This window comes from Aythya ferina (genome assembly GCF_964211825.1).
Source record: "Aythya ferina genome assembly, chromosome: 2".
Taxonomy (NCBI): domain Eukaryota; kingdom Metazoa; phylum Chordata; class Aves; order Anseriformes; family Anatidae; genus Aythya; species Aythya ferina.
Window position 1 is genome coordinate 100,741,514 of NC_140297.1, and position 144,179 is coordinate 100,885,692.

The following is a 144,179-nucleotide window of genomic DNA, read 5'->3' on the forward strand; positions in this document are numbered from 1 at the left end:
TATTAAGTCTCTCTCTCTCTCTCTTTTTTTTTTTTTTTTTTTTTTTTTTTTTTCCCCCTACTAGACCACAGCTGTCAAAATAGAAAATATCTCCCATTTGTGGTAGTCTGAAAAGCCTTCTGTGCTAGTTAACATGGCTATTCCTTTCTGAGTCCGAATTTTCTTTGATGTGTGTTTATAACACTTTTATTTCCTAAATAATATCTCTGACCAAATCACATGAACTATGGAAACATTAAAATATATTTTATTCAGCTCTGCTAACTTTGCTGAGTTAGATGGGGTGAAGGATGCTAATTCTAGTAGAGAACAGCTGATGTATTGTATTGTTTTATTCCTGGAGAAATTTGGTCATATGCCTAAGTCTTTTCAAACTGCAAAGTATAACAAGTGATGTTAAAAAAATATCTTGTCCCTTATGAATTTGTGGCAGTAGACATATTCTTTTGCTTCAGAACAGCCCAAGTCTTTCATATAATTTTTTTTTTTTCCGATTCCCTTATTTACTAGTCATGTCATTCAAAGAAAAAAAATTATGCAAAAATGAACCAAAGTTTTCCTATCTGTGTTGCGTAGATGCACTCACATGAAACTCATATGAAGCACAGTATTGTTAAAAGCACTACAATATTGTGAATATAGGGTGGGCAGAACTAGCTGAAGCTTTTCAGTTCCTTTGCTCCTCTTGTAATTTAAGTGTGACAAAGAGAATACAAACATTTTTTTCAGACCAGTATGGTATAAAATTGAGTAATGTTCTTTTTCATTTTTCAGTTACCATAAGGCTCAGACACCTGTAGAGGAGGAAAGTTTAGATTCACTTACACTGAATCAGGAGTGAGTCCTAACAGACCATAAAAATTGGAGGCTGGTTGTCTTGCTGTGAAAAGGTGCCAAAACATTTTATTTGAAAATTTTGATCAGTATAAAGTCCAAAACCTTGTCTCAAAAAAATAAATGTTGTCCTTCCTTAAATAATTTAAACATAGCTGTCTGTCATGAGATTCACTTGCTGCTAAAATTTGATTTTCTTTGTGCCTAAACAGATACCCGAGATTGTCTTTATTTCAGATGGTCTCTGTAAAGTCCTCAATTATAGATCAATGTTTCTGAATTTTTATACAGGTTTTAAAGGCAGTATTGAAAGGAAGCATTCTTTTTCCTAGAGCTAGTCATGGGTTATTACATTTGGAGGGATTTTACAAATTAGTTCCCTTACTGGTTATCACTTAAAGAACCTCTTGGCCTTGAGTTGATATACCTCATTCTTTCCTGTCCACTCTATTAGACAGAGACAATATCCCCAAATTCTTTGCAAATATGAAATGATCTCCTAGTGGTAGAAAGTCTGCTGGAGAGGAAGCAGAACAAATATGAATCACCTAAAATGAAGGAATTCTTGACAGAAAAAGAAGAATGAGTGTTAATGAATAGGAGGAGATGGTGTTCCACATAATGTTTAAGACCATATTTGAAGGGCTTTCTTGAATCAAGATTGAACCTCGTTAGGTATAGAAGTGAAAATCTTGGTTTAAAGTGTCATCTTAATTTGCTTTTGTCCCCCACAGTTTCAGGAGAGCAACCTGAACAAAGAGAAATAGAAAAATCACTTCTAGATTTTGAAAGAATTTCTAAAATCTTTATATTTCTAACTCTTAGTTAATTTACAATCTCATAAACCCGGATACTTTTTTTTTTTCTTTTTTCTTTTTTTTTTCTTTACAGTCCAAATAAATAAATCTTTTCTTGTCATTTTCTTCAGTGCTAACATTCCAACACTCCATGTTAATCTAGTAGTATTTTACATTCTTTTTATAGGCTCATACAATTGATTTCTGTAAAGGTTTTCTGCAAAATATTTATGTAGGAAATCCATGGAGTTGCTGGTTCCTGAAATTACACTTCTGCCTTCAGGCTTTAGTTAGCTGCAGAAATCACTAAGGAAGTTATACAAAATTAAAATCAAAAACCTTTGTTAATGCAAATTTGAAATAGGATTCTGGTGGAACACATGCAGATTAATGCAGAGATTTACTGATGGCACTGAATTGAGATACCTATGTAAATCTTTATTGTTGACTCCCTGATTATTCATATTAAATTTTAGAAATGAACCCAAATAAAATCTTTGCTGCAACATCCCATCTATAAGTTAAGGTGGTTGTTTTGTGCTTTGGATGACATAAAATCTAACTAAGTAAAGATATAAGTGGATTTATATTTAGACGGCACTGAACTAAAACTATATTCAGACTTTTCTGAATTTCAAGTTTTTGTGTAGTTATAACTGTGGGTGTGAATATAGCTGGACTGATTTCTGTGGCATTGGAATCTACGAACTAGTAAAAGTATTTAACTTCTTTCCCTATTGAGGTGTCTTCCTGCTTCCTGTCATTTTCATTCACCACTTCCCATGCAAATGGAAAGAAGGAAATGTAGAATATTAAGACAAGTAATACTGACATTTGTCAACACTTTTTTTTTTTTTTTTTTTTTTTTTTTCACCCACATTTTGGATTTTTAGATGAGGATTAATCAAGATCCAAAACAGGAACCCTTATAAAATGGGAAGTGCAGTGGAATTAAAAAAATATACTACAAATATGAAGAAATACATATATATATTACAATTTTATGAACAGATAGTCTGTTTTGTGATATGATATTCACTACAGAACTCTAGTGAGTTCCACAGGAGAAAAAGTGCAGTATTGAGTATTAACAGAACAATTCCCTAATAAAGGAATAGTACTCAGTATGTTTTGACAAGAGAAAAGCTGACGTGTCCTGAAACACAACCAAACCCTTCATAAAGAATTGAGTTTGATCATTAAAGAAAAGTTACCTTTGGGCTAAGATCAGAGAAGTACTAGTACTTAGAAGTACAAGTATTTAACTTGTGCCTGGAATTCAAGCAGAGGTTAGCTAGTTGCCATCTGTTCATATGGGAAGCCTGATGCTGCCAAGTTTTGTTCTGGATGACAAATACAACTTCAGAAAAATGACCATGCTTTACAGTTTAATTCAAGAGGTTTTGTTTGTTTATTTGTTTGTTTCTTTTTATTTTTCCTCAGCAAACTAAACTGCAGTTAAAGAAAAACAAAAGTGTGGATCACAGTTCTCTGTTGAGTTATAGTGATTGATCCAAATAATCACTACCGCTGCTCCATTTCTAATGATTCAGTGAGATTTTTGGAAGTGCAACACACACAAACAAAAAGACTTACCTACTTGTTGAATTGTTTGTTAAGCATTTATCAAAGTTATCAAGGGACCTGAACAAGTATACAGAAGAGAGAAATCTCATTAATTACCACAGACAGACCAATATACAAGGATGACTAAGTGTGTTTCTTTTGCGTGTTTTTTTTTTTTTTTTTTGGTGTTTTATGGGTGTTTTTGAGATTTCAGAAAGTTCTTTTTATTTATTTATTTGTTTTTATTTATTTTTCCACATGGAAAGACAAGGGGATTCAGTATGCTGTTCCCAGGCTCAAATTTCCATTCTTCTTTATCCACACACAGAACATCAGATTTGTTCTCCCAAATTCCAGCAAGTGCTCTGACTTAGTTTGGGGGCACTGTGGTTCATAATCTGTAAATAATTTGTTCTAACAAAAAGTCACGTGTCAATCAAATTTATTCAGTTTAATAAATCAACAATATACCTCTTATGAGTCTTAACTTGTTGGCTTTCCTTAATTCTGTCCTATAATTACATGAAAGAAAAATTTATTCTCCTGTTAGCTATACTGTTGTCCATTGCTAAGTGTGCTCACAAGATACTTCCTAATAGCATCCATGGTAATAATATTTTCAGCCTTGATTTACCCTCTAGCTAGATTAGTTACACACATTGATGAACAATACTCACATTGATGAACAATATTTTCACAGGACAACTTTTATTTATAATCAGTCTGGATAGGTTTTGAATTGGGTTCCTGAAAAAGCTAACAAACTGTTGTTATATTGTGAACCATCCAGTGTCTTCAAAAAGGGTATCCAAAGACATTCCAAAATTACCATGGTTTAATGTTTCAAAGAGGATTAATTAAATTACATTGAAGCACTGTGTGGGAATGCTTAGTCAGAACTGCAGGGTTTCAGTTCAGTTTGTTTTAATGTATTTTGAAGTGAATTGCACCAGATCAATTATGCCATTTAAATTCTGAATGAACATGCTCATATCAGTAGTAGATGGGTTTAAGCAATCTACTTTAAACTCACACCTTTAGTTAACTTAATTAACTCTTCTCCCATACCAATGTATGATGGTCAATTTCATGGTCTCTAGGTTAATTTCAGTGTTGATACAAACACAATGAAATTTAACCCCCCTCCTCCCCCCCCCTTTTTTTTTCTCTCTCTCTTTCTTTTTTTTCTTTTTTTTTTTTTTTTCCAGGCCAACATTTGAGAATAACTAGAGAGAAATACTTGTCTCCCTCTGACCTCTAGATTAAATCAGATAAGAGTTATTGAGCATGTTTCACAAATTAAGTATTACAGTAATTATCTCTTAGGCACTTGATCTTAAAATAACTAAAAAAAAAATACTTAGCAAGTAATATTCACCTAACTTAATAGTCAAGGAAAAAGCCCTTCTTAATAGTTTCTATTTTCTTCACAGAAAAGTTAAGTGCAGAGTCTTCTCTCTGAGTGATTCTCTCATAGCCAAAAACGGTTCTGAGTCAGGGAAACACAATTGCCAATTAATGTTACTGATTCTTATACTGAAAATTAAAAACAAACAAGTGAGCACTTAAGGAACAGTATGTTGTGGCTCCTACTCAGCTGCTCCAATGTGGTTCCTCTTCCTGTGTGTCCTCTCTGTCCCTGCTTGATTGTCTTTTTTGCTCCTGTTCTGCTCAGAGCAATTAGCTTTGTTTTGGTGTTTTTCCTTCTCTACAGTCCTTCCTGCACTTACATATTTCTTGCTTCTTTCTTGCTCCTGCTTTGATGTTGTCTCTTGTTCCTGCTGTGTAGTGTCTCTTCTGCTCTGGCATTGTTTTCTCAGCATTTAATGTAATTTCTTAAATGTCTTCATGGAGGCATCATAAATTCATTTCATTATTTCAGTTTTGGCACACAGTGTATCTGTGCTTTCTGTTGTGAAGCCAGCTGGAAGCAGCTGGCCACCTGGAAGCCCAGCACAAGTCAGCCCCTAAGTCCACTCCTACACATCCCTCCCATCCCTCTACCACTACAAAAGCCCTGCCAGTTATACCTAATACAGTAATGGGCTCCAAAATTTCTTGTTTGGTCAGGTTCAGGCAATAAACTTGTCAAGACTTTTCCTGTGAAAGATCTTTAGAGATCCAAAAGGCATGTGTTGTAAATGACAGATTTCCTAGTGTTATTATTCTGCACCCTTGTATGCCTGAAACTATTCTTCTTCTGTCAATGACCAATTTAATAACCTGTTGACCATTTTTTATAGTCTTCATCCAGACAAAACTTTCTTGGCTACTGGCAGGTTAGTATTTCCAAAGGGACACAGAAATGTCTCCTGCTGTATAGACAAATAACGAAGACATCACCAAGTTTGAGATGTTTGATTGCAAACATGTTATCAACTCAGAAAACTCAAGCTGTCAAAAGTGAGATGTTCATAAATTTCAATTCAGAAATCAATTCAGATTTATATATTTTTTTATTTTTTATTTTTTTCAAGTTTGAGTTTCACTTAGACCTTGGCAATCCCTACCTAAACCAAAACAACAAAGATTTCCTGAGAGGTCTGGAATTCTTCACATCAGGCTTTCACCATCTGTTGATAGGTAACTGGTAAACTAAGTAAGGAAGAAAAAAATAAAAAAAAATATATAGCCTATCAGTTCCTCCTGGTTCAGGGTTCAGTGTAGCACAAAGGCATAAATGAGTTGCTAGGCTGAAGAAAGTGCTAGACTTCTTATGGAGACAGTGATAACCCATATTGACTGATGTTTTCATGGTATTTTGGGCTAAATCTTCCTGTTGCTCCATTGCACATTTTCATTATTTGTTGTTACTGTTGCATTACCAACAATCACTTGAAGCTCTGTTAGGCTCTTCAAAGAAGCCCACATAGTGCAGGAGGAAACTTTTTAGCTTGATATTTTCATTATGAAATTTATGCCTGTCCTATCTACCCATCACCAATACCAGAATATTTTATCACAAGTCAAGAACTTGGAAACAATAGCTCTGGTAATAAAATCTGATTGTGAATCTAGAGCAGGTCATAGGTGAAGCAAAAGGAGAAAAAAAGTGCATTTAAAAGAGTATGTCCAAAGGGTTTCAGCTTAATTCAAAACCTCCGAAGTGGAAATAAGTTATATGTGACTGAATGCAAAATTACGACTAACCACTGAAACACTTAAAACTGACTGGTGGTGCTTGTATATAGACAGATAGACAGAAGCCATTTTTAGATAGTTAGATAGATAGATTTAGAAAGATAGATGCCTTTTTTTTTTTTTTTTTTTTTTTTTGGCTTCTCATCTTTAAATCACCTAAAAATAATGTTTTAATATCAAAAGGCTTAATATTATAAAATTAAATTTTGGTCCACCAGTCTGTGGTGCTTCCGCTCCAGTGGGCAGCCGAGCTCCACCACAACCGCTCTCTCAATCCCCCTCCTCAAAGAGGAATGGGGAGAAAAGACGATGAAAAGGGCTCAAAGGTTTAGATAAGGACAAGGAGATCATGCAGTAATTATTCTAACGGGCAAAACAGACTCAGCATAAGGAAATAGTAAGATTTATTGCTTATTAATAACAAGCTAGAGAAGTGAGAAACAAAGGAAAGAAATCAAAAGCACCTTCCCCCCCCCATCCACCCTCTTCCACCTTCTCCCCCCCGAGCGGCGCAGGGGAACAGGGGAATGGGGGTTATGGTCAGTCTACAGCGCTTCTTCTCTGCCGCTCCTTCTCAGTCACTCTCGTCCCCTGTGCTGTGGGGTCCCACCCAAGGGATACAGTCCTTGATGAACTGATCCAACATGGGCTTCCCAGAGGCAGCAGCTCTTCCAGAACTGCTCCAGATATGGGTCCGTACCACGAGGTCCATCCCTCAGGAGAAAACTGCTCCAACCTGCCTCCCCTATGGGCAGCAGCTCCTGCTAGGTCACCTGCTCCTGCGTGGTCTCCTCTCCACGGGCTACAGGTCCAGCCTGGAATCTGCTCCGGCAGGGGTCTTCCACAGGCAGCAGCCTCCGTCGGTGCAGGTCCACCTGCTTCACCATGGTCTCCTCCACGGGCTGCAGCGTGGAACCCTGCTCCACCGTGGTACTCCATGTGCTGCAGGGGGACATCCTGCTTCACCATGGTCCTTACCACAGGCCGCAGGGGACTTCTGCTCCTCTGCCTGGAGCACCTCTCCCCCTCCTTCTTCACCGACCTTGGCACCTGCAAGGCTGTTCCTCACTCCTTTCACTCTCCCAGCTGCTGTGTGGTGCAGCGTTTTTTTCCTATCTTAAATATGCTCTCACAGAGGTGCAAAACAACATTGCTTATTGGCTCAGCTCTGGTCAGCAGTGGGGCACATACCAAACATGAGGCAGCTTCTAGATCCTTCTCACAGAAACCACCCCTATGGCCCCCTGCTGCCAAAACCTTGCCACATAAACCCACTACACAGTTACAGAATATCTGAATGAAATGACAGAAAAACTTGCTTTAAGTCATCATGATGTCATCATTTGACAAATGTTCTGCAACATGACAGGTCAATAACTTACTGTCTTTTGATTGAAAAAAATCATGCAATGCAACTTTTTTTTTTTAATATATATATTTCTATAATAGCTCACAAAACTTGCAATTTTGGTATGAAATGAAAGAAAAAGTGTTCTTAAGCATATTTTTGACAGCACAGCATGCAAGCGTATTTAATATAATAGAAGCTAGATTAACTATATACCCTTTCTTATTTTTTTTGTTCACAGCTTTTAAGGACATTTACAAATCCAGTTTTAAAAAGTTTTTCTGCTCTTCTCAAAGAGTGACTGAATTTTTAGGGCAGCAGGCAAAAAGGGGTTTGAAAGGAAAGCTTCCAGCATGTGAAGGAAACCTTAAGTGTCGTTATGCAGATCATCATTTAGAATCCACTCATATCTGAACAGATGGTAAAACCAATTCAAATGAATATGTAACCATATTTTCAAAGATCACAACACTCTAAAGGAGAGTGTTAGAATTTATTTATCTTGAACATTTCTGATGTCTTAAATTAGGACAGAGATAAGGTTACTGAGGCAAAGGTTTTCACTGATAATTACCATTTTAGATATGTAAATCCAAAGTTAAAATCCTTAAAATCTTATCTCAGCTTCAGAGGTTCCAGAATTTCCCAATTTTTTTTTTTTTTTTTTTTTTTTCAAAAGGAAACTTACACCCCAAAATTTCTGAAATGGGAAATAATTCAAGTCTGACTAAATTTTACCACTATTTGTTGCTTAGCTTATACTGAGAGTCCAGTGATATTCACAGGGTGGCAATTTATTTGTGTTTTCTAGTAAAAAAAGTGCCAGAAAAGAACAGAACTACCCCTCTGTTTTACAGAGATCCAGATTTTGAGAGGTTGCATTACTTTTCTTACAACCTAGAGTACACCTAGATAGTTCACTTGAAACATGAGAGATCTTTTCCTTTCTTATACCTCCTTTCACTTTCCTACCCTCCCTCCTCTTTCTATGCTCTTTTGTTTTCCAAATTTGTATTCCCTGATTTTAAAAGCAGTTGCTGACCATTTATGGCTGACTGAAATCAGAAAGCTGTATTTTTCTTGGGACGATAGACTTTAAGTGTTGCACTTTGTCATTTTGGAGCACAGCAAGATCCTGGCCCTGTTAAGAACATTCATTCATCTGAATCTCTCTCTTTCTTTCTTTCTTTCTTTCTTTCTTTCTTTCTTTCTTTCTTTCTTTCTTTCTTTCTTTCTTTCTTTCCTTCTTTCCTTCTTTCCTTCTTTCCTTCTTTCCTTCTTTCCTTCTTTCCTTCTTTCCTTCTTTCCTTCTTTCCTTCTTTCCTTCTTTCCTTCTTTCCTTCTTTCCTTCCTTCTTTCCTTCTTTCCTTCTCTCTTTCTCTTTCTCTCTTTCTCTCTTTCTCTTTCTCTCTTTCTCTCTTTCTCTTTCTCTCTTTCTCTCTTTCTCTTTCTCTATTTCTCTTTCTCTCTTTCTTTCTCTCTTTCTCTCTTTCTCTTTCTCTATTTCTCTCTTTCTTTCTCTCTTTCTTTCTCTCTTTCTCTCCCTCTCTTTCTCCCTTTCTCTCCCTCCCTCCCTCCCTCCCTCCCTCCCTTCCTTCCTTCCTTCCTTCCTTCCTTCCTTCCTTCCTTCCTTCCTTCCTTCCTTCCTTCCTTCCATTTCTTTCATCCATGAGTCTTTTACTGGGGAAACATAATAAAAGTCTATGGTTTTGCTGGGCAACAACTCATCTGAATATCCAAAGTTTATCTAGTCCTTGAAATGTCTAAGTGTAGCTAAGTACTTCTACTTTTTCCAGTCCAGAACACAAATGGTCTGTGACCCATGAAATTAGAGAAACCTGATCACAATAAAACTGTTGTCTGATACCACTTTAGAAGACTAACATGATAGGACATAAGGAACAGATCGTGGCTACTTTGGAGCACACCACCTTGTGGAAAATAATATATCTTATTTCTAACAGAATTCAACTGCAAAGTAGATATATCTTTGCAAATGAAGTACATTAGCAATAAGGACTTTGAGATTCGGCTCCTTAAAAGACTTATTGTACATGTATTGTGCTTCTTTGAGAAAACAACTGACCAGTCTCAGCCTTTTGAGGATCCTGTCCCACTTTTAAAGAACTGTTCATAACTTTTGTTGGTGCTTCCAACCACCTCATGAATATTTATGCTGCAGTTTTTAATATTTGCTTGTACCTTTATATAGAATAAACTAAAATCAGTAACTTCTTTTCTGTCCCAAACATGTATGACATGGATGAAGAAAAAGAGAAGGGACACATTATTATTGGAGTTGACGGCATTTTATTTTTCTTTTCAGTAGCGTGATTTCTTTATATGTAGCTATCATAGGATCAGCTTGTGATATGATACACTGGCAGTAACATTTATTATTGCCAAGTACATCCAGGCTGGATTTTGATTTAAGGCAGTAGGTAGTTCCTTTAAACAATGAATTATGTCTCTGTGCAATGTTAGCAGAGGACACAAATCTAAGTCCAGTTTCAGATTGCACTTATCCTACTTCACTACTGTGAAACTATATTTATTGTATTGCATTAAAGGCTTTGAAGGTTCAAACATGATCATAGAGGTGAAAAGCCTGTAGTTTTGATGAAAATGAATACATATACAATGCATTTTGGGTATAATTTCTTACAAAATGAATGACAAAATACATTATTTTCCAAAATCATCTTCTTATTTTCACTAATTCTGAAGGATCACTATTTTAAGGTATGGTATGATTGATTATATTTAATTAAGTCTTTATATCATGAAAAAAAAAATTGGATCTCAGTATTTTCACAGATGTGTTATTTTTGAATAATAAAACAAGGACTTTTACTGCAGATAGCTATCTTGTTACTTGCTCTTGTTGAATTATAAGGTACACTTTTTACTAGATGTTTCATTGATGCCATTTATGATGTGAATATGAGCTCCCAAATTCCTTAAACTCTCAGGGCAACTATGTATTTAATCCCCAGTTCCTACGAGAGCACCCCTGAGAAGAAAGCAAGAACTAGCTTTTGTATATATTTAGCAAAAGGCACATTAAATAATTCACAATCCTTATGTGAGATGCTAACAGTCAGAACAGACAATATAGCCACAATGAAAACCTTTTAAAGTTTAACATACTAACATCTCTTTTTCATCTTCTCTATAATTTTAGTCTCCTCTAAAACATGTCTAGTTATCAGGAACTAAGAGTATCCTTAAAATCATCTTGTCATATTCTTTTCATCTCCCACTGAACTAAGAGTTCCATTGTATGCTCAGTGCATCTTTTTTTTTTTTTTTTCTACTGAACATGCTATATTTCCCTACAACATTACAGTTGCAGGTGCAGCAATTCAGAATTTGGATATAGAGAGACAATACGAGTCGAAGAAAATCACTTGCAGTTAAATATTTTTTCCTCTTGGAATCTGCATCTGTTTGTGGCTTAAAGCTGTTGCACTGTAAGTGTTCCCGTGCAATAGGAAAGCAAAAATGCTGATGACAATGACAAACTTTGTGTATTTATGAAGATGCATACACACATACATATATTTATATAACTTGTCATTAAGTATAAATCCCAGATTGAAAGAATAATTATGATTGATTATCAACTATAAAAGAGCATGATTTGCATGACAAGGTAAACATTAACCTTTAAAATATTTTTGTACAATAGTTGATTGGAATAAAAGGTAAACAGGTAAATGAGGTTTTTCTTACTGTTCCAGTACAATCAAGATTTTAATCAAGCCATGCATATTCATCATAATTTTTGTCACACTATGTGTCTACAATAGTCCTCACTAGACAGAGGAGCTTCCAGGGATCTTCTGTGTTACACAACAGAGTAATTGTCTCAGGCTAAGAAATGATCAAATAATAAAATGTTCAAAATTATAGGAAAGATTGCAAAGACTGAAGAATTCTAGGATTCTAGAAAAATAGTAAATAAAGTAACTTGAGAGAATAAATCAAGAAGAATCTAATCACTGCTAGGTTATTATTATTGTTATTGTTATTATTATTATTGCCATTAATTATTATTAATAATATTATTAATAATTATTATTAATTATTATTAGTTTTAATAAATATTTAATAATAAATAAAATAATTTAATAAATAAAATAGATAAATAAGATAATTTTTAAATAATAATAATAATAATAATAATAAAGATTGTATTTTAAAGATTACCTGGTTACCTTTTCACTCACCTTTTTATATGTATGTTGCCTTTCTCTTAAGCTTCCAAGTTTCTTTTTTATCTGATTGAAAAATAGTGAATCTCTCACATCCTGTAAGTCTTCTGTAACTCTCACAAAGTACTATTGAAGCTCATCTGAGAGAAGGAAAACTTGAAAGAGGAAAAGGTGTATTATTAAAAAGTACAATTTACTGCTTGATACTGTGGAGAATTTACATTGAATATCATGTGATTATAATACAAAAATATCTTTCTTTGTCATGTACAACAATCATAGAATCATAGGATAATTAAAGTTGGAAAAGACCTTGAAGACCATCACCGTACTACCACTGTCACCCACTAAACCATGTCCCTAAGCACCAGGTTCAACATTTCCTTGAATACCCCCAGGGACGGTGATGCCACCTGGGCAACCTGTTCCAATGCCTGACCACTCTTTCTGAGAAGAAAAGTCTCTTAATTTCCAACCTGGACCACCCCTGGCACAACTTGAGGACATTCCCTCTAGTCCTATCACTAGTTATCTGCATGAAGAGACAGACCCCCCACCTCAGTATAATTAACAATATGCTATTGGGAAAAAAAAATAATAATTTTGTTTTGGTTTGTTTTTGTTTTTAGTATGAACCAGAGATATTATAATTTTAGTCTGTTTTGCTTGTAATATCAAGGCACAGAAATGTCACTGTAAGTTTATACATTGCCAAAGGCCTAAAAAGAAATAAGATTGGCAGCAACTGTGACATAGTCTGCCAGTATTTCTCTTTGTTAGACTGGTTTGATAAATCCTTTTCCTGAGATCAGATTATGGCAGACACTTATGGTGGTGATATTGTTGCAGCCAGAAGTGAATTTTGCACTGAAGTAATCCTAATAATGTAAAAGCCAATGGACATAGAATCCTTGTGACAGCCCATTCATTGTTAGTATGAACTGAACTATTATGTTAGTCATGGAAAGAAGAAGACAAGAGATGGTAAAACTACTATGCATTAGTTCATGAATAATTGAAGTTAAAGGTGTTCTGGTGTACAATATAAAGAAAATTTTTGTAACTACTGCAATGCAGTTGGAAATAATGTACTGAATTTTTATAGACTGAAAATCTAATGAAACCAAATGCATTGAAAAAGCAGTGAAATAGTGATAAATTCAATCCATGTGTTGGTAATTGAACACTGAATGTGCATGGCAGATGATTTTTTCTATATATTAGAAACCTATGTCTCATAGAAGCATAGCGACACATTGTGACATCAGTTTGCTAATCTACAGGGATTTGTTAATTTGAAGATGGTACATCTGTTTTTGTAAAACCATTAATGAATAAGCTGGTCATCACTATCTACAAGACAGTAATGTTGTAAACTATTTTTAATTTTGAATAAATGGATGCTTACAATTTATAAGCTGTAAAAGTTAGGATAATGAAGTGAAGATAAGACTTTTTTTTTTTTTTTTTTTTTTTTTTTTTTTTTTTTTGTCAATGCATTTTAATTTATCTTCTCTTCTTTTAAGCACTTGATTCATTCATAGTTTTTTACTTGTATTGTTTGAAATCCTGTTGGTAAATTCTGAAACCTTCTTTATATGTCAGTGAAAAATTCCTGGACACTGTCTTAGCTGTAATCCCTATTCATTCTTCTTGATTGTCCTTGGACAGAGAAAATAAGATGGCTCAATAGTTTATATAAATGCTTTAAGGAAAGTACCTGTCAACATTGTCACCATAGCAAACTAGTGAAAACTGCCCTAAAGTTTCAAATAATTTCTATGGCTATGTTTCTTTAATAGGATAGCATCTTCATTTGCTTTTATTTAATGCTGATTTTCCTTTAAGACTGCAATTATCCAGCTGGCAAACACAGAATGGTCTCCTTAGTTATTTCCCAGCTTAAATATACAGCTATTCATCCAAACTGAATCTACCAAATGAAATGTGTAGCTACTTTGGAAGATAAAGGAAAAGATAGCTCTTAACTTTTTGACCTGTTATTTTCTAAGTGTTTTTCTGAATAGAACTGCATCCACAGATAATAATTTACATATGAACGAAATACAAGTTATGGTGAATGGAACAATGGAAGCTGGGTATGTTGATGTTCTCTGGTAGCTTGAGCTTTTTGAGGAGAGGTTTTGAGAAAAAAAGTTGCTATGCCATCATCTGCACATACAGGATAATTTACTAATCATAAGCATGTATGATCAGAAATATTTCAGAAATAATTTTGAGAGCATAAACAGAAGAAAATTACCTAACTCTGTTTCTTGGCTCCCCCGAAATTGTATTTATGTACCATACATTTCAGTGTTCTGATTAAACAAAATTGAAAGGAATGGAAGTATAACCCCATACTGACAGTAAATATGACCAGACTTTTTTTTCTAAAAAGTGTGGTACAGAACACTTGCTTTTCTGCATTTTAAAGAAAAAATAAAGTTATTGCCAGGAAACATATTATCTGAAACTTTAGAGGTCTTCTAAAAGTGTCTTGATAAAAATAGGTTAAAAAAAAAAATAGAGTTGAAACACAAAAATATGCTCAGAAAGAAGTAATTTTGACCTCATTTCCTGTCAGAACATTTTTTGTAGTATTGCATTGCTTCACCATGTTGGTGAAAATGTTATCTCAGGCTGATTGCTCAAGGTCCCGACCTGCAGAAAAAAGAGATTTCAATTGAGATTTTTCAGTGTAGACTGAAAACTTTTTAGAATCCAGTCATCCAAGTGAATACACTAACCTTTATACTTAAAGGGCACACGCCTTTCTTATACTCAAAGGTTTTTATTTTATTTTTGGATTAAAAAATAAGAAAGAAATCCAAAGAAGAATGAAATTATTGTCTTATGCTATGTTCTATTAATAGATCCCACAGCTAAAGGCAATGATCTATTTCAGCTTTACAGAAGATTACAGCAGTCACTTGGTTGTTCATAAGACACCGGAAATTCAAGTGGTTGCTTATTTTCAACTTGTAATAAAAAAAGGCCCAAGGACCTGCTATTAATATCACTATGTCATTCATGTCACCATCATGAGACTGCCTTTAGCAACCTTTTAAGTGGTATTTACCCTCGAACTGGTACTTGAACAGCTTGTATAATATTTGCCTCTTTCAAAAATAAATCACTATCAAAACTTTCATATCCCCAGACAAGTGACTATATCATTAGCAGTGTCTGTTTTCCTGCATGACCTTTCTCAATATATTTAGAACTGTCTTATTATTCTTGACACCATGTGAAAGATTTCAAAATAAGTGTATGCAGGTGAAATTGCTAAATGAAATCTCGTCTGACTTTTTGTTACCTTCTGGAAGAACTATGTTCTCTTTTTGCAGTGGTTATTCTGTAGAAATAATAGACTATACTGCTCAAGGGCATTTTGCAGATAGGCATTTGCTGCACAGAGTGTTTTTACATCCTGGAATACCCTGATGATTTTGAAACTCTAACATTATGTTAATATAGCTGACAATGTAAGACAGTCTTGCAAGCACATCAACGTTAGTTGCGAACCTAGATATGTCTTATCACCTCATTTTTCAAGCTACTATAAAATGCAGAGATAAATGGCCACACATTGCTTGCCCCAAGCACAGTGAACTGTAGGTGTCAAAACAGAGAAGACTAATTACTCAAAATCTACTACCTCAAGGTCAGAGAAACTTTTTTTTTTTTTTTTTTTTTTTTTTTTTTTTTTTTAAGCTTGCATGAAGTGATCATCTACACTTTCCTATGGACCATTCTGGTCAGTGTCCCTCTCTCCATTTTTTCTTTCCCTGTACCTTCAGCATGGGCAACCAGGAGGAAAAGCCTCCAGTATTCAAGTCCTTTTTTTGCAAAGTGCTTTGTTAATTACCAAGTCTTTGTATAATAATTTATTTCCCCATGGAATCAACTGATCATGCCATCATCTTGGCTGTACTTCAGTAACTGGGTAATCTGACATTGAAGTCTGTTTAACTTCATATGCATTGTCATGTGTTTTGGATCTTTTTGAAGCATACCAGGATTCTGCGAGTTTGAAGGCTAAAACCATCTTGTACTCTTGTGTGTTTAATGTGCATGTATGGTAAATGATTGTCCACCCTCATTCAAGCTTTCTTCTTATAATGTCTTTGAATATTGCAAGAGCTTTGTGGTCACCAAAACAGAGGAAGGTTTTTTGGCAGGACTCTCCTGGACTTAAAGTATCTGATTAAGTTTTTGTGACCTACTTGAGAATAACTAAAAATAAAATAAAATAAAATAAAATAAAATAAAATAAAATAAAATAAAATAAAATAAAATAAAATAAAATAAAATAAAAAATGAAGAAGCTTCCAGGTCCTTTGTAGAAGTTGTTTTAACTAGGTAAAACTAGGAAACAGCTACCTTTGAAAGAACTGGTACCACTCAATGGAAGTCCGTACCAACACATGACAATACCTGATCAGCAATTCATATGATAAGAGCAAGACAAGCTAAAAAATCGTCCTTTTTAGATTATCATACTGATTATATGCAAATTATGCTGACTTTGACATTATTATTTTTTTTTTTCTTTTTGGAAAAGAGGCAAAAATCCATGCAGACAAGAGTGTTTCAGCAATTCTTCACTTCATCAGACCAGTTTCATCAAACCAGTGTCCTGTCCCTCATGACTGGCAAGAGCAGATACATAAAGGAAAATAAGAAATAAGGTGAATATATACTCCATTTATACTCCAGCTTTCCCAATTCACCCTTTTCATGTCACTGATAACTTTGTGGGCCCCTACCATACTTGCTACCAGTAGTCTTCACAGAATCAAAAGAATCACAGAATCACAGAATCACAGAACTGTAGGGGTTGGAAGGGACCTCAAAAGATCATCAGGTCCAACCCCCCTGCCAAAGCAGATTCCTCAGAGCAGGCTGCCCAGGTAGGCATCCAGACAGGCCTTGAATATCTCCAGAGAAGGAAACTCCACAACCACCCTAGGCAGCCTGTTCCAATGCTCTGTCACCTTCACCATGAAGAAGTTCTTTCGCATGTCAGTGCAGAACTTCCTGTGCTCTAACTTGTAGCCATTGCCCCTTGTCCTATCCCCACAAACCACCAAGAAGAGGTTGGCTACATCCTTCTGTGTCCCCCACCCCTCAGATATTTATATACACTGAGGAGATCCCCTCTAAGTCCTCTCTTTTCCAGGCTGAACAGACCCAGGTCTCTCAGCCTTTCTTCATAGGGAAGATGCTCCAGGCCCCGTATCATCTTTGTGGCCCTCCGCTGGACAATTTCCAGGAGATCCAAATCATTTTATTTTATAGAACCTATTGTTCCATGCCTTTAAATTTTAATATAAACAGAACTTCTGGCAACAATTAAAAGTGTGAGTTCTAATCAAGTTGTCTATTTTTTTTTTTTTTTTCCATTCTTAATCATTGCTAACACTCATTTTGCTTTTTTGCCTGCTGCAAATGCTATGTGATATTTTCAAGGAGCTATCCACATAAACTTCAAGAGCTCTTTTATACATCATACTAAAGGGCAGTCGGTTACTGTTAGTATGCCACTGGCTGATTTCTTTATAAAATGAGTTAACTATGTTACATCCTTTGAGTTAATCTGCCACTTTATCTTTTTTTTCCCTTTTTTTTTTTTTTTTTTGAGGCATAATCCAAATATTATAATACTTCATTAATACTTCATTAATACTTCACTTCATTAATATTTCACATTCAGCTTTGACTCTTCTGCATATTTTTTTTTATTCTCAGCAAGATATGTCACATCATTACTCATATAATTTTCAGATTTATTGCAAAAAAAATAAAAGTAAAATAAAATAACATTGACCTGAAAAGATTTATTTTAAAAGTCCCTACAATTGTGAAAACTGACTATTTAATCCTTTTTTTTTCTAGGAAAAAAATCTAGGTAAAATCTTAACTGGTATCACTGACATATTAATTTGTACAGGAGTTTTTGTGTAGAATATACTGAAAAATCAAGATTGGCCTATTAACCAAATCACCTCTCCCTTTCCCATGTTTATTCCTATCTCAGAGAACTCTAATAGATATATCAGATATGACTTTCCTCTACAAAAGCTGTATTAATACATTGTACCATACAGAATTTATCCTTAGGGTTTATCCTTAGGTGACCCCTTACTCTCATTTCTACCATTTTGTCCATGATAGAGCTCAGATTGATCTATGGTTATTCAGATCATCAGCTGGATTACTGGCATTGCTAGTGTCACCTTTTATTACTCTTGCAACAATCACAGTTTAAGCAACACTTTAAAGTGTTTAAAACACTATCCTTAAAAAATAGTTCCAGAGAGGAAACATCCTTACCTCTGTGACGAAAAACAATACACAGAGCTTACCTATTATTATTTATTATTATTTATTATTATTAAACTTGATATTTCTTGCATATCATCTGTATCTTGTCTGTATCTGCCTTATATATCTATGTTGTGCATCTGTCCTGAAAGGTTTTCATTAAAATATGCAGCAATGGATACCAAACAAATGCATTTGATTTTCTGCTGTATCATGTATTTCTGATTCTGAAAAGTAGCATGAAATCCAATGCTAACTCTATTAATGTTTTCATCTTTGAATGTGAATGTGGCTTGTGGTAGACTTTAGCAAATAGAGCATTTCATTAAATCAAACAAAAGCGATATGTTTATTTGGTTCAGATCTATTATGGAAATACACTCATTAAACATATTAATAGTTTTTTGTTTGTTTGTTTGTTTGTTTGTTTTTTAATTGAAATAATTTACTTTGCAAAGATAAAGGCCGTTATAATATAGTGCAAGGGTTCAGTAGTGATGAATTTGAGTCCAATTTTTAAAACTGCATTTCAAAATAAAGTTAAGGACAGTACAACTTTTGTAACACTTTCATCCTACAAAAGAATGAGCAGATTGTATGTAACTCTCAGAACATTTCTGAATTAACTTTTGAATGATTTCATAAATGTTATCACCTGCAATTTCTCACTTTCTGTATGGCAGCTGAATTCTGAATATTTCAAAGTGGATTGATATGGTTTATGAGGATTAATGCTTTATTATTTTCACAAATGAAATCAAATGCCTGTCCTTAAGATTTATTAGAAATTTTAGGGATTATCTAGGAATTACCTAGATTCTAGTAAGCATAGCCTTGTGCTGGACTCTGCCTTCACATTATATGCTATAGGTAAAGCATAAGGAAGCATTTTGTGGTTACTTTGTAATTTGTCTCTTTCCTTGCTTATGAAAGACTTATGCAGAAATGGCTTGTGATAACCAAACTCTGATTTGAAGTATCAGCCAAAATGGCAAGGCAAGCAGTAGTGAAGGGCATTGTTTCATATGCTGCACTAAACTGTTGGGAAAGAAATGGAGGAATACTTGGCATCCCGAATGTCTCAGGCATGCAGTCTCATGTTATATCCCATTCCACAAACAACTTAAATGGTGTAACTGAACTAAAGCTGCAATGCTTTCCATAAACCACTGAGAAATCACTTAAAGTATCCCATATATAGCTTACAGGGGCAGTGAAATTTTGGCAAAGAGCTCCTCTCCAGGCTCTTCGGAGGGAGGTACTGTGACTTAAACCTTTTGCTTTGTTTATGCTTTATCATAACTGTTTTTGATATCATTAGTGATCTCTGAGCCAGAGAATACTAAACTGATCATACAGTTTAAGTGCAAAATCTAGTTGCCTTAATGGAGGAGTAAGTTTCAGCTCAAAAATACCGCTGTACTCAGAACAGTGTAAGCCCACTTGTGATGCTTAGATATGCTCTATTGGTCGGTGGTATTTTGTCAATGTATTGTGAATTTGCATCCAGAAAGATTCAGGTTACATATTAGCATAACTATTTCCAATAATAAATTTACTGAAGCATGGAAATAAATTGCCCATCTAGACTTTGCTATCTCCTTCACTAGAGATTTTTAAAGATTGGCTACACAAGCATGCATCTGGAATGACAAAGATATAGTAGTTGATCCTGTCTTGTGCCAGAGAACTCAGTGACCTCTTGAAGTCCCTCTTAGCTTTATTTCCTATGATTCTGTGAAGATTTGAAAGTAAATATAATAAAAGCTCTGAGATACTCAGAGACTGCAGTAATGGAGCTGTATAATGTTTTGAATAGATGACACAAGTGCTCCCTTCCTGGGACTTTTGCCAGCTAAAGGGTTTTGAACTACAGCTTTTCTGAATACTTACACTACTGAATTCCTCAATTTATTTCTAGTGAAGCCTTTCTTCTTAAATCCATATAAATAAATTAGGCATCTGAACGGAAGGGAACACATTCTGATTGTTAGGAATTGATTAGTATGCTGTAAGTGGTAATAAATGTAAATAACCCTATAGAGGACATTTCTCTGATGTAGTTTATTTCCTCTTTAACCTGTGGAGATCTCTTTGACCTCTAATCTCTGATTTATTATACGTCATTATACGTCAACTGATTTATTATACGTACATGCAAATCTCAGAGGATTGTATCATTATTTTTTTGGTTGGTTGGTTGTTTTTCTGCCTTTTTTTTTTTTTTCCCTTAATATTGCCAATGGAAATTGACAGGTCTTTCTATGCTCAGTGACTCATTTTAGTATCAATTTTAAAGATCAAATCAATAGTGTTGAATACTGCAATATACTGTAGATATGACAGCATTTAAATACAATGAAAATTACCTTAAAAAGTACATGAAAATATCATGTATACGTTCAAAGGTTGAATTCAAATTCAAAATTCAAGTACAATATGAAAGATATTTTTTTTGTTATTTTAACATGAGCTTTTTTTTTTGTATAAATAGTATACAACGTAATTAATTTATCATAACCTAATTCTTTTCTAAAAAGATATATATATATATATATATATATATTCTTCCACAAGAGCTAAGCAATAGCACCATCTAGAAGCATAGTTTCAGTTATGTGCTAGCTTCTTTGAACCTATCATTTCCCTCCTTTTCTGATGATGGATGGAGGATAGCCTTCATAAGCTTCCGAAGTGAATACTCTCAAAGTTTCCTAATTTCGGGAAATTTGGTACACTTTTATTAATTTGCACAAGTCACTGGAAATTTAAAAGAAATTCATGTTTCTCTATTTAAAATAAGGTCTCTATAAAAATTATCAGTGAAATAATTATAGAAAAGAATTATTGAAGAGAATATTTTTACTTTACTTCAGACTGAGAAATGGCAGAACCATTTTTGACATTTTTCAAAAGTATAGAGATAGAACCGGGTAATTGGCAGAAAAAGTCTACACAGATGAATAAAGCTTAGAAAAATATAAGAAACTGAGAATGGACCTTAAAATTGAAAATGCAGAAAAGCTCTTGATAAGCCTTTATACACCATACAAGGTATGTGTTCATATCAGTAACATTAGACCAATACTAACATGTCATATGACAATAATGTAGCTTATAAAAATTCTGTCTCATGGTCGTATTACCATGGTAGCCCTGACAAAATTTTCTCCCAGCACAAGAATGACATAAAATTTTATCTGTAGGTAAAGAACAGTTACTCCATGTGTAGTACATCAAAAACAAATTTCACTGATCCTGGATCACTGAATGGTCAAAGAAATGAATGGTTAAACTCCAGAGAATGAATTATTAAACATCTCTCTCTGTGTATCTCTGCTGGTAATGTAAATTCAGAAGCCAAGTTCAATAATGTTCACAGTATGGATATTTATGCTTTAGATTTGGAGTTTTCTTCTCTCTCAAATTCTGCAGCTGACCTAACCTGACACCTGAGCCACACAGTTTTAGTAAATAAGTGTACCAGTTAGTGTGACTAATACCACTCAAGTGTTTGACAGCTTTCTGTCTTGCTGTCTGGAGTATGAAGTGGAATGGTTTGCTATTTTTTGCTTTCTATATATATACATATGCATATACATGTACATGTACATGTATATATATATATATATAGTAAATGTACTATCTTAATCTGGAAGGTCTAGGATTTTTTCGGGGAGAAATTTCATGGAAACTATTATTATTATCATTATTATTTTTCATTAAAACATAATGACTTGTTGAAGTGAAACATCTTCTGACAACATGTTAGTTTCAGGAAAAAAAAACTTTTAGGAAAAGTATCTTCTATCCAGCATTGTATTTTCCAGAAAAAGTAAAAAAGTAAAATAAATGACTGTGGTCAACATTTGGATAATTGCTTAGAATGCAGCATGCAGAGATTGCAGAGATTTCTCAGATTCAAGATACATGTTTCCTTTCCAACTCTTTAAAAGTGTATTATTGAAGATGGGATCAAATAAATGAATGTTGGATCTGGGAAGAAAGGGGAATATTTTGCTTCTCTTTTACTTAATGGTGATCTTAAAACTTTGTACCAGTTCCTTAAAAACATAAATCCCACAGCTTTATCCACTCCTACGGACTTAGTCTATAAAGTGCAATATATATTTTTTAATTATTTTTGTATTTTTAACTGAAAGAATGAGTGTTGTCACAATTCACTTAATCTGTTCAGCCTGGAAAAGAGGAGGCTGAGGGAAGACCTCATTGTGGTCTACAGCTTCCTCATGACTGGGAGTGAAGGGGCTAATCGATTCTCTTTAGTGACCAGTGATAAGACTCGAGGGAATGGAGTCAAGCTGCAACAGAGGAGGTTCATGCTGGATATAAGGAAAAGGTTCTTCACTGAGAGTGTGGTTGCACACTGGAACAGGCCTCCCAGGGATGTAGTCATGGCACGAAACCTATCAGTGTTTGGACTGATATCTCAGTCATATGGTCTGAATTTTTGGGTAGACCTGTGTAGTGCCAGGAGTTGGACTTGATGATCTTTGTGGGTGCCTTCCAACTTGGGATATTCTATGATTTTAATTCAAAGTAATTTGAATTAATGTTTTAGTTTCCCTAGGCTCTAGCCATAAAGAAACAACTCAACTAGAAATGTAAGGCAAAGCCAAGTATCGTGGACAGGAAAGGACAGGCCTAGTCTCTTGTTCATGCCAAAGGTATGTGCCTTTAATATCTTATTGCACAAGCTAGAATTTCTCCACATGGGAATTTCCATGCTGACTTGAAGTGCATTACTGTGGTTCAACTAAGAGGTGAAATAAACATGACAAATATAAATAAATGGGCAGACCTACGTTGTATTGTGCAAAGGAGCTTGGTACATGATACCTGAGATAGCACCAGAAAATAAACCATGGGTGCCTTGTAGCTCAAGCTCCTTCAGGCCATGGCAATTATCCTGATGGAGCAGGGTTTAGCAGCAAGTGGGATCGAAGCTGGACTGGGAGCTGCTATTCTGTGGCTCTTGGCACACTGAAGGCAACCTACTGAGAATTTCAAAGCTTTGCACAAGGAGACAGAATCACTAAGCAAGAGAATGTAAAATTGTAGTATAAACCAAAGTGCCTAAAACTTCTTCACACATAGAGTAACTTCTTAATGTAAACCTAAATTTTGGATAACCTGGTAAAGCTGTAAATTTAAAAAGGATTTTCCTATACAGTGCAAGTTGGAAGAGAATCCAAAAGAAAATATGTCCCAATATAAGCAAGAAATATGGTATATAATCTAACACATATATAATCTATATATATGTATATAAATATAAAGTTGATAAGTATCAGGAACTCAGCATATGCCTTTAATATATTTCAACTTACATTTAAAATGTATTAAACATAACTGATTTAGAATGTTCTTCATGTTGTAAGTACAAAGAAGCAGAACATTAGTATTTAGTGCTCTTTTAATTAAAATAGCAGTTTACTCTAAGCCCTGGAATTAATTACTTTTTGAACTGCTTCTCTGCTTTGCTAATAATGTTTGGCAGTTTTAAAATAGGGTAGCTAAACTTGAGACTATTCATTTTAGAAAGCTGATTCAGAAAACATTGAATAAGCAGAACTATAATTTTTAAAAAATGTCATTTATAACTGCATACTACTAATTTAACCATGAAGACCTCTGTGAAAATTTGCATATGTGAACTGTGAATGAAAGGCCATTCAAGAAATGGAAATCCAAACCAATCATAGCATTACTGACCTAATGATACTAAATTTTGCCCTAGTGAGGACTTTAAATACAGATGGTTACTTTTCTGTGAACCTAGCCCTTGGAAAGAAACAGTGCATTTTGAAAGAGATGTGTACTAAAAATGCTGGGTTTTAGCATATTTATTTAACTATGGAAAAATATTTTAGAATTTAAAAGACAAGATATTTATTTTAAACTGGAAATTGAGTAAAAATTTCATCTGGTAACAATGTACTGATTCAAACAGTAGTCAAGGAAAGATTCTGTATTTACAATAACTTTTTTTTTTCTTTTTTTTTTTTTTTTTTTTTTCTTCCAGAAATGATTGCCTGAATACCAACTAATATTATCCCCCGTTTAGAATATTTTGGTGCTAGTGTCCTAAAAGCAAAACCTCCATGTATACAGAACAAGAGCAACACTCCAGATAACTTCAGGCATTAATAAAGCAGGCTTCCTCATAAGTCAACTAACTTCTGGAAGCAGCAAAAATATTCAAGTAATGGCATTAGCGTGTCCATTACAGACAAGGACTGATTGTGTGAACCATGTGCGATACATAAGCAACAGTCCGTTCTTGATATTTGGGAAGGTAATGAACCGTCCCTGAAGTAGCAGTTGCCAGATATACTTGTGTAAGTGCTGCTGGGGCAGTGACTCTTTGGAGTGCTTTTTATATTCCCAAATCAACAGCTTTGTCCCCATTTTGGGGATGCTACGGCTTGGATTTACTTGTATTTCTTAGAACCGCCATGTAATTCTGTTTTCACTCATGGTCACTGTGTTTAAAGGTGAGACACCTGCTGGAGGGTGTAACTGGCTGGCATGATCCTGAATGAATCAGTCAAAGGTCATTGCCAAGTACTTTTGTTTTATGAATTCAGATCCACTGAAGTATTTAATGTTCACTGCCAGATGTTGATTTGATATTTAATAGTGGAGCTTCCTGTATTTTGAAAAATTAATAATGATCTATTTTTTACCTGAGAAGAGTTGTCTGCAATGGTATTCAAGTATCTATTAGAAGTATGTCTCACTTGTCACCTTTCCACAGCCTGCCAGCCTTCCCTCTTTTCTCCACCCCAAGGTTAAGAGAAGAACAACGCAGTGCTAGTGCTAATCTAGAAACTAATAGTTAATACAGAACTTCAGCTGGACTGATAAATGTGCATCCAATAGCCTCAATGAAATTTTGTTGATTTATGCCTGCTGACCAAGCTAGGTATCTACATCTAATTCAGTGTTCCTGTGTAACTTTTCTTCTTTTACTGTCATCTCAATCTAGTTATTGATACATCATTTATTTACTTGTAGCTTTGAATTATATACTGCATATATAACTCATGTGCTCATATATATATAACTCATATATAACTCAGGTATAACAAAGGTGCTGATTTGGCAGTTAAAAAATAACATGCAGCATTCAAATTCTTTTTCTCTAAGACATTATAAATGAGTATCCTTTGATGAGGTTTACAGTATTTTCATTGTATGTAACAATAAAGAACTTCAGTCCAAAATATGTGACCAGACACTGCCTTTCTTACTCTCTCAAAAAGACAAAATGTTTGACAAGACACCTAGATTCATGCTCTTCTTTCCACATATTACAAACATTCCACTTAAATAAAAAAGAACACCTATCCTGCCTTCCCAGTGTAAAAGAGTATGTCTTAAAATGTAAATTGAGTCCTATTAACTATCCCCTGGAAAAATGCATTCAATCACATTGTTGCAATGGAACATTAATGAAATAAAAATTAGTTGAACTTTCCAAATTAACTCTTTTAAGATTCCACAGTATCAGGTAGTAGAAACAGTGCTGTTCAGTCTTAAAAAAAGGAGTAATTTCTTTTGTTAATGGCAAAAGAAATATTTAATGAGCTTCAGGAAATTTTGCAAGTTTCTTTATAAATAAATTCAACTTTACTATAACATACGTTAAAGAGAATATACTTTTTAATGTATCTTCACAGTCCCTATGCATATCACTATTTTTAAATACAGTTTTCAGGTTGGAACCCCATTTGCTATTTGGATATCTTTTTCCTAAATACAGTTATAGGAAGAAGGCAAAGGTGTAATGAAATGGCTCAGAGTTAAGTGCAGATGAATCAGCTAATAGCTAATAAGCCACTGGAACATAGCTATACAGCGATGTATAGTCTACTTTACCTGTATATTGTGCCAAGGTCCCAATGTCATCAATCATTAAGCTTCATTACCACAATAGTTATTTCCAGACATTTTCCATTTACACATGGCAGACTGATAGGCAAATGAATGGTCTGTTATAACATTTGCATGTAACCAGTTAGGGATGATATAGGAGAAATATTCTATTACCTTATGACTTGAAAGGGAAGGTTATATTTCAGAAGAGCTACAGGATTGAGGCCCAGAACCGTCCTACTTGCACTCTCAAAAAGCTCCTCATCGGCAGCTTCTACTCTTTGCCTGTGGGCACTGGAGTTTTCTTAAGTATGCAGTCACATGATTATATTGAGAAATCCATCCTACAGTTTATATTTTATTCCTGCATTTGGAAGTGTCATGGCTTTATCAGATGCTTTAATTTGGATTATTTTCTACAGCTGGTATCATATGGAAAGAATTCATCCCCCACCCTCCCATCCCCCCTATTTTTTAAGGTTAAGCAAGATTTCTGCAAGACCTTATTTTAATTCATGTAAATATGGAAATTAAAATTTTAAATATGTTCTGCCTTGTACAAATGTTCATACTTGAATTGGCATAGTTCAAAAAAGGTGAAGTTAGAAAGCTCAAAGTTGACTTATTTCTAATCTTTGTTATACAATATAAAGCATTGCCACTATGAATATCTAATTCCAAAATTCTGCAATGCATATGACTGTGTTTATGCATATATGTAGTGTTTGATTTTAGGAAGATTTAGAAATTTGAAATACAGTTTAGGATATAAAAGTAAAAGACGACCTACATATTTTGCAGTCTTGAAAAATTCCCAATCTTTTATTTGTTTAAATATGAATCAACAGGAACATATTTTTGCACCCAAGGGATTATTTTCAGGATGTAAAAATAGGTATATATATTAATCTTTTGAACTAGCCTGAATGATTCCATAGTATAAGATCCTGAAACATTTAATACCTCATATTGTTCTTGAATCTAACATATAGTCTTTCTTAGTATTAATAGCAGGTTTAATAATAAAGTAATTATAGAAGGACTGATAAAATATTTGTAATTAATTATAGTGATATATTTTTAATTTATTAATTCATAATAAATATCAGATAGTTGTAATTCTTTGACACATTTACCTAACTACCTTCTAACTACCTTTTTTTTTTTTCTAGAAATGCATAAAATATATACTGTTGCATTTGATTTTGCAATAGGTCTTAATTAATTATACCCATTATCATTTATATGGTGGTCTTTAGTTTTAAAGAGTCAACCTTAACTGTGATATAAAGATCCAAGTTTTCCATAGGCAAATTAATGTTATGTAATCTCAATTTTTAGTAAATATTTTTCACAGTAATATTTATGATTTGAATTAGACTGACCTATGTAAAAGAAATTTTGACATTCACTTAATACGCTTATTGTGTATATACGAGCTGGAAATAATTTTTTAGGAAAAATGTAAGTAGCAGTTTCAAATTATTTTTTTTTTACGTTGTAAGGTTAAAAAAAAAAAAAAGTTTTGTAAGAAGGAAAATATAGATTTCAAAATTAATTTTAGCTGCTGCCATTTCAGTTTTGCCATGAGATTCTTGTGGCTTCTTTGAAAACTGATTATTTAGAAGTTTTTTCTAGTCCATTTTTTTTTTTTTTTTTTTAATCTTTATATTGGCAACAGTAGAAATCACAAAAATTCCTACTAAATGAATTGGAAAAGAGAACTGTCCAATATTTCTGCTTAACAACTTTCTTCCATATTTTTCCAGTAATAATAGAATTTCAAACATTCTTTCATGTAGCAATGTCTATGTTTAACTCATAAACCAATTCACCAACATGTGAATTACCAACCAAACAACCAACCAAACAACCACAACAAACACAATAACAAAAGAAGAAAACCCACCACATATGCTGTATTCATAAATTCTGCTAGGAATCACCCTTATTCTTCAACGGTAAAATCAAAAGTCCTTGAAACCCATGTGCAAAATGTATCTCAGACTCAGAAATGGAATCCTGACTAGCACTTTTGCAAGTATCATTCACTCCAGAGATGATAGGTTGACTTCCAGGTCAGTGATCTCCAAAGGCATTAGATTGTGAATTCTTAAAATTCACATGCATGCAACCCCAATATATGCACATTTATTTATTCATAAATTATACTAATTATATATATTATATACTATTATACTAATGTATTGTGAACATTATAAAATATATTAAAAACAGAAATAAAAAAATGAAGTAAAGATGAATTAAACATTATTTTTAAACCAATATATATTTTGTTTTGTTTTGTTTTGTTTATTTATTTTATTGTTAATGTTACAAAACATGTTTTTTCTTCCACCCCAATGGATTGTCTCGTGAACCCTTTGGAGTGTGTGCACCCTGTTTTGAGACCACTGTTCTTGAAAAACCTAATAAGCCTGTGTGCAATAAGCAGGCTTGTCAATTCCTGTATCACACAACCTTTTAATTAATTCAATTTCAGAGTGAGGCTAAATCAGATAGTAATAAATAATAACAACAACAACAATAACAATAATAATAAAGCATCCTGTAGAAAGAAAAGTCTATTATCTCTTTGAATTATGAGGTATCATGTATATAACATGCATAGTCCAAGTGGCACCTAGTAAATCCTAGGCTAATTACGAGTAACTCTAGTTAAAAAGCAGATCTTTCTTCTTTCTCTGTCTAGATGTAACTGTTTTCTTCTGATATTTAAGTATTATCACCCATGCTGGATTGAAGAAGGGAAACACTCTTACATTTCCAAGAAAAGGTAGTGAGAAGAGGTGCTCTACCCCTGCTGTGTTCAGGATATTTGGTTGAAAATGTGTAGCCCCAGAGTCACTTACAGGAGAGAGGTCTACAAATGCCCAGGAAATGGATAACAAGAAAATAAGTTTTATTTGAAGTGACCAGAAGATGCCATTATCCTAACATCAAATAGCAACCCGTCTGATATATAAATTCTGCCTCTCGGTAAGTGTTTCATCACAAAAAGAAAAGAGTATATTGTGGTTTCCATTGTTTTAGCTTTGATCCCAGCTGAAAGAAATAGTGGGCAAGTTCACACTTATGAATAAGTCAGTGAAAAAAGAGCTTCTCTTAAGGTGAAATGGTCTGTCTCCACACCTTGTCTGTATCTGTTTTGGGGGAACTTATTATGCACTAACATAACTCGGTTCCTGTGGACTGCATGCCCTTTAGGATCTGGAAAACAGATTCTAATCTTGGAATTCATCTTTCAGTTTAGTTTCATCCATAAGTAATGAAATAGACTGCTCCAATTTGCAATCCAAAATGCAGTAAGTGGGGGCAATTGGGAAAATAACTTCAAAACCACACTTCTAATCTCAACCAAAGTAAGAATGTAGATGTGCTGATTGGCTTGGTGATTCATTTTAGCGTTTCCAAATGTCACACTGTGTATAGCTGTATTATTATGAGCTTCTCATTTGGATTTGCTACGTTCTAGCAACAACAACCATTCACAACAAGATTGTGACAAAAAGTACATCTGTGATTACATACGTCAGCATAGAATTCACACCATTTATTTTTTTTTAAATGTAGAGAAGTGAAATATCATTCTCTTATTTGTTCTTTCCCATCCTCAGCAGGGTAGATTGCTATTCATAAAGCAGTAAGCCAAAGTCTCCTCCATTTCAGAACTTATCTGTTTATTGCAGTTCAAGGTGTTCTTTCTGAGTGTGGGAGTAACTCATGGCTACTTTGAATCTTTTTAGTCTTTTATCTACACCAAGAGGAATTAATTCATGTAGTTATTAAGTGACATAGAACAGTATTCAATGGCAGAATAGGACTAGGATGAAACAAGCTGAAATGACCAAGAAAGAGTATAAATGCTGGATTAGTTCTGTCTTAATAAAAAAAATATTTCAACAGAAAAAGCTACTGGGATAATATCCTACCTAGCATACCTTCATGTTACAAAATTATTAACTGAGACCGTGTAATTGTCCAAAAGATATAATTTGGTTCAAGGAGAAAATAATTCTTATATTTTGTCTAATTCTATTACTTGTTACAAATGAAAGCAAGATACTTCAATTCTCATCTCTAATTTTTCTCCCTTATCATAAAAAGGAGAAAATACTTTTAACCTCTTTCCTTAAGCTTCTTCTTCCCCCAGTGCTTTCTTCTTCTATTTATTGTATAAACATGGAGATTAAATACAGAAGAGAGAAAACAAGACAGAACACCACTAAAACAGAGTTCCAGAGGCAAAAGCTTTTCTTCTGTTTGCTAAAGTGTCCAGACCCTCACTTAGCTCCAAATGAGAATTTGTTGTACACTACTGTTTCTGACAGAACTGTCAGAAATATTTTCATACTTTTTTGTCTTTTTTTTTTTTTTTTTTTTTTTTTTTCATTTTGTAGTTCTCAGCCAAAAAGATCCTCCATACTGCTTCTCTCTTCAAATGGTTGTTCTCTTTTCTACCACACTAACCATCCTCAGGATGATCAGTGCCTAAGGACTGACTACAGGAAGGAAGTGCTCCATGTCCTACTGAATAAAATCTTCTGGATCCAAGCAAACTCTCATAAAAATCAGTAGAAAAACTCAGCTGTGAAAGTGAAAGAGGGCTGGCAGAATACAGAGAGATTGCTATGTAAGTGATGGTTAAAACTGCAAAGAATAACATTGTGCTATATATACTGAATCAAAGAACACATTTCTTACTCTAAGGAAAATGCAAAATTTAGCTTCAAACCTAAAACAAACAAACAAACAAAACAAAACAAATAAAGCAAACACAGCAACCTTGAAAGCATTAAAAAATAATAGTAATGGGAATTTTAGCAAGGAAAACCAAAAGATTCCAAACAATACTTAGATGTCATTTGAGAAAATTGGTTATCATCAATAATCTTTCCTATTAAAAAAGTCTTTAAGCATTTCATGCTCTATTAAATGTGAATCCTTTTCTCCCCTTTTAGTTTACTACTTAGCAAAAATGTGAGGGTATGATATTGGCTCATTAAAGATGTAAAAAAAATACTCACTACTTATAAAATATTTACCCATGTAAAACCAGTGTAATAAAAGGTGTACACTGGCTGGTGAGCTGGTACCTTTTCAGAAAGAGTATTTACCAAAACTCTTGTTTTGGAAAACATACCAAACAGATTCTGTAACAAAATGGAACATAAAGCCAAAAAGGGTAGTGGTGAAGACTGTATGAAGTTCAACATTTCAGACTCTCTACAGGAGGGAGATCTATTTAGGTAGAAAGTGTTTTTGACTGGTCTGTAACTTGCAGCCCCTCTGTTCTTGCTTACAAACACATTTGAACAAGGTTTTTGGCATCCAGCTATGCAAATCTTAACATATCCCCTTAAGGTCTCATTAGCAGAACAGACAATGGTCACTGTGGCCATTCCTCAGCTATTTTGTGGATGTCTTACTCTGCAGCAACAATTACCAATTACATTTTGGCATAATTTAAACATATCTGCTATGTAGTACATGCTATTTGTCAATATTATTGCAGTGGTGTCCTTCAAATGAAGAGTGCCAATCAAAAGAAATCTAAGACCTTTAAAGAAAACCCACTAACTCTGAAAAGGGGAAATGTTGAAGCTCACTCTTATATGATATGATGCAGCACATTTTCCCAGGAGAGCAAAATCAGCTGTTTTGTGCCTACTTGTTCTATTACCTTTTTTTAAAGTAACTATAACTTGAAACTTAGCCATATGGATGGCTGCATCATCCTGCAGAAGAAACATCTGACTGTCTATAAACACTCTGGCTGTTTCCAACACTATCTTGCTTCAGTTAGGCTACTGTTGCTTGGCTAAGGCAGCCTCTACACATCTGTAGTTTAAAAGTTTATCTTATGGATAAATCAGATGACTTTCAATTACTGCACAAATAAAATACTTTAAGTTGAGGTGGGAGAGAATAAAGAAGGTCGGAGAAAGAGCTGAGATGGCTAGAAATCAGAGTAGAATAGTTTATTAAGATTAACAGTTGTAGACAATGTTGCTAATGGCAAGAAAGATTACACAAAACATAGGTGAATGTTCTAATGGAGTCCTATTTTTCTAGATTCTTTATGATAGGGAGAGTATTTCAGAGCCCTGTAGCTGAATCTTGTGGCCTTGTTACCCAACAGGGCTTTTAAATGCTCAGAGCATCACCCTGGCTGGCTCAGGTGATGGCTGGCTGGATGGATTGTGCCAGCCAAGATCACCTCAGACTTATTGTAAAGCACATGCTGCTATTGCTGACTGGCTGCATTCGTAAGAATCGATGGCAGATATATTCTTGATTTCAGAATACAGAGCAGGGAATCCACAGGCTGAAAATAAAAAATGATGCTCTTTCTTAGAGCACAGAGATTTGCTGAAAACAAACAAGCAATGAAAAAACGTCATCCTGAGGCTTTCTCATCGTTCACCTCTCAGATTTGCAGTTCAGCCCTGTCCCTAAGGGAGCAAATTAATAATAATAATAATAATAATAATAATAATAATAATAATAATAATAAAAGAGCTGGTTAAAAAGCCGCCCTAAGAACAACAGGTCTCCCCAGTGCTCTCTCTCTGTCCCTCCCCACCGCCCCTTCCTGTCCAGCCGCGGGGATCACCTGCAAATGCGCCCCACGCCTCTTGACCCGCACTCGCCTCCCCTTTGCCTTTCCTCATCCGTGCACAGCCGGATCCCGGATCTATTTTATTCCTACTCCTTTTAAAGCTTCGTCCCCTCAGAGGCCCCCCGGAAGGGGTGCGCTCCCAGACTTTTCTCGTTGCAGGTGCGGCCGAAGAGCGGGGAGTCCTTGCTGGCCGCGGCCTGTGGGGGCTGGGGAGGTCGCCCCCCGCCCGCAGCAGCGCTGTGGACAGGCGAGGGGCTCCCATCCTACATCCTATCCCCTCGCACTTCGGTGGCACAAATCCTTGACCCTCCCCGCCGTCCTCCCCCCCGCAGCACTCCCCCCCCGCCGCCCCCTTCATCCCGTTGCCCCGCCAGGGGTGCATCTCCTGGCTGCCTCGTCCGGGAGGGGATGCTGCCCTTGCTGTTCCTCCATTCCTCCTCCTCTTCTCTCTCTCTTTATATCCCTTTGAAATCCTTTCAGTTCCTCTCACTACTCTTATTATGAACATGTTTTCCCTACTGTGCTCCCATGCTAGCCATTAGCCCTCTGCAACCTCAAAGGGATAGGTGTCTGGGGTGAGATGTAGCCGGGGAGGATGATAAGCCTGAGGAAGGGAAGGGGGGGAGAGAAAGGGAGAGATTTTTCTGCCGTCTCTGGGCTGATTGGAAGAGGCAATCATTGTATCTGCGGCCGGAGGATTAACAGCTAAACTTTTATTGCTCCCTTTTGTGCTTGTGTCTGTGCGTGTGTGTGTGTGCAAATGGAGAAGTCTTTTCTCAGAGGGGAAGATCCTTTCAGGCTCCCTGTGGAGGGTGCAGTTCAAGGAGGAACTCAGGAGCGGTTTGTCTGATCCATAAAGTGACCAGGTGAGGGGAAACGATCCTTCTCCTGTCACTCTTCCTCTCCCAGTTTTAAAATCATTCTTTCCCCACCACCGCCACCCTCACGTCCTTCCCCTCCCCTCCCCTTCTCTGCACTGAGTAAATGGAAGAGTCTCCAGGGTTTTCTTCTGCTTCTCGCCCTGGACTGGAGAAGTGAGGGGACATCTCTCTATCCTCATCCATCTCTATCTCACTCCATCCATACCAGAAAGGATTTGAGACGCTGCAATGTGTTTTCATCCTCTTGACACTGCAACCACTTGATACTATGCAACGCATAGGGAGAGGGCTTTGCAAAATGGATTTGTTCGATTTTAAAGGATTTTTTCTCTAATAAGAATCGCATTGCACACAAATATGACTAAATCCCCTATTTGGTAAATCTTTCTTCCCCCCACCCCTCCTCTTTGGGTTCCCTCCCGCCCACCCCCACCCCTTCAGAGGAGCAAGCACAGGGAGCTGATGACGGACCCATTAATCCCTTCTTCAATGCATCAAAAGAAGCCGAAGGGCTGGAAGTCGCTGGGCTCGGAGTCCTGCAGGAAATGCTTCGATCTGCTTTTGGTTTTGTATGAAACTGGTGACTAGGGGCTCGGCTCGCCCCGCCGCCGCCCGCCGGCACCTGGATGCGCGGGTCGCCGCCGCCGCCGCCGCCTTGCCCGCCGCCGCGATGCAACGCTTCTGGTGGTGCTGCCGGTAGCTCGGGTGCGATGGGAGCGAGCCGGCGGTGATTAGTGGAGGGCGGCGAGGGAGAGAGAGCGAGAGGAAGGGCTGCTCTACTCTGCTGTGTGTGTGGGCTTCAGGATTTTTTTCTTCTTCTTTTCCTACTTCCATCCTCTCCCCGTCACTGGAAGTCCTCCCGTATCTAAATGGAATTAGTGGAGACCGAAGCCCCTTGTGTAAGGCACAGACATGACCCATGGGCGCAGCTTCTTTCACAGTGAGTATGTCCCTCTTCCTGCCCGCCCCCTCCCCTCCTGAGCTCAGCCGCCGCTCACGGGCTCGTACCCTCCTCTGCCTCCCCAACTCGCCTAACGGGACGCCCAGACTCCGCGCCCTGGGGGCAATCTTCCCCTACCCCCCCCCAAAAAAAAAAAAAAAAAACAAAAAACAACCGCACCATCTCCTTCCCCATCACTCTGCGGTACAGCAGAGGGAGGTAGGTATCTGTCAGCCCCACGGTCACGCTCGTGTGGGCTGGTGGCTGTCACCCAGGCGCGACGCGTCTTGTCTTTTTTGGCATGGTGGGGGTAAAGGGAGAGAGGCGACCCTCGCGCCGGCTGCGCTCCTGTGATGCCCTGGCCGGGACTCGAACCCTCATCCCCGGGGCAGCACCGAGCGCCGCGCCGGGGAAAGCCAGGGCGGGCCGGGGTCCCAGGCTGGCGGCCCCCTCGGGATAAATCCTCTCGGAGCGGCACGGAGGCCGCGAAATGCGTTAATTATTCGTCGGAGACCTCGGGCTGAATGGATAGGACCCTCTCCCCTGCCACAGTTTTGCAGAGGGTCCCCTCTGCTGAAGGGGCTTGTCTGGCCCCTTAGTTTCAGCACATCACCCTACGCCCATACCTGTAAAACAGCAGTGCTATGGGCAGGTATCGCTTTTCCCAAAACTCTTTGCTAGGCTAAACCGTGTCCATACCAAATCATATCCTCTGAAAAGCTGCCTGGAAGAGTGATAAATCTCTTAATATACAACTTGTGATGGAAAAAAAAAAAAGCATGGATCCATGAAAATGCAAAGATGCGTAATCAGTGGAAATAGAAAGTGTGATTGTAATTACACTCTTGATTAGGAGAGAAAAGTGGATGAGGAAGACAGAGAATGCAACAAAAATGTAGTGGAAACTTCTTTGAAATAATTCCCAAACCCGGATAATGCCAATATTGTTACAGTACTGTCAAAGCTTCCCAAGTGACAGCTTTGAATGAAAAAAGACTGTGACTGATCTCTTTGGAGTCATCATCATCATCATCATCATCATCTTCTTCTTCTTCTTCTTTATTTTTTATTTTATACCTCTGTGAGAAACACTGTTCTTTTCCCATTGTTTGAGAAAGAAAAATTCAAGGGGTTATAGAATAAAATGGACTATCTTGACTGCTTGGGTGAAAAATATTTTGTTATCTTTTCCCATAAAGCTCATAATTTTAATTACTTTCTGGCATCGTACATATTTTTGTAATGGTGGTGTTAATGCTACTAAATCAAGAAGATTTTTTTTTTTCTTATTTATTTATTTATTTATTTTAATATGGGAGAAGTATTTCACTCCAAATGCTGGATATGATATGTGTTGAAAAAAAGCTTAGAGTCTCTTAGTCTCTTCTTATCTATTACATGTTACATTCTATTATCAGTACCATTTTGACTCCTTATTAATAATAAATACTGGCTTGCTAATGTGTAAGTGTAGCTCCCTGCTTTGGAATAACATGGCTCTGCAACTTGGAAGCACTCTTTCTAGTGGTAACAGCTGGAATTGAAAAGACCTGTGTTTTTGCTCTCATATCTGTAATAATATCCCATTAATTTTGACTGAATCTCTTTAATTCTCTGAACTTAATTTTTAACATGCAGAAAAACAGGGAAGTGTTAATAGATAAAAATACTTGAAGGGAAGCTGTTAGAATAATATATGAATTAATTGCCCAAGAAGAAACATTTCTCATGTAGGGTTTGTTTAGCTGCTGTACCTTCCATTAGAGCTTTTATAAATTCGTGAGAAGAAAGAATGTTGGCAGCTGGCTACATATTCCAACAACAAACCACCTTAAATATTAAGAAATTAGATTTTGACTAGTGAGGATTATAGGCATAGATGCAGTATGTTCACTGCATGAAACCCAGCTAAGTAAATGAGCAACTTAGTGAATGCGTGAATCCTTCATTGCCTTCAGATTCTGACATAGCTGATGGACAGAGTCCCAGCTAGGATGTATTTCCAGAATCTATCCCTGAGGAGAGTAAAGGCATGAATGGTTGGGTAGCATCCAGATCTGAGCAGAAGATGTAATGTTCTCACTGAATGCCCATGACACAGAAGAGTTTTTAGCCACCAGCTCTGCCAATATCCGTCTCTGTTAGCTGGGGGATTCAAAAAGACACGGGGACTGTGAGCCTGACCAAGAAATAGTGAATATGCTGCCAAGCCTTCATTTTCCCAGCACTACGACCTTTACCTCTTTAATAAGTTAGCCATCATCCAGAGCTAAAGCCCTCTGTCATACAGGAAGAGGCATAGAAATAGAGATCTCCATGTTATCAGAATTTGGGAAATACAAAGAGACTTGTTTCCTTCAAGGTAAAAATTGCACACAATTTGCAGTAAAAAAAGCTGGAAAGTATGCAAGCACCATCTTCAAAAGGACCATTTGGGTACCTTCATAGTAGCTCTTGATGATTTTTGGCATCTCGGAGATAAGAAGAAGAAAATATGTCTTTCAACTACATTTATTAAAGATTACAGGTCCATCAATTCCTTGTCATAGTCAACAATACAAATGGCAGCAGATCAATTCAAAATACTCAGGATAAATAAGGAACTTCATCTCCACTTTAACTTTAGTGCAGTCTGAGTGCTATGTCTGGGCTTTATGCCAAACTATCTGGGGTCAAAATTCTGAGCATTCCAGGAACTCATGTACCTGTTCTTTCATGCTCTTGCTATCCCACTTTCTCCAATAGCCAAACTGGCTATTGGACTTAGGAGATGGGAGAAAGATATGATTACCATCAGTGCATGTCTGCTTCATCAGGTAGCTATCCAGTCATTTTGGTCTTCCAAACCAGCCTCTTTGTTATTGATCTGAACTTTTCCCTCTTAGCCTTAACACCCAGAAACTCAAGAATTATCTGCAGTTAAAATCCGCATTTGCTCCCAAGCCCCAGCTGTCTTGGTATGGTTGGAAACAGGAGATTTTTGTTTGTAAAATAGACTGCAAATTCACTGCAGCATAAAGCAACATACCCTTGTCTGGTCAAACAAACTAGTGTAATGAGACTGTTAAGCACACACAATAATTTATTTCACCAAAGGTTTGCATATACCTCAATGGAAAAAGACAACCCCTCACTTTTTTCATAGCTTATGAAAGTACTTATTTTCAAATATTATTATGCCATGGCAAGGGGCCTAAGTGAGACCAGTGGCACTGAACCTTAGTAGGTCTTTGTCTATAAATACAGCCTTTTTTATTATTATTACTGAACCAACTGATGATTATATAAATATAAATATTGGTAAAATGTTTTCTTCTAATATTATTTTTTTTTAAAAGAGGGAAACATCAATGCTTGAAAATTTTGTTTTAAGCCAAAAACTTCTCTTAATTTGGATACATTCACAGAGATAAATACATAGGCAGATCAAAAATAATAATAATAATAAAAAAAAATAAAAATCCAAGTAAATGAAACATTGGTTTTGTACAGTAATTTAATTTATATCCTTTTGCTTACAGTTGATTTGTTTGCTGGCCATATCACACTGTTATATCATCTAATGTATATTTCTCTTTCAGTTGTAGCAAGTCTAATCATCCTACATTTGTCTGGGGCAACCAAAAAAGGAACAGGTATGTAAATTTCAGACGTTTTTTCAGACATCATATTAAAGCCCGAAGTGAGTTAGTGACCTGATCCATGGCTATATCTAATTAAAGGCTTAGCCTGACTCTTGCAAAGGCTGTAAACTTCTCCCCCCCGCCCCCCCCCCCCCCCCCCCCCCCGCCCTGTCCTTCCAGATTGACATGTTCAGATTGGGTACTGAGCTGTCTAATCTTAAAGTGTTTTTGATTTTTGAAGTAGAATTCAAAATCTGAAATTAGGTATCCTGGCTCCTTGTGCAGTTTTGAGTATAGAAAAAGGTTCTTCTTCACCCTGGATGTTAAGTGTGGTGACAGCCATGCAGGGAGAGATGATAAGCACAGTGTGTGTCTGAATTTGTGTCTGCATACTCAGTCCCTGCAGGCTTGAATTCATTTTAGGAAATTAAGATCCACACCGTCCTTAGTTTGGATACAGACCATGAAGAAAGAGAAATGTATGCAGAGTACAAGGCAAATCTCTTGTGGTTAAAATCATCCTTAGAAGTTTCAGGACAGGAAGAATTATCCTGTATCCGTTTGCATTGATCATAAGAGCAAACAACTCATCTCTGAACATGAGAGGCTAAAGTTAGCTAGAACAGTTAGATATAGGCACCTGATTTGGAGCAACACATAGGAGGCCTTACCCAGGAGGCCTGGGTAAGGTCTAGAAATTTCTACCCTTCCTAGAACCTACTATCCATCAAGCCTAATTTTTTTCCTCCAACAAATCCATTTTATTTTAGCTTACTAGTTAAAGTACAATGTTCAAGAAGTGATTCTTCATCTCCTTCAACCTGAAAAGATTCAAAGCTTTATGTCCAGGCTCTCAGAGAGTGTGCTGAAACGAATGCAAGAGTTTCAGGGCTAGGAAGAAAGCAAATGAGAAGGTCTGATTCTCTTTTCTGATGACTCACCTAGGAAGAGGAAAGTTCTGGGTTGTGATTTGTGACCCCAGAGATAATTATTAATTCTACAGCAAACAGCAAAATAAAAATAAAGAATATTTTTGAATCAGAATCCAGGATTTCCTCCATCCATCTCTGTCAGGTGAATCTAGAGTCAAGCCACAGTAAAATAAAAACAGTTCTTACATTCTATCAGTATGATGTGATTTATTTTTTTTTTCTTGATTTTGTGACTGACGTATTTTGGTATTACAGCTTGTATCTTGCTGACAAGGCACATGTTTGAGTCTTTTGAGATATGTGAGTGGGAAACTCATGTTTCCCATTCTTGAGCACATGTTTTTCTTACAAGGTTGTTATTTAAAAAGCAATATAAGTACAACTTCCCCTAGACATCCAAGCCTCTTCTTTGTTTAAAAAAACCTATGTTTTCAATGAGAATTATAGGTTCATATCCTTAAAGCACTGACTCATTCCCCTCCAGATCAATGATCATACAGTCTAAACAGAAAAAAGCTGAGACCACCAAGAGAAGAAACTCTTTTATTCTGTAAGAGAGTTCAAAGCTTCATAGGGACATAACAACAGTTAACTATATAATACTTAATGTGATCATTTCACAGAAAAGCAGACTACTGCCGAAGGACAGAAACCAGTGCAGTGCGGAACTTGGACAAAATATGCAGAAGGAGGCATCTTCACTTCTCCCAATTATCCCAACAAATATCCTCCTGACAGAGAGTGTGTCTACATTATTGAAGGTGACCAACAAAATAATCTTTGTATTCTATCTTCAACTGATTCAAAAATGTATTTTACTTTGCTATATGTAAACAGTAGGTAAAGCCTGTAAGATCATGATCAATCTTTTCAAGAAGCAAGGTTTAGAAAAGCTTTTCCTTTCCTTTCCTTTCCTTTCCTTTCCTTTCCTTTCCTTTCCTTTCCTTTCCTTTCCTTTCCTTTCCTTTCCTTTCCTTTCCTTGCCTTTCCTTGCCTTTCCTTGCCTTTCCTTGCCTTGCCTTGCCTTGCCTTGCCTTGCCTTGCCTTGCCTTGCCTTGCCTTGCCTTGCCTTGCCTTGCCTTGCCTCGCCTTGCCTCGCCTTGCCTCGCCTTGCCTCGCCTTGCCTCGCCTTGCCTCGCCTTGCCTCGCCTTGCCTCGCCTTGCCTCGCCTTGCCTCGCCTTGCCCTTTCCTTTAAATAAGTTGCATTACATACTAAGAAATACTTGCAAATACTAGATTTGTTTTCTGATACTACTAATAAATTATCTCATGTAAGTATGCAGGAGTTCCTTAGTGATAAACAATAGAATTATTTCAGTATTTTCAGAGAATGTATAGAATCTAAAATGCTGTAACATGGCAGAAGACAGAATATTTATAAATGAATAAAAAGAGTGAGGAAAAACAAACAAACAAACAACAACAACAAAAGCTAAATCCATGTCTTTTGTATATAGTAGTCAAATTATTCTCCCAGCCCATGAGGCTGGGAGAAAGTAAGCCTATTTCATCTTCAGAAAACTGAGGCATGGAGACATAATCTTATAATCAAAGAGAAGAGCTATGGAAACAAAATATGACCACTTTTGTAAACCCTAATCCAGTATCTTAAACCATGAGTTGTTCCTCTCATTAGTGGTGTTTGAATGTTCTTTATAGTAAAGACATGTCTTTATCATATTAATTACTTGCTTATGAAAATATAGGTAATAAGCTGAAAGGTGGCTTAATACACTATTGAAATAGACTGTTTTAAAATAAATTAGAAATGTCTAAGAACAATTAATAAAGGAAATATTTAATCAAACATCTTCTGTGATGAAGGTGAAATTCCATGTTGACAAGTCTGGAGTAATGAGCAGTACAAGAAATAGCCTGAATTCAATAGACCTCTTATTATATATATATAAAAACAAACAAACAAACAAACAAACAAACAAAACAAACAAACAAACAAAAAAAAAACAACCCAACACATAATTTCTTACAACACACTTGCTTTCTACTACTGTGTGTCCAACCATGTTCTAAAGTTTGGATTCTAACTGCATAGCTTAAAATCTGTGATAATATCAACTGCATCAATATGTAATTTGGTGAAAACCATGTATACTGCACAACATATTCAGCTCTACCTGTTTCTGTCTTCTAAAAAGATCAGGAATAGATATGTCTGAAAAAAGTCACCAAAATAAATAGAAATGTCTCAGTAACCATACTTTAAAAAGTGACTGTTTTGAAAAAAGGCAAAAAGAGACACACCAAAGGGCAAACATATATACATATATATACACTATATATATATATAGTAGTTAGAATAACTTATTTGTTCAAATTTATACTTTTTACAACATATAGATATGACAGAAAAATATAATGAAGTGAAAAACTTTTCCTATATCTTTTATATATACTCACTGACATAAGATTTAAAGGGTTAAAAAAGATTATATATATATATTTTTTTTATTTTTATTTTTTTACTAATTGCAATATCTTTGAGGCAGGATAACAGTATACGGAGTGAATAATCTTTGCTAATCCAGAACCTAAACGTCTGTTAAACCTGAGCATAAACCAGAAACATCTCTATATACCTATAATTCCTGTAATTAATATTGATATTTCAAAAAACTTAGAATAGCTTCTCTCTGCTGTCGAATATCTAGTAGCATACTAGGGGGACTGTTAATGTGATCCAGTATAGCATCCCCACATTCCTCTCTCCTCTTTGTATGTCTTAGATAACTCAGTGTGGCAGGTTCTGACAGCTGTGTGACCTGAATTTAAATACATATATGGATCAACAGGTTCTTTCCTGTCTGCTTGCTTTCTTTCCTTCATTTTAGTTTTTGGTATCATACACAATCTACAGCAAATTCTGGTGGCTTCTCTCAAACACCATTCCTACTGACTATAAAGGACTTGAGTGAGGACTGCAGCATGTAGTTTGTTGTAATAAAATTGAATTTAATCTCAAGATACAATTTTTTCCCCTGTATTTTAGCTCATCTTAAATGTATGCAAACCTTTTATCATTTCTAAATTACTTTGGTAAAGTAAAAGAGCTGGCAAAAATTGCCATGATCATACACTGTGAGTTTCTAAAAGGGAAAAGCATTTTTGATTGCAGTGGAGCCTATACTAGCAGTCAAAGAAGATCAGCATAAGAAGATCAAACAGCTAGAACTTTCTTTTTCTTTTTCTCTCTTTGTCTCCCCCCCCCTCCCCCCCTTTTTTTTTTTCCTTCTATTTTGGTAGTAATGACAATTAGCTGTTGGAACAACTAGGAATTTTGAAGTCCAGGTTGGATGCCTTTCTAAAATAAGTCCTTTAGGTCATCCAGAAGTCATGGACTCAGTACAAAAATTATTATGCTATAGAGGAGCTTCTGGTGAGTCCCATCTGCCTTTCAAAATGCATTATTTATTTATTTATTTATTTATTTATTTATTTTGGTTCAGTCTTATTGGGCATATAGAGAATGTAGGAAATAGCTGAGTGTACACATTACGTTCCCTGTTGGCCCCAATTTTACCCTTGTTTTGAATATTCATGACTCTTACCTGGCAAAATTCACAGCTGTAAAATTCAACAACCGCAGCAGCAGCAGCAGCAGCCTTTGCCAGACTGCAGAAAATTTGGCATGTGTGCTTCAAAGAGATATATGCACAGGAGTTTCTGTAGGAACAGTTTTTGTTGGTGCTAAAAATATGTGGGGAGTGGGATAGACATAGTTTACACAATATATTTTAAGAACTGGTTTGAAAATCTGGAATCTTATATGTTTTGATTATTTATTTATTTATTTATTTATTTTAATAGCTACAAGCTTATTTATAGGTATAGACTAGAATTGATTTATGGAGATATAAAGAAAATCTTCCACTGTATATACTTCTGGATATTTAAAGTTAGCTCTCTTGAAGGTCTTCCATATTTTTGACTTAAGGTCATTAAACACCTTATTTCTAGACATTTCACTGTATGAAAAATCTCATGTCAAAGTCCTCTGGTATTTCTTGGTGATTTTTGTGTCCAAATAGTGTTCATTAAAATGAGGAAAGAATCTTCTTTTAAAAGGAGGTTATAAGTGATTTACTTGTCAATAATAGCCAAACAACCAGAAATATCAAGGACTATCAGTTCTGTACAGCCCTGATAGATGTGGGCAGGGGTTGAGTTCAGTGTCTCATTTCCATGCAGTTGCATAAATTAAAACAGATATTTTTGCTTAACTTCAGCTGTCAGTTATGCAGACCTAGAGGCTGATCAGAACTAAAACCTTAATTGCATGTTTGTTGCTGAAAATGTTCTTCTGAAAGTTGGAACCCAATGTCTTTTATTTTCATTGAATATAAAATCTCAAGATAGCACTTGTGTAAGATAATTAGATGAAAAAGATGACAAGACATGTAAGCATTAAGAAGTCTTTCCATGGTATTAAACATCTTTGAAGAAAGATAATTAGAAGCTAAATATGGAAAATTTTAATATTTGAAGTACAATCACTTTATGAGATAGCTTCAACATATTTAATTTGGACTTTATAACATCTTTTTTTCTGACATAGTAACCACCAAAAAAATTTTTTGAAGATGTGAATATGATTTACCTGTTAATGAGGATATCAGAAGTTACCACTTTACCCCTTCTTTTCTGATTAGATATCCAGATACTGCTCCAGTGTGGAAGAGATATATATTCTCTTTTTACTGTTGTGGTGGCTGCTGGTTGTTTACTCTTTTGTCTTATTATTTTATTTTATTTTATTTTATTTTATTTTATTTTATTTTATTTTATTTTATTTTATTTTATTTTATTTTATTTTTTGTAGTTATACATTATTCTTAGTCATCATTCTGTACTTTTTATTGCTTTATTTCCATAAGTTTTAAATTTGTACACAAAATTTGAAGGCAAAACGGTGGCATGAGATGTGTTCATACAATGCCTGCTTGCTTCAACTCACTTATAGCAAAGAAACCCTTTGTAAAAGTCAGAGTATAACTCTAAAAAGACACCTTTTTGGCTAAATGACAGCTAAAGTTGGGAATCTTAATCATGTTTTCTTCCCTTACTGTCATTTTCAGGAAGATCTGAATCACTTAGGTAGATTATTGCAACCAAAACATTTAATTTTTTACTCTAAGATGAAGCATGGAAGTATATTTGAAAGCACATAGTGGAAAGGTAGCATGGATGCTTGCACAGTATTCCATTCTATCTTTGCCCAATATTCTGTAATGACCACAGTCACTGAAAATACAGAAACACAAAATATTACATTCCCCAGATGAGTTATGAGAAAGAACATAGAACCATTTGGGCTAGTGCGCAGAGCAGGCTGGGACATGGGCTGTACCTGTGCTAATAATAAAACTTAAGTCAGGCCTAAGACTGATTGGCACAATCCAACATCCTTTCACCTTCCTAGTGAATAGTACATATCCAAACTAGTTGTGAATAGTCCTTGACCAATGAGGACCACTACATCATGCCTAAGACAGTTTTTGGCAGTTCTGAATGGCATGGGACAAAATCATGCCAGGAGGTGTTTTTAATGGTTGAAGGAATAAGGACAGTCAGTGGCTCAGCCCCCAGCCTTATTTTATTTAGCAGTGGAGAAGCAGTGCTGATGGACTATCAATACTCCATTGTTCCAGTGTTGCAGACTGAATCCATGGGAGACCTGGCGAAAAGTAAAAACTTCCTCGAACTCTCCTTGAACTGATGTGATTTTCTGTGATCCTTTAACAAGAACTGAGCTTGACTAGAATAAGCCTTATCTTGACTTTGTTGAAAAATAAATAAAAATAGAAGAGAGTATGCTATGGCAAAAAGTTGATCCTAAAACTAGTTTGCAATGTGAGATTCAGAGTTCTGGATGGATACTACAAAAATTGCATAGTCTTTACCAGGCCATACTTCTACTGAGTCAGTTGATTTTATGCTTAAGTTTGTACAACTGAGTTTCATTTACCTTTTTACAAGTCCTTTTACAAGAACTTCTTTTATATTATAGTGAGATTATAATGGACTTTAAGTTTCCTTTTCAACAACAACAACAACAAAATCTATATGATATGTATAACTCAGAGGGGGCCTTACGCCCATTCTTACCATATGTTGAGTTTTGGGTTCAAGCAAGGCTTGCTAAGTATTTAACTTGCTAGCTTTAGCTAGGCTTGCCCTGGTAAGCCTTAGTATAAAATGGAATAGTGAGACCTAACACCGATAGTTTAATGAGAACAAATGTGTTATGTTAATGGCATATACACAAGAACAATGGGAAAGGTCATTTTTGAAGCAGGTGTCTTCTTGTTGCCATGGAAAGCAGAGGAGTTATATGCTGTGTTAAGATGCTGTTTGACACTAACAACACTAGTGGAATTAATATTCATATCTAGTTTGCAACATTAACAAATTAAAATAAATCTTTAAGTAGGATAGTAACATTGTATTTTGGATAGTGAGTATATAAAACTTACAAGTCTTAATAAGAATTCTCAAGTTTACCCAAAGTGTTACTCTGTTGGAGTTTCTGATACTTAACTCTACAGTCCCTAGATGAATGATGAATAGATCTCAACAAATCTCTTTACATGAATAGGGGCATAAAAAATGTGATCACAGACTGAAAGGTGATGATTACTTTCTTCTCCCCTAGTATTTTTTTTAGTTAAGTTTAAAATAATATTTATTGTAAATATATGACACCAAGAGTAGAAACATCTGAAAAAAATAATTAATGATATCTTCCAGTTATTCAGACTATTACTATAATCTAAAAGATGTATTTCTGTATTTAAACCTCACCCAAGGTGGCATTAATTGTCTTTACAAACTTTATTGTCTGATTTTATTTTTCTTTCACTTTCAAAATAGTTTAATTTCCAGGAATTTTGAATTTCATATAATTCCATATAAAGTTTTAAGTTTTTATTTTTCTATTAAACTTGTATGGACACAAAGATCACAGGATGAAAGCATTACAGAGAAATATATATAACTCAATTACCTACAATGTCATGTAAATAACAGTGGGCCAATAGTAAGTACTTTCCTAATTATGAACTTGTTCAATTTTATAACAGTAGGTAAGGAGCTTGATTTTTTTTTTTTTTTCTATGTTAAATATTTCAATAAATAGAAATCACACAAACATATTAAAATTAGAAGTAAAACTATTAAAAATATTTTTTCTTTTCAAGCAACCTGTGTAATTAATTTCAGAGTTAACTCTTCAGAATCTTATAAAATGAGCCTGTCAATTTATATGATAGTTGCAAGAGGGAGGTGTCAGATCTTATGTAAGAGTATAAGGTTGTATCCACTTGTTTTGTTCATTTTAATTGTTCTCAATTCTTATGAGAACAGGAGCTCATCCCAAAAGATTCATTTTCAACCATTTAAAAATGTATATTTTCAGGCCATGTTGATCATTTTCTCACTGTTCCTGAAGTAAGAAATAAAAGGATATTTGGCTGCCAGAGTGGCAGTAGTTGCCATGTTAAGCTTGGAGTTTGATCTTGTATATTTTAATGTGAAAAAACTGATAACTTGGGCAAAGCTCATAGAAATTTCAGTCTCTTCTAATATTTGGAAAGTGTATGATCCCATGAGAGGCGGAGGATGCAGTGACACAACAAACCTTTGTCTTAGCAGAAAACATTATTAGAAGAAAAAAGGATATTACACCAAGATCTGTACACATAATACATTTTTAGCTATGGACAGGATTCAATGCAGGAGTACATACCCCAGGGATTCTGCATCTTAAAATTTCTAGGCAAAACTATGATTTTATCCTTTTAACAAAATGCTGTAGTTCAAACAATAAGAGTTTTGCTTTTTACACAAAATGACCAGCAAATCTTGTTTTTGAGATCATTGTGACTGCTACTAGCCTATGAATACTGGTACTAAGCTATGAATAATATAAATTATTATTGTTGTTGTTGTTGTTGTTGTTGTTGTTGTTGTTGTCTGAGGTGACTATTATAAGTTTCTTCAAGTTTTTTTTTTTTTTTTTTTTTTTTTTTTTTTTAAGAGTATTCTTTACTCTTAGTTAATTTTGCTTCATTCTTATTGTTAAATGAAATTTCACTTCACTCTTCCTAGGATATAAATGAGATGATTATACTCAAGCTAGTCATTGACTGCTATACATATAAGAACAGAGTGCTTAGTCCTATAGCACAGTTCCCACCAGACTTTTCTTCATTAGGTTAAAAAGTATTCTGATTAACTTTTCCCCTCAAAACAATGTATGTATGTGGTTTTCCACATACATAAGATCCTTTGAAAGATTTTGTGCTTGAACCAATTCTTCCAAGGCTGTATGTTGTTTTACATCATACATATCTCTTTTAGTTTCACTAAAAACTACTATCATAAGCACTTCTAAAAGAAGAACAGATGAGTAAGCATATGATGCAAAATCTAAAAAAAAAAATAAATAAATTTTTAAATATTGTACTAATTTTCAAAAACAGAATATACTTTTTTAAGGAAAAAGTTGATGCATATGTTAAGATTCATAAAAATATATATTTGATACTCTTAATTTTGTTTCAGATTTTAAGGATTTTGGTTCAGTAAATAATTTCATTTTCTTTTAATTTCTAGCTGCCCCTAGACAATGCATTGAACTACACTTTGATGAAAAATATTCCATAGAACCTTCTTGGGAGTGTAAATTTGACCACATTGAAGTACGAGATGGACCTTTTGGCTTTTCCCCAATCATTGGACGTTTCTGTGGACAGCAAAATCCACCTATGATAAAATCCAGTGGCAGATTTCTGTGGATTAAATTTTTTGCTGATGGTGAGCTGGAATCTATGGGGTTTTCTGCTCGATATAATTTTACACCTGGTGAGTACAAAACATCGTACTTTTTAATAGAAAAATCTTAGTGTAGTAACTTTGTTAATGATGTATAATTGTGCCATTGTAATTAATATTAATGAGGACTATATTTAATATCAAAGAAAGTATTCATAGATAGGAAAATGGTATAAGGTATATATCTTTTGCATAACTAGTAAGGCTAATTCAAGGAAGAAAATTTCAATACAGTTTTGTCTAAGATTGTACAATTATTCCCTTTTTGTCAATTTTTAAACTCAATTCATTAAAGTAAGGTAATATTCTTAGGCAAACTTTCCGTTCTTTTTTTCCTCCACTTATTAACAAAAGATTGCTGATCTTAGTTTTCATTTTTGGCTGAAGCTACAATATATTGCACTGCACTGCTGTATTTGACGTAGTTCTGTACTTTCTGGTTTTGAGTGATGAGTCATACCTTAATATAGCCTACTCCAGAGCACTATAATTATTATGTAATTTTGTCAATTATGTCACTATTGTTTCAACTGTTGTGTTAGGTGGAATATTTTTTAGAATATCTACTAAAATTAACTGGCTCAACATTCTGCTTTCTAAATTATTCCACTAGCACTATAGAAGATACCAGGACTACTTGAGTGTTCCTTTCTGTGGCCTTCTCTGATGCAAGAAAAAATCTTATAAAATTACACAGGGTAGTTCAATGTTCTTTTTAGTAAAATATACTGTATTCCACAGGAAAAACATATTTAGAAGATTTAAAGAGCAACAAAACACAGAATTTCTTTAGAGAATGATGTGATAGCCAGATATATATCTGAATAGAAATATCTATTGTAAATGCAAAGACAATAGATGAAATTGTATTTTTTCCACACATTTGTCAGTGGGTTTTTGTCATTTTCCTCACCATCTTCCCCCAGAATTCTTTGCTTTAGATTTCATGTCCTTGTTTCAAAACATTATGAGTGAAAAGATGTTCATAGCAGGACCTAAAGTTTCTTCCAACTAAAAAACTCCCAGGTGAAAAACAACTTAATGCACCATGTTTTATCAGCATTCCTTTTCTCCTGAAGTAAGGTGGTTTTCTACACTGAGATCAATTTTTTTTTGTATCTATATTACTGTAGCAGTATGAATTATTCCCAACTTCAGATGCAGTAGTTATCTCTTTTATTATTATTATTTTATCTCTTCCTCCCTTTTTCCTCCCTTCCTTCCACTTCCTTTCTTCTTCCTCCTCAGCACTTCCTCTTCCTCCTTTCTTCTTCCTGATAGCTTGAAAGCTATGTAAATGGTAAAGGGCTTCTATGAATATTTGCCAGAATGAGGATATGATTAATTTTACAAGTGCAAAGCAGCATTTATACCTCCTTAATCACCAATAATAGGATGAAGCTATCTTTCTAGATGAATTGCTTGACAAGCTGTTTATTAGGTGGAATGGATTAGGCCTGACATTTTGAGATCCACTGTCCAAAGGTTTGCAGTGAAAAGGATGACTGTCAACTCATCAAAGAGTGACAGCTTTCAGAAATGTGTAACGGTAGCAGAGAGGCATTGGATCCAGATATTATCACCTAAACCATCTGGATCCATTTTGGTAGTGACTACTTCTGAAATTAAACTATTTGCATAGAAAAGATCAGAAGAAAATTTTCAGCTAACCTCTCTTTAAAAAAAAAATAAATCAATAATATGACCAAAAAAAAAAAAAAAAAGAATTCTGGAACTTTTCTGTCTAGAGCAGCTGATGCTCAGGGAGATGCAGTTTGTTGCCTCCATCTCACTAAGTGCAAGCAACAAACTCCATCTAACTGCAGTCCTAACTGTAGGAGGCTTCCTCCATCCTGGTGGTGAAAACAATAGAGGTGTCTGTTTAGTACCATTAGTCTTTGATGGTCCCCACCTGAGTGGTCATGACATACTGCTGAAAAGTTCCTCAACTGCTACCTTTGCCGGTGGTATCTTGACCAAGGCTTTTGCTTGTTGATAAAAAGAAATGTGATGTTGAGTGTGGCTGTGTGTGTAAGTATGACAATTTAAAAAATAAGTAAGTAAATTTGACTAAATTGAAGCTGCAACCATTTATTACTATTTGGCTGGTACACAGAGAAACAGGAAAAGAAATTATTTACTATGTCTTCAGGGTGTACAAAAACAGCTAACTAGATGAAATTAGAAGAAAAAGATCAATTAGTGTAACTGGACAAATGTTCCAATGAAGAACTATTAGTCTGTGCATAAGGAAAGAGCCCTGTCACCTGGGGCTTTTTAAAACTAGTTAGCATTAAGTCCTAAAAAATAAATTATATAGAAGAATTCTAAGGAATAGAGCATTATTTTGCATTTACTAAGCCTTTTCTGTTTCATAATTTCTTTTACCTCTTGAAGTTTAAATTGTCAGAGTCCTAGACTCTGTGCAAAGATTGAGCTTCATCAACCAAAGCAAAACACCAGTGGAATTTCAGAAGTCTCTCAACAGGTTGGGATCTCAGGCATCTTGAGACAAGCATCACTGTCTTGTCATAAGCTCTATTCTGTTTAAATAGAACAGTACTTAATTTTCTCAAAGCACTTTCAGCACTCTGAAAGATGAAATCTAGCAGAACAAATGACTTCAATGACAAATAATTCCAGAACTCCACACAAAAACAAAACAAACCCTCTAAATAAGAGAAATAGAGAGAGAAATAGAGAAAAGATTCTATTTATGTTTTCATTTTTATAAGTCTTATGGTTAAGCAAAACATGTTTGAATAAAGCTGTATGTATGGAATCTCGCTTGAATATTTTTAATATAAGGGAAGGACTTGTCTTTTTCTTTTATGTTATTCTTGGTAAATACCAGTAATAACAACATGTAATCTGGAAGTAAAATAAAGTTTCCAATATTTTGTATATGTGAAAGTTTAAAAGTCTCAGATATGATGATAGAAAGAACATCTCAGACTACAATATTTTCAGGTTGTTCCTTGTTCATTCTGAATAAAAATCAGATTGGCTAGGGAAAAACAACACAAAATGAATCACATGTTAAATGTCCCTTGCTCTTGTTTCATCACTTTCAGGATCATTGTAAGGCCTATAGCACAAATTTCATTTCACATCTCTGTGTCCTTGTATTCCATCTGTTATCCTCATTTCTTCTAAAAAGATAGTGTCAAGAGCATTTTCTGAAATGATGTTGATTCACTGTTTTGTCTACTCCAGTCTTTCTGTTTTGAATACTACTTCAATGGGACTTATTCTTGAAAACAATTCTTCATGATTAATTTTTTTTTTTAGTGTAGACAAGGATTCAGACAGAGAGAGGACATTTATTTGGGCTGTGTTACTCAGCTCGAATAATCAGATTTTTGTTTATCCCAGTCCCTGATTTTGCAGGACAGTGGCTTAAGATAGCACATCATTACTTGCAGTTCCATCATTTAATAGAAACCATCTGTGTTTTTATTTAGCCTCATTAATATAAAGCTCAGTCAGTAATGCTTTCTGTTCAACTGCTTGATAATGGAAAAGTAAGAAACAAACAAACAAACAAACAAACTTTATACTCTTATGTACTGAAAAGTGGGGCATAAAACTGTCTAAGCAGAACAATGGCACTTTTACTTTAACATTGTACTGGTACAAGTAGCTGTAGAAAGTCAGAATATTACAATAATAACATCACCATGGACAGCAAAAAAACAAACAAACAAACAAAAAAACAAGCAAAATTCACCCTGACTGAAATTCACCCTGACTGGGGAAGGTCCATATTTTAGGACTGATGAAAAATCAGTATTATAGGTGTACTGAATTCAACTGCAGTTTGAAAGAAGTTAGATAAGATATCGTCAAGTCATTTTGGCACCTAATGTCCAAGTCCTGTCTTGGACTTGTATATTTAAGCCTCCCAGCCATCTGGGACAGGTGAAAAATATTTGTAAGGGCTTGCTCACCTGCTTTTATTTTATTTTATTTTATTTTATTTTATTTTATTTTATTTGTTTTATTTATTTTTTTTCCATTTCTCTTCAGAGTGATGAAATGGTCTCTTTGCTTTTGATGAAAAATGGTCTCATTGCTTTCAAGTTAACTTCTGTGACAAAAATTATTAGCCAATCTGTAATCCATTTATGTTTTCTGAACAATTAACCAGTCGTATATGTGACTCTGAATGTGTCAGTCTTATCCTTTGGGATAAGAGCTGGTTTGAAATCAGTGAAATGACTCGTTATAACCTTTTCTTTAAGCTTTTGAGCTGGAACAATATTTTTTATTTGTTTGTTTATTTTGTTTGAGTTTTTTATTTACTCAGGTTTCTAGTCCTCAGCACTTCAAGTTGCTACAAGCAGCTTCTTTGAGTTATGAATTTTTAATGTATCCATACAAGTGTGCAACAATCAGGCACTACATTGCTGTTTATAATAAATGTATTAGGACTTCTGGTCTTGTGAATAAGAATGAATTTCACTGTAGCATTTAGGACGATGAATTTTCTTGTTACAATCACAATCATGATTGGCTACATAAATGTTGTCTTTTCAAGGGAATTTGCTTTGCTCTGTGCTACAGACGCCATTAACTTCTATGAGCTGTAGGCTTACATCCAGAGTATTTCAGTACCATGCGTATCAGAAGGTAATGGAGTAATATGTTTATTTTAAATGTCAAGCTAAAAAGGATTTATTTCATAGAGCAAATGAGTGTATATAAGATCTTACAGGATTCTCATATTCCATATTACCTTTTTATCACATCCTTATTTTATTTTATTTTATTTTATTTTATTTTATTTTATTTTATTTTATTTTATTTTATTTTATTTTATTTTATTTTATTTTATTTTCTACAATACCCAAAAGACAATTACTGAACTTCCTGTTTTAGAAATCCTTGTATGCTGAAAGTATCACATTACCATATTATTGCTACTCTGTTTAGCCTTGCTGTAAAAACAAACAAACAAAAAACAATAGAAATAGAGGACATAGTTTTAAGTATTCAAATATTGCGGTGTTGGGGGGGAAAGGGGGAGGGAGGCAGAACTATTGCAGGGTTTTCTAACAACTGCTTTCAATGAGGACATGAGAATTACTTTTGTGTTGACTGTGTTGGAGCTAAGGGGCTTTCTAAGTCATGTAGTGTTGTCTCACATTAGGATTGTAAGCAACATGTTTCTAACTCATAGCATAAATATTCAAATTTGTTTTCCTTTATTAATGGATCTTCAAAGACTTTCCTTGTTTATTTTATCTAGTTATTTTCTATATGGACATTCCTATGGAAGTCCTGTCTCAGAATCCAAATTATTATGATATCTGACTTATAATTATTCATGGTCAGTTTATGTCTTTGTTTTCTTGCACCAATATTACTTGTTGGCTTTGAAATACCTTTTTAGTTGTTTGTTTTTTGCTTGTTTGTTTGTTCCCACCAGGAGTACCTGCCACTGCAGCATAAAGATGTTAGTCATATCTTTTTTAAGATGTCAATTTGCTTGGCTGCACAAGCCAATTTCTTCTACTTGCTTTATATTATGGACTCTTTGTTCCACTTGCCATCAGTACCACCCCACCTCCCTCCAAGAGCCTCTCTCTGTGTGTCTTCCACAATTAGCTGAACACAGACTTCTGAAGGAAGTTTACTAGGACAGTGCAATGTAGCATAAGTACAAATAATTATTTTTTACTTCCACAGCTTCTCTTGCTGTATTGTGAGCTCACCAATAAAGGTCACTATGGTGTTGCACTGTTAAATACTATTTACAGAGGAACCACACTTCCCTGACAAAGAATCTATCTTTTCGGAAGCACCTGGGAAGAAACTTTAAACTTTAACAAATTTAGATATTTAGATGTGAATTCAGAAATAGTACTAGAGAAAAAAAAAAAAAAAAAAAAGAAAGAAAAAAAAAAAGATTTTTAATATAAAGCTGCAGTTTTACAACATGATTCTAATTTTCAAAACAGTTTATAATATTAATTATTTCAGAAATCTAGAAAAATCTTAGAGGCGAAGTAGGATTTTCCTTCAATATTATCCTTTTCACATAATCACAGAATCATCTAGTTTGGAAGAGACCTCCAAGATCACCGAGTCCAACCTCTGACCTAATACTAACCAGTCCTCCACTAAACCACTAAGTTCTACATCTAAATGTCTTTTAAAGACCTCCAGGGATGGTGACTCAACCACTTTCCCAGGCAGCCTATTCCAATGCCTAACAACGTTTTCAGTAAAGTTCTTCCTAATATCCAATCTAAACCTCCCCTGGCGCAACTTTAGCCCATCCCCCCTCATCCTGTCACCAGGCACGTGGGAGAATAGACTAATCCCCACCTTGCTACAGTCTATACTAGTCTACCTATAGAGTGTGATAAAGTCACCCCTGAGCCTTCTCTTCTCCAGGCTGAACAACCCCAGCTCCCTCAGCTGCTCCTCATAAGACTTGTTCTCCAGACCTCTCACCAGCTTTGTTGCCCTTCTCTTGACTCACTCGAGCACCTTAGTGACTTGTGACTTTTCTAATATTTTTTTTCCACCTAAGGATACAGTTTTGTCTTTGCATTATTAGTACACTGAATTGGTGAGCCCCAGGTTTGGTACAGAGTGGTTAACCTTTGCTTTAAACACTGTTGCAAAGCGTTTAACCAGTGAGCCCTAGGCATTTATTTTCCTTTTCAAACATTTGTCTGTAACATTTGTGAAGCACTTGGAAATAATACAGAAAAGAAGGTATTACAGAATTTGTACTGAACAGAAAGCCCGGGTAGTCTTTTTCCACAAGTGGTTGTGGAAAGCAAAGTGGTTACTATGAACATTTTCACCTATTCAGAATAGCACTTCCAAAACTTATAAAACATCCTACTTGGTATTTATTATTCAAACACTTTTACACCTATTTTCTTCAGATAAAAAATTAAAAACTTCTTACTTCATATGTAGCAGGTACTGAGTTTTTGAATGCTCTTCAAAGCTGTTTCAGCAGATTTTCTAACAGTTCTACTGGGATGCATTTCTGGGTGACTCTGTTGTGGCCTCATCTTGGCACTGTTGTCTGTTGGTGACTTTGGCAATGTGAATGTGGAATTGAAGCAATTTTTCTTCTTTACTTATCCATTCCTTAAGCAGCTAAATTTTCATTTTTATGTATTGTATCTACAGGTTTCTGGGGTTTATGGCCAATAAATCTAGACAATCATCTCAGTACTTTTGTCTAATCAGCATGACTGTGGCCCTTCTGTTAGGCAGAGAAGCTATTTTCTGTTGTAGCCACAGACCTGTAAGTGGTCTGATTCTTTAGCTGTCCCTATATGAAATTATGTTTTTATGTTAGATACAAAAACATGTTTATATCACTTGTTTTCTTTCATCTATATTTGATAATTTGACATTTGCATAGGTTCAAGTAACTGTGATCTTTTATTTTTTATCATCTGTTCTTTTACTGAAGTATTTCTCAAATCTAACACCAACAAGTAAACCTCCTTATTGACATATACAGCTTTCCGTAGCAGGTTTTTGTACTCTTTGTATAGTTCTTTAATTCTCCTTAAAGAAATTGACCTTAGTAATTGGCCTTAGTAAGTCCATTGTAACAAAGAAAAAGTTCTTGCCCAATAAGTAGGAGCTCTTATTCTACATAATGTAGTCTTTGAAAAAGTCAGTCATGTTTCTGTTCCTAGAATTGAATATTTTTACAATATGCAGTGCTTAGTAAATGTGTCAAATTCAAGTATGCCATCTGTCAGCTTTTAGTATGTATACTCAAAAAAATGTTTAGCATTCATTTATTTTCTTAGGTTAGTATTTATACTTTTTGTCAAGAAATCAATCCAGAGGGCCTTTTTTTTCTTACCAGTACTGAGGTGTTTTTTACTGAATGTTGTTTTGTATACTTTCAACTCCAGTGGGTATATGTTGTCATCTTAATATATATTTTCTGATATTGAGTGATATAATCAATACTGGTTTGTTTATTAGTTGTTGACTGTGCAATTCTTTCATCTTAAATATCACATCTGAGCTTCTTTGATGCCCATATCCAAAAGTAAGACTGCGCTTACATCAACTTCAGTAGAAATTTTGTCACACCTTTTATCTATGCATTTGATCTGTCTTCTCTTTCTTTCTTATGGGATATCAAAGACCTTACAATCTTCAATATATTATTATAGTGGTCTTAAGTAGTAGAGATTCTTCTGTATGAGGAATAGAAATACAATATTATTGTGAGATAGATGGCAACTGCATGGCTATGCATGAAATTAGTGGAAAATCATGTGCTTGAATCAAGTTTCTAAATGCACAGACTTATTTCTAGCTGTTTTTCCCTTCCTCTCTCACAGTCTGTCTGTATAACTCAAGCTATTGACCAGATCTTTTTACTATTCTAACTCAAGCTATTGACCAGATCTTTTTACTACATACACTTTTACTGTATATATATCCATTTCAGGATTTATGAATAAAGTCCATCTCAGTAACTGTAGCTGAAATATATAGCAAATATAAAAATAAAAAAAAAAAAAAAAAAAAAAAGATTTTAAGCAAAATCTTAAAAGAATACAAACTTTAAAATGAAAATTTATAATTAAGAAGTATGTGATGATGATAGTGGATTCATGTAAGTCACCTGATTATTGTGAGTCCTGTTTAATGTTTGTCAACGTTGAGTAGATTAAAGAATTTTTGTTTTGTTTTGTTTTTGTTTTTTTTTTCTTTTTTCCTTCTGATATTAATTCCCTTTGGGCAACAATATTCCTTTACAAGCTCATGAGTAGCACCTTCTTCAGGTCAAAAGTGTAAGGCTGAGAAAAAGTTCAGTCACCAAATATAGGATGCCACAGAGCATCCTTATTTAAAATACCAGAATCCAGAATTTGCCAGCTTCAAGTAATCTATTTCTTCAATGTCAAGGAATGTAGCTTACACTGTGTCTTGCAGGTGTCTTACAAGTTAGCTTTGAAATTTGAAAAAGAAAGAAAGAAAGGAAGGGAGGGAGGGAGGGAGGGAGGGAGGATGGAAGGAAGGAAGGAAGGAAGGAAGACAGGAAGGAAGGAAGATAGGAAGGAAGGATAATTTCCATTCCTGTAAACCTTTGAAATCATCTTTACATGCCGAATGCCACTAGCTCAGCAGATGTTTTTCTTTTGCTTGGGAAAGCCAGTGAATCATCTTTGTTGAAAAAAAATTCAATTTGCACACAATTTATATCGTCGTAAGTCCAAATGTTAGGTATCATTATTTTTCTTCTCTTCAAAAAATGTGCATTTCATTAAGACCCTTTGGCCAAATAATAATAAAGGCAACTATAATTTAACATTGTAATCCATCAAAAGTCACCAAAATTACTTTCTTATACACTCCAAATAATAATTCCAAAGAACAGTTGCTTAAGCTAGCTATATTCAAATACTGAACTGACAAGCTACTAACCGTAGTCCCAGTTTAGTAAAACACTTCAGTACAAGTCTACCTTGAAGCACATACCTAGATCTCTGGCATCTCACCATGGGTACTTAAAGGTATGTTCAGATACTGTCTTCCACCTTGTCATCTGCTGACCTATGTCAAACTGAAATATTTATTTATTCTGGAGAACTGAACTACCATTTTTTCAACTCTTTTCATGAATCAAAATATAGTTTTCTACTTTTACTCAAATTATATCAATTTGGTGACTGTCTGTTTAACCAATATTGTAAACCTAAGATAGACTAAGTTTATTCACTAACTCCCTGTTTTCCTTTATTACATTTCCTTTATTAAATTCTGCTACAATAAATTGAGTTTTTGTATGTGTTAGAATGACATTTTCTGTGCTATTCTTCTTCCAGACATCCTTGCTCTTCAAAACAAAACAAAATAAAACAAAAACAAACAAATACCAACTCTTAATCATCTGCAACTATTTTTCTGTATATAAAAATAGTTCATAGAACAATTCATTCAGCTATGTTTTTTAGTCCAACTCAGTTTGTCAGTCAGGTTTACTACTCATAAAATGCAGTGATACTAGTTTTTCAATCTCCTTGGATTTTATATTTTGAATATAAAATAAACAGATATTTGATACATTCCCACTATGTCAGCTTTTGGTACTGCATCTGTTGGTAACTGAGCTTTTTAAAATGAAAATGGAGAAGTATTTGAAGATAATTTTTTGAAGGGAACAATTATCTAATTGTTAATAATAAGAAAAGAGGCTTTTTGTCTCTTTTTAAAAATAAGTATTCTGTGTGTGTGTGTGTGTATTATTATGTACTCCTTTCTCTGAAATTGGAAGTTAGGCTCAGACAAAATCTTTACAAGCAAAATGTACCTAGAAAAAGCCAAGACGATCTTCTGTCTCTCCAAAATCTGATCTCCTCTCTCTGTCTGAATTTGGAATTCAGTAGAAGTCAGGATTGAGAAGTTGTCTTCCAAAAATGGAGAAACTGAAAAAAAAAGACACCATTCTTCTTCCAGAGAATGGTGTCTGTCTTCCATGTTATATGCTGTTGACAGTATTTTTAACTAATTTATTTCTTAGTAACCTCATCTATTTATTCAGCAATCTGGAGACACCTAGGAATTCCTACAATCTCTGTTCACTTATCTTCTTAGCACATTTAGGAACAAATATAAATGCATTAGAGGCTGAGATGTTTACTGAAATAAACAGAATTTAAGCAAAATTAGATTTAGAAATATTTTAATTTTAAAAGATTATTTTGATCTGCCAATTCATTATCTTTCAATTATATTTTATACATTTGCACCTTTCCCCTTTTGCTCAAAAAAAAACAACAAAACAAAACAAAAGAAAACAAAACAAACAAAAAAGAAAAGCTTGTTTGCTGGAAATTGCATATTATCTTTTTATTTATTAATGCAAGGTGATACTATTTTCAAAGTTGGCATTTATGATTACTAAATGAAGACCACTGAATTCCTTAACTCTTCATGTCTTCCTAAAATGTAAATTTTGTTTTTCAAAGTGGTTCCATTGCAGTCTATTTGTTTAAGTATTATAATCTTATGCATAAAAGCATTGTCTTCAATTTCATACAATATAGAAAATTTTCAGTTTAATGGACCAAATTGTTTTCCAGTTTCAAGATGAGATTTTAATCATATCATTGATGTTGGATACAGAGTCAGATGTGTTAGATTTAGTCTGGTATTCTGCTCTGCTATGATATTCCCAAACTAAACAAATCTTTTGCAATTGTAAGGACTGAGAACTTTTCACTGGGAATATATTAGTAATTCATAAATAAATGAAGTGATACTACTGGCAGCAAAATTACACCTGCTTACATTTTCAGTTTCATTAAAAAAAAATATATAAAAATAAAAAAATAATAATAAAAAAAAAAGATATCATAAATACCACAAATACTCAAATACACAAACATATTTTGAAATCAAGAGATCTGGTGCCCTCAAATTATTCTTGCTCTGAAGACTCTATTTAGTTATGTCGAATGTACTTAGCATGACAAAAGCACAGTCTGTAACTCACTAGATTAATGACAACAGTGTTTCCTCATATAGATTTGCAGATGAGAATTTAAATTCAGTGAGACAAAATGTCTCAGTCTAGGCTACGTAGTCTAAAATGGACTCTATTTAAAAAAAAAAAAAAAAGTAACTTTTGTGGTAGTAACATCTACCAAACAACTGAGAATATTGAGAATCATTGAGAATCATTGCAAAACTGTAAAAATAAGTAAATGCTTTTGAACAACACTTTAAAACATTGCTTCAGAGATCATTATACATTAGAGAAAGGTTATTTGAATACTTTGATGTTGAAAGACTACACTGTGGTTTGTGTTAAGAAAGATTGCTTGAGTCATGAGAAAGATGATGAGAACAGGAATGCCAAATATTTTCTGAGAATCAAATTCAAAAAAAATGATGCCTTAGCACATCCATTGTTAAAAACCTGTGGTAGCATGACAAAAGCAGACAGCATGAAATGTGTTATTCTGGTCACGTATCAGTCCCCTAGATGACACTGAGAAGCCAGAAGATGTTGTGTAACAGGACTTACAAACATCATTTGCCAGATGTTATCTGATAGTTGAAGCTCAAGAGACAATGTTATCAAATCTGCTGGCTTCGGTATGTGGGTTAATAAAAGATCATATGATACTATTTCTTGATTTTTTCCTTTCCTTTCTTTCCTGTAGCTCATTTCTAAACTCGATGTTGAAATGAATATTAAAAGAGAATGCAGGAAATTTATCAAAAATATTTTATTCTTTATTGGTGATCTGATTTTATGGATTATAGTTATTAACTGCTATCAACTACAAAGTTCATGCTAAAATTCTGCAAAATAAGGTTTCTTTTTTTTTTTTTATTTTTTTTTAATTTAATAAAATGCATACTAGTGTAGTAGTTTAAAAATCATATTTGGATAATTTGAATTTCCTTAATTGTTTATGCTCTCCCCAAAATGACAATTTGTACCAGTAATAGAGTTATTTGTATTCCAGAATGTTTCATGTCAGTGATATTCCAATATATGTATGTTATATCAATAATCTACCAAGTGCTTTTAAATGATTTTTTTTTTTTAAACTAAAGCTTTAAATGACTCTTTCAAATCAAGCTAGGAAAAATCCTGCTGTTTGGCAGCCAGAAACTTGATCTGGTCAAATGAAATTTAATTATTGCCTGCCTGGATAAGCAGCTGACCCATACATAAAAATCCTAAGTACTGTGACTTATGATCTAGTCTGACCTGTTGCTGACAGAGAAAACTGTTCCGATCTCTCTCTCTTTTTTTTTTTTTTTTTTTTTTTTTTCTAAATATTACCATATCAATGGAAGAACTGGAAAATTTCTAATCAGTACCCGGTTTGCTGTTCTTTTCCCAGTCTCTTCATCCAGTTAATGGCAATACTGAACATTGTATAACATAGACACAAGGGCCTATGAACACTGCTGTCCTGGTTTCAGCTGGGATAGAGTTAATTTTCTTTCAGTAGCTGGTATGGTACCATGTTTTGGAATTAGGATGAGAATAATGCTGATGACACACTGATGTTTTAGTTGTTGTAGAGCAGGACTTACTCTTGAGGACTTTTCAGCTTATTGTGCTGCCCTGCCAGTGAGGTGGCTGGGGGTGCACCAGGAGCTCAGAGGGGACACACAGAGCCAGGACAGCTGGCCCAAACTGGCCACAGAGATATTCCTTGCTATATGGTGTCATGATGAAGAATAAAACTTGCGGGAGTTGGCTAGGGTGGGACAGACATCCTCTGCTCAGGAACAAGCAAAGTGTTGGTCAGCAGGTGGTGAAAATTGTGTATCGCTTGATTTTATGATTCTTTTATCATTATAATTAACAATTATTGTTATTCTTTTCCCTTCCTCTTTCATCCTATTAAACTATCTTTACCTCAACCCAAGAGTTTTAACCTTAACCCCACCCCCCAGCCCTCCCACCCCTGATTCTCTCTCCCATGCCACTGGGTAGAGGGGAGTGAGCAAATGGCTGTGTGGTGTTTAGCTGCCTGCTGGGTTAAACCGCAACAACATTGTGTCCTTCAGTGGATCACAATGGTTTTTTAATATTGAATGTAATGCAGAAGACCAGTTTTCATTCTTTTCATGATACTAAGCTAGTCAATTAGTGTAATATTCAATACACTAATTGCTAAATTCATATCAGATTGTGGGCCTACACCTGTTTATGTTAAAATGAATATTAAAACTGTTAGCAAATCCAGTGGTAATTAAATTATTGCTTCAGATTGGTAGTTTTTAAAGAAAGAAGAAAAGCTTAAAATTTGTTTTATGGAAACTATAATTTTTTTAATCTAAATTCCCAAGCTATGAAAACAGAATTTTAAATTATGTAATAAGTTGAATATAATCATTCTTTAACCTGACTAAGAGTGGGGTTTCTGTCACAAGGAAAACCATATGTAACTTTTTTTTTAATTATTATTATTTTTTATTAGAAATAAATATAAATCTGTTCAAACTCTAGATTACAGACACACACACACCTTTTTTTTTTTTTTTTTTTTTCCCCTCATGTTTATGATAAACCAGTTTTGGAATCATTTAATGAACATTGAGTATGTGACATAAGTGATACTCAGAAGAACTGACAATCTATTACAAGGATCTTGTTTAAAGAAAAAGTTTGAAAGTCTGAGGACATTTTGTTTTAGAATTTATCACCTTGCTAATTTTTTCATGTGGATATATGGCAAAACGTAGCTTACTGTTACTGATGCACACAGCTTTTTATTCATTAATTTAAGTGGAAAATATTTAGGGATAGGATTAATATGAATTATGTTTGTTTTAGTCAAATACATAGTAAAGCATACAGTAGGGTTCTCCTCATCAAAATAATAAAGTCTCAACTGCACTGGTATCTTGTTTCTAACAGATTATTTTTACGCTATGTCACTATTAGCAATTAATCGTGGTTTGGATTTTACTCTGGCACTTTAATTGCCTGAAGTGGGATCAAAATGATCTATTCAAACAAAAAAGAATGTCACTCATGAAGCTGTAACCAACAGAAAGCAACCGAAATGTAAGGCAAAAACTTAGCTGTAAATCTTTAGGTAGAGAAAGACTTATCAAAGTGTCTTCCTCGTGGAATCTCAGGAGAAGTTGAATTGCATAATGCTGGGAAGAGTGGAAGGGTTATTGCTCTCTTCTCATATATTATTTATATCCTTTAAATATCTAGATTTTATCCTGTATAATGAAATGTAAAATTCATAATTATTTGGGTAATTTAAGTAGGAATTCACAATTTAATACACACAGCTTTTTTTTCTGAGAACTGGACTATCCTGAAAATCTTCCCCCTAGTGAAAGCTTCTACACTGTGTTGTTAAAAAGATTAATAAGGAAAAGACAGTGAAAAGATATCTCCAAGCTCATGAAAACCCATCTTCACATCCTGTAGAGAGTGATATGTAAATTTGGGAAACCTGCTGGGGTCAATAGCTCAGTGCTCCCTGAAGGAAAATGATTTCTAGGCAATAAACCTCCAAAAAGCAGGTGAAAGAAAAGCAAAACTGGTATCACTGTAAGCTATACTGTTATGTATCCTGGAAGGACAGGACAGAATACTTTTTTCCTTGAAGATGTTTCTTGGACTTGGTACTGATATGCATCCCTCAGCAATTCCTTGAGTTGCTGGGCTCTTAGAGTTCTTCTTATTTGATAAAAGTGGATATTCCACCATCTGTGGTAGGCATACACAATAGCAATTAGTGTTAATGATTCGGTTTAATAAATTATATATATTTTTTTCCTTTAGAAACAGTGCATTCAGGCTCCAGTGAAGTGCAGTGAAAATCTAGACTTCTCTCTTTCTGTTAAATGTCTACAGATTTCTACTCCATTTTAAAACACATCCCATGACATTGGCTTTTGGAATCATAAAGAGATTTTGTTATAGGAGAGCTCTACAATACATTTCATCCAATAACTTCCCAAAGTCTTGAAGCTGCACAGTGAACTAATGAAAGGCACTGTACTATGGCTATTTCACTTTCCATTCTAAGGATCATATTTTCAAGAGTATTGTGTCTATTTCTTCTTTCTAGTATCTTATATGGCCAGATGATTAAACAATCTGTCGTTTTTGCAAACACAGCTCGATTCCCATTCTCATAAGGTTATTCACTTTAACAAAAGTACACCTGTTGCTTTGCTAGGCAGTAAGAGAAAATATTTGGAAATAGAACTCTTGTTAAAGTGGAAGATGAACTGTTCACACATGAGAACTAGAGGAGACACTTGTGGTTCTCATGAAAGATGAAGTTATCTTCACAAAAATGACATAACCTATATGCCATAGCTAGCATGGACAGCTACAGCAAGGGGTTGTCAGGTAGTATAAACACAATGCTGATGTTTCTGTCTATATTGGAAATGAGTCTTACTGTGTGGTCAGCTACAGGTTATTCAGTACTACTTGAAGTAACAAAAATTATATATTTTGTTGAATATAATAGCTGAAAAAGATGTAGTTCTTCAAAATAATTGGGAATGTTGCAGTGAGTGTATTTGTTCTGGGTTTAAATAAATAAATAAATAAATAAAAAGTTAAATACAAGGAAGGCCTTTCCCTTATGATAAATTCACAATGGTTACTTTATATTGAAAAATTATTCCTTTGGGTTCTCTCTTTCCTGGTAAATCTATGAGATAGACTGTTGTAACATGAACAGCTTCTTTGAAAAGATTATGCACAGTTATGTAGTGGTAGCAAGTAAAAAACTTGTAAATTGATTCAGTCTGAAAAAGTAACGCTTAGCAACCAGTTGTGGCTAAACCTTCTGAGTCATTTTTCCCTATGCACTGCAGAGTGCACTGAAAGTATTATTTTCTTGGATTGTTAAGAGTCATCTTTAACAAATCAGTGATACAAACCCTAAGCCTTGATATTATTATGATGAAATTGCATAACTGGGCCAAATTCAACATCACTCATGAAAGGCTCTATGGCACTTCTATGTTGTACCTTTCTTCCTAGTGAAGTTTAGACACAATTAGTCAATCACAGGAAGCCACTGAGATATTATATTGGGATGACACATATGCTGTACTGCCCTTAATGACTGACAGTCAGTCCTCATGGTTCGGCTGCACTTTGTCAGCAGAGATTGCTTGGCTGCTATTCTCAGATAGAGTGGGCTCCTGAGCTCATTCATTCTTGGTTCAGACATTTCTGGACAACTGGCAGTATATGCAGCCCATTAAGTATATGCAGCCACTGTGCTGCATGAAGGGAATCTGATTCCTAATTGGGGCATTCAGGAGCAAGTACAAATACTTAATATAATAAAAATTATCTGCCAAATAATCCCACCCAGATCATCAAGGACCCCAGACTTCCTCTTTCCATTGAGCAGTCTCAGAGTATGATGTTGTTGCCCATTACTGCTCTCCTTTTTAGAGTATGTCTATAATGCAGTATCAAGAAGTACTTCTCACTTTTGGAATTTAGCTGCACATACTGAATAGTCCAAACACTCTTTGAGGATGTGACCTATGAGCCCTCTCACCTTCCAGAACGGTTCCTTGGTTCCCGTCCATACAAAATTTACAATGGAGAAAGAACCTGCTCTAAGTAGGTGACAGAGCAGACAGGGGAGGAAAGCAGGCACAATATCATGCAATATATCAATCCTGCCATTGTGTACTCAAAAAGAGAAATCCAAATTCAATCTCTGTATTCATGTATTCTTTTCTAGTAGAGTTCATTCAGGCGATTTCTTGTCTAAGTATTTTGACCAATCTTAGCAAGAAGCTACATAAAGATACAGATTTTCTTTTTCTGATGATACTGCTTTTTCATTTCCAAAATGATGTCAAAGAAACAAGTATTAACTTTTGGTATAAAAATGCCTAGCTCTTGTTAACATGTGCAGTATATCTCAGGTCGCCACAGTAGTGAAGTTTGTATGTCAGTATAATATACCAGTTACAGCCTACAGATGCTTTGCTCGTCAATATGAACTAAGATCAGTAAATATGACATTAGAAGAATTAAAAAACAAAACAAACAAACAAACAAAAAACTCTGGGAGGCAGTCTGTGTTATTTCAACAATACTACAGTACTATAAGGAATCAAGTTGAAGTAGCTAGAGTGAGTGGATTGTATTTTTCTGTGATTTTTTTAAATTATGATGTTGCATCCCCTACTGCTTGCAGCATTCATTTATAAAATTTCTTCCTAAGAAAAATAGTAGCTGTGTATTTTACTGCGAATCAGAAACACAAGACAAAGTAGTCTCTCCTGATGGAACTACGTCTTCAAAAACAGAGCGAATACTCCAGAGTATTCTTTCAACTTACTTGGTTTCACATGACTTCCTGCTGATGTAAGACTTTAAGGTGAAAGATTAAGAGTCATAGTCACTTCTACATAAACACTTATTGCCTTTAAATTCTTTCATAACTGTGCTGAGGAGTGAACAATATACAAAGCACTGTTTTAGATTATATGTATATTAAAAAAAAAAAAAAAAGTACATAAAAGTACATAGAAAACAAATAGAAAATGTAGCACATACTCTTGCCAGATAGAATTTTTATAGAACTGTTTTTTCAGGGTGTCTAGCAAACTATATGTTTTCTTTTAAGATCTTGTTGTATCTTTAATACAGATATAGACATATTAATTGAAGTTTCAATAAGACTACAGAACTGAAAATTGGAACAAATTTTCTTTTCAGCTGACAATACAACAGTTTTTATTTATTTTTATGTATCTACTCCACTTAATACTTTTGTACTACTTAACACTTTTCCCTCACTCTCAGCAGAACAAGCAAGTCCCCTTGCTTGTACACCACAAAATGTTTGCTTATAGATTTTTTTTTTTTCCTAATTTATAATTATTTTTGTGATTCTTTAGATTATTTCAATACTTTTAAAATCTTTTGGTCATCATCCAGTCTTTGCATTGCATCATCAAATACTATAAGACAACCACATACAATAACTTAGAACAATCCTGTCTTTTTTTCTGAGTTCTGCAAGCTCTGCTTTTACAGAAAATTACCACTCAAGAATGCAGGACTGACATAAGCTCCCATAAATAATTGTAAAAATTACCTGGTTTCATAAACTTGAAAATAAATAACTAGTACCTTGCTAAATATTGCAGTTCTGCTTACTCTTTCACAAGCATTTGAATGTAAAATTAGGTCTTTGATAAATACTATGATAGGCAACAATGTGTATAAACTAGAATTCCTTAAATATTAATAGAATGAAGCTTGAATGACTATTTCTAGTTAGTCAAATATAAGAAAATGAAAAGATATATCTATAGCTCTCTGTTCAAGAAATGAAGTTGAATGTTTTCCTTATTCAGCAAATAATGTTTCTCTACATACTTTGAATATTCTTGGTATATATCCATTAAAAATGTAGGTTTTGTATTCAAAAATAACATCAACTTGCTTATGTTTCAGACATCAACTCTCTATACCATATAGTTTGATCAAATAATTCCTTCTTCTCTTATTTATTGAAAAACAACAAAACAAAACAAAACAAAAACAAACAAACAAAAAAAAACTCTATCAAAATGTCTCACAATTTAATTTCAAAACAGGGTTCATATCTGCAGCAAGATTTTGTGGCACACATTTCCTTCATCTTGACTTCTGACCATATATTAATTGTTCGTGTTCTTCAATATGTATACTTTATTCAGATATAAACAATCCCATGAAATTAAGTAGATCCTAGACCTAAAATATTCTAAGAAATACCAAGTTAATAATCACATGACTTGAAACAAAAACAAATTCCACCAGACTGAGTCTGCCTGTTGACAGGGATTTGTCTAACACATGCTATTACTTTAGATTTATATTTTGACTAGAAATGTCACTGTCAGCCACTTTTGGTGTTTAGTTATTACAGTATCACAGAATGATGGAGTTTGAACGGGACCTCTGGATCACTTGGTCCAACCTCCAGTTTACCAGGGCAATCTGGGGCAGACTTTCCAGGATCATGTTCAGAGGGAACCTACTGTATTTCAGGTTGTGCCTGTTGCCTCTTGTCCTGCTATTGGTTACCACTGATAAAAGCCTGGCTCCCTCTTCTTTGCAAACTTCCTCCAGCTATTTATATACATGCAGAAGATATTACCTGAGCCTTTTCTTCTCCAGTCTGAACAGTCCCAATTATCTCTGCCTTTCCTCATAAGAGAGATGTTCCAGTCCCTTCACCATCTTTATGTCCTTTCTTTGGACTCTCTTCAGCATCTCTGTTGCAGTTTGTATTGGGAAATTCAATATTGGACACAGGCGTGACCTCACCAATGCTGAGTAAAGCTTTCTTGGTAGCAAGAGCACCTTTCTAACTCATATTCACTTGTCCACCAGGACCCAGTATGTACTAGTGCCTGGGGCTGTTCTACCTCAGGTCTATGAACACCTTGTTGAACTTCATGAGATTCCTGCTAGACCATTTCTCCGGCCTGTCAAGGTTCCTCTAGATGGCACCATTGACCCTCTGGTGTATCCACTACTCCCAGGTTTGTGTCCTCTGCAAACCTGCTGAGTATATGCTCTGCACCATCTTCCAGACTAGAATTGCAGCCAATATTGTTCCCTGTGTTATACAAGTAGTTACTACTCTCTAACTAGACTTTGTGACACAGATCACCATCCTCTGGGCCTGGCTGTTCATCCACCTCTGTTTCCTCATCCAGCCCATTTTTTACAAATTAAGGAAATCTATAGATTTTCATAATTTTTGCCTTGGGCCACTCTGAATTTTCTTTTTCTGCTTGTTTGTCAGTAACTGAATAATCTGGCACATATTTTTACATCTCATAATATTTTTCAAATGTAATTCTGTGCTTCACAGAGACCTTACAGGAAAACCTGTGTTAACTAAACATTGCAGGAATCTATTATTTGTAGAACGGGTTATAATATATCACCAAAGGAAATTTTTGGATACTCTTGTTTGTTTGTTTGTTTTAAGAGAGATGTTCAATGCTGCAGCAAAGAATACCAGAATTTATTGTGGCTTCAAGATCTTCCATTTACATAACTTTTACACATTTATACATTTTTTACATAAATCCCCTGTTTTACAGATTTCATTTTACGAGAGAGATCCCCATTAAAAATAATTAAATAAATCCATGTACTACAATCCTCTCAAGACTTATTACCTCATATTTTTCTCTCTCATTATAGGTGATCAATCTTATTTTTCACAACAAAATTTTTCTGACTTTGGATTCTTCCCTAATGAAACATAGTTTTCATTAGTGCAAAAGAAAAGAGTATCTGGCTATCAGAAGATCTAGCCAGTTAGTATTTAGATATCATTAAAAGGTTTCTGACTCAGCCAAGCTGATAATAACAATTTGATTGAATTACATACAGAAGAGCTGCTAAAGTATAATCTATTTAATAGTAGATTATTTCAAAACCAGACATTTGTTTTGGCAATATGCTTAAACATGGTAGAAATCTCAGTATTTCTCATAATACCTTACTTACAAATCGTTGCTTTTATTATAATAATACTGGTTATTAATGTTATTATTAAATATAATATTAAATATAATGTTATTATTAAAGCATGTTACATACTTTATTAGATTATCACTCTCAAAATCATGTAATCATAGAATCATAAAGGTTGAAAAAGACCTCAGAGATAATATGGTCCAACTGCCCCCCTACCACCAATATTACACACTAAACCATGTCCCTAAGTACAACATACAACCTTTTCTTAAACACCAACAGGGACAGTGACTCCACCACCTTCCTGGGCAACCTGTTCCAATGTCTAGCTATTCTTTCTGAGAAGAAATTTCTCCTAATTTCCAACTGGATCCCCCCTGGCACAAGTTGAGGCTATTTCCTCTAGTCCTATCACTAGTTACCTGTGAGAAGAGGCTAACTCCCAGCTCCCCACATCTTCCTTTGAAGCAGTAGTAGTGAGTAATAAGGTTTTCCCTGAGCATCCTCTTCTCCAGACTAAACAACACCAGTTTCCTCAGCCACTCCTCATAGGACTTTTGTTCCAGGCCCTTCACTGGCTTCGTAACCCTTCTCTGGACACACTCCATGGCCTCAATGTCCTTCTTGAGGTACACAGTACATGAGGTACCAGAGCAGACTACAGGGGGTCCTGGTCCTGCTGGCCACATTATGCCTGACACAAGCCAGGATGCCGTTGGCCTTCTTGGCCACCTGGGTACACTGCCAGCTCATGTTCAGGTGAGCATCAAGCAACACCTCCAGATCCTTTTCCTCTGCATAGCCACTCTGCCCCAAGTCTGTAGCATTGCATGGGGTTGTTGTGGCCAAAATGCAGGACCTGGCACTTACCCATGTTGAACCTCATCCCATTGGCCTCTGCCCATTAATCCAGCCTGTCCAGAAGCCTCTGCAAATGTTGAATGGTTGTAAACACAGCTGAGTACTTGCATGTCCACTTCTAGATCTACCATATTTCTAGAATGTTAACAGATTTTTGCATTTCTGTGTGATTTTATTATAACTGCATTGTTAAAAAAAATGGGAACATATATTCAGATATGTTTTGCGGGTCAAAGTACATGATTGCACTTCAGACATTAAGTTTCTTGAAGGAAGAGATTTTGCAAATTAATTGTAAATATTATAGCAGCAGCTAGAATGAGCTGTACACTATTTGTAAGGTATGCTCAGACTTGGAAACCTCAGAGCAAAAAGTCATTCATGTTTTCTTTCTGACATGCAGTCTGCCTTCAACATCCTCCACATCCCTATCACCCCACCCCCAATCCTTATTTCTAATATGTTAAGTAAGGCCAGTAAATCAGCAAGGAATCTTGCTATCAACACTCCTGTCTATGAAAAACCTTTCATATAGGAGAAATCCTGTCAGAACTTTTTTCTCCCTCTTTCCTCCTCTCTACTTTGTAAATTTGCTGGAGTGTTTTGAGTAGATCAGACTGATCTCTGTAAACTCAGACTAGAAGAAATGTGATGGATACACTAGACATGATTTGAACCAGTAAAGTGTACTTCCTTTAAACACCTTGCTTTCAGCAGTAGATATCAACATATGAGTATATTAACAGAAATATCTAATTACATTTATTATCGTATCTATCTGCTGATCTATAAAACTGAATAACAATTAATACTAATTTCCTATTCACTTATATTTGCAGCCCCTTAAGTTAATGAGTATTTAGTCAGGACTTATATTGTGCCACTGTAAGAGGAAAACTGGGAAATAAAAAAAAAAAAAAGCAGCAGCCTGGTTATAACAAGACAGTTTTAAAAGGTGATTTTAAAACTCTGCTTTTGACAGTATATCCTCATTGTTCAGGCTAAAATTGCTGTTCTTGCTCATAAGACACTAGACTTTGTTTTTCTTGATATTATTTGGTTATAATTGTTACTGTACAAACTAAACAATGGTTAAAGGGGAACAGCTGGTTTTGCTGTATTGGTTTGGTTTTACTCCAGTTGATTTCCAACTGTCAGACTCATTGTTTTTATAGCTTTGGATACATTGAGTCAATCCTGAAGCAATAAGATGAGTTCCATGATTATATTGTATAGCTCAAATTTGACCTTGATTTTCTTTTTGTGCAGTCCTTTTGAGGCCTGGGTGGAATGTGGCCCAGGAGAAGCTTGATGCAGAGTGTTTACTTGTAGATGTTTAACATTGTTTTCAGAAGACCAGATCCTGCAAAATTTCAAGAAAGAAAGAAAGAAAGAAAGAAAGAAAGAAAGAAAGAAAGAAAGAAAGAAAGACAGACAGACAACAGTGGGTTTCTTTTTTGTTCTCTTTCCCATGAAGATGGGAAAAATAACACAGAATTTTCATGTTAAATAGCATAATAGTGCAAGAGATTAAAACAAACAAACAAACAAACAAACAAAAAACAACAGACAAAACAGACAAGACTAGTCTATTTTGAGGAGATAATTGAAATAATTTAGCCCCTTTCACATTTCTGGCAATATATTCAAACTGCAGCAAAATTTTACAAAATGTTGGTTTGTCTATGCATAGCTGTTTATTGAACCATAGATCCATGACCAAACTCATTTCATATAAGTGTTATATCTGGCTATAAAAGCAAAATACAAAGGATCTCAGGCAATAAATATTATCATGTTTATCTTATTAAAAATAACACATGTATTAGACTTATTACCTTGTTAACACAATAAATTCCATGGTAAATTCTTATGATATGTATTCCTGGAATACCAAATTGATTCCTCTGAGAAAGAAAGAAACTCCTTATTTTTGGTAGAGTTGATATTCATAACCACAGAATGAAGTTGTGTTCTAATAATGCTGTTAAATAAGGGTTTCTGAATGGATTTGTAAATATATCTTTTTCATTAGACTGATATCTCTAATTTAACTGATGTTAAAATATCATGTGGGTAGCTGTGTGATGTTCTTGCTTTCTAGTGTGTACAGATTTTGTTTTTTAATTCATTCTTCTGAAAGAGAGTGAGACAGAGAAAATCGTGACAACATTTTTCAAAGCAGGATTCTATAATGGAAAAATATAATAACTTTGCACGGTATTACCAACACTTTCTGCATTAATAATTAGTGTGTTGTCATAGCTTTTTAAGCCCATTGCAAGAAACAAGTCACATTCCAAATAAATAAATGTATAATTATATCACTGAAGTGTCCAGTTTTAATGCATTGATGTTATACACAAGATATTGAACAAAACTAATTTTCTGTTTCTCAATTTTCAAGATCCCGATTTTAAGGACCTTGGAGTTTTGAAACCATTGCCAGGTTGGTATATTGGTTCTTCCTAAGTCTCAGAAGCCTTTGCTTTCTGCTGTAGAAAATATTTTTTTTTTGCTGTTCAGGATTCATTCTTCTGGTATTTTGTTATTTAGTTTGTGAGTTTGAGATGGGAGGACCTGAAGGAATTGTGGAATCTATACAAATTGTCAAAGAAGGAAAAGCTTCTGAAACTGAAGCAGTAGACTGTAAATGGTACATCAGAGCACCACCCAGATCCAAGGTCAGTCCTTTGTCCACTTGCTGATTTGCCACTTAATTTAAGAAATTGACTTTTCTAATATGCTGTGCATTTCTTAATACAGACAGATCTTGTTTAATAACTTTACAGCTTGAACTTGTAAACTGTTTTTTCCTTCTGCTGTTGAAAGGTAATTTTTCACCTCAATCAAAATAACCTTCTTTCTCTATAAATAATGATGTGGGCAGCATTAATGTGCTTTTTGTGCCATAAATAATTTTCTTAAATTCATCTTTAATTTTGCTCATATGTTTAAAGAATTGGTGTGTTTAGTTAAGTGGGAGGTGATCTTATCTAACACAGAGACTATTAATAGAGAACTGCTGGGTCCCTAAGATCATTACTGTTTCTCATCTGGGAATGGTGAAAATGGAGTCAAGGTAAATTAATGTTACTATGTACAAGGTCTTTAGTTCCTTTGTTTTAGAACCACTGACAAAAAGAGATAGTGTTCTCATTTCTCTCTCACCATAATCAGCAAAACAGGTCTTTGTAACACACAGGACAGTGCTGCAATGAATTTAATGATTTTTTATTTTTTATTTTTTATTTTGCTTGAGTTCGTCTCTTATCAGTTATTATTTGGACTAATTGTTGCTGGCTATACTACTGTTTCTCCTCTCTGCAGTTGGAACATCTCTGTGCTCCCATCTACTTTCATTTAGACTGCTAAAGAGAACTCCCCAGTATATTTTTACTATCTGTTTTTTATTGTACTAGAAAAGTTTTACAAGGTATAATTTTTATATCCAATAATCTCTGGATCTTTAAACAGGTATGGTTTTTGTGTGTAATCCCAGAGCAGACTGTATGGAATACATTACACTGTTCCAGCACTGAATATTGAATAAGCAAGATGAAGAGTTTCCAGTAGAGAAAAATGCATTAGTATCAAAAATTTTTCTATTGTGAAAGTTTAGGTGTTGAACAGTTGGCTCATAAGACTACAGATAAATTATTTCCAGAATATGTTTTAGTCTCATATTTTTTACTGTTTGGAAAATTCAATATTCATAAATGTTTCCAATTAAGTAGATGAAGTTTCCAGACTATACATGTGAAATGACTGGACTAATTTATCATTATTACACATTATATACTTAGATATTTGTTGGTAAGAAAACTGATAAACACACTATTAAAATATAGATTCAGCACAATTAAATAAGCTAATAAAATTGCCCTACAGTTTTAATTCCACTGTATTCTTAGTTGGTCAGATAATGTCATCATGACATTCTTATTTGATCTAACTCTAAAGTGCCACATGATTTAAAGTCTTCCTAGAAATGTCATATTTATTTATCTGTAGGATTTATCCACAATTTAGTCCTGATATAAAAAAACAATATATGTAGCCATGTAACTGTAACCATAATGTGTAACAGAATTATGCCACACTACCACTGTCAATAGAGGGTTAGTTCTTTGTGAATAGGTTAGTCTGTGAATTTTTATACTTGGATTTAGCTGTACTTCATCTCAAAAAGCATAGACTAGCAAAAGAGTAAATGGAAGGGAAAGCAATGAGAAAATTCTAAAAGGCATGAGGAGAGATCAAAAGTTTTTAAATATCGCATTAAGATTCTAGTGAAGGAGGGTGTTATGAGACAGTATCTAAAAAGTTTTAATAACAAGGAAGGGCTCCTCTCATGTCCATGGCTCAGACAAGTCATGGTTCTGCATTGGAAAAAGATTGATTTTGGTTAAATGTTAGGGAAAAAAATTATGGAGTGGATTATAAATGATTGGTTAAGGAGGTTTGTTCAGCCAGCATGGCTAACATTGTTAAAGTGGAGGTAAAATGAATAAATAAAGATAAATAAATAACTAAATATTAGACAAACATTACTAATCTTACCTTTAGAAAGAGGGGTGGTCTGGGTCATCTCCTGAAGAATCTTCTTGTTCCCATCTTACAGAATTCTCTGGGTAAAGACATTAAACAATATAACAGCACATAAATCATCATTTCCCAACATGTAAATGAAAGCTTTTTTGGTAAGCTAGGAAAAAAAGCCAATTTTGAAGCCTTGATTCAGTTTGAAGGACAACTAATTTAGCATTTGAACTTTATTAGCCTGTTTTTCATATACATATATATATATATATGTTTATATACACAAACACACGTATGTCCATGGTATTTCCACACTGGGAATGTTTGAAAAATATTCAAGTATTAAGGAACAAATTAATGGATAATTTTTGAAAAAAATCATGTAAGAAGTAAGATCTATGTTAATATTGTTTATTGGTCTGAATTCTGTTGTCCATATTTTACAGTCTGCTTCCTCTGTGCTTATCTACCCTTGAATTAATGACATATTCAGTACAATGTCAGTGACTTCATTCTAATTTATAGCAGTATCCACCTATGAAAACAGGCTTTCCAGCTAAGAACAGTAAGAACTCATCAACTGTCTTTATATCTACATGCTCCTGTACTCTGAGCTGTACTGTTTGTTACTGGGAACTATGCCTAAAAGGTCAGTGTTTCTCAGACAGAATTTGGGATGGCTCCTTACATTTTAGTTTCTTCAACTGTGCCAGAGTGTGAGCTGTTTGCAATTTCATTTGGCTTAAGCTCATCCAATCTAAACTGTCTGCAGAAGGAAGATATAAGTCCCTTCCATGGTTTGCAGTTTCAGATTCAAGCCAAGTCTGAGCTCAACATGTATGCAATGAGATCAGTCCGGGTGTAGGAACTTGAGAGCTCTAAGCCTGAACTTCAACCTGACAGTCTGGGTGTAACATTGCTGCTACTCTCAGCAAGCTAGAATGGGACAGAGAATGGTACATTTCTTGCATATGCTTAAAATACTGAGTCATCACAGATCACCTTGTAGCACAAAAATTAAAATGCTGAAAATGCATGCAGAATGGAAACTTTCTGTAAGTGTAGAAGAAAGCAGAAGGCAGCTTAAACAGAACTTCAATCTTTATGCAGACTTGCAGCCTTATGTTTGATAGTGATGGGTTGCAAAATGTGTGATTAATGCATTCATTTGAAGTCAATTCCTGCTGAGTAAGATAACTGTGAACCTGGAGTTCAGAAATATTGGGGGTTCTGTATTACATGTAGAAGTAGATTTCAATCAATAAAGAACAAGACTGGCAAATAAAGAAGAGAGATGCGGATTGAATGTGGCAACCTACTCAGAACAATAAAGAGGTAAAAGAACCTCTCCATTCCAAGATACTTGGCCCTTCACTGCAAAACAAATGCCAAAAGAGAAATTAGATAAGTTTATTGCACTGGGATTTCAAAAACTTTGGAATCGTCTTTGGCTACAGCTGTGGATAAACAAAGAATCCTTTATTTGTGAATAGAAAATTAGAAATATAAAATAACTATGGGAAGCAATGTCAAGGCATATGCAAGACAAAGAGGTGATCCGAGACAGCCAGAATGGCTTCACCAAGGTCAGATTGTGCCTGACCGATTTGGTGGCCTTCTATGATGGAATGACTGTATCAGTTGACAAGGGAAGACCGGCCAACATCATCTACCTGGACTTCTGTAAGGCCTTGTCATGGTCCTACATGACATCCTGATCTCCAAATTGAAGAGACATGGATTGATGGGTGGATAAAGAGTTGGCGTGAAGATTGCTCCCAGAGAGTGGGGGTCATTGGCTCTATGTCCAGGTGGAGGCTGATGATGAGTGGTGTCCTTCAGGCATCTCTCCTGGGACTGGTACAGTTTAAAATCTTTATCAATGACCTAGGCAGTGGGATTGAGTGCATCCTCAGCATGTTTGCAGAAGACACCAAGCTGAGTGGTGCAGTTGATACAACAGAAGGAAGGGATGCCATCCAAAGGGAACTAGAGAAGCTTGAGAAGTGGGCACCCATGAACCTAATGAGGTTCAACAAGTCTAAGTGCAAGGTTCTGCACCTGGGTCAAGTGCATGAGAACAGACTGGGAGAAGAACTCCTTGAGCTCATGTCAGCTCTGCAGAGAAGGACTTCGGGGTTCTGGAAAAGCTTGACATGAGCCAGCAGTGTGCACTTGAAGCCCAGAAGGCCAACTGCATCCTGGGCTGCATCAAAAGGCAAGTGGCTAGCAGGTCAAGGAAGGTGATTGTCCCCCTCTACTCAGCCCTTGTGAGGACCCACTTGGAGTACTGCATCCAAGTCTGAGGCCCCCAGCACAAGAAGGATGTTAACCTGTTAGAGCGGGTCCAGAGGAGGACCACAAAGGCTCTCAGAGGGCTCGAGCACCTCTCCTACAAAGAACATCCCAGAGAGATGGTGCTTTTCAGCCTAAAGAAGAGAAGGCTCTGGTGTGACCTTACTTCAACTTTTCAGTTCTTAAAGGGGTCATAAAAAAGATGAAGAGCAACTTTTTGCTCAATCAGATAATGACAGGACAAGAGGAAATGGTTTTAAGCTAAAAGATGCGAGATTTTTCTTAGATGTTAGGAGGAAATTCTTCACTCAGAGGGTGGTGAGGCAGTGGAACAGGTTTCCCAGAGAGGTTGTGGATTCCCCACCCCTGGAAGTGTTCAAGACCAGGTTGGGTGAGGCCTTGGGCTATCTGATCTAGTGGGTGGCATCCTTGCCCATGGCAGAGAGGTTGGAACTAGATGATCTTCAAGGTCCCTTGTAACCCAAGCCATTCTATGACTTTATGACTCTATGAATTTCTTACTTTCTGTTTGGGGTGAAAAGGTAGAGGAAAAGATTGTCAGGAAACATTTTTCTATTTTGGATACATCAGCAGAGTTTGACAAAGCCCAAATAGAAATAAAATGTATGTTTGTGATGATATGGTGCTCCTTTTGGTGGTAACTTCCCCAGCAAGCTACCATCATATTGTGCTTAGTCCTTGAGTGGTTTTGTAGGGGAAAAACCCAACCAACCAACAAACCAACCAAACAAGAAACAACAAATAGTAGATTTTGATGGTAAAAGTAATAAAATGTTTACAAATATGGTGTTCCAGTTCTGACACAAAACTATAAGAAGTGTTCATAATCAAAAACTCTGGGCAGCATAGGAAGGAAGACAAGTGTCCAAAGCACAGACAGGGGATTTGGAACTGGATGATCTTAAAGGTCCCTTCCAACCCAAGCCATTCTATGATATGATTCTATGGCTGGTGTTGACAGAGTTGGCCCCAGATTGAGCCAAAGTGGCCACTTGGTGAGATAAGGATGTGGGCAGTGAAGCTAAGCATGGGGTAAAAACTCCCATCCAGGGTTCTGAGGGCCCATGCTTGGGTTGAGCTACCCACCGCACAGAATGACACACCGCTGTACCATATTCAGCCAATTGTGTGTATGGCGGAACCCAAGCCAAGTGGAGCCTGCACTTGCACCCAGGACAATGGCAGGGGAATTAAGAGTGGGAGACCACTGCTTGATCATGTAGGCATGCCCGTAAAGTGTTGCTGTATTCAAGTCAGGAAGGAAGTTTCAAGACACTGACTTACTTACAAAGGATAAGTACTTCTTACTACTGACCTGGCAGAGGTTCTAAATAATTTATTGCTATTTTCACAATTGACCTTGTATCCTCTTACCTGACCAAACACAAATATGCTTTTGATTCCAGGAGTACAACTTTCAGATTAAACAAAATTTTGAGAGAGACTTGGTTGTTGCCCATGTGTTTTCTGGACCAGCAGGAAGAAACAGGATGAGAAGCAAATTCCAGAGCTACAATTTTGTATAAACCAGCCTGACAAAACATTTTCTGTTCTCATAAGCAAAGTGGAAATTTATGCTCTGGGATGAGACCCAGTTTAAACTGTTTAAACTGTCAGCTCTAATGAATTAACATAAACCTATTTTTTGGACTCTTCTTTATCAGATGTAGAAAAGAAGCTTGAAACGGGACACTAAAATTCAATAGGAGACATTTGGATGGTGATTCCTCAAATGTTACAGAAAAAAAAATGGAATTTAGAGATTGAAAAATTTAAGAGGAGACAAAGTCATGTTTACTAGCTTCAGATGGGATCCATCCCTAAAGAAGCTCTGGAGATTATTAACATATAGATAATGTGAATAATATTTGCAAATAATGAGAAACTCTGTAAATTTTGATAGCATATTAAGTTTTCTTCCTGAAACATGGTGGACAAATTATGTTTAAACAAATATAAAATATTGTTTACCTATGTTAAAATATTAAAATTACTTATCAGAAACATTTTTTTTTCAGATGACATAGGAAGACCAGCATGTGTGTAGAATCTTATCTAGCAGATGTGATAATATGCATGCCCAAGTGGAACTGGCAAAAACAAACACTGTTAAGTTAACATGAATCTACCCTGTTCAGGTATAAAAATATAACCAACCTCAGCACTCTCAATCCAAACAATTGCTAGCAAATACAATAAAAAGGCTACCAATGAAAGTAATAAAACATCTACCAAAGAGAGCAGCAGAATCAGAATCTGATCTACAGTTTTGAGAATTAGAAAGCAGAACAGTACCAAGAAACTTAAAAGCTGTCACTTACCAGCATTTTTCCAATGAACAAGAGAACAAAATGAAGAAATCTTGATGGCTAGAATAAATGTCAGTTAATGGGAACTTGGAGAAGTCTGAAAAAAAAAAAAAGAACAAAATAAAGAAATCTAAAGAGTTTCACTTATAATGGAAGACAATATTCTGATGTCTAAGGCTGGCTGTGAATCACAGGGTGTTAGAAGTGCCGTATAAAGTTGTCATCTGACAGGTAGCATTCTCCAAGTCCCAGCGGAGAGGAAAATATGAAGCATAGAGTCTTTTCACAACATGGTCCCAGATGAGTAAAAAATAGCCCCCCCAAAAAGTCAAAATACAATACAAAACAAAATAAACAAACAAAAAACAAAAGACCAAAAACCCACCCCCAGAACATGGTACCATTAACACTTTTCAGCTAAAATAAAGCTGATCTTTAAGAGAAAAGTTGCCTTTTTTTTTCTTTTTTTTTTTCTTTTCCTTTTTTTTTTTATTTTCTTTTTTTTTTTTTTTTTTTTTTTTTTTTCTCTCTAGGCCAACACACTGGAGGACTCGATGATCTTGAAGTCTCTTCCAACCTAGAAATTCTGTGATTTTGTGATCTGCTAATCACATAGAGCTGAACAAGATGTGAAATAAAGCAAGTACTGTAACTGGTCACTGAGCAGTAGGGAAGGACATAAACCTATTTTTCCCAGTCTTGTGCTCGCAGAAGAATTGACTGAACCTAGAATTTAATATGAAAAATCTGGAAGTTAGGCTCTGTTAAAGGTTTTTGTCTCACATCTTAAATACTTCTGGCAGTTGAACAATGTTTTTTGGTTAATTTGTTTTTGTTTGTTTGCTTTGTTTTGATGTAATATAAGGGACTGGATGTCTGTACACGTATATTAAGTCTGATATGCTAGGATATGGTTTGAAGCTTTTCCTGACTGGTCTGATCAATCATGTTGTCAGCACTAACCTTCAGAGATTGATTAAAAAGCAGACCTTATGGAAAGTGATTCACTATGAAGAGATTATAATCTGACTATTTTACTGAAGTGATATATTATTCATAGTTTACAAACCTTTTTTTTTTTTTTTTTTTTTTTTTCTAATATATGCAGAGTTTTCTGTCATTTTCAAATTTAAATAAAATAGTAAAACTTATCCAGCATTTCCTTTTTCTTTATTATGATGACAATACAAACATTAAGGTGACAAGACAACTATTTAAAATAGAATGTGACTGAGTGTAAATTATATATGCCACAGTACAGTGAAGCTTTGTTGTGAGTGGCATTGGCATTTGTAGTGACATCTCAAAGCTCTGTAAAAGTTAATACTTGTGCACTAGCAGTCTGTTCTAAATAATGTGGATTTGATGACTTGAGGAAAGTGTCTTATTAAAACTTTACAAGTAAAATGTGAAAGAAGATACTGCCTATACTTCTTTCAAATAAGATGTTCTCTTCAACAAGAAAGTACTTGTAATGCTAATCTTATGTGTCACTACCTACAGAAATATTAACATTCCAAAAGCTCTCATTAGCATCAATGGAAGAAGATTTAATGAAGACAGTGGATGATATTTGAATGTGTGATCTTTTTTGTTCATTTCTTTGTTTTTTTTGTGGACAAAGTTGATTATCTACTGCTGGTAGAATTAATGGCTAAGTCCATAGAAAATGAAATAACCAGAATAGTTATCCATATCCATATGGATACTATTTTCTCTCACTTTATGTTTAATTCCTTTTAGTGAGATCCACATGCCAGTGAAAGTAATGAGAATCTTGCCATTGATTTCAGAAAACCATGCATCAGGAATATTTTGTATTTGATAACATTTTGTTATATAATCAGTTTTATTCTTTCCTTGTGAATCCTAATTTATTAGCAATTTTCTCTGCCAGTGTGGGTCTTATACCCAGTGACAGCAACAATGGAAAATATATTGTAATAAGACCATGAAAATTGGCAGAAGTTTGCAGATGCAATTAAATTACTTACAGTTCTTAAAAACAAAATCTGATTCAATATTATGGTGTCAGTTTGTATTATCAGCTCCCAGTTTTAAAAAATGTACTCCAGCCTTAATTCATAGATCTAATCTAAATAAACTTAAGTAAATGTATTTCAGGTAGCCTTGGATCAACTCTTCTTTGTTTTATATAAAGTTCTGGACATAGTTAATATGGAAATTAAATTCCAGCTCAACTCAGACACATCACAAGTTTATTTTCTCTAATTTATGAAACTTCATGCCATTGTAGAAGGTGTCGTCTTTCTTCTGAAGAATGGATGTAGATTATTAAGCCAACTATTCATTTCCAGTACCTATCAAGTCTATCTATATATAATGAACTTATCTGAACTTATCACACACAGAAATTAACTGGTGTCACCAAAACCAGAACTCAGTCTTGGGAAGAGCTTAAAATGTTGGCTTCTTCACTGAAAGAATCAAATGAAATGCTAAGCTATCATTCTCTTTATTCCTTCTCAACATTTATAACTGCCTACTCCCAGAAATACTTTATTATTTTAAAAGGCTAGCATGTCACCAGAAACCAAATAATGTCAAAGGATGAGCCCAAAGTAAGACTTTGGCTGTACTGTTATAAGAACAATCTACTGAAACAGGTCAGGAGTAATTGATGAATGCTGGAAATTGTTGTGAGAGCTGGTATTTTACAATAATAGTGAGGATTTGTTCACATTTCTTGTAAGAATGAAAGCTGTTATAAATTGCGTCTCAATACTGAAATGGTACACAACGTACAGACATATATATGTGCTTAAATATATATATGCACAAATACATATAAGTGTATATTTATAAGTCTGCAGGATAAAAAAAAAAAAAAAAGAGAGAGAACAAGCAAACAAAAGTGAGAGATCCTTGCCCCATTTATTTATTTTTTTTTTCCTTGAGTAGGTTAAGAGTTTTCCTGAATAGTGGAATAAGATAAAGTATGATCTATGTACGTTATATTATACCTGTATGGTCTATTAAACATACATGTTGTCTATAATACATATGGTATGCATGAAAGGCATATAAGGCATAAAAACAAATTTTCATGACAATAATGTATCAGAAGCCTTCTGTCCTTTCCTATAAGACATGTTCATCTGAGAGTACATACACAGATGTACTTCATTACTTGGAAAACAGTCGTGTACGCAATATTGCACATAATCAGCTGCTGAAGGTTTTTATTCAATTGAATTTTATTCAATGACTTAGACAAAGGGATAGTCTACCCTCAGAAAGTTTGCTTATGATGCAAAACTGGGAGGACTGGCTGATACACCAGAAGGCTGTGCTGCCCTGCCATCCAGTGAGACCTGGACAGGCTGGAGAACAGGACAGAGAAGAACCTGATGAGGTTCAACAAGAACAAGTGTAGAGTCTTGCACCTAGGGAGGAATAACTGCATGCATCCGTACAAGTTAGGGACTGACCTGCTGGAGAGCAGTTTTGCAGAGAAGAACCTAGTGGTCCTGCTGGACAACAGGTTGGCCATGAGCCAGAATTGTGCCACTGTGGCCAAGAAGCCCAATGAGCTCCTGGGATGCATTAAAAGAATGTCACCAGCAGGTTCAAGGAGATCATCTTCCCTTTCTACTCTGCCCTGGTGAGGCTAAATCTAGAACACTGTATCCAGTTCTGGGCTCCCCAGTTCAAAAAAGATATGGATCTTGTAGAGAGTGTCCAGAGGAGGGCCACAAAGATGATTAAGGGCCTGGAGCATCTCCTGTATGAAGAAAGACTGACAGATCTAGGTCTGTTCAGCCTGGAGAAGAGAAGATAAGGAGGTGATCTGATCAATGTTTATAAATATCTAAAGTGCAAGAGGCCAATGGATAGGACAGGCTGTTTTCAGTGGTGTGCAGAGATAGGACAAGTGGCAACGGCCAAAAACTGGAACACAGGAAGTTCCACACAAACATGCGTAAATACTTTACAATAAGGGTCACAGAGCACTGGAACTGGCTGCCCAGAGAGGTTGTGGAGAAGCATCTCCTTTCTCTGGAGATATTCAAGATCTGCCTGGATGCTTTTCTGTTCAACCTACTGTAGGGAACCTGCTTTTAGTAGAGGGGTTGGACTCAATGATCTCCAGAGTTCCCTTCTAACCCCTATGATTCTGTGATTGCATTATTGGTGACAAAGCTGGTAAGCACTGAATTGCCACTGTCAGAACCAGGAAGTGGAAGAAAGAAAACTAAGACACACTAACTCTGCATTCTAAGTGAAATATTATTCAGAGTTGGACTATTTCACCAGCTTTAAAGGAGAGCCTAGAAGCCAGGGTTTCACAGTGCCTGTTAGGCTCTTGTTTGAGCAGGACTGACTGCTCTCTATGACACAGGAAGCTGTTCTGCAGAGTGCCCCAGTTCTGGCCAGTTGATGGCCAGTATGCATGGTCCTGCTTTCCCTGTATGGGAATACATCCTTCCCTCTTGCAAAATCTTGCCCTGCAGGGCAGTGATGTGCCTGTACCAGCTGGATACTAGGAGCCACTAAAACAAGAGGGCCCTCTCAAACCACTGGAGTGAAGAATAAAAGCACTTTTCATACTGCCCATCCCAGTTCTGCATGACTTCATTTGAATCTCTCACTGGTCCAGAATTCTTGTCTGAACATTTCCCACTGGACTTTTTCTGCTGGAAGTGAAGTTCAGCCATCTTCCTGCTGGCTGTGGAAGTGGCTGATGTTGTATAAATGGAAAAGAGCAGCAGACATGCTGAAGACTTTGATGACCTAAGGGGTTAAAGTCATCAGACATCAGTAGGACATAATGCTCTAAATAGCTAGAGAACAGTAAGAACAAGAATTTGGAGCACAAGAAGGAGAAAGTCTCAAATTCCTGAGCACCTATTGACGGGAGGGAGACAGCAGAGAATGAAAGAGAGATTTTCAAAGGGATACAGCCAGTGCAGAGAAACTTCAGAACTACAATACATGTACTCAACAGATTTAAGAATTCAAAACAAGCTCTTAAGTATGACTTTACCAAGGCAGAAGGTGACTTGTTTTAACAGGAATGGAACTGTATGCCCCCCAGTAGGAGAGGAAATGGCAAGACATTTCAAGACAATACATTTATAAAATTGGTGGATACTGTGAGAAAATTTCAGCAATGCTGGATGAGAGAACTCATAATTTTTCATTCCACTGCAGAGTTGTAACAAGTGGTAAATAAAATAATAATAATAATAAACACTATAAAAAGTATTTCTTCACCTATGTTTTTTTTCTATCTGAAGATTATTTTTTTATGTATTGCTGTTAAATGTTCCATTTTGTAGTGATCAATAGAAGCAGCTTTCTTAATTTATAGTATTTAAAAAAAAAGGGGGGGGGGAGGGGGATGGGGATGGAAGAAGTATGAAAGAAGGATTTACTTAACAACAATTTAATTAATATATGTTTCTTACAGTTCTTTTGGAGGATGAGAATGTTGGAACTAAATTAAGATCTGCTGTAAGAAATAACATGCTAGAGAAAGGTCAGGCAGGAAAAATGAAATTTAGTATATTAAATTTAAAAATTCATTTAAAAATCTGAGCTGTTTTTAAGCACCATCAGACTTCTTGATAGTACATAATTCTGAAAACATGTGAGTTCTAATATATCAACAACATGGAGTGTTGAGCCCTGTATGCTGCTAGGGTATGCTGTTTGTGTACTTTATGCAAATCCAGAGAAGATTTTTCAGCAACTGTTCTGTGTATGTAAAGAGTTACATGAAGTTAATAAGACCATTTGTAAAGAAGTAGATCTGATCTCTAATACAGTGGAGTCCTTTTTTTGGTTGTTGTTTCAAGATGCATGCAACTGGATGCCGAGTATACTTACTTTTCATGCTAATTCTGCCCTCCTCCACTTTTCTGTATCATTCTCATGAGGTCTCCTGGGTGCCCTTAGCAGTTTGAATATGTACTGTGTGTCTACTGAAAATGGTACTAGTTTCTCTGTTACTGGAATATTTGATGTTGCTCATCTTAGCAATTGTTTTTAAAATGAGTGTGTGGACTAAAATGCGTGTGGACTATTAAAGTCCATATATAGCTGAGTATCAAATAATATCTTTTTCTCCTCACCCATGCTTCCTTTTAGGTAGGTTTAAAGAGTTCTTTGTAAAGGACAAGACATCTACTACATTTATAAGATAACTTAACTGGTATGCAAGAGACATTTCCTTAGGAAACTAAGGAAATAGTTTCTATAGGTTTCTAGCAGTTTCTAGGTTCCTTAGGTTTCTAGCAGTTTTCATCAAATATTCTTGATTTTGTCCCTGTTAAGTTATGAAGGAATATACCATACAGGCTTTGTTTAGAAAAGCTGAAATGATAGCCAAATTGCTTGAAGAAACATAAAAAGATTAATGATTGAGTTCTGCCTGGCTCCCAGCTTCTCACTTCCTGAAGCAGTGTAGCTGAGACATATCACAAAGATGACACATATTGACTCTGAGGAGGGAGCAACAATTATTTTCCTTATTATTTTCCATGTCAGGGAAGTAATAGAGCAATATTGTGCCAGTGAAAGAAGAAATTTCTAGCTTGTCTGCCCTTCAGCTTGAAGGACTGTTGTACACACTTCTCATGGAGAAAGAAAAGAAAAATCTGGATCTTCCACTAGATTCTACTTTGAAGTAAGGCAAAATACAAGGAAGAATAAACTGGGCTCACTACCTGTATTAATGCCCATCCAGAAAAATGACCAAGAAATGAAAATTCTGGATCTCCAGCACCAGAAAAATTATTTTGATGTTGTTGTGTGGCCTTTCTCTCACAACACCGAGCAATGTTTTTTAATGTTTGTTTAGCCATTTTCAAATGTGTCTACATGTTGACTTTTTTGTTTGTTTGCATCATAGATATACTTGCGATTCTTGGACTATGAGATGCAGAATTCCAATGAATGCAAAAGGAATTTTGTTGCTGTTTATGATGGAAGCAGCTCTGTGGAGGATTTAAAAGCAAAGTTTTGCAGCACTGTTGCTAATGATGTAATGCTGCGGACGGGTCTCGGTGTGATCCGCATGTGGGCAGATGAAGGCAGTCGAAGCAGCCGATTCCAGATGCTCTTCACATCTTTCCAAGAACGTAAGACCTTAATATGCCCACCTTTCAGTTTGTTAAATGACACTAGTCCCACAAACTGCTAATGTTTTCTTCATGCAGAGTAAGGATAAATAAGTAACATCAAAGGATGGTCCTGAACAAGCTATGTAAATCACTAGAATAGTTTAAATCCATGCATAGTGTGCAATAATTTGTAACACAGTAAGTAGAGCACAGGATTCAGAGACAGAAAGACGGGTATAGCTAGTCACAATGACCACAACTTACCGGATTCCCAAGATACCAGTCCACTCTGTCTCAGTTTTCCTTTACACAACTGGAAAATAATACAGCTCTGAAGGATTTTATCAAGCCTAGTCTTTTTCTATGATTTTGATTTTTTTAGATCTTACAATGATGGGCACTTCAAAAACACCTTATGATTATTTTATCATAGATGATGAATATGTTTGTTCATATGCTGGAATGCATATATCTATAAAAACATATCAGACAGTTTTAAGCAAATAATTTAGTGGTGATTTTGTTGTTGTTGTTGTTGATATATGTATATGCATATATATATATAGTAACAGAAGCTATCTAAAAGCTTAAATGATATATCTGTTTACAAACTTAATATTCTCCCTATGCAGATTGCATTCATTTATATTTATATTCATTTAAGAAGAGATTGGACTGTGCACTTAGTCACATGGTCTGAACTTTTGGGTAGACCTGTGCGGTGTCAAGAGTTGGACTTGATGATCCTTAAGGGTCCCTTCCAACTCAGGATATTCTATGATTCTATGATTCTATGATTTATATGATTTTTGAGCTCAGGTAATAGGAAAAGTAGCCTTTGGGGAAAAAAAAAAAAGAAAAAAAAAAAAAAAAAGAAAAAAAAAAAAGGCTACTTATTGCCAATTTGAAAAACAAACAAAACCCCATCAAACCCAATAATCTCATTCACTGAAAATTATTAATTCAGTTAATCACCTGTGAAAGATATTGGTTTATTTTCTTTCATGGAAACAATGCATAGATGGTCCCTTAAGGAGTATAAGCATTTATTTTCACATGCTGTTTCATGGTGTTTTTTTGTTTGTTTTGTTTTTGTTTTTGACTTGTGCACCACAAGTTTCACAAGAAGATTTCTGTGTGACTGTGAGTTACTGAAATGAATGCACACTCCTACCAAGCATAGTCTTCATCTGTATTCTGTGTGTGTGTACCCTGCAATGAGGCAATAAGACTCTGTTGAGAACAGCCTCCATAATTTCTTAATTATGGCTCTGATTAAAAAAAATCTGACACTTTGCATGTTTGAAACATGCAAACATATGCAGTTTTACTGCATATGCAGACTACACTACAGTGTAGTCTCACACTGTAGCATTAGGGTGGGTTATGTTTTTCTTGTCTGCAAATCAGGCCAGGGTCTAAATGATACTGAGAACTCTCAATTGAGATGACACTGTCTTTGTCTCATTTCTGCAACTGGGGATGTCTTGAATATTCAAGATCTGTTTCTTTTTTTTTTGTTTGTTTGTTTGTTTGTTTTAATTTTTCTTCACAAAGCGTCCTGATCTGTTACCTTAGAAACAACTGCATAGACACTGGAGGTTCACAGCATTAAAAGAACTGGAGAGTGAAACACTATGATGACTAACTTGAGATGAGGGTTTGCATAATTGTATGTTTGCAAGGCTTCATATTTTAAAAGAAAAGAAGGACAGATAATGTTTTTGTTTGTTTGTTTTTCCTTATAACATTCCTAATATGGTTATTTGACATCCTACAGCTTATGAGCTACTCTTTTCTTGTAAACAGATAATGTTTTATAATGTACTGTGACTGGGAGTTTAAAAATATTAACATGATGTGTCTTCTGTAATTCTACTGTACAAAGTTGTTGCAGACTAAAAGCTGTAAATTTACAAAGGGTGAAATTGTACTTTGAGATATCTACACAGCCTGATCATAAATATTAGGGGAAACTGCATCTGTGTTTTTAATGCTGTAAATTGATGTTAAAGGTTTAAAGGTGATGACAACTGTACTTTCTATGCTATGTCAGCTGTCCATAAGTTCTGTCCTATACTGCAAACTGGTGTTGAATGTATGAAGTAAGGTAGAGCAGATGTCCAGTCTGAGCACAGTGAGACACAGCACATAGCATGCAAACTGTGAGGTCTTTCAGTAATGTGTGGGAATAATTAGATCATCTGTGTGGAAAAGTAGGAATGTCAGACTTAATTCAGGGAGATAAGCATCAAGCAACAGACGTCTGTGTCCCTGCAAAAATGCAGGGACAAAGAAAGAGGGAAAAAAAGCTAGTTTGTTCCCTTAGAGTTGTGGAGGGAAAAAAAAAAAACAAAAAAAAAAAAAAAAAAAAAAAAACATATATATATGTATATATATATATATTTGCTGTGAAAGAGTGACAAAGTAAAAGTTCTTTTTTATTGTTGCTGTGGTAATGGCCAGGAGGTCATTGACCAGGAGGACCAGAAGGTTATGTGTAGCTCCTCAAGTTCCTCTCCTTAGTGTGAGGTACTGTCTGTAGAGTTAAGTGAGATTGTAGTCCTCTGTCACACAAAGCTCTGTGAATTGGAAAGTTTCAAAGGTGTTTGTTTGTTTGTTTGTTTGTTTGTTTTGTGGAAACAGAAACAGGCTACTTAACCTGAGGAATCTTTTCTTTCTGTCTAAGTCTGTTCAGTGTTAATTCTTGTTACAGAGCTGTTTCCTGGGGACTTTACATTTGTGTAGAACAGAGAAATCTTAAAGAGATTTCTTATATGATTATTTTCATATGGTTTGATCAGCGCTCTCCAATTTCATCTGAAATATATGTAGATATATGTTGTTTTGTTTTGTTTTGTTTTCCTCTAAAATGTGGTCTTACAAGTTTCCAAACCTCTAGTGGTGATGATCTGCCAAGCAGAAGTGCTGTTAATATATCTCAAGAAAGAACAAGAATACAATGCAAGAAATCATTACATTTACTATTCCAGAAAATCAGTAATGATTCTTAAATCATGAAAATAGCAGTATAGCTGTAATCAACATTTAGCAAACAAACAATTCTTAATAGCTGATAAGGTACAACGATGATAGATATTTTATGATCAGTATTATCAGCTATTCCAAATTTTTTTCTGTTCATGCCCTTATCTTTTCAATCTTTTATACAACCTGTAATCATATACATTTACTTCATACTTTTCTGTATGGTAGTGTGGTAGTCACTTTCTATAATAGATTTCAAATAGCAAATACATTAATTTAAGAATCTGAAAAAGGAAAAAAGAAAAAAAAAGAAATCTGGTATCATCAAAAGGCATATGTTCATCTGTTAAGAAGACTTGAAAAATGAATCCTTGTTTTCTCGCCTACTAACTATTAATTTCACTTTCCATGGTTGTGACAGTGATCTCCAGCCTGATTAATGATGGACATGCTACACTTACAGCTTCTTCAAAAGCTGTTCCTGAGCAGGCACACCTACACTTTAAAAAGCAGTTTCATAAAACCAGGGCATAGGGGATAAGAGAAAATCCCTCTATATGCAGAGCACACAAGATGCTTATTCTCTCAGCTCTGACAGCTGTTTGGTAGCACTGCTTGCCTCTATATCCAAAACTCCTTTTTTTAAAAAAAAAAAAATCAAGCAGAAAAATATTATTCATTCTCTTATTTTGTTGTCACTTTGAGCTTTAAGGGTGTTTTTAAACCCCTATCTCATGGTGTTTTCTTAAAGGAGCACAAATTCTATTATAGTTGCTTTCTTTTTATTAAAAAAAAACAACATATTTAGATAGAAATTTAATGCTGTGTTTAGAAGAGTAGTGCACAGCTTTATAGAGTAACAGCAGCCAAGTCCTTATTTACAGCCAGAATCCCTGAAGATGATCATCCCAGCATGGGCAATTTTCTAATGGGGAAAAGGCTCTGCAGGTATTCAATATTAATAGCTGTGTTTATTGTGATAATGCAAAAGGAACAAATGAGAAAAGTAACAGCAATGCGATAAGTGCAATACATGCAAAGAGATAGTTTCCTCTTGGAAGGACTTAAGAGTGTAAACAGATTACAGCCTTTTTGTTTTTGCTCCCTGCTTCCACACACATATACATAAAAGAAATTATTGTGATTGCCTCCTTAATGGTGAATACTCATCTGTGATTTTCTGCCCCTCTGTTATATCTACAGCTATCTGTAGTCAAAAACCTTCACTGGCTAACCAACCCTATGCCTTTCTGTTCCTGAACAAAATAGGTGTCTGTGGTGCCTAGAGTGTATAAATTGAACTTTGAATGGAGCTCTGAGCACACACTTCTGAGCTGACAGTCTCTGCTGATCTCATATTGACATGTGTCTGGTATTAACACTCAGAAAACATTGTATTTATTTTGAACAGAGTTGTCTGAAGGTGGCTGAGGAGGAAAATTAAGAATTAAACACATTCCATTTTCAAGTATCTAATAGCTATATTTTAATAAGATTTTTTCATTAGTGGCAAATGAAAAGATAAGTAATTTTACTTCAGATAACACAATTTAGTGTGCATTACTAAAACCATTGTAATAATTTTATTATTTTAAGAAAGTAAGTGAAACTGTCTGTCAGCATGACTGATGGACTTTTCCTTGGGGATGCTGAGAGAAAACTTCTTCTGTTTCAAGGATGATTTGAGGAACGTCTGAAGAATTTAATTTTTCTTTTTCTTGTGAAGAAAAGAAAGCTCTATTTTTCAGTAAGGAACAGTGGGAAATTCCAAATGATCTATGCCTAAAGAATTAATGTGCAGAGCATGATGCAATAAGCTATCTTGAGAACATGAGGAGTAGGTGTGAAATGTGTAATGAGTTCAGCGGAAATTATTTTTCACATCTAACCATTTTTCAGACTTCAGAATTTTCCCATTCACCCTCAGGAGAAAGCAAAACGTCTCAGAAAATGTTATGACAAGAATGGAAGGGGTGGAGATAGAGAAGCCTGAAAATAGTAAGTAGAATAGGGATCTAAGATTAAGGAGTCCCAGATTGAAATCCCTACCCTGAAATGGACTCAAAGGGCAAGTCCACAATGTTCAGTGAAGTGAGACATAGATTCCCAAGCTAGCTTGCTCAGATCTAGTGCACACCTCACACAGAAGGTATGGAGTTAATGCTAACTCTACATGGTGCTTAGAAACAGAGTAAATACACCGGGGAAGGCTGAAGTAGAACAGCTAAGCTTCACAATAGGTCCACAGCAAGTCGGCTTTTGACTTCATCATATAAAAATATTTTTACACCACCATGTCTGTATTTTATATCCAAAATATCCTCACTCCCCAAAATTATGCACAGCACACACACAGAGACATTGTATTTTATTATTAATGCCACTATATCACGATATAATAATTATTAATAGCACAAATAATGTTTGCTATAGTGCTGTATAAATATTGCTATTTTATTTTATAAATGGCCATATACTACTTGCAATTATTTATTTTACTGCCCCAGTGAAAGCAGTATTTTATTGGAAAAAATATAAAACATGAATTTTTATTTCATATTACTTTGTAAGCATGGCATATGGAGGAACTATTAATGCTCTTTATGTTCCTTTGCCTTAGGGTTATTCAGGATTAAAAGAAATTGTGATCATTTTTCATTAGTAAATGAAAAAGTATGGATTATTATCTCCATATGCATTTTCAGAACCTTCTAATAGTAATCAGATATAAGTAATAAGACAACTCCATTGACCCCTTTTTTTTTTTTTTTTTAAACTTTTAAAAGCAGTAAGTTTCAAATGCTGAATATGGGTTTTTTTGAATACTGGGATGGTAACTTTCTGAAAAGATGATTATTGAAACAATCCTCTAACCTCCTAGTTTGTCCCCATTAGAAACAAAAATATATTTACAAGTCAGCAAACATAAATAATATAATTAGTCTAGGATTTTTTTTAAGTATAGGTTTTCTAAATCTGAAAAATTCACTGGGTTATCAAACTGCATTTGCTTATATATGTTCTAGGATAAGTGCTCCATCTTGTGTTCAGTATAAATACTTGTTGAAAAGCGGAAGACACTACATTCTTTTTTGTCCGTAACTAAAATATCGGCTCGTGTGTTAAGATACCAGTTATCCTTACACACAGATATATAAAAAAAAAAAAAAGAACATATGGAAATTTAAAATAGTGGGAAAGGTTTTGAAAGTTTATATGTATATATATGTCTATATATAATTTTATATATACAATAAAATAATATACGGTTCAATTTTATATTATATATATCAATTTTATATAATATATATCAATATATATTTAAATTTTCAACTTCAATTTTGATATTATATATATTTATTGGCACTTTAATTAAATTATAATATATGAAATATGTAACTCTTGATCTAACTAAATAACCATCTTTTCAGAGAGAGACAGAATGGCTGAGGTTGGAAGAGACTTTGGGGTTTGGACTTTCTTTGTTGAGGGCTGTGGGTCTGCATTCTGTTGGGTTTTAAATATCCCCAACACAGTCTTCACAGCCTCTCAGAGAAACCAAATCTTGCCCTGTGAATGACAAGCCACAAAGTAAAAAATTTGTTCTGACATGTAAGTGAAATTTCCTGCATTTTATTTAGTGCTCATTACATTTTTTTTTTTTTTGTCTTGTCACTAGGCTCCACTGAGAAGATCCTAGCTCTGTCTTTACTCTGCCCTGTCAGGTATTTGTACAAATTGACAAGATCTCCCCTGAGCCTTCTCTTCTCCAGTCTGATCAGTCCTAGCTCTCCTAGGCTTTCCTCATATGTCAGATTATCCAAGTCTTTGATCATCTTCGTGGCCTTTTGTTAGACTGACAAAAGTATGTCCATGTCTTTCTTGTGCTGGGTAGCCCAGAACTGGACCAAACAGTGATTCACCAGTACTGGGCAGAGGGGAAGGATCACCTCTCTTCACCTGTTGACAATGATCTTTCTTTTTTTTCTACAATACTGTGTCTTTCTTTGTCACAGGGGCACAGTGATGGCTCATGGTCATGTTACTGTACAGAAGCACCTTTTCTGCAAACTTGCTTTCCAGTCTGTCATTCCCCAGGACTTAGTGGTTCATGGGGTTATTCCTCCCCAGTTGCAGAACTTTGTATTTCACTGTTGAAATGCACGTGCTTACTATAGACATATTTTTCCAGCCTGATAAGGTCCATTTCTACAGCTGTCCAACCAACTGTTCTATTAACCAGTCCTCATAGGTCTGCATTGTCTGCAAACCTGCTGAGGGTACACTCTGCCCCATCATCCAGGATATAAATAAAGGGAGATAAACAATACTGGCTGTAGAAGTGAACCCTGTGCTAAAACATTAATGGTTGGCCTCCATCTGGACTTCATTCTGTTGATCACTTTTTTGAGCCTGGCTGCTCAGCCAGTTTTGGTCATAGAATCATAAAATCACAGAGTGGCCTGGGTTGGAAGGGACCTCAAAGACAACCTAGTTTCAATCCTCCTTTCATAGGCAAGGACACCTCCCACCAGACCAGTGTGCCCAGGGCCTCATCCAACTCGGGCAACTTGTTCCTCTGCCTCACCACCCTCTGAGTGAAGAATTTCCTCCTAACATCTAATAAAAATCTCTCATCTTTTAGCTTAAAATCATTCCCCCTTGTCCTATCATTATCTACACTACTAAGGAGTCCTTTTCCATCCTTTTTATAAGACCCCATTAAGTATTGAAAGGCTGTGATGAGATCACCCCAGAGCCTTCTCTTCTGTAGGCTGAAATGTGCCATCTCTCTCATACGTTCTTTGTAGGAGAGGTGCTCGAGCCCTTTGATAATCTTTGTGTCCCTTCTCTGGACCCGCTCTAACAGGTTAACATCCTTTTTGTGCTGGGGACCCAGACCTGGATGCAAGTGGGGCCTCACAAGGGCTGAATAGAGGGGGACAATCATCTTCCTTGGCCACTCATCTTTTGATGCAGCCCAGGATGCAGTTGGCCTTCTGGGCTACAAGTGCACACTGCCGACTCATGTCACTGTTGACTTATGTCATGAGTCTATGCAGACTACTCCCTTCTTGTCCTTCATTTGTTTGGAAACTTTCATTGGTTTCCAGGATAATTAGGTCCATCCTGTTTCCAGGGATTAAGTTGAAGTTGAACAACCTGTAGCTCTCAGGATTCTCCTTCTTGCCTTTCTCAAAGACAATGGAGACATCTGCTTTCTTCAGGTTTGTGGGAATTTCTCTCTATGGCCATGAACTTTCTGAGATAATCAAGAAAACAACATCAGCCAACTTCTGTGGGCATCCCACAAGTCCAGGGTCCATGGATTCATGCCTGTACAGTTTGTTTGATGTTCTCTGACCTGGTCCTCCTCCACTGGGGGTAAGTCCTGCTTGTTCCAGACTGTCTCCTTCATCTCAAGTGCCTGGAACTCCAAAGGGCAAATCCACCAAAAAAGACGGAGTAGAAGAAGGCATTTAGTACCTTATCCTTTTCCATATCTCTTATCAACAGGTACCATGCCCCATTCAGCATCACACACACATTTTCCCTCACCTTCCTTCAGCAGCGAATATACCTGTAAAAATCATTTTTGTTGCCTTTCACAGTCCTTGCCAGATTCAACATCAGATGGACTTCAGCTTTCTTAGCTGTTTCCCTGTATGCTTGGTCTATGCCCCTATACTTCCACTGGGGTCACTTGACCCTGCTTCCACCTCATGTACATGTCCTTATTTTTTTGTCTGCATTTTGTCAGGAACTCTGTTTATCCATGCAGGCTAACTGCCACCTTTGTTTGATTTTCTGCTTGTTTGGATAGGTTATTGAGCTTGGAAGAGGTGATCATAGAGAGTCAACCAACTCTTCTGTTGGACCCCTTATCTTTCCACGTGGGATTTTTCCAAGTAAATACCTCAACAAATTCTGCTCTTCTGAAGCCAAGGATTGTGATCTTGCTTTTTCCTTATTCCCTCCTCTCATGATCCTGAACTGCAACATCTCACTATCACTGCAGCCAAGGCTGCATGTAGTGTTCACATTCCCAACCAGTCTTCTGTGTTTGTAAAAGCATGAATCCCACCAGAATTCTCTAAAACAGCTCCTCCCTGTATCAGGAAGTTATTGCCAGAGCTCTCCAGAAACCCAGAAACCTCCTGGATTGTTCGTGCCCTGCTGTGCTACCCTCCACAGGTAATTAAAATCCCCTTAAAGACCAGGGTCTGTGAATGTGTGACTTCTTTCACATTGGTCTGCCCACTAATCCTGACCCAACAACTATCAGTTTGCTCAACACAAGCCAAGGCAGAGTACTGTTCATTTCCACTGCTCTCTCATATAAGGACACTTAGTCATAGTGAAGATTGCATACTGATAGATCTGTGGAGACAGGTTGGTGGAGAAGTTTGCCTTATTTTATCTAACTGAAGGTAGTGATAGAAGTAAATTCCTTTTGTGAAAACATTCATACCCTTTCTTCATTTTTAATTATTTTTTTTTCACGTATTGAGGCAACACCACAGATGTTCAAAGGTTAGGTTAAGCTCTCCAGTGTTGGAGCCACATACTTTGTCTGCTTGATTCCACTACCATGCAGGGTTCTGTAACGGCCTCAGGAAAGTGTTAGGACCAGTTCCACCTTGCTGCAAAAGAATCCTGTTCACTACCAGTTCATGTATCTTTCTGCTATTACTAGAATATCCTTGGTACTGCGCCCTAAGATCCTATCACTGTGCCTCTTCAAGAGGAATAAAATAAAATACAAAGAGCTAATTCCTTCAATGAAAATTGGGACTGACAGGTTTTCAGCTTCCCTTTATGCTTTCATTCACTCTAACAAAAAAGCCTCATTAGAGTGGGGAAAAAATATTGATTTCTTGTCCAGCTTAATCACTCTAGGCTCAAGGGACCACAGAGAGGATTTGACTATTCTAATTTTAAAAACATAAACAGAAGTGTACAGTTTATCTTTAGATTTAGAAATCTGCTGCACTTGGGTTTCTCCAACGCTAAGACTTCTGTACTTGTTTTGAAATTTCTCTGCTGTCTGTCCATCTAGTGAGACTATTCATGTAGCATTTCTTTCCTCTGTAGTTCAACAGCATGATTTAGGGAAGCAGAAGCTCTTTTTTATTCCTTGTTTCCTCATCTGCTGTCTTCAGATCTCCCTGACATCACTTTGCATAAGTATTCTGTCTTCTAAAATCCAAAAGAAAAAAAAATAAATTAATTGCTCGTATGTTTTCTCTCTTGTTCCTGAAACATTTCCTAATATTCTCACTTGATACAGTATGTTGTCATTTATTTCACTGCAGAATGCCTAATATTTCATTTATTTTGCTGTCTTGCATAGTTCTCTCATTCTTCCTTTTCCTTTCTCTTCCCTTACTTCCTCTATCCAGATCTTCTTTTTCTATTTAACAAGTGTATGCTTCTAAATGCCCACGTTTCTGCCCACACAACTGTCCTTCTTTCCCGTAAGTTGTTCTCTATTCTTCGGGGAGGCTGTTTTCCCACTATTATTCCTGTCTTTACTGTCACATTCAGGATAAGATCAGCTTGGATTTAAAGTGGGAAGGGAAAGTTATATGCATTTAAAAGGTTCTGCCTGCTGAGACAGGACTTTTTCCTCACCACTTCACTTGTAATGAGAATGACAGTCTCTGTTTTATTTGTTTGTTTTCTTTATGTCTTTATTTCTTTCCTAATGCTGCACTTTACCCCACCACCCCAACCCTCCTTGTGCTGCTTATTGGTGTACTTTCCCAGTTGCTGTGGTGCATTAGTTTTTTCCCCTTTCTTAAATTAGCTCTCACAGAGGTGCAAACAACATTGCTTATTGGCTCAGCTCTTGGCAGCGGCAGGTCCCTTTGGAACTGGCTGAAACTGGATCTGATCTGACATGGGTAGCTGCTGGGCTCTTCTCACAGAGACCACCCCTGCAGCCCTCTGATATGAAAATCTTGCTATGTAAATGCAGTAGCACAGCATTGCACCCAAATCTCCCCCCAGCTCTTCCAGCAGCTGGAGCCTTGAGGCCAGATAACCACAAAACTCATGCTGAAACTCAAGCAGAAGGAGCATACAAAGCTCTTAGCATTACATTAGATCTTCTATTGTGGGAGTAGCTATTGTGACTAAGGGGTATTTTAATGTACTATATAAATTTTCACGTTAGCTGCTACTTTTAGAAAGCAGTGTAAATGATGGAGACAAAAGAGCTGTTATGTCTCACAGTTCACAAACACGTAAAGCCAGTAGAGAACACTCCTACAAATAAAATATGTACTTTTTTTTTTTTTTCTCCATAAGCATCTGCACTTTAAAAATGTGTTATTTATATATTAGACCAATAACTGTTTAAGCTCCTGACAACTTTAGGCTTCTGGTGAAGTGAGTAAAAGTGATGGGTGAGTAAATTTGAAAATATATGCTATTTGAAATTGTAAACTTCTGTGCATGCTTTTTTAGTATATGTGTATACTATTATATCTGATTGGATGGCAGTGTTTTTAGGGACAAGTTTTGATGGCGTTTATCATTTCTTTAACAGACTATAACTGATCTGAAGAAGCCATTATAGTCAGTTATGGATATCTGAACTTAAGCAGTTATTTAAAAGTGGATTTCTTGACGTGATATATGAAGTCATTACATTCTACAATCTAAATCCTTTGTACTGTCCTTAGTTAACAAACAACTAAAGCAGTCTTCTGCTCTGAGCTAAGGATATATGTTGTCATAGGAACTGCTTTTAAAATTGCAGAAGAGAAATATTGCCATGAAACATCAAATTATAAATACCAAAATTTAGTAATGTGAGCATCGTAACTCCTTTCTGATTAGTAAGGGTCTTAGGTTATTCTTTAACTTTTCCTTGGGAAATAGTTATAATATCGTTTTTCAGTTGAGCTTAAAAAAAGGAAAAATAAGTTCATTTTTTGTTGATTTCACACTGATAAAATGTATATATATAATTTTTCTTATATTGAGGAAGAGCTTCTGGTTTATTTTTAATGAATAAAATATGAGGAGTAAATTATCTTTACTGCACAGAATTTTGGAGTACAACCCAAACTTTAAGGATACATGTAAGGATCGCTAGCACTTGAGTTTAGCAGCAGGTACACTTCCTGCTGATGACCTCCAAACTACCATCATGGTAAAGGTCCTTCAGTAAAGACTTCATCTGGTAGCTTTAATCCTGCATGATTCTTCTAGATCATAGACTCCTTGGACATTGATGACTATTTCTGTTTTTAATCTCCTCATGTAATCAAAAGAATACTTTACTGTAGCCTTTTGTATGACTGGGGTGGTGTTTTGTTTGTTTTGTTTTGATGGTTTTATTTTCTCTGGGAATAAATGCTCAGATACCATTGATATGAGCAGTAAAGTATATATCTTCATTCAGTCACACAGTGCTTTCTCTAAAACAGGACGTTCAGGAACTTTGAAACTAATTATTTGCCATGTACTGGCTATGATATAGTTAAAATTCTCCACAGCAGCCCATACAGTGGTGTGTTTGGGATCTGTGGCTAAAACTGTGTTGATAACACACCAATGACCTGCCAGAAATGTGAAGTTGTCATCATACTTCAGCCATTAGAAGCAAACTATGGGAAAGAAGTCCATAGTCAATGCACTTAGACAAAAGTGAACATATATATTCAAAGAATATTAAGTGTGTGACTTAAGTGCCTTTGATGGTGAATGTCAGATATTAAATATGTCAGATACTGAAATAAACAAGGATCCTCTGCTGTAGAGTTTTCCCCTGGTACAGACTACACGATTCCTCCTTGATGTGTCTGTTGTGGAAAATTGAATGACTTACTATTTAATATCAGCTTTTTCTCTTTGTTTTTAGCCCCTTGTGAAGCCAACACATTCTTTTGCCACAGTAATATGTGCATTAATAATACATTGGTCTGCAATGGACTCCAGAATTGTGTGTATCCTTGGGATGAAAACCACTGCAAAGGTAATGTGTAGGACTGAAACTGTCAACTCATTAGACTGCATGAGATACTACGTATTATTCTTAGTTTCTTGTTAATATCTGTGAGAGGGCTCAGGAGGAGTAATTCAGGGTCAGCAAGCATGAAGCAAGAGAGAAAATGGAGAGGGTAAAATACAGATGGATTTTTCTTTCAGTTTTTGCAATTGTTTTGCTTAGTGTTGATTTGTGGTGGTTATAGCTTTCTGGCAGGCTTTCTGATCACTTTGTTTCTGTACAAGCTACAATGCAATTAAAAGTAATACTTTAGTTCCTTTGTCGTAGTTATTTTTGTAGTGAAGTAGCATATGCATAACAGGTGTATTTTAGCTGCATGCCATGTCCATAATAGATCAGGTGGGCTAAAAATCCCAGATGAAGTAGAACTAACATTGTAAAAAGGCAGCCAAATCTGTATATAATCCTCCAGTGAAAATGAAGTGCAAAGACAACACACAAAATTAGACATAATGTCTATTTCATAGGTAGGGACTGATGTTCCCTACCAGATGTTCACAATGGTTTCTAAATATAACTCTGTATTTAAAAAATAAAATGAAATTAAAAATCATCAGAATCTTTGTTGTCTTCAGAGAAAAAAAGCTTAACTAACTTTCATTACAGGCTAGAGAGGCAGGGACACAGTTTTTATTTTATTTTATTTTATTTTATTTTTTTTTTTTTTTTCCTCCTCTATTACAACAGATTTGTTCCTGAAAACATGGGTAATAATGAACTTAGAAACCAATCAAGAAAATATTCAGAATGAAGATTAGAAGTCATCCCATTAGTCTGTTGAAGCCTGTCAAATCTTGACAAGCAATGCAGTAGGGTAAAACATAAATGAAATCATATTTCAAATGAACATAACAAAACTGTGATGTAAAATAATATTCTTCAAAAGAAATAAACATGGTAAAGAACTATATGTTCTCTGTTTCTGTAACACAGAAGAAAACAGAAAACCTTCCCCTGTGTAATTTCCAAAATTATTTTCATCTTTTATTTGCTGAGTGTCTTTTTATTGGCTCATGTGCCAATAGAATCACCCTGTCTTGTATTTCAGACTAGAAAAATGAGGTTTGATAATTACATGAAAAAAAAAAAAAAAAAGGCTATTTGTTGTTGTGTTGCTTTTTCTAAACCAGCTCCTTCTGCAGAGTCTGTGTCAGTCAGAGAAACCCCAAATGAGTCTACAAGAGTAGGCAATAGGGAGTGCTAAAAAGTTCATTGTTGGTACCTAGAAGATTATAAAGAGGTGAATGTTATTTTTTTTTTTCCTCAAGTCCTTTGGTATGTTTTAGGCTGCCAAGAAAAATTACACTAAACTGAGTGTTAAAACTTAATCAGACTTGTCAAGTCTTGAGATGCCTTTAAGAGACTGATGTGAATATTTTCATCTTGGCTCAGTCACTGTTTTATCTCTCTGAAGCCATCTGAAAGCAAATCACAGAGAAATATGCAGAACAGGAAAGCGAAATTTTGTCTCTATATTATTTTACTGCATACTTTTTATTTTCTTTTATTCTTAATACTGATTTTGCTGGCCAACTTCCTAGCAGCCTCTGAGTAAAGGATAGTAGGTCTAATCAGCTTTTGGATTACTGAGTATGTTTTAAAACATTCTGATAATTATTAGGTTAGGAAAAAAATAAATATCTTGCACACTTTTTGTTGTTGTTGTTGTTGTTCTTTCTGAAAACTCCTTTCCTTTCTGAATAACATTTCTATTTTATTCAATTTAGTTTTAGTTTTTCACTGAGTACAGTCAACAGTCCCATTCAGCTCATAAATTGTAGGAGTTCAAAAAAGTTCCCAATTTATTTTTAAAACTTGTAAAGGCTTGATATTTCATTTATCCTAATGTTCTAGCAACATATATTTACTAGAGAAGACAGTAAATAATGGAAGAAGCTCCTGCAGAAATCTTAGGGGCTTTAACAGGTGAATAGACTGTGACACGAAATCCATCCGTTTATTATGGTGGTTGCTTTTTATATACGAAATAACAACAACAAAAAATACATAAATAAATTTTTCATCTAGTTAAAAGAGCTTGAAAAAAGCACTAACCAAGCCACTTAGTGGAGTCATGTATTGTTCATTTGGTTTTCATGAATACTTGATTTCTTTTTTATTTCCCCACTAAGACTGATTAATTGAACTCAGACATAGACTAGGCATGGCTTTATAGTAATCTGTGAACCCTTCATTGCCATTGTTATTTTTGAACTGCAACTAATTCTGTGCTTTTTTTTTTTTTTTTTTCTTATTTATTTATTTATTTTAACACAGAAAAAAGAAAAGCTAACCTATTGGACCAACTTACCAATACCAGTGGGACCATAATTGGGGTGACGTCTTGTATTGTTATCATCCTCATTGTTATCTCTGTGATAGTACAGATCAAGCAGCCTCGTAAAAAATTTGTCCAAAGGAAAACAGACTTTGATCAAACGGTGTTCCAGGAGGTGTTTGAGCCTCCTCATTATGAATTATGCACCCTCAGAGGGACAGGGCCTACAGCTGACCTTGCTGATGTTGCAGATGACTTTGAAAATTATCATAAACTGCGGAGATCATCTTCAAAATGCATTCATGACCATCACTGTGGATCACAAGTGTCTAGCATTAAGGGCAGCCGTAGTAACCTCAGCACAAGAGATGCTTCTGTCTTGACAGAAATACAACCCCAACCTGTAAAACCACTCATTCAGCCCATGAACAGGAGAAATATCCTTGTCATGAAGCATAGCTACTCACAAGATGCTGCAGATGCGTGTGAGATAGATGAAATTGAAGAGGTACCAACCACAAGCCACAGGCTGTCCAGACATGATAAAGCTGTTCAGCGGTCAGTATCAATAGATTTTTGATGAAGACTATTGTGTAAGGACTTGATTGCCCAAGCATATTCACTCTTTATTCAGTAAAGACATATTTTCTTTCCTCTCTGTTTATTGTTTAAATTTCTGTTTCTTGATAGCATATACCATTATATTATCTTTCTTTGTCTCTCTCTCATCTCTGCTCCAGTTTCCTGGAAGCTTCTGTATCTGTTTTACCCTTCTACGTGATATCTTTCTTTTTCTTTTACTATTTTATATACTTGCCCACATGCATTCATGCACTGGTCAACAGAGAACAAGTGCGTTTTTTAAAAAAACAAAGAAGATTTTGTGCAAGTCTAGTTTTTGATAGAGCCACGTGCATGTGGTTTCCTTGAAACTGAGGTGGCCTTGAATACCATCTACTGTTAGTCTAACATTTCAAAATCATTTTGATGTATGACACAATAATGAGAATCACTAACCTGGGGTAAGGAAACCCCTTTTCCCATGAAACATTATCTTTTATACAACAAATGAAAATATTTGCAAAACGTTAATGTATCTGTTCCATTATTGATCACAGTATGTTTATAGATATAAATATATATTAATTACAGTATGAGACAGAATAGTAAATAGAGAATGATCCTATATTTACTTAGAATAATGTAGTTAAAAGGAATCTTTCTAATCAATGAAAAAGTTGAGCATGATATTTTTAATAAAAGAGATATTTCTACTGTATATTACATTCTGAATGACTGTAAATATGAATGATTAAAAGTAAAAGAAAAAGAAAAGAAGAAAGAGATATGAACCATTTATTTGGAAAAGCAAAAAGAAACTTTTTATATATATACTTAAGTTTTCTGTTGCATGCATAATTTATGCACTTCTTGTGACTGTTTACATGCTCTCCATATTTTCTTTGCACATTAAGGCACTTCTATCTTTTAAAAACAAGTTATTTGACTATTTTAACCTAACTGCATGCCAATGTAAATTTCTTCATGAATATTGATCAGATTATCAATTTGTGCATTTTATTAAGTATCTATATGCATATATTTCTTTTTTTTCTATGCAAACATTATTATTTTGAATGAAATAGCCATAACATTCCAGGTTCTGCCTCATTGGGTCTCTAAGCAAACATGAGTCTGAGTACAACACAACTAGGGTCTAGGAGACAAACTTGAGGTAAGTAAAAATACCTATACAAAAAAATGAACCATCTGTTCCATTCCATTTTATTTGTTATGTTGTTAAAATGTCTGTTAGTCCTCAAGCTATACACCACCTTGTCCTTGCATGGAGAGAGCCATGTTTTAATAATGAGAAGATTGAAAATCAGACAGATGACCACTTCAGCACTGTAAACTATGAAAAATTAAATTCCTATTTTATTACTCTTTCCTATTAAATTATTACTCTTGACTGTAGAATCAGTTAAATATAATCCCCCAGCCAAATATTATCTGTATTCTCAACATATCATAAAGATAGATGCTTTTCATGGCTGTAGAGTTTTATTCATTTTTAATTTATGAAAATAAAATTTAGAGTTCCAGCATGAGAAACTGTAAAATTTGGCAACCTAGCCCAAGCCATGAAGATATGGAACAACTTGTATTCAGTTTGTTTTACTCATTCAACCTTGTGAAGTATATGGGAGTATAGGAAGAGTACATAAGAGAACAGATAAATTTAGAGATTCTGTAGCACTAATGTTAATGTTTGATTATTTTTTTTGAGTCTTTTCCTAGACTTTTCATTTTGTATAATTTGTTATCAACACTTAATAAACATAATCTCATATTTTATTGAAGTTATAAATAGCTGCTAGTCTGTCAATTTCCTTATATACATATCTAAGCATATATATGTATATACATGTTTACACATGCATATGTATATAGCAATTTTTTAATGGGAGATATTCCATTAATGTTTCTATTGCTTCCAGATAGTTTAGGTAAATATTTGTCTGTATTTCTCTTCACAGGGAGAACATATTTTAACTTTGTTTTGCTTTCAGATAAACACTATTTATACAATCAAGGGAACTGTGAATGGAAAAATCTATAGTGAACTATTTCAGCTATCAGGAAGACAGAGTGGACATGTTTCAAATTTCATTTCACTGCCTTTATCCAAACTTAAAAGTTACAGACATTTCTTACTTCTTTTGAAAGGGATTCCCACTGCACAATAATATGTTTATTTTGTAATTCGCTTTCTGGCCACCAAGTGTTCCTTAGTTTTTAAAAACATTATAAGGTTTACTGCAAACTTGAAGAAATTAACTCCTGACTGAGATGACTGAGACTGTCCCTACTTTTTTTTTTTTTTCTTCTTTTTTTTTTTTTTTCTTCATTTTATTTTAGTTGATATGTTTTAAGTTTGTTATCTACTTGTTTGTTGTGTGATATGTGGAAGAAGATTACATTGAACTTTTGTTGTATGTACATTGTTTTCATTATATAGACTGCTTGAGAATAGTGCGCTCCTGGGTGATTTTGAACATGCTACAATGAAATGTGAAACTATCGACCTTGGAAACACCAGCTAGAGGTTTTATGGACTCTCTGACCAGCTATTCTCATATCATGACAAAATTCAGCAATGTTGAGTAAAATTACTAGAAGGCAATAAGACTTTCATTATTATGCTTATCAGTCATTTCTCTTTTTCTATTTCTCTTTTCTTGTCATTGCAATTTAAATTCCCAATTTCAGGAACAATTTATTGAAATCAGGTATTTAGCCATTCATAATCACTTCAATAGAAATGTTTGTTGGATAAGCATCTAGCAATATGACTGAATTTGACACTGAGAAAATAATTTGCATGTATGTTACTGAATATTTGAGTTGGCAAAAATCCCCTTATTAGACACATTGTAAAAAAGCATGCATTCACAATTGTTGCTGTTACTGTTCCATTTCTGTGTCATATGCTTGCTACTTGTAACTTTTTATATAAAGATACATAAAACGATGTATAATAATTTCTTACCTTGAGTTTAATGTCAATATTTTCTTTTACTAAAATTACAAATTTTGTAGAAGTTTAACTGGAAAGTCAGACACACTGGAGTATCGTCTGCCTCGCACCCCTTACTTATTGAGACATTAATTTCTTGAGATTTAATTGAATTCATATTACATAAAGATGATTGCTTAATTTCAATGAAAAGTTTTGTGAAAACATTTGGTTTCAATTCTGCACACTGTATTTTTTACATTAATATGTTATCAGGAAGTTTGTTTCAATGCAGCCTAAAATCTGATTTTTACCAGTTATGCAAATATTATGGAAGGACTTCAGTTTTAGAGATGCATATAAACATCAGTTCCTCCTGCAAGATAAAATGCGATTCATAATTCAAGCCATAAACATCAGTAACCAACGCTGAAATCAAATACAAAAGGTTAATTTAGTATTAAAATAGTGTAGGCTGAAAAGCCACAATTATATAAATTTGAAAAACAAACAAATATACAAAATCATTTTGTTTTGATAACTCATTAGCCATGAATGAAGTCATAGGACGATCATCTATTTAAACTGTTACCTTGCAAATTCTGTCTCAGAACAAATCCCAATCCTTTCTTAAACATATTGTATCATTTCTGTTCATTTTAGCTTTTTTTTTTTTTTTTTTTTTTTTTCCCCCCTGGTATTGCTGATAGGTGTTGCTAGTTTTACTGAAAAAGTAGAAATAATATCATGGATAGCCCAAAAATATAAAAAGGTGGGAGAAGAGAAGCCTTAAATGCCAGCATTATATATATATATATATATATCGAGAGGTTATCTATATCAGTTATTTATATATAGAGAGAGTACATCCTTTACATAATTACAAATACAGAAAATCTAATTTCTACAAAACATTTTCTACAAAAGTAATTTAGGAATTACATAAGAGGAAGGAGGAGTTCAGGTATTTTGTCTCCTTTTTTGTACAGGATACAATAAGTTTTACATAATAGGATTTTACCTTGATTCGTTTGCTATAACACATAATCTGAAAAACAATCCTCCCTCCTTTACAGTCATTGAGAGCCATCTCTCAATTACATGGATATTTTTTTGCATGTGATAATACATTTCCAGATGTACTCCAGAATTCCAGATGAATTTCCAGTACTATATCCAGACGTATAGATCCATTTCCAACTTCATGTAATTTATCATTTTTTTCCTAAACTTTCCAACGTCTATTTCATGATCATTTCTTAAATATATTATGTTAAGATTTTTTTTTCTCACATCCATGTTTAAAATGGATACAACCGTGCATCCATTAAAAAAACAAGGAAGTAGGAAAGGCTTGCTGACAATAAATGTATAAACATTCGCACATGTTTATGTATATTTATAAATATTTGCTGATAAGATAGTGTATAAATAAATATATAAGGAGAAATCTAAATATGTGAATTTAGCTTTGAACTAATTACATTGGTCACCTAGAAAAATGCTAAAGCTGCTAAATTTTAAAGCTGCTAGATATTTAAGTGCCTAAATCCCATTGAAATGTACAGCTAACCTGGTCTTTATTAATCATGTAGACAAGAAAATCCATTTTATTTTATTTTTATTTTTATTTTTATTTTTATTTTTATTTTTATTTTTATTTTTATTTTTATTTTTATTTTTATTTTTATTTTTTTTGCTGTTTGTTTGTTTGTTTGCTTTTTGTTTTTTAGTACAGTGTTGGCTGAGAGAACTGGAGAAGGCATGGGTATTAGTACTTATGTAATACGCACATCCTTACTTTCTTAAAATAATTGTATCAGGGAAAATAAGAGAAAAACATTAAAACCTAAAATATAGCAGTTCAAACAAAGATGGAATGCTTACTTGCTTACTTGTTCTTGGAAACTCCTCAATAAATAAGAGTTAGGTACCCTTACACAAAATTGTCATTATTAATGACAAAATATGTTTATACTGGGGAAAGAGGGTCAAATTATACAATTAATTTTTAAAGAAATAAACAATTATAAATTCAAGCCAAATTAAAATTATAAAATAGAAAGATTTAATTTTGAGAAATTATATTCTGCATATAGTCAGTGTAAATAATAATCTAGTCTATTCTATAACAAACTAAAGAAAAATTTTTCTCAGTATCACACAACAGTAAGATATCTTAATGTAATCTATAAAACTCATAATATTAAAATAAAAGGGATTGTCATTAAAAGTAAAAAGTTCGCCTTTCCTATGAGTATTTTTTATTATCATGAAGCCACTTTTTTAAAAAACAGAAAGCAACTCAAGCAAGTTTTTCAGTTTCAAATAAAGGGGGTGCTCACAATTGCAATTTGAACACTCTACAAGGAAATTTTTACTTTTTCTATTATACCTTTTTGCATTAATTGGGAAAAAAAAAATGGCAAAAAAAAAGGTTTAGCTTATTGAATTAACACAGTTACATGTATTTTGTATATTAATTTAGTAAATAACTGAATCAGATGAGTTGGACATGTTAGCTTCATGCATTTTACCTTAGATCTGTTTTAAGATAAAAGTAAGACTAGTAGTTATTAGACTGCTTTGGTTTGATTAGTGGGTGCAATGTGTGTGATGTATAGCCATGTTCACAGTATGTTTATTCCTTACATATTTTTTTAAAGATGAGTTTTTCCACCATGATACATTACCATATTGCTCACAGTTTTGCTTTTTTTTTTTTTTTTTCTTTCCTAGAGCTGTATTTTTATGCATTTACTTTTATTTTTAGATGATAGTCTGAACAACCAGCCTCACCCATTTTTCTCCAATACAGGGAGTAAGGTCTTTCCATGAAGTCTTCAAGACTTCCATGAAGTCTTCTTTTCAACGTCATTACAAAATTACAGGAATTCCTTTTCCTGTAATTATACCTTTCCATTTTTTACAGATTGAAGAAAAAAAAAAAGTAAGAAAAGAAAGAAAAAAAAAACTACATGGATCTGAGAAATGTTAGTAACATATTCTTCTATTTTTCTCCATTTTTCTACTTAAGATATTCTCTCAGACCTAGCAAGGATGTAACCAATGGGAAAGGTTTCCTGCTAGCACCAAAATAAGGCAGAAGCAAAGAAAAGTAGCAGAGAAAGGAATATAATTAGAATAGTAAGAAGGACTTTTTCTCACATCCATTCACAAATTTGTGGACACATTCAGCTACCATGTAAAAAGTATCCATGTCCAGCTCCAAGATAACCGCATTACCTCTGCTTTATGGAAACACTATACTGCAGACAACAAATTCGTCTTTTGTATTTTCTTGTCTTCTGCTTTATGTGGACTCTCCCTGCTATCACACAGAGATATTCTAGTTAAGGGAATATAGATGAAGACTCTTTTGATACAAAGAAGGAAAAGTGCATCATTCAGAACTGTTAAACATGGAAGTTTGTATCTGAACTTGGAGTCTCTTATCTCCTCACTCTTGACTCAACATTTGATATGAAGTCCTGGACTCATGGCTCTGCTCCTCTTCCTTATCATTACTTCAGCATCATCTCTCTTTACTCTTTGATGATGATTTTATGTCATTCTCACTTTTACATTTCTTTTTTGTCCACAGTGAATTTAGTTTTGTTCCACTCTTTCCATCAAATTAATTGAAAATGCTGAAATCCTATTAGCTCCTTGACCTTATTGTACCCTTTCATTCACCTGGCTCTGTCCCATCTATCACTTCAGAGCCATCTTAATCTTATCATAGTTACCTTTAATTTATACAGCACAACAAAAGCCATAAAGATGTATTGGGAAGGTCTTGAGTAAAGGTTTATTAAGGATACTGGGTTTGTATCTTAATTACTGGGCCTCAGTGTTGTCTGGGCTGCCCATCTCTGGGCTGGCATGCTTGCTCCTGCTATAGCCGTACCTCAATGTGCTGCAAAGAGAAACTCACCTCCACCTATTCCCTTCTCCCAGTGATACCTGCACTACTGTTAAACCAAATTTTGCTTCAGGAACTTCTATGTTTATCCTATTTCCCACAACATAAATCACCATCCTAGTTTCTTTTACATGTCTAATAAAACACATTTTTGCTGCAAAGCCTTGCAAACACCAGCCAGTGGTATGGCAGAGATAGCAGCAGCAAGGTAAGAACATCATTTACTGGGAGCTGCTGCTTCCCTTTCATTTTCCTTCCCAGGAGAGAATCATGCTGATCTGCAAGCTCTCTGTCACCATAGGAGAAAGGGATACCCTATACAAACTGCAACTGAGAGTACAGACTATCCAAATGCTCATGATAAAAAAATGGAAGCAACAACATTGCTCAGATTTCATTATCAAAGTAACAGGCCTGACCAACACCATGCATAAACATTACATCTCTTCATTCTCAGATAATGGAAGACTGCTGTGAAATTCTGCTTTATCCCAGGCAGCAGGACACCACAACTGTGAGTACCGACTCTGTGCAGTGCTCTGGAAAGGACTTAGCAGCTTCTTATACAAGTGTAGGCAGACAAGGATTTAATGGGAGTATAGGAGCATTCCTGTGATGTCACATGCAGCACATAGCTCTGCAATATCTACTTGTTTAATCTTTTTAAGCTTACCTTTCTTCAATCCATCCTCCTCAGCTTCAGTGAGAGACAGTAAACAAAATCAACTTTTTTTTGAAATGGTGGCTTCACTGGAAGGTGGTCATTTGGCATTTAACAGTATTCCTATATGAAAGACAACAACAATGTTTGCTGAAACTATTGTAAAACAAAAATATTTGGAGTTTTTGCACAGATCCTCAATACAGGTTAAATGAACCATTCAGCTGCAACAACTGCATCAATAAAGGAAGACGCCTTGCATCTGTGATTTTTCTAATAGTACTGCAGGCTCTGATTCATGACCTATTCACATCATCCCTCTTGATCCTACTTTTCTCTCTTCAGTGAAAATTTTAATTTTAAATTTAATTTTAATTTAATTTTAAAAAAGCAGTTTGTTGGAAGTGAATAGCTTTCACTGCCTTTAGTGAAGAACAGAATGCAATTTACATTGGGGAAGGAGAGCTTCATTCCATGATTTTTTCCTTAGTGTTAAAGGACTTCAAAATCAGTGAAGATATAGGTGAGCTGCTCTTTCTCTTTGTTTAACAGATCAGTGATTCAAAGAAAATGTAATGTTTTATGCTTAACTAACCCCTTTAAGGTAGAAAAGTAAATGCCTTTCTAACTTTTTCACTCCCACATTTTACTGGATATTTTGGTATAGAAAATGCATTTGGGGTGGTTTTGTTCGATACTCTAAATGCATCTGGCACTTACTTAGACCAAGGTTGAAGAAATTCCTCCTGCAGACAAAAGTGTAATGTTTCTTTACTTTCATGATAGAGGCCCAGAGACTTGTGCCATCATTTGAGAGTAACTTTAGTTCCATAATGGATCTTGTTAACTTGTAGTGTGTTGGTGGACAGTCTTCACCAACCTAGGCAAATATTGAATATTTTGAGATAGCTATTAATAATAAATACTTTTAGAAATAATGCAAGTATAGGATCTCCACTGGTAGTGTCATCATCACTTTGGTGACTGAAAAAGAGGAGTGACATTAATTTCAAGAACTTTCAGTTCTTATCAGAAGGGAGCAAAAATGATGTGACATCATAAGTGTTTTAATATGTGTGATTTTTCTCCTTAAATTCAGCTAGGATTCTTAGTTTTAGTCTTCCTATCCCTTTCCTAATATAGGCATGTTTATGTCAATTTGGTGACTAAAAATAAAAATTAAAAATCAACAAAACAAAACAAAAACATAAAACTACACTGTGGTACAATGCACAGCTGTTTTTTTTTTGTTTTTTTTTTTTTTTGTTTTTTTTTTGTTTTTTAAAAGTGCCATCAGATGTCATTAGAGTTTAGCTGAATCACTTAATGTACTGCTGGAAAATTATTATATCCAAGATGCATAAAAACAGAAATAGAAAACTACTCTGGAAGCTCTGTATGATTTTACTTCTCTCAGTTTTATTATTCAACTGGCTTTGATCAAAAGACAGAAAGCTCAACAAGCATAAACTTTTATAGAAATCTCTACAGGGACATAAACTTCATATAGCATAATGTTTTAAACATACATCTGTTTTGAGTATATGGAGAAAAGAAAGAAAACGTTCAGGAACTTTTTTAATGGTTTGAGAAACTGAGTGGTTCTTCTGACACAGAACTAGTGAAACAGAATTTGCATAGGTTCTTGTCTGCATAGTTGGTACACCATGGTGAACAAAATATCTAAATAAGTATAAAATCAGTATTTAAGAAACAAGAGAAGAAAAACATGGTAAAAAAGACTGTTGAGAAGTATGGTGTGTGACTTCAAACCTGTTAAATACTACCCTGAAATACTGTAAAACTTGACACCTCCCTTTGTTTTTAGTTTTACTGTAAGCCTTATGGTTTAAAGCTGCCACACACTAAGAACGTAGTATATAATGAACCCACTAACAAAACTCTTTGATTACTGAGGCTCTTGGTCAGCTCCTGAATCAAATCTTGTCACCCAGTCTATGACAATGGGCTCACCGCCCTTTGTTGCTGATGACACTAAATTGGCTAATGATACAGAGGTGATGTTCTTTGTCTTTGTGACAGACTTTATTGCTGACTTTGGTGGCACTTTCAATTCAAACTCCATTTATGATGATAACAACAGAAGTTAGTGGGTAATGGAGAACTTGTTTCAGTTAAGCCTTAACCATACACCCATCCATATCAACCGTATCTGCCTCTATATTTTAGTAGTCAAAGTAGAAATAACTAATTAAATTTAAAACAAATTATTGTTTATTCATATACTATTTATTATTTATTTTAATTAAATATTATTAAATATTTAAAAATAAATTTTAAACACATTCTATCATCCTGTCTGGGTCTTCTTCAGCATTTTTGAGACATATTCACATCTGAAGTATTTCTTGTTGAATACCATGATTCAAAGGACACTTTGTTTGAGCACAAAACTCTTAAGATATTTTTATTATTTATTTATTTTTTTTTTTTCCTGAGATTTTAAGGCCCTCCAAGCCAATCAGGAACTGCTATGCTGTTTGGGGCTGACTTGTTAATGATGAGTATCAGCTGGGTCAAAAGAGAGAAGAATAAACTTTGCTTCTGAAGATTGCTAAATTATTTTCTCAATGTGAAGAATGACTTGAATACTTGGATCCTCCATGTGGATCTTCCCAATATTAAGGGAAAAAAGAAACTAAAGTTCCAGACCCCTAGGTTTATGCTATAGTTTAATTTCTTCCACATTAAAACTGGTTATCCTAGTTATCTTCATTTGCAAAATAGAAACAGGAGAAAGCGGAAAGTAAAGTGGCTGCTAAGAAAAAACACTGAAAAATGCAGCAGTGGTAAGTAAATCAATTATTGTACACTTATACATACAAATAATGTACAACATGCTGTGAAATGGGACCACTTCTGTTTCTGCTGGAGAATTTGCAAATCATCTAGGTTTATTGGTTTATTGGTTTTGGTTTTACACTTGGACAAGACATTGGCTGACAACTTTTTAATTATGTTTATTTCATATAGCTCTACGAATTATGAAATCTCTACATTCCGAAGTAGTCAGAAAGTTCAGACACTTTCTGCTCTACATATTTTATAAATCTTTATAGAAGAAACAGGATCTATGCTATGGAATTATTGTTGTGCCTTGCAAAACATTGCATAGATATGGCATCTAGCCAGTACTGTAGTCATAATACATTGTCTGATGGAGAAAAATACAATGATCTAAAACAAAGTCACTTACAAGATCCATACAACCTTGAAATGAATGTTTAAGTGAAAAGTCAGTGCAGAGTTATTTTTGAAGAGCTTGAATTTGTCCTTTTTCATATGCGGATGTCTCAAATGATTAGAGGCATTGTGAAGGAGAAAGGGAGAACAAAAACATAATCCAGATTTTTTCTTTCATGATAATAGTATTGCTTATCTCTATATCTGCTGCTTGGGTGATGTGCTGTTAGGAGAAAATTCTGTGCTGATACAGGCTTTTGATAGTTACATATAATGCTAATGCTTATACAAGCCTCCCCTAACCTTGTTATTGAAGGTTTTTAAAATTCATAAGCCCAATAAACATTTTATCAGAATATTACAGCATTTTGCCTTTTCTGTTTTCAACAGAAAAGAAACTCCAGATAAAAAATTAGAAAGAAGCTTGAGTTTGAACAAAGGTCATGAATCTCCCCTTAAATCATGCATGAAGAGGAGTTTAACACAGACTAATTTGTAAAATGTGGTGCATACGCTGACATATGCAATCAGTTTTGTAATATAGCATGCTTTCCATCATTTAGTATGCATACTTCACAGGTACGTGGATACTTCAGAATGAACACAAGGGTTTATGTGTCCCCAGACAGCAGTAAGCAGTCATCAGATTGCTGAAAATGGCAAATGTTCCCAAGTTAATGCTGTAAGTATTTGGACTGATATTACACATAGAAATTAGACTGAAAAATACAAAGAAAACCTCTCATCCATTTCCAGAACATTTCATGCTTGGCATTCCAAAATGTATTTCATTTCCTATGATAACGAACATAAATTTAAAAGATTTATTAGTTCACTTGCTGAAGTTGCTTGTAATGTTTTATTTGGGGAGGTGGGGGGGGAGATGGAGGAGAGAAGAATATGTAGTTAAAATGTCATGATGCTTAGAAAACATCTGCTCTACCAGATCATGACTAAAATATTTTATTTGTATTTTGCTATAAATTGTTATACCTTTCAATTACTCTTAATGAATGTTATAAGCTGCTAGTCAAGGATATGTAATATCTTGAAACTGAATCTTACTTCAAGAAGAACTTCAATGGGTGGAATACTCACCAGGATAAGATGAGGAGAACCAAAGGGAATGATGGGTACAAATGGCTTTCTCTGCAAAAAAATTCGATATGTCTGTTGTAATCTTTAATCTCAATGTATGTTTGAATCCAAAGCACTGTAAAGAAAGATCCTCATCTGTAAAAGATGCTCTTGCTGACATCAAAGAGAATATGAGATGCAGATTCAATCTCTCTCTCTGTTATTCTTCTGTTTTGTTAGCAAGTTGTTGTCTGCATTAGTTTTCACAAGTAGAATTGGTCTCTCATTAAACTGATCCATGAGGTTTGAACCTTAGTCTCCCACATGAAATAAAATGGTCTATAGCCACTGGGCTAAGGATTTATGCTCTTCCCTACTCCTCTACCTTAATTTTCCCTCTTGTTCTAATGAATGGTTGTTTTTAAACAGAAAGAAGAATAACTCTCATAATAGTAATCTGACAAAGAACTATGGAAGTACAGCTAGAGCTGCATTTGCAGGCAATTAGTTTTAGGATAATTCATTACACCTGTTTCTTGAATTGCTTGAATTGACAGATTTGGGTAACAATATCTGAAACCTTCCAGTTAAAGGAGAACTCTGATATTGCATCCATCTTTCCATGTTTCAGTTCTGCTAGTGCATTGAATTTGAAATTTCCTGCTTCTGAGCCCTGGAAGAAAATCCCTACAGAAAATTCCCCAACATAATTAGATGGCCTTAGATAGCCTTCTGCCAGATCAGTCTCTCTCACAGATGACCTGGGACAAAGAGGTGGCAGCAACTAGTGGCAACAACTAGTGGCAACTGGAGGAAGGAGACCCTGAGGTGGTGTTGGGAGAGGGCAAAGGAGGTCTTTCTCTCATCTATTATTATGTCTTTCATAGCTAACAGCTAAGTCCTTTTGCATTCAGGAAAGATGAGTGAAGATTTTTAAATAGCTCCTTCTTTTGTGAATTTAAAGTGAGACTGGTAGAGAGGACTGTAAGCACAGAAGGATGAACCCCTTTTTGTCAACAAATTCTGCATATTTTTCTGAGAATGGTTCAACAGTTGTTGTGTTAAAATAGAATTTCCTTCTCAGGAAGGTGTTTAGACAGTTCAGGTTTCAGTTCAGGGCAGGTTTTAGACACATACATTTCAAATGGAAAACTGAATGTCTAACTCCATTACTTCAATGAATTCATACTCAAAATTACTCTCCTCATAAATACTTATTTCCTTTGATCCAGGTCAAAATAAACTCAATTACCTGCCTCTTTGACAGATTTCAATAAATCTTTGTTGTTTCTTTCTGCTAGAATAGACATGTGAAGGAAATAAAGTAACTTATTTTATCTGAAGTCATTTATTCATTCAATTAGAACTTCATCTTGGCCCCACTGAACTCACTGGGCTTTTTGCCATGGACTTTATTAAGGTTAGAATCAGAATCATAACACACAGTTTCTTATTTGTTGCAGATAACCAATTAAAATATCGAGTATCTCAGAGTGAATGCTTCTTTCTCTTCTACCTCTCCCTTGATATTGTGCTATTGTTTTTTCTGTTCTTCATTAAGTTTTAATTAAGAGTTCCTTTGTTTGTAGGTAAAGAAGTGTTATTTTATTTTTAAACTTTTCAGAATATGTTTCAGTTTTGATGGTTTTCTAAAGACAGAAAAACACGATAATGAACATGACTTTTCTAGTGGAGACCTAATCTATCAAATGTGTTTGCCTGAGGATGAATGGGGAAAAGAACGGGGATCTGAAAGTAAGCATGCCTTCTCTCTCTTATTCTAATTAAAAAAAAATAATGCATTTGGTTAATAAAAATCATGTTTATCATCAAGCCTTTCTAGAGGAAATAGAAGCCTATTCTATTTTCTATCATGGAAACAAAATATTACTGATACTCAACTTTATTTCTGAAGTTACATTCTTATTCATTCATTCTTCTTTGTAAACCTGTGAGATCAATTCTTATGAGTTTACATCATTGTCAAATAAAAATATTGCCTTTTGATGCAATTTGTGGCAGTGTTTGCTGTGGCTTACAGTACAAGTGAAAAGTATGTGATAACAGGGACTACAGATTCAGATAAGAGAGTGAAGGAGGAGATGTGGACCAAGCAATGTTTCTGAAAACATATTCATATGCTGGTATGATCTGGAATGAAAAAGACAGATATTTACCTGAGTAGTGGAGAGGGACAAAAAAAAAAAAAAAAAAAAAAAAAAAGTATGATGTTCACTTTGATTTGTTTTAGTGACTAAACTGTGACCACAGTTTGTATTAGCAACTTATTGGGTTGCTGTGTATGTATCAGTAGTATTGCATGGCTTATACATTAATTCATGTGCATTGCCCTCATTTCAGGTACATACATGAAAATCATAACTTTGATCTATGCAAAGATTTTACACTACAATTACTGACTTGGGTTTTGTTCAAGGCCAAAAAGATCAGTATTTGTCTCTCTTCTGTGTAAGTGCACACAACATATTGGTACATGAGGATGACAGTTGAAGACTTTGGTAAGGCTCTTGAAAATAATAAAAAATTGCATTTTCACTTTCATTTAATAACTGAAGAGAGAGAGAAGAGAAGAAGGAGAAACTAAAACCCAATCTACTTTTTTGCAAAAGTAACAAGGGACTTCTAATGGCATAAAATGTAGCTTCTTCTGCTTTAAAAACCTGATTTATAAAGTCTAAGGTTTTAGATGTGTTATAGGAAGCCCTACTACTCATAAGAATGAAACTGTTCGTTATTTACAAGGTTTTTCAATGAAAAAACTGCCTGTGAACTAATTCCAGCCTTGTTTATTGATTTCTTTAGGTATCTAAGGAACATTACAAACTTACCCGAAATTTTTATTTCCAATGTACTCTGAAAGACGGAACTGCTAATATATATATATATATTTAATATACAAATGTCTCTGCCTAATTTTTTTATTTTAAAACAAGCTTAAACAATACAATGGATGTCTTCGTGACTTGAACTTTTCCTCTGATGAGGTAGTTTAAGCATCCTGTGTGCTTTAAGTTCCTTGCTGTAGGAAGTAGACAAGGAAGAATTTTTTTCAAAGCAGAATTGTGCTGTGAAATCCTCTCTAGCAGTGCTGGACAAATACTTTGTCTATCTGAAAACCAATGGGGGAAGTTTTCTATACATTGTACATCTTGGGCAATTTCTACAATTTGAATTTTGGATAGTGTCACTACAAGATTCTAAGTGAAGGAATTTAATATTTATATAGTTAAATAAAATGGGGGCTATAAATCAACATATTATTTATAATCTAATAATCCAAGCTAATTTTAGTTAGCTATATAATCTAATAATCCAAGCTATTTAATTAGTAGCCAACATGCCTCAGGCAAGCAGTTGCTAAAACTTGTTTGAAAAGCCTTGATATCTGATAATCTTACTGATGATAGCCACAGTTATAATCTGAAAAGTCATAAATGGATATTCTCAGATAATTTGAAAAACACATCAAGGCAAATTAATGGCTTTTTTTTTTTTTTTTTAAATAGATGTGAAAAAAATCTTTGATCTACATTGGCTTCAGACAACAGCATGTAAAATGCACAAGCTTTCTTTCTTTCTTTTTTTTTTTTTTTTTTTTTTTCAGCTGATCCAGGTGGTGGGAGGCTTTCACTTTTTCCATTAAATTTCAGACTATGATTTGAATGAAATAGGATTGACTAGACATTACACAAGGATGAAGGGAGAAAAAAAAATAAAGGGAGCTTGTACTTCATTTGTTCAGTGAACTTTTAATTTGGGTTTGTTTTGTGTTGGTAAGTATTAGATTCTAAGCTGAAGTAGTGAATCTCATCATTCTCACAGAACGCCTGAAGTAAGAAGGGACCTCTGGAGGTCATCACCCATGGCAAGTTGCCCAGGACCATGTCCAAGTAGCTTTAGAAGATCACCAAGGAGGGAGACTCCATAACTTCTGTGGGCAACCTGTGCCAGTGTTCTATTACCGGGAGCTCTAGAGAAAGGCAAATTTTACTTTGCCAAAAAAAATTGCAATATTTGTAAGTTTTACATACCTTTATTTTACAGCAAAATCGGCATAGTTTTTTAATTCAAAAAGAAAGAGAGAAATCCAGAACATCCAATAACATTCATAATTATAATATTCAGGTGTTTTGTTGTCTGACATGATTCATACTATGGATCCAAATATAATTTTTTCCCATACTTCATAAGAGTTCTTGGATTAGCAAATTTGTGATTATAGTTAAGCAAAATTAATATACTAATTAATATACTTATCTGGAAAAGTGGTATATTTTGATGAAGAGATTTAAGACCTCATTTTTTTTATATCTGAAATTAATTAGTATAAATATTATCAACAGGTTATTGAGTTGCTTAAAGTTAAACCTAAGTGGTGTCACAGTGTTACAGAAATGCATCTGATACCTGACGTAGAAATGTTTATCTACATTAATGCAAAGGCAAAAAAAAATTTTCAGCTCAAAACTTACCTTAAATTTTTCTATCCCACTAGCTTAGTGGGAGGACCATTATGTCACTTGTTTTATTTTTCCATTCATTGATCACTGAATATGTTGATCTGTTAATAGTAAAGCCTGTTGAATTTACAATAAATTTACTTTTTTTTTTTTTTTTAAGAGATAAAATATATCTTTAGAAAGATCTTTATTATATCGTGCACAACAGCCTGGATGATATATATTTGAACTATTGTTGTCAATACGAATAAACAAGGTAAAATAATAAGTATTGCTAATGGCAATTTAATGAAAGATAATAGATAACATGGGGTTCTTGGGTTCATTTGGAATGTCTGATTTGCCCAATGATTTATTAGAAATACAATTTTAAATAAGAAAAGCACAACATATATTTGTTTCAGATTTTTTTTTTATATAAAACTGATCACATATATATATTTGTATCTGATTTATTGACACTGTAAAAATTCCATTCATTTACTGTCAAAGCTTATACTAATATAACATTATTTCAAAATTTATATCTGCAAGTTCAAAAAACTTAGAGGTGTTATTACTGTTTGTAATGTTAATAACTTTCTGCCATTTTCATTATGAACTTATTGTGCTTTGTCGTGAAAACCGAGAAAACACTTTGAGAATCTTTGTACCATGCTTTGTCTGTTAGCTTAAAAAGAAATAAAACTTAAACTCTTAAATATTTAACTGCATTATATATAACATTTTAGCTTCTCCTGTATAGTCAGCCATTATGCTGACCTCTCCAAAACCATTGTGTTGCATTTGTTCATTGATCAAATTAGAGCCTACACTATGCTTCTGAAGCATATATGTTCAGGACAACACAGATTTCTTTAGCTTCGCTTATTCTTGGTGTTTTCTCATTAGGATGCCTAAAGATTTCTACTGAACTGATGGGTTTGTCTATAATTAGGAAATGAAAATGCCCACAGTTTAAGTTTTCTTATCACCAAAAAAAGACCTCAGCTTCATCTTTCAAATTTCAGTGGACTGCAGTCTAAAGTGAAATTGATGGGACCTTAGGTACTCCAGGCTACTGGACAGTCATCTTATTATTAACGAAGAGACTGGACTTAGGGCATGATCCAGAGCCCATTGTAGTCAATGGGATTCTTTTTCCATTGACTTCAGCGGGGTTTGGATCAGGCCTTTACTTCCTAAAATGAATAGACATCTAGCAAAAGTCTGCTCTAAGCAAGTGGCATCCTTTCCTCAGACCTTAGAAGATCTTGAAGATATAATAGTTGTGATGTGATTGGCAAAATGGTTATATGTATGGCTCACTGCTCATATTCAGAATATGAATCAGAATCGCATTCAGAATACTTGATCTAGAAAGCAGAAATTTATGTTCATATAATAAACTGGTAAATTATGAGAAACAATGCAGATACATATCTAAGTATTTCTTAGTTCCCACAGGACAGGGGAGAATTTAAGTTTTAAATTTCCAACACATTAGTATGTGAATACTTGACATACAGATATAAAACTATTAGTGATATCACTAGACACTTGACTTTCTGTCACTAGCATTTTAATTAAAACTAATAGCACAACCAAGAGTTATATATTTTATGAGAAGTGACCATTTTCAAAATGTCTATATATATGAAAGGAATTTAGACATTACAAATTGAAGGAAAACTTTTTATAGGAAAGATTTCTTTAAAAAAATATCTTAGGGAGATAAAAGGGTCCTTTTTTTTTTTTTTTCTTCTGAATAACTTCAAAGATTTTTCCTAAATTGAAGAGAAAGTAGTAAAACTAAATTCTCCCCTACCTCTTGAACCCATGTATATTCAAATGGAAAAACAAACAAACAAACAACAACAAAAAAAATGTATCAAGTCATGTAAATGTGTGAAATCCTGAATGCCTGGGAGCACAGACTGAGCTAATGAATTCAGGGCTTTTAGCTTCTTATTCTTGACATGTCTGATTAAGACATCTGCAGGACTGTCTCAACATCTGATTTAGTTGCTCAAGATCTCTCTTGTAGATTGTGTGGGCGCTTTTGTAGCAGAAATCTTATCATGCTCATGAAGTTATTTAAAGTAGATCTGATGAACTAAGTCCCTAAACCACATCCCCTCTCCACTGATTATGAAAAGCATACATATGACAATTTAAAAATACATCTGCATTTGAGCACATGATTTGCTTCTGCCTTCTCCAGTTGATATAAAAGGAGATCCTTAAACCTCATGACAAGGACCAACAAAATTCTTGTACTCAAGGCTAGAGTACTCAAAAGATGTGTAGTTGGACTTCTGGTTTTCGCCTCTGGACTTCCAGGAGTCATTATTGTAACAGTGAGAAGGTTTGGACACTGCCAATCATAATTTCCATAGCTCTAAAGCAAGTAATTTTCAAAGGCAAGAAGAGGGAGCTTGAAAGATTTCTGCCAGATGTGTCCAGACACTCCTGATACTTTCTCCTTTTTCTCCTTCTGCATAATGGTGCTCATGTCCTTCCATTTCTGCCCAAAAACTTGAAGTAATCACTTTCTGGTACTTTGGAGAAAAGTCAAACAAATTTGTCTCTTTTTATCAGTGTTTCATCTCCCTCTCCTAGGCATACAGATATGCACAGAGTGAAACAAAATGACTCTGAAACTCTTGTTCCTTCTGGCACCTCTGAAGAGAGTAACTTGTAATTTTTAGCTAGCACAATCTTCAAAAAAACTGATCATTTCTGGTGAACAAATAGTAAAAGGTGGATTCTTGGCACATCTGAGGTGGTTCCATCCTCTACAATACTTCCATAAACCATGAATCCTCTGGCTGACTACAATGGAACTTTACAGGAAATGGAGCTGTTTGAAAAATCTGTTTTAGAAAGAGAATAATACAGTGGGACTCCTAAATAATTCTTGTCTTTTCCCATTAGAAATGGAAGGCATTAATTTTATCATTAATTCACAGAAATTTCACAGAAACTTTATAATCAAATAATGCATCTTAATTAGCATAAATGATATTTTGCCTGCTAATGTGTTCTCTTATAAAAAGTGTTTCATACGAGGTGACTCTTGTGATAGTTCCTATTTCTCTTGATTGATGTGAGCCTAATTGACCCCATTTGTGCTGTTAACAGTGTTGTATAGGTCAACAAGACTCTCTGAACACTGGAAAATTGCACCATTGTGTTTTGCAAAGTTATATCCTGTGTGGGCAGACTGGCTTTACTGTAGATTATGACACAACCAAACTGCAAATCTGTATATATAAATTGTAAATATATTCCTGAGGTTCACATTGGGTTACTAGATATTTGAAAGTTGCTCTGATATTATAGTTTTCTAATAAAAATTGCACTTGTTCTTTTATTTTAGATAGTCTCTTTGTTAAACAGACTTTGTTAAACACTTTCTTTTATCATTTTCTTATGGCTAGTTCTTAGACTTCAAGCAAGAACACAAATTATGTCTATTGTTATTATGCCTGACATAAGAAATCTCTTTTCCTATCTTGCAATTTTGGTGGTATGCCAAGCTATATTCTTAAAACAACAACAAAACAAAACAAAATAAAATAACAATGACAAAAACCCCACAACCTAGGATCACACTGCTGAAAAGTTTTGGAATATTATTCTTTTATGTTATGTAAATTACTTTTGTCATCTATATTATTGAATTTTAGTTCAGTAAAACTGAGTTAAAATATGAAAGCTACAGGCTAGAAACCTTTCATCAATATTGGCAAGAAAAGTTACTCAGGGAAACCACTTGTACAAGTAAGAATAGGGATTTGAAGGACTATCTGTGTGAGTGATGTTATAAAAGAAGAACCACATTTAATATTATGGATAATGACACATCTTCAGCTTGAAAAAGTTTACATATTTTTTTACAAAATATGATAATTTAAAAATTATAAGGAATTATAAGTAAACCTCCCTTTTTTATGTCTACCTAAAATAAAACACTTTTCCTTTCCCCTTCCATTTTTTTTTCCTTTCCCCTTCCTGTTTCCCATTTTTCTTCTTTGTGAAACAAATATGACATAAAAATATGACATAAAAATATGAAATGCTAGAATTCATTCAAGTATGATGTTGACTATGTGATATACATGTATTACATATTGTTTCTACTCAGATAGGATGCTCTGCAGAAATTTTACATGTTGTCTCTAGAACTTTAAAATATCTACTTGTAGATCACCTCAAACTTGTCACAGTCTTATCTTTAAGAATCTTTTAAGAATTGTTAACTATGTAGCTATCTTTAAAACCATCAATGTTTTGGATACATCAGGATACTAATGACAGGACACATCATCCTGCTAGTTTCTCACATCAAAGTAATGTTTGTGCATTAGCAGAGAATACGGATGCAATGGCTGAACATTAGAAAACCATTCTGAAGGGTAAGTTGGCAAAGAAAATTAACTGAAAATTATGAGGAACTGAATGGCTATAGAGGTTTGTTATCTCATTGATTAAAGTTCACTTAGGAAAATAACCCAAATACATGCAGAAATATAACTCAACCTCTTATATACAAAAGGAGTATGAATGTGTGCTGATATGGAAATTAATTGTCTAAATAACCATTACACACAGGGGTATTGAATGAAGCATAGTTTTTGGCAAACATGATTGATTTCTCTATATTGCCATTTAATGATTTAAATAAGACTATAAAACAAACCATTAATGTGAAGAGACATCTTTTATGAGTGCTAGAGAGTCAAAGTTGGTTTTGTACACAAGGTTGTGTACTTTTTGTACAAGTTGTTTTGTAACAAAAGTTAGAAGAGAAACCAAATCAAGACCTCTTAACCTAAGAGCATACATCACATGAGCAGAATAATTATTATGATTCAAAGTTGAGTCTCAAATATATTTATGTAATTGTAAATTAGTTTCATTGCTCCTAGCTGGTATATCCCAAGGTACTACTATGTAGAGAATCCTGCATATTGAGAGCCTGAAAGAAAATCCCAGTTACCATGCTCACTTAAATATGCAAGGAAAAAATGCTGTTCTTAATTGAGCTGTGGAAATGTGATACACACAGAAACACAGGCACACAGTCCCTGCCCACACACACAGATGATACTTTTACTATTCACTGTTTTGATGATTCAGATTCCATACTTCTGATGTACTTTTTGAGAAGGGAGGATGTACTTTTTTGAAGGGAGATCTTCCATGAATTACACAGACAGCAGATAGAGATTTTATTTTGCTACATGTAAGAATAAATTTAGGAACAGCTAAACTACAGTTTCTGTAGTATATAGCCCTAGAAATACTTGCATGATGGTACAGGATACAACATGGTCTGCGGATATATACCTAGTCTGGTAATCTGCATTGTTGGCTCTGTCCTGGAGAGGACATCATGCAGCCTGGTCAATTGTGGATCTACCATCACCTCTTTATTTTGATGCACAAAAACAGAAACCTGGATCTTTCAGAGGTTTCATTGTGCATAAGAACTGTATTATTTAAGTCACTACAGTGGGCCTGTCATATTACTTCTGTAATTATCTTAGTATCATAGTATGGTTTGGGTTGGAAGGGACCTTAAAGTTAGTTCCAACTGTTCCGACCCCTCTGTCATGGGCATCTTCCACTAGACCAGATTAGACCAGCCCCTTCTAACCTGGCCTTGAACACTTCCAGGCATGGAGCATCCGTAACATCTCTAGGCAACCTGTTCCAGTGCCTCACCACCCTCACAGTAAAGAACTTCTTTCTAATATTCCTCATTATTCCTAATTATTGAATTATTCTTAATCATAGAAACTATCAAAAATAAATATTTTAATGTTATTTTTTCCACATACTTAATAAATTATTATCACTAGTAAATTCTGGAACTGATATATATATATATACTTATATATATATATATATATTGTTCCTAACTGTCACAAACTGCCAGATGAAGCTGAAAATTGTTAATGTGATGCAAATAAGATGTTGAAGATGATATGTTGTGAAGTAGACAAGTACTGCAATTATTAATTTAAATTTATATCATTATTTGATATCAGTACCACTTAATGTCCCTGACTAGCACTGAAGTTGCATTTTTTTAATTTAATTATTATTTTCATAAAGAATTATCTGCCTATCTATTTGTTAGGGTATATTAGTTTGGAAACAAAGATGATGAAGTGTAGTTCAGGTTTAGACTAACAGACTAAAATATTTTTGTTTTAGTCTCTGCAATCATTAAAATCTTAAAATTGGACAGGGAAGAGATATGTTTTTGATAAATTACTTTACTTAAAATAGACTGCTATATTCTATGAATCTTCTATATACCATTAAAATACAGGACATACTTTTGTAAGTTTTGAGAGGTGAGCATTCAAACTTATCTTTTGCTTTAAGTCTCTCAAAATCTTGCCAGGTAATGAGGAGGTATAGGTTTCAACAAGGCTCCTTCATTTTGTTAGGGTCTCATCTGTCAGTGTGCGTGCGTTCATCTTAAATTCCAAATGTTTAGTTTATGTCACTCTTTCTTTCACACTTCTCATTTATATCTTTTTCCAGGAGTGACCCAGAGAAAAAATACCAAAATTGATCAGATTTTGCATATTAATTGTCACAGCTCTAACATAAAAACATAGATCCTTTTAGCCTGTGGATATATTGAAAATATTGTATTCTTTCATGATACCAGATGGTTTCTAATTACTGAGGCAGTTGCCTGAAAGAGAGTTTTTAGTCACTGACAAACAACTCACATCCATTTGCATTTAAATGTCTCTCAGATGTGACTAACAGCTTCACAATAGGTGTCAGTAGGGACGTAATTCTACACTTCAGTTCTATACAGTAGGTACACATTTCAGTGTACTACATTGCTACCATATGTAGCCTGTCTAAAAAGTGAACACTTCTGATTGAGGTCTGTGGCTCTAATGTGATGAGTGGTTACCTGCTCCTTTATTCTTTGGAGCAGCTCCCCAGTCTAATAAGCAAACCTTTGCTTATCTTTGCTTTGCTTTTATCTTATCCAAAACATCTTAACACCAAACATTCTTCTGACAATCTCTTACGCCTTTCATTTTAACTTTCTCAGGGCTAATATGGTTTTCCCTAACTAAGTGAATGATTTCCAAGTACTACAGAGTACTGTGCTGAAGTCTTCCTCTTACTTTAAAGCAGAGGAAAAAAATCCCCATTTGTTTATTTAAAGCTTTCAACATAGCATTACCAAATACTGATTGATTATTGCATTTCATCTGCAAACTGACTGAACTTTGGTTCAAAAATGATTTATCTTTGAAATAGGTTAACTTTTAATCTATAGAATAGATTATACAAAACTGAACTTTGCTTCAAAGGCAACAACTTCACTGTGTTGCTTGCAAATTCTCTGTTGACAAAAAAAAAAAAAAATTGTCTGGAGAATGTGTGTAATATAAAAATATGGATATTTTAAAGTTTAAGCAACCATTATACAGACTTGTACGCTAGTGGTCACTGACACACAGAAATCGCATTAGTATTATTTCAAACATGCTTCTGAATTTGACTAATCTAAGACTAAAAATTCAGAGATAATTTTTTCTGATTTGTGAAAATGAAGTTGGCAGGGTGTCCATTAAATTAATGTGATTCTGTCTTCATTGTATATATTAAAAGGAAATCTGCATTATTTTTCTATATACAGAAGTTTCATTTGTTTGCAAATGTACCATGAGATTTTAAAAAGTATTTATGCTTATAATAATAAGTCATAAAGATGAGAAAAACACCAACTCCTGATTTTTCCATCATATCAGCTAATGGCATGAATTTACTTCTGCGAGCTCTTTTGAATTTCTGTTTCACTGATTACTCCATACATATATTTATATTGCTATAGCAGATTTACATATTGTTGCTGTTGAACAATTACAATGTCAGCAAAACGCATGGTCACTGTCCTGAACCTGTACTAAAACCTATACTGATAAAAGAAATCTAAGATCTGCAGGTAATTGTTTTCATGTGAGGTATTTTTAAACTAAGTACTTTTAGTAGCTTAAGGTTTTAGCCCACAGAAAGAGGGGCTTTTCTGAAGCAAAACTTCTGTAATACTGTTCTATTGATGTTGATATTACAAGGCTCACTGAACTCAGCCACACCGGATTTCACCTCTGGTATTTATACTCAACATAGACTGAAGTAAACTCAACATAGACTGAAGTAAAAGCAAAAGCTTTTTCTACTTTTTTTTTTTTTTTTTTTTTTTTTTTTTTTTTTTTTTTGGTGGGGGTAGTGGGGGTGGTATGTTGGATTTAGCCAGATATGATTGCAGTCTGGATAGGATTGTTATCATGAGTGAATGAGCATGAATCATATACTGGATTGGGAAAATCAGCTGCTAGATTTTCCAGCACCTGCAGCTTTAAAAGAAATCTGTATTTTGCTGAGGCACATTATTATTGTATAATTGGAGACAGTAGTCCTACAGCTGCCAGTTCACGTGGCAAAGGCTGGAGGCTTGATACATCTGTGAGCAGTGGGATTTTTTTTTTTCCCCTCTACCTTCAGAATTGTTCTGGAATGAGCTGTTGGTCTTTTCTATCGTTTATGTATATCTTGTTTAGCTGAGTTACCCCTGCAGTCAGTGGATCAAGCCATATCAAGCCATATGCTTCCCTGAAGAGTGAATCATTCCATCCAAAGGCAAGTGTGAAGAAGTGTGTGGAGAATGATTCATCTGCATGTTTTTCTATCCATCCACTTTGAGGGGAACGAAAGACATAAGTAATATCAGCAAGTCAAAGATTCAGATCTCTAATGATTCTTGTAAATGTGCTCTTCAAAATATCTTATGGAAAAATTTGACATGACTAAATATAACTAAGTTTAAATGATTCTCAAGACCTACAATCACAGAATCACAGAATGGTTGAGGTTAGAAGGGACTTCTGGAGGTCATCTGGTCCAAACCCCTGCTCAAACAAAGACACCTGTTTGACACAGAGCAGCTGCCCAGGATCATGTCCAGGTAGCTTTTGAAGGTCTCCAAGGAGGGAGACTCTACAACTTCTCTGAACAAGCTGTGCCAGTGCTCTATCACCCTCCCTGTAAAGAAGTTTTTCCTGATATACAAATCACCTTCAGTGTTTCAATTTGTGCCCTGGCACTGAGCATGACAGAAAAGAGCCTCGCTCCATCTTCTTTAAACCCTCCCTTCAGGTATTTATACACATTCATGAGATCCCACTGAGCCTCCTCTTCTCCAGGCTGAACAGTCCCAGCTCTTTGAGCTTCTCCTCATAGGAGAGGTTCTCTGGTCCCTTGATTATCTTGGTGGCCCTTTCCAGTGTATCCACTGGACCCTTTCCAGTGTATCCATGTCTTCCTTAAATGTCAAATTATGATCAACAGTCTTTAAGATAAGTGGGAGAGAAGGATGAAAACAGTTTTCCTTGTCTGGAAAACTGAAAACTTTCCTATGTCTCCTTCATAAGGTGCAGGCTGTTTTTCCTTCCAGTAGCACTTTTGAAACTAGCTTTCTAAGTAGGGACGGTCAAGGGTAAAACTCCATTGATATTTGCCAGCCAAACTAGGTAGATATGTATTCTGTATTGCTGTAGTGATGTAAAAGTAGGCATCATCCCTTCCTGTTGTCTGAGAAGAGAACTGATCTAAGAATCTACACAAAATCATTGTTTACCCAACGTGTTGGTATGACTTGCTTAATTCTAATGAAAAACTATTTTTGAAATTGGTGATGTGATGGCTCCTTTGAGGAGCTATAATTCTGCTGTGAAAATATGAAAATATTGGAAATTGATCCTAACTTGAATAAATAACATAAAAATCTAAAAAGGCTACATTGGTTTCTGGTGCTGTCACAGTTGCAACATCACCTGTCCAGGAAAAGGAGAAGGCACTCTAGTAGGTACTAAATATGATCTGGTGGACAACTGAAGAAAAAGAAGGAAACTGTAGAGCCAAGATCCAGGTCCCACATTAGGAAATATCTGTCTATATCTGACTATTAGCAGGGCTGAGTGCTTAGAAAGTATTCAGAGAAGCCCAGAGCTCATCTCTTCAGAACTAGCAACAACAATAGCATTTGCTGGGGTTGTTCTCCTGACAAAGTACCAGAATGAAATAATCCTTTGCATATATTAGACTTGCTTCCTGTTGATGGCAATGGAAATCGTTTGTAAAAATATGTAGCACATCTGCTCATATATTTTTAGGCCAGGTAACAACTATTAGTTGCTTCTAGACTAATTGCCATATCAGATCAAATGATCAAATGGAATCTATCTGAGAACAAGAGTCCTAAGACAACACTGCAGTTAGACATAGAATCATAGAATCATTAACATTGAAAAAGGCCTTCAAGATCATCTGGTCCAACCATCACCCTACCACCAATATTATTTGCTAAACCTAAGTTCCTAAACACCAGGCCTAACCTTTCCTTGAATAGCCCCAGAGATGGTGACTCCACCACTTCCCTGGACCCATTCCAATGCCTGACTACTCTTTCTAAGAAAAGTATGCTTCAAATTTTAACAGCTATGAAGCATTTCCAAATAAATAAATAAATAAATATTTTCCCCGAAAATCTTCACAAAAACTAATTCTTGAAATCCTTAAAACTAAGTTATATAGACAAGAACAGCAAATTTGTCTCCCCTCCAGCCCCCAGCCTGAGCCATTATTTTAATATTCACAAATTATGAGGAATTTGAGAATTGACTGGTCAGGAACAACAGTACACTAAATGTTAAAAGAATTACAATGGAATAATTACAAAAATCAATAGGGCAATAGAGGTTAGCTTAAAACAAGGAGTTTAAAAAGTAATATTAACCTCAAAGTTAAAAAAAAATTACAAATTAGTAAATAAATGGTTGTTATCTCAACTGTGATGACAACCTTATTAATAACAGACAGAATGAAAGCTAAACTTAATATCTTACTCATTAAGGTCTACAAAAGCCTACTTTTTATACTTTTATATAAATTAATCTCTAACAAACAAACAAACAAACAAAATCAAAGCAAAACAGAACAAAACAGAACAAAACAACAACAACAATAACAACCAGAATATTAGTGTAGATTGTTATGGAACAGATATAATACACACCAAACATTATATACTTAATATTTTTGATAAAACGTATGTGATTTGTAGATCAAAGAAAGATTTGGGGAATATTTTGGGGAATATCTGATCCACAGCAGAAAATGTGACATTCTGAAAATCCTGATAAACTAACCATGTAGATAGCTGGTTGACTCGCATTTTAGAAACAGTATAAAAGCACTCTTCAGCACAAATTGGCATTGATTTAAGTGAAATTAAGGATTGAACAGGAGTACACATATTGGCTCTGAATATGACTATTGAAGAAGCACAATCACTATGAAAATTCTCAAGCTGGGCTAAATTTAAAGTGTTTGAATAAGTTTTTGTCTGGGCTCATTTCTTACTCAGTATGCACAGAAGAGATCAGAATCAGGAATTTGTTTGCCAGTAGTTCAGATTACTATACTATAAGAAAGATAGCAAATTTTTGTGATACTCTGGACAAAGTGGCATAAACAAAGATGGCTATTTCCCAGACAGGGAAGACCTATGATGGAAATGAAAAAAAAGCCCTTGGTACCAGACTGCAGCCATGATTGAAGCCACTAATCACTTGGGCTGTGGGCCCACCACCTAGGCCAGAACACTTCACAGTTTTGAGCAGTGAGCTTAGATCTACAGGGCTCTACCACTCTGTTATTTTCTTCAACCCCTTTTATGTCCAGCCCCTACTTTTTGAGGCAGCCCAGCTCTGATTTTATAATCTCCATTGCCATTTTCTTCCTAGAAAGAAGCAGGGGTAAGTTATGAAAGCAACCAAGGAACTTTGGGTTATCTGGATCCATAAACTACTTAGAAAAAAAATTACTGGATGGCAAGTTTTCTGCCATGTCTGCTGTTTAGAAATAAGATATTTCTAATATAATATAATACAATATAATACAATATAAAGTTATAATATAATATAATATATAATTATATAATATAATATAATATAATATAATATAATATAATATAATATAATATATTTTCTAATATATTTGCCTCCTGTACCATTTATTTGCAAATAAAATGGCTGTCCTTCTTTAATCCCTCAATATCAAGCATTCTGGTGTGTAAAAAAAACAAACAAACAAACAAAAAAACACAACTGCATTTACCAGAAATATTTTTCTATTTTAAATCAAGACAGTGGAACAGTGTTATCAGATAAATATATTCATTTCATATTTATTATGTCAGTCTACCTGAACCTTTTTTTTTTTTCATTGTCATTTTTGCTATTCATCAGTCAGTGCTTTCAGAATTTTGGCAATTTCTTCTGACCGGTAGAACAATCTCTCTCTCTCTCTCTCTCTTTTTTTTTTTTCTTTTTCCTATAATTAAGAAAGTACTGTGTATCTATATGTAGCATAAAATGGTGTGGATGGTACATGAATTAACCATCAAACAGACCACATGATGATCCATTTTTTCATTCAAGTACTGTTTACTTCTTGGTATTGTTTTGAATTAAAAACAATTGACTGTCTTACATAATTAAACAAATAAATCTGTTTGCTTTATAGCATTTTTCACTTAATCCAAAGCCTCTTTCAAATCTGAAGGATGATTTCACTCTCTTTAGGGGGTTACTTCCCAACAGATTTTAATATGCATGTGTATGTATACATATTTAAGCTAGCATAGTTGCAGAATATCTCTGTTATCTTTTTCATAGTTATTGCTTTAGTGAGATACTTGGTACAGCACTGTGACCTTTAAAACAGACCAAGAAAATCCTGTACTTACCTGATAACTGTGAATATATGAAAAGTCCTCTGAGAATGATATTTAAAATTTTGTTAAACACAATGAACACATCAAAATGACTACTCCTCATTCACTTGCTCACATGAAATTGTGCAAAACTGGAATTTAAAAATCATCCCTGATTCATCCCTGAATGAATGGCATTAGATCTGAAACATAATGTGTGAGCTTTTTATCATCTAAATTGGTAACTCCTGAAAGACATCCACTTAAATGTCTTCAACAAATTCAGAATCCAAGTAATATAAATTGAAATCTGGGCAGATTGGTTACCTTTAAGGTTATTTTATTTGTTTTCTTTTTAATACAGTGTTGTCATGCTACAGTAATCAAAAACAGTAAGGAGTTTATGGAGTATGGTATGGATTTATGATGATACATTTGTGCATAAATATTGTTGTTAATTACTTGAAGTTATTGTCTCCAAGACTGCCTGTCCATGGATAAGGAAACAAAGCATGCATTGCAGAGTTACATTACTAAAAATCATTCTGTTATTTATCTTGTTATACCTTCCACTAAGGATTTGAAGTTAGTCTTTGCCATCTGAAAAGAAACAATTTTATTAGAGGCAGAACTGCTGAGGACATTACAGGGATCCCTGGAATTCTTTTAAGAAAAGGTTAATTTGATAAATACTTTGGGATCTCTATGAAAATAAGGCAAAGCTTGGCAAATCACACCTGAACTACGCATTACTGGAGTTTCAAGAACAGTTCTCCTGAGATACTGCTCTTTTTATGTGTAAATTTACTGTTTAGATTCATCAGGCCTGGGTGCAAGGCATATATGATAGGTGAAATTAGATCATCTTCTGTGCATTCACATCACTTATCATATCATAGAATCATAGAATCATAGAATATCCTGAGTTGGAAGGGACCCTTAAGGATCATCAAGTCCAACTCTTGACACCGCACAGGTCTACCCAAAAGTTCAGACCATGTGCCTAAGTGCACAGTCCAATCTCTTCTTAAATTCAGACAGGCTCGGTGCAGTGACCACTTCCCTGGGGAGCCTGTTCCAGTGTGCAACCACCCTCTCTGTGAAGAACCCCCTCCTGACGTCCAGCCTAAATTTCCCCTGCCTCAGCTTAACCCCGTTCCCGCGGGTCCTGTCACTAGTGTTAATGGAGAAAAGGTCTCCTGCCTCTCGACACCCCCTTACGAGGAAGTTGTAGACTGTATACTTTCTAATACCCTACCACTAGATGAACAAAATCAAATGCTGCACATGAATCTGCTACTATCAGCATTGACCCAATTTGTAACCCATACTTTTAATCAAGTTTCAATCAAGTTCAATTAACATATAATCCAAGACAAAAACAAAGGGAATCAAAGGGAACAGGCTGCACTGGACATGTTTTGTACTGCTGAAATTCTGTGAGATGATCTCATAATTTGCTTCCAAAGATTTTGATAGTAATTTTGATTTAAACTGACTTCAACATTTACTTTACATCTATTACTGACCAATGTTCAGTGTAGGTACTGAGAAGTAACTTGGCCAGAACCTGACATAGCTCTACTTAACACTGGAATGATTCATCATTGGTAAGAAATGCAACAGACACTAATTTAAGCCTGTGAGAGAATTACTGAGCATAAATACTACATGTACATGGATCAAGAAAACCATCAAAATTTCCTCATCCAAAATGCAAAACATTAGTAGACATTATTAAAAAGATTTCAACAATTTGTTCTCTATCAAGCACCAGGTCTGTTTATTTGGAGTCTTCAGGATGAGGAAGAAAATTTCACAGAAAACAAAATTAAACAATGAACGACTAGCTATCAGAAAGGAAACCTGGCAATTATTAATGGCAATAGGCTAATTAAGCTTCCTAAATCATAGTCTTGATCATCCAAAAATGAGAAATGTGTATTAACCAAAGGGTGTATAATGTTAAATTTTAATATAAGAGAAAAGAAATGCAGATCCACTTCTTTGTAATTCAGTATTGAGCTTGTCAAAGGGAGCTGTAATATAGATTGGCTGTGCTTTTATCCATGTGCCATATCCCAGTACCTGAGCACATGTAGCACCAAGGCCTATGTTATAACTAGTCTCATTGCAGCATTATGAGATGCTACCTAGAGTACTGCATCCAGATCTGGGGACCCCAACATAAGAAGGATATGATTCTGTTAGAGTGAGTCTAGAGGAGGGCAAGAGGATGTTCAAAGGGCTGGAGCCTAAGATAAGGTGGCCTAAGCTACCTAAGATGAGAGGCTGAGAAATAGAGTTGTTCAGCCTAGAGAAGAGAAGACTCCAGGGAGGTCTTATAACTGCCTTCCAGTACCTAAGGGGTGTCTACAAGATATCTGGAGAAGTGATTTTTATCAGGGAGTATAGTTATAGGACAAGGGGTAATAGCTTTAAACTGAAAAAGGGTAGATTTAGATTAGATGTTAGGAAGAAGTTCTTCACTCAGAGGGTGGTGAGGCACAGAAACAGGTTTCCCAGAGAAGCTGTGTATGCCCCATCCCTGGAAGTGTTTATGGCCAGGTTAGATGGGGCTTTAAGCAACCTGATCTAGTGGAAGGTGTTCCTGTCCATGGCGGGGGGGGGGGGGGGGGGGGGGGTTGGAATTCATTAAATTCATAAAAATCTTTAAGGTCTTTACCAACCCAAAACATTCTATGATTCTATGTTTCTATGACCATTAGTCAAGCACAAAATGAAGAATTGCTATTTGAATTTTTCTGGACATCTCTGTACAGAAATTTGTCCCAAAAGTCTCTTCTAGATGTATATACTCATGATGACATTTTCAAACCACCTTTGGGAAGTGTGACAATTCTGAATAAGGCATAATTATTTCCCTTAAATTGGACATTTTTAATTGAATGGATCTGTCACCCTATATATGCTTTAGATAGGAAATGTCTCTCCCATCATCTTGTGGGTTGGTAAAATAAACCTGCATTTGTCTGGCACAGTTTGTTAAAATTCTGGTGTTGCATTATCTTTTCAGAACAGCTGGCTGGTAAAAGTTGCATATTGAATTGCTTGAGCTCATTCATATTTCAAAGCATGTTTATATCTGTCAGCGAGCAGTTTTATAACATCCCTCTTATATTTTACATCAACAGTATTAACTACAACTCATTTTGTTTGTTTGCTATTAGAAGTAACAGATGGTACACTAAGCTGTTTTTTCTTCAACATAAAACACACACTCAGTTGACATTAAAATGTGGTTCTGTTCAGCAAAGTGGTTTTCATAAAAAACATATTTTGTGGATTCCACATTTATTACTTGTCAATTGTTACCAGATGAAATCATATTCTTTTTTACAAGTTAGAAATTGGCTTTTCTAGCTGTGTGCAAGTTTGTGTGGTTTGCGAAAATAAAGTTGTCTTTTATTGTACCAGAATCAACAGAGGAATAGACTTTGTAATGAGAACTTAAGTACCAATTACCTTCATGCCATTTGAGTCAGGTAAAGATTCTAGTTCAGTACTCAGATCTGTACTAAACCTACTAAACATAGAGGATCAAAATATAAGTATGCAAGACAGAATGTCACCAACTCTTTCAGAAATCAGCCAGCAAAACACCGGAAGTTTTTCTGTCAGCATAGTGGAGTCCACACCAGCCCACAGTTGGATTTGCTTTCATAGTCTGTCGCCCCTCAGAAAGTAGCATGGGCTGCTGGTGTTTGCTTAATCTAATATTTAGGCAGCTCATGTGTCTTTGGCCACTTGGGCAGTTGAGGTTTCCCTACTGCCCAGATAATGAAAATTATTATGGAAAACTCTGGTGTCTCTTTGCTGTCTGTGTGAGGGCTATTTTTGAAATTTCTCATTTAGTTGTGCAGCTTTAATGAAGCTCTTGATGTAATGTAACAGGCATTGCTGAGAAACAGTTCGCTGTTTCTAATTTATTTTCTTTACTCTTTTTCTCTGAAAATTTGATGATATAGAGGCATCTAGAATAGAGTGATCTGAATGGTTTTCATTCTAGAAAAACTTTTGGAAAACTATAATGTGGAGAAAATATTTTTTTTTTTTGTGCATTCTAATTAGAAAATAGTGTACAGTTAAATGAAGGTGTAGAGGCAACGAGGACGCAGAGATTCATGCAATAATCCATACTTTATCATTGTAAGACCTTATCTCACTTATCTCCTACTTTTGATCCACTTGAGGTTTTCTGAGAGAAGATATCCAGAAAATTGCTGAAAAAAAAAAAAAAAAAAAAAAAAAAACACACCTTTTATATATATATATATTTAATGAATTTAATTTTATTTGAACTCCAACAAATTAGTATTAAAAAATTCTTCCTTTTTGTTGTGATGCAACACTGAAAACTTTTTCTCATTATTTGGCATGTGCCAAGCAACAATAGCACTTTTAAAACTACTAATATTTAATCTATTATATAAGCTCTCTTACAAATAGAAGCATAAGCAAGAGGGATAACAAGACTTGTCGGAACACATTTTAAGAAACACTGGAAAACATACAGCATTGGTGTTTTTCAAAAGATAACAGAGACACCTAATGGCAAAGAAATAGAACTTGTTTGACATTAATCCTTCTGAACAAATCATTAATTATGGGGAAATTTAAGGTAAAAGGAACCATGCTCTAAAGGAATTTTTCCTTGTGATATTCTGGTCTGACTGTAACATAAATGGATGCAGAAAGTTTATGCACTTGGGAGTAGTTAATAACATTGTTTATTACCTGATAATTTCTTTGGTTCAAAGTTCTCATATCCAAATAATTATTTCTAGTTTTCAAATTTCTATCTTGTCTTCTGTACAAACATCAATACAGAAATTTTCTGTTTCTGAGAGAAATATATATTTAATTTTTCATTTAAAAAAGACAAGTCAATCAGAATGTAGTGCTTTGACAAAATTTCAACATCATTGAATAGGATTTTTGATCCAACTCCAAACTGTTAGGAAGATATAAAGGAACTTTTTCTGACATTTTTATTAAAAAGAAAGGAAAGCTGTTGAAATGGACTTATGTTGAAATGGACTCCTCTGTCCTCTTCTTAAATCTACAGTGAAAAGAGAAAATTGTGAAAGTGAAAACTGACAATCTTGTTCCACCTGATCAAGATTAAAGATCAAAAAAGAACAAACATGTCAGATTCACATGTAAGCCAGATGTAGACAGTACCTGAAACTCAATGCATGTGGAATAGCTGCCTCCCCAGGCAAATGCTACTCTACTGGCATCCAGAGCTCATCAAAATGATAGTGATACATGTGAGAATGGAAATGGGCAAAGACTAGCAGTCTACATCCTTTATAAAAATCCCATGGATATACAGAATTGTTTAAAATATGGTGAACTCTCACACTGTAACAGAAAGAAATACACAGTCTTCAAGATATTTAAAATACTATATTGTACAAAAGAAAAACACTGCTGCTGTTTCTCCTAATACTCAACCAAAGAACAAGGATAAGCGTGAGGTCTCCTCTGACATGCTCAAGCACCAACCAGAGCAAAGGGTGAGAAACTAGCAAAAAATATTATTGTAAAGTAGTCATACCAGCAGCAAGAGAAAAACGTGACTCTTGCTCAGTCATCTGTTCATCCCTGGGAATGAACATTCCTTAATTAAGTCATTAAGGAATGACTATTCCTTAATTAGGTTGGATTGTAGGGTTATGATACAACCTGAGGTGAAAGCGCCAACATCAGTTACAAAGTATTTAAAGGCGTACATAATAATGCATAGTAATGTTATAATTCTCTTCTGATTTATTTGCTTTTAGATTAATTGCTGTAAAACACCACTGACTTCATTCCTGCTAGAGTAGCTTGAGAAATAAACATTTTTAGTGACTCATCTAAGAAAGTGTGTAAAAGATTGTTCATTCTAAAAAGTGTCAGAATCTATCTTTTTTCTTCCTTCCTTCCTTCCTTCCTTCCTTCCTTCCTTCCTTCCTTCCTTCCTTCCTTCCTTCCTTCCTTCCTTCCTTCCTTCCTTCCTTCCTTCCTTCCTTCTTCCTATCTACTTTCACTTTTTGCTTTTCCTTGTCTTCCCTTCCTTCTGTTACATATTTCAGTTTTCCACGTACAGTCTTTTCCACATACATAATTACATACATAATTTATGTATATATATATATAAATATACAGACACTGTGGTGTCTGTCTATGTTTTTCTGTTGTACCTTTACCACAGAAAAAGAGAGAAAGGAGGAAGAATGAGGAAAAATAAAGGTCTCATTTCTCTTCTCCTCTCTCTCGATAATTAAAGATCTCACACAACACAGGAAAAACATGGAAATTAAAAATTGTTTTTCTTCCTCATTGAACAACTCTGTTAAAAAATAGCATATTACCAAACTTTTCTTGTTTCTGCTCATCCGTGCTAATCCCTGCATTAAGTTTTCATTTAAACACTATATAACATCATATAAGTGCTTATTTGCCTCTTCAATTTCAGTGTCAGAAAATACAGACCTTAGGAAATAGTTTTGTCTAATATAGAGAAAAACAAATATATATATATATATATATATATATATATACATATATATCCAGTTTTCCATGTCACAGTTCTCACAGCTCTCTAAAGGTCATTTTCTTTATCATGGACTTTACTTGTGAAAAACATATTTGCAGAGAGGCAACAGATAAGATTGTGGATTTTTGGGCTTCTTACACCTTTCTCCTTAGAGAATGTCTATCAACTGACAAATCTTTCCTTGTCTAAAATTATATGCTTGGTCTGACTAGGAGCTTTCCCCAACACTTACAACACCTCCTCCTTACAGTGAGCTTTTCAAGTTTCTTGTTTATCAAGACCAATTTTAAATCTGTTCAATACAAACAAGATTGAGTCCTATGGTGTCGTTGTGTGAAAATACTTGTGACAAAAGGCAGCTGAAATAAACATTTGAACAAGGAACACTACCTGGACAAATTGTAAAATTGTTTTGGCTTCAGACCCCATGAGCTACATGTCCACATATGACCAGAGTTGTCTGTTGACTTCAACTATATCTTTAATCCTAACATCATCCTTAGCTTTAATCATAGTTATGAAGCCCCTGTTAGTCTCAGACCAGCACAAAGCTTGCTGCACCTGGAGATGTGTGAGAGAAATTTATTCTACTGCCCATTCTACAATCAGGTACAACTCTAGATTATCAGATGGCTGCAACATTCATCCTGTACCATTTTCAAACCAAGACAAACCGTATAGAAACCAAGACAAACTAACCAACCAAACAAACAAAAATCAGATTTTCCCAATATTCTATTTCCCTCAGAGGCAGTAACTAAGGGCGTGGCTCTCCAGTCCTGTCAGTCTGAATAACAGAATCATCCTTGGCAAACTCAGCAGATTGAACAAGGTGTCAGCTATGGGTGTCAATTCAAAACTGTCTGCCTTAGACATCACTGGCTTCAGAGGCTTTCCAACCCTTTTTGCTTTTAGCACCAGTATTGAACTAGACAGTCTCTCTAAACACAGCCCTTAACATAATTTGCAGTTCTTTACTAATCTGACCAATGTTTGCAATCCTAATCTTAGCTTTAATTATGTCCAGAGTCATTAGCAGTTTCAGAGCAACACAAAGCAAACAGATCTCTGCTGATAGATGTGTTGGTACTATAATGGTGAACTTAAAAGCATGCAAACATATTCTTACATAATTTGTTCTCTGTCTATCACTCTGCTCTGGTAATCTCTGCTAAACACAGAGCCAATTCTAGACTTGTCCTTCTAAGCAGCAGACTCAGAACAGACAAAGCCTAGCAGCTCTTTCTGGCCTAGCCATAACTTTAGTTTATTAGCTTCTCCCCATTTGAACCTGACATTTACCCCTAGATGCAGGCTGAACACACTTCTAACATCTAGACTTGACAGTTTCCAAAACCTTTTCTCCACATGTAACACTTGGGGAAAAAAATGACCCAGACTGGGATTATTGCATCTTGACATTGAGGTAAAGCAGCTGTTTGCTAGGCTTTCAGGGGAAGGTAAATTAGGTTGACTGACTGTTGTGGTTTAACCCGGTCGGCAGGTAAACATCACACAGCCATTTGGTCACTCTCCCCCCTCTCTCTGGGATGGGGGAGAGAAATAGGAAAGTAAAGCCTGTGAGTTGAGATAAGGACAGTTTATTAAGACAGGAAAATAATAATAATAATAATAATAATAACAACAACCATAATGATGATAATAGTACTACTACTAATAATGTGTACAAAACAAATGATGCACAATGCAATTGCTCACCACCTGCTGACCGATGCCCACACTAACCTTGAGAAGTCCAGCCCTCCTACCCCAGCTAGCCACCCCTATATATTGTTTAGCATGACGTCACATGGTATGGAATACCCCTTTGGCCAGTTTGGGTCAGCTGTTCTGGGTCTGTCCCCTCCCAGCTCTTGCTGCACCCCCTGCTTGCCCGTTGACAGGACAGAGTAAGAAGTTGAAATGTCTTTGGCTAGGTGTAAGCACTGCTCTGCAACAATTAAAACATCATTATCAGCACTCTTCTCATTCTAAGCCAAAATATAGCATTCTACCAGCTACTAGGAAGAAAATTAACTCTGTACTAACTGAAACCAGGACACTGTTCTTGAATTACTGAAGATTTTACAGGGAAAGGTTTTCAAATTTTTATTCCTTAAAAGTGGAAGCATGCAATACCTCAAACATGACAAATGATTCCCATGTCCAAAGACCCATCGAGGAAGGAGAATGAAAAAGTGTCAAGCATGACATCCTTGTCCTATGTTTAAATATTTGAATTAGTATTTATTTTGTTCTAGATCCATCAGCTGGATAAAAGGTCAGCAAACAAGAATTATAAGTGTTATGAATGTAAAGATTTCATGTTTTGTCTTGTATGTGTTGATTGTTATTTTTGGTTCTTAAGTTTTATATGCTCAAATCTAAAATCAATAGGTAATAACTAAACTAATGGACCAGAGTTTCATTTCTAATAACTATGATACAGCGAAGATCAGCATTCAACATAAACAGCATATCTATCCATGAAGAAAACATGAAAAAAAAAAAAAAGTAAAAATAAATATGAACAGTATATTAATTTTTCCTTATCAGTTTAAGTAAAATAAACATACATTTTCATTAGAAGAAAAAAAAAATAATAAAAAAGACTTGAGGACAAGTGACAGATGTTAGCAAACAATATTACAATATTACCTACATTAACTGACATTTTCAGAGTTTCCCCCCTCAACTCTGAACACCCTGTCCCGCATAAAGAGACCTGAAAACTAATTTTTAAGGCAATTTCAGGTCATTGTAAGTAGCAGTGCAGAACATTGAAAGCTTTCCAGACTAAATAATGTCAGTGTAAATGTAAATGAATAATACAATAATATATTTATGTTGTTGGTGATTAAATTATATCATAGAAGGTGAAGATTTAAAGGGAGACTGATCATTTTTTTTTACAACTAGTTTGTGGTGAAAGCATAACCATCTTTAAATTGTTTCAATCCATAGCTGAATTATTACCTTGCTAAAAAAATAGCCTGTTTTCCAGGTGAAATATAACAAGACAAAAGTTATCTCACCCATAAATTGTATACTAATTGTATACATCTAATCAATGTGGGGGTTGACACAATCTTTGTTAATAAAATTTGGAGAGTTAGCTGAAAATAGAAGAGGTTTAGTGAAAATGAGTATATTCACATCCTATCATCATGTAAACAAGAGAGTAATCTTTATTTCCCTCTGTTTATATTTCTTTATGAAGCATTTATTAAATGCATCTAATATGGAAGTAATGCTGCTGTCTCATCATACTTTGCTGGGACTTGTGATTTTGTGCAACTTTGTAGTCACTCCTTTGCTAGAACTTTCAATTTCATCCCATTTTGTGACTCAGTGGGTATCACCACTGAAAGAGAGGAAGAAGAAAAAACAGAAATCCCTGCTGCCTCCCCTTCTTCCCCCTCCCCCCCCCCCCAAAAAAAAAAAAAAAAAAAAAAAAAAGAAAAAGAAAAAAGTGGTAAATGACACCTAAATATAGTATGATTTCAGATATGGGCCTCGCAAAATACCTTCCAAAGGGAACAGTATTAGTTATGAGGAAAGAGAATAGTTTTCTATGAATCACTGAATTTCTTTTATATGTTGCAACATACTGTTGAATTGGATTAACCTTGATCAACCAGAGGTCCTTAACGTCTTTGAAGTTGTCTCTGTTTTGATCAGGGAGTTGGACTAAGCAAGTTTCAAAGACACCTTCTGGCCCATATTCTTTGTGGTATGAGGTTTAAGAATACAAATTAGAGAGTATTACTCTTGTTTCTATTTAAGGCCTTTAGTAATCAAAATAGATTTTAGAATATATTGCTAGATGATTGTGGACAATAGATTAGCAATAGGAACTTGAGGGAGATAACCTATGTGACATGACAAATCATTTTGTAAATCTTTATTTCAGTTTTGCTATTTGTGAGGTGGACATAGTCAGTCATCATCTCCTCTTCATAATGGTGATTGGAGTAATCAAGACAGCATTAAATATTGGTCCACTTGTGAAACTGGCTCCAAAATGGATTTCTCTGGTTGCTTCCTTTCTGAAGAGAAAAAACAAAGCATGATATAATGAATTTCCACAAGAAGTGACAAGATGGGTTGGTGATATGATACTTTTTTTTTTTTTTTTTTTTTTTTTTGTCATGGGCAAAAGATAAAGACAATTCTTGAACATGGTCTTTGAATTCTATAGTATACAGGGAACTTACTTATTTTTAACAAACAGCTCAATACATCAACACAATTATTACTAAGCACCTGAGATGAATGTTGGGGCAGCATTGAATAAACCGCTGCTCCCACATGTACTTTACAGATGTGAAGTGCTGGCTGTGAATTACATGATTTTGCAAAATCAGTCATCTCTACCCCTGTAGTTCTTGTGCTGTCAGAGTAATTGCCATGACATTCTCAATATTGTCAGCAATAACGCTCCATTGACAAAAAAGAAAAGAATGAGGGCACATGCGGCTCCAGGTCTGATGATATTTGCCTTTTTGCCCTTCATAACATGACATGCGATGTGCACAGTTCTGTGTGTTGCCCTTTCTATGAAGAACTGCTTTGGGGAAGCTTATATAATCTTCTGCATGACTGGGAAGGCACCCACCAGTAAAGCTGGTTTTCTTGTTCCTACATGTCAATCACACCAAACTGAAATTTGAATTAGATTAGCCCTGTCATTGAAATTATACCTTCTATTGTAAAACTCATCTACCCCCAGCAAAACAAAACAAAAGCAAAAACAAACAAATGAACAAAACACCACTATCACCACCAAAAAGATTTAAATTCTATCTTAACATTTACTGTGGGAAGGGATACAAGTGAATGCAAATATCATAGTACTGTTGCCTTCCTGCTTGACATCATTTTAATTTCCTACAGTGTTTTTGGAAATTTTCAACATTTTAAACACAAAGAAAAGGTAAAAATTTAGGCTGCTCACTCTCCTCTCCTCCCCCCACTGTCTTAAAAAAATTGTTATGAGAACAGGAATGATTTTTCCTGTCTTTGACTCTCTCTGAAGAGCATGGTGGGTTGAAATCTAAACAGTTTAACGGAGTATAGCCTGCTTTCAGATTTGAGAGACTCTGACATTTTTCCCAGGGCTTGTAAGTGATTTTGTCATCATGACAGAAACTGGTACCTTCTGGCACTGCAGTTGGGGAGAGAGTTCTCAAGCAGTAAGACCGACAAACCACCAGAGGGTGCCAATTACTTTCATAAGCAGGATCCTTGAAATAATCTTGTCAGATAAATGCTACATTATCTACAGCACGGGCATGTTCAGAAGGTTGTGCTGGCCATTTTACTGACCACCAGAATCCTCCAGGCATGAGCACAGAAGTGAGGCCCTTGCCTCACTGAGCTGAAGCATGCAGTGCACAGCTGTGCTATTGAGGGCCATGTGGGAAATGCCTCTGGGTCTGATTTCAAAGACAGGATCAGACATTTGATTTGAATGACTACCTGCAAGAGCTATTTTAAAGCATATGATGTGCCACAGCTGAGAAAGCTGCAGGCAAACGGGTGATTAACAAGGTGTGAGGATGCAGTAATGAATTAGGACCTGTCTTCTTGCAGAGCTGTCCGTGAACTTGCAGTGTAGCATTTTAACTGTGATATGTGCAACAAGATTGGTCATCTTTGCACGTGCTACCTTCTACATGGATGTAATTTAAAGGAGCATGATGGCACGGGAGGTTTTCATGTTACAGAGCAATGTGTTTGATAAGGATCTTATCTTTCTTTGCCCTTCTGTCTCTATTGCTGCAGCTGCTCTCTTCTGCAAATACTCCTATTACAAACAGACAGTGCTTCTCTGAGCTGCCAAGACAGCCATTAGGTAGGAAGCACAGAGAAAAGAAGACAGATTTGGGGGTAATTTTATGGAAGGAACAATTTATGAATTATGAGTATTTTATAGTCATAGTAATCTCTTAGAGTTCTGCAATTATAGAGTATTAAAGTAGTCAGTGCTCCAACAAGCAGGATTTTTGTTTTGTTTATGTAATATGTACCCTGAACTTAAAAATTATATAATACACAAGCAGAGTATAATTGAAAAATACATTGGTGGCTCTGTTTTTCTGGTTCTATTTTTTTCTCAGAGAGTGTGGGGGGTAGGTGCGGGTTGTGATGTTGACCTTGGCCAGCTGCCTGAAGCCCACTAACTGCTCTCTCAACTCCCTTCCTAAACACAACAGGGAGAGAAAATAGGTCAGAAAAAAATGAATGGGTCAACATAGGGAGGATTACTAAACAATTGCTATCACAGGCAAAACAGACTTAACTTGAGGAAGATTAATTTCATTTATTGCTGTTTAAGAAAAAAAAGATTAGGATGGTAAGAAACAAAGACAAACATAGAAATCTTTCCTCCTGCCCACCCTTTCTTCTCCTGCCCATACTTTTTTCCCAGGCTTGACTTTGTTCCTTCAAAGCCTAGCTCCTCTAACTCCCCTACACATCCTAGTAGCACAGGTGGATGGGGAATGGATGTTGCGAACAGTCCATAGCTCCTCTCTGCAGC

At 35.0% G+C, this 144,179-nt stretch overlaps 1 protein-coding gene and 1 long non-coding RNA gene across 8 annotated transcripts; both read left to right on the forward strand.

The window, feature by feature from the left end:
• The first annotated feature begins 33,745 nt into the window (after positions 1-33,745).
• Positions 33,746-105,538, forward strand: NETO1 (neuropilin and tolloid like 1). Of its 7 annotated transcripts, none has more exons than XR_014689255.1 (11): positions 33,746-34,599; positions 38,181-38,234; positions 39,778-39,915; positions 47,787-48,035; positions 72,260-72,301; positions 72,379-72,536; positions 85,897-86,125; positions 98,970-99,083; positions 101,394-101,952; positions 103,041-103,129; positions 104,417-105,538. XR_014689255.1 is itself a non-coding variant. In XM_084508339.1 (11 exons), exons 1-10 carry the CDS (start codon positions 34,572-34,574, stop codon positions 103,113-103,115), a joined length of 1,608 nt encoding a protein of 535 aa, XP_084364465.1. In that variant the 5' UTR covers positions 33,746-34,571; the 3' UTR covers positions 103,116-103,129; positions 104,417-105,538. The 7 variants fall into 7 exon arrangements, 5 of the variants coding, with proteins under 5 accessions (XP_084364465.1, XP_084364462.1, XP_084364463.1 ...); XR_014689256.1 differs by lacking the exon at positions 104,417-105,538 and adding an exon at positions 103,935-104,382; XM_084508339.1 differs by having other exon boundaries at positions 103,079-103,129.
• A 10,479-nt stretch (positions 105,539-116,017) lies between these two features.
• On the forward strand, positions 116,018-121,622 carry LOC311432897. Its single transcript, XR_014690407.1, has 2 exons — positions 116,018-116,300; positions 117,625-121,622. It is a non-coding gene; the product is annotated as an uncharacterized lncRNA (long non-coding RNA).
• The last annotated feature ends 22,557 nt before the right edge of the window (positions 121,623-144,179 follow it).

Coding starts and splice junctions, on each gene's coding strand:
- NETO1 (XM_084508336.1), top strand. CDS start 34,572: ATGACCCATGGGCGCAGCTTCTTTCACA. Junction 39,916..47,786: donor GTGTGTCTACATTATTGAAG/GTGACCAACAAA, acceptor TTTAATTTCTAG/CTGCCCCTAGACAATGCATT. Junction 86,126..98,969: donor CTTCACATCTTTCCAAGAAC/GTAAGACCTTAA, acceptor CTTTGTTTTTAG/CCCCTTGTGAAGCCAACACA.